The sequence below is a fragment of the Heptranchias perlo genome, chromosome 4 (assembly GCF_035084215.1).
Source record: "Heptranchias perlo isolate sHepPer1 chromosome 4, sHepPer1.hap1, whole genome shotgun sequence".
NCBI lineage: Eukaryota > Metazoa > Chordata > Chondrichthyes > Hexanchiformes > Hexanchidae > Heptranchias > Heptranchias perlo.
The window spans coordinates 79966579-80110757 of NC_090328.1; the positions used below are offsets into that span (position 1 = coordinate 79966579).

Consider the following 144179-nt stretch of genomic DNA (forward strand, 5'->3'; position numbering starts at 1 on the left):
AACACGATATTCAGTCACTTACCTTGTATGTTCTGCTGAGGCGTATGGCCTTCCTCATCTGCCTCATCCTCAGTGATCAGTATTGTCTTCCATGTTTCTTGTCATATTGTTCTGCTCACGGTTACACCCTCCCCTGTAACCGTGTATATGGTCCTACTGTGACTGATTTTGTTGCAACCTCAGTACTCCATAACATTCGTGCCAGACAAGTGCCAGACAATGACCATCCCCAACAAGAGAGAATCTAACCACCTCCCCTTGACATTCAATGGTATTACCATCGCTGAATCTACCACCATCAACATCCCAGAGGTCACCATTGACCAGAAACTTAACTGGACCAGCCACATAAATACTGTGGCTACAAGAGCAGTTCAGAGGCTGGGTATTCTGTGGCGAGTAACTCACCTCCTGACTCCCCAAAGCCTTTCCACCATCTACAAGGCACAAGTCAGGAGTGTGATGGAATACTCTCCACTTGCCTGGATGAGTGCAGCTCCAACAACACTCAAGAAGCTCAACACCATCCAGGACAAAGCAGCCCGCTTGATTGGCACCCCATCCACCATCCTAAACATTCACTCCCTTCACCACCGGCGCACAGTGGCTGCAGTGTGCATCATCACAGGATGCACTGCAGCAACTCGACAAGGCTTCATCGACAGCACCTTCCAAACCCACGACCTCTACCACCTAGAAGGACAAGGGCAGCAGGCACATGAGAACAGCACCATCTGCATATTCCCCTCCAAGTCACACACCATCCCGATTTGGAAATATATTGCCGTTCCCTCATCATCGCTGGGTCAAAATCCTGGAACTCCCCACCTAACAGCACTGTGGGAGAACCTTCACCACACAGACAGCAGCGGTTCAAGAAGGCGGCTCACCACCACCTTCTCAAGGGCAATTTGGGATGGGCAATAAATGCTGGCCTTGCCAGCGACGCCCACATCCCATGAACGAATAAAAAAAACTCCCATTAAAGTTGTAGGTTTAAAAAAACTAAAAGCCTGTTTGCCAACAGAGACCTGGGAAACAGGTTTTTAGTTTGTCAAAGCACTAACAGATAATACTATATATTTTATAATGTAATGACTTTTAAGTACTTAAATATTTAGTGCCATACTGCTAGTTCCTCAGCCAAATGTTGGGAAAACAGCACAAAGAGAAGGTGCACTGGATGAGAGTTTTGATGGTCCAAGGCCAGGGGAGGGGAGACATTTTGTCAGTGGTGTGATACGGGGATGATGCAATGTTTGGAGAGGCAAGATGTTGGCAAGGGCAGCTTAAGATACAGGGGCCCAAGATTAGGTTATGCTGGGAGGGATTAGCTTGAGGCCAAAGAACCAGGAACACTTAAGGCAGTGGGAATAGTGGAGGAAACCAGGTTGGGGCATAAGTAGGCTGTAACCTGAAATCAGCATAGGGTGTGCAGCAGGAACAGAACTGGACAGGGAGCCGAGGGCCCCAGTGGAGTACGCAAACGAGGGAGAGAGAGAACCCAATATAAATCTTGGGCCCCATGTGCCTGGAACTCACTACTGGAGGGACCATACCATGTGACCATGCCAGGAAAGATTGGTGCCACAGCATCACCTAGCTGTGAGATCACATTAGGAGGACTGAATGAGCACCATTTCAGTGCTATTGAAATAAGCAGGAAAATTCAACTGTGACTGCAATAGTGTGACAGATTGAAGTGTTGCAGGATGTAAATGTTTGACTGATAGGAAGTGTGCACATATGCAAGATGTATATAGATCTCCTGTGACATTGCTCCCAGTGAGTTGGATGCTACACTATTTTGTTATAACAGGAGTGTTCTTCTATGTAGTGCACAATGTATTTAACTAGCTGACCTCTCATGTAAATGCTCTTGTACAAAATACATATTTACATATTTGTTGTTTGTGGGACCTTTGTGTTCAAATTTGCTGCCTTGTCTGCCCATAAAACAACAATGACTACAGTTCAAAAGTAATTAATTTGATGTGAAACTCTTTGGAACATCCTGAGGACATGAATGGCACTATATGAATGCAAATTCACACATTCATTCTTTAGTTCTTTTGTCTAGTAGAGTGATGTAGTGGATGAGAGTGAAGTGGCCATGTGTTCAATTGATGATCTCATTTAATAAGAATGGGAGGGAAGTGGTGGAGGAATCCTGGACACCTAAAGCTAGGCCTGCACATTGGGAGTAAAAATCAAACCACAATAGTATTCCTGAAAGAGAATGTGTAGAGTCACTGTGGAAGTGGAAAGAAAATCATTATGGGAGTACCATCACCATGAAGACTGCAGCACTGCAATTACAAGGTTCACCACCTTTTCAGGTCAACCAGGGATTGGCAATAAATGCGGCATTACCAGTGACATCCACATTCTGAGAACAAATTTTTAAAAATAAACATATGGCTGCTTTAATAGACTTAAACTGCATAGGCAAACAACCGCTTGTTCCGATGAAGGGTTACACCAACATTAGCCTGATTTTTCACTTCACAGATGCTCACTAAAGTACATCTTAAGCATTTCCTTTTCCATTATGCTCCCACAAATCAGTCACCCTCCAGTGCACCAACCCCCAATATATCTGCACCTTAACCAATCCCACCAGTCCTATGACCAGCTACCCACAGTGGTCACACACCCCATGTCTGATTTACCACAGAACACAGCATCCCCCCAGTTCTGCCAGACCCCAACCTCCTTACTCCTGCCAGGTTTCCTCTTGAGTGTTATTTCATCCCGAGGATGCCCGTGCATCAACCCCCTCCCCAACTAGGCTCCCAGGCTTCACAGCCCATCACACAGATACTTCTATGTCCCAATTTCTCATCATTTCGTACTCCAAGTCTGCTGACTGCAATCTGAGTGTTTCCACATCCCACTGTTCCCACTCTCCATCCTCCAGAATTACTCCAGGCGGGGCCAGGTTTTGGAGGTGGAGGCGGTGCCGGGCGGGGCGAGGGCCGGGGTTGGAGGTGGGGGCGGGGCCGGGCGGGGCGAGGGGCGGGGTTGGAGGTGGAGGCGGGGCCGGGCGGGGTGAGGGGCGGGGTTGGAGGTGGGGGCGGGGCCGGGCGGGGCGAGGGGCGGGGTTGGAGGTGGAGGCGGGGCCGGGCGGGGCGAGGGGCGGGGTTGGAGGTGGAGGCGGTGCCGGGCGGTGCGAGGGGCGGGGCCGGGCGGTGTGAGGGGCGGGGCCTGGCAGTTCGAGGGGCGGGGTTGGAGGTGGGGGCGGGGCCGGGCGGTGCGAGGGGCGGGGCCTGGCGGTTCGAGGGGGCGGGGTTGGAGGTGGGGGCGGGGCCGGGCGGTGCGAGGGGCGGGGTTGGAGGTGGGGGCGGGGACTGGCGGGTCAAGGGGCGGGGTTGGAGGTGGGGGCGGGGCCTGGCGGGTCGAGGGGCGGGGTTGGAGGTGGGGGCGGGGCCTGGCGGGTCGAGGGGCGGGGTTGGAGGTGGGGGCAGGGCCTGGCGGGTCGAGGGGCGGGGTTGGAGGTGGGGGCGGGGCCTGGCGGGTCGAGGGGCGGGGTTGGAGGCGGAGGCGGGGTTGGAGGTGGGGGCGGGGCCGTGGCGGCTTTCTGTAACGTGTGGTTGCGTCGCCTCAGAGCAGTGAGTGGCTGAAGGGGTGAAGCCGGCCCGGAGGGAGAGTCCCCGAAGATCCGCATCACCCGGCCCGGAGGGAGAGTCCCCGAAGATCCGCATCACCCGGCCCGGAGGGAGAGTCCCCGAAGATCCGCATCACCCGGCCTCGCACCAAGGTGTTTAACGACCTGTTCGGACTGAACTCCATGTGAGAGCGGCGGGCGCGCGGGCGGGCACCGGTCGCTTTGGCAGTTACTGGAGATGGTGGACGTGTTCGCGGGTCACACGCTGGTGACCAAGGACGGAGAGGAGGTGGACCCGGAGGAGGGTCTCAAGAATAAAGTTGTAGGTATCTATTTTTCGGGGGGCTGGTGTCCTCCCTGTCGGGACTTCACCCCGCTCTTGTGCAAGTTCTACACCGAGCTGACTCAGGGGACGGAGCCGGCGGCGCAGTTCGAGATCGTGTTCGTATCTTCCGATAGGAGCGAGGATGATATGGCGAACTACATGGGGGCGATGCACGGAGACTGGCTGGCACTACCCTGGCAAGATGCGTACAAAAAGTAAGTACAGTGCCTGTATAAACTGTACATGTCAAACGGTGACCGAGACACGGACGTTTCCCTGACAGGATCAGTGTTGGGAAATACCAGGGAGGTGTGAAAATATTGGGAATAACGTTTATGGTCGGCCAGAGTGACACGGATTGCAAACTATTTAAATATATGAAACTGTATATTTTTAAAAGTAACATAGAAGAGACCACATTTGTAAATAGATTTATTTTATGATCGCGATTGGCAAGTCTGAGCACCATTAACAAGTTACACTGATTTGAGTTACTTGATGGTCCCTCTCCTCGTATGTGCCACACATTTGGCTTTCTACACCTCAGCTTGTAGTCACTAATGCAGTTACTGTACCAGTGAAATTATTTTAACATTAGGTCAACTACAACGCCGAGTCTGTATGGAGATAATCTGTGAGAGAATTCACTTCTTCAGTAGTTTCTGGCTGCGATGTCACTTTTTCATACATTGGTACAGTGGACCCGAAGAGTGGGAGATCCCTTTTGACAGGCCTTTAGTTTAAGTTAGTTAATGCAAATGCATAGCAAGAACATGGAACAACAATAAACAATACAGTCCATCAAGACTCTTATCTTAACTTGGGTTTAATCCAAACTGTTTCATCACTTGAGGAAATAGTCTACGTACATTCTCCCTGCTGTTTGCACCAAAAATCTTTCCAATCTCTAGACTTTGAGGGTTGTTTTTTATTTTGCTTATGCCTTCTCCTCTCAAGAATTCAATTTAAATACGCTGCTTGCATGTTCAGAGACTTCTTATCACAGTAGAACACCCTAGTCCCATTACAACCTTCCAGATTCAACATTAGGTTCAGCAATTTAAGATCATAACCACCATGGAATCTATCATCAGAGACAGAGTGACTGAGCACTTGGAAAAGTATGAGTCAATCAAAGAATCAGTATGGATTTGTGAAGGGTGGGTCATCTGTATCTGACTAATCTAGTTGAATTTTTTGAGGACTTTGCTAACATGGTCCGTAAGGGAGTGTCTATGGATGTTGTCCACATGAACCTCCAGAGGGTGTTTGTTAAGGTTCCATGCAAGGGATTATTAGCACGATTGAAAGCGCATGGAAATCAAGGTAACCTTGTGACATGGGTTGGTAATTAGATGGTAGATAGGAGATAAAGAGAATGTTCTCTGATTGGCAAGATGTGACAAGTGGTGTTCCCTTGGGATCTGTTCTGGGGCTTTAGCCTTTCACCATATTTATTCATGACTCGGATGAAAGAATAGAGAGTTGTCTATCCAAGTATGCAGGTGACACTAAGTTAAGAGGTACAGCAGGCACATGGGAACAACACCACCTGCACATTCCCCTCCAAGTCACACACCCGACTTGGAAATATATCGCCGTTCCTTCATTGTTGCTGGGTCAAAATCCTGGAACTCCCTACCAACAGCACTGTGGGAGAACCTGCTCCACACGGACTGCAGCGGTTCAAGAAGGCGGCTCACCACCACCTTCTCAAGGGCAATTAGGGATGGGCAATAAATGCCGGCCTCGCCAGCGACGCCCACATCCCATGAACTAATTTTTTAAAAGTTGTGTAGATGGGAGCAGGAAGTTAAAAAGGTGACAGACAGATTGAATGAGTGGGCAAAACTATGGAATATGAAGTGTGAGTTCATCCACTTTGGATCTGAGAAAGACAAATCGGAACATTTACTTAATGGTGAGAGACATGAAGAGCTGTGGAGAAGCAAAGGGATTTGAGTGTCCATGTGCACAGATAACTAAAAGCTAGCGCACAGATACAAAGAGCAATCAAAAAGGCTAATAGAATGTTTGCCTTTATTTCAAGGGGGTTGGAATTCAAAAGTCAGGAAGTTTTGCTGCAGTTCCACAGACCCCTGGTCAGGCCTCATCTAGAGTACTGCATTCAATTTTGGGCACCAAGCCTCAGGAAAAATATATTGACCTTGAAGAGGGTACAGTGCAGATTCACCAAAATGATATCAAGGCTTAAAAGGTTAAATTTAGTACAGGTTGCACAAACTTGGTTTATATTCCCTTCAGTTTACAAGGTTGAGAGTGATCTAATTTAGGTGTTTAAAATGATAAAGGGATTTGTTAGGGTAGATACAGAGAAACTAATTCCTCTGGTGAGGGAATCCAGAATAAGGTGGTATACTCTTAAAATTAGAGTGAAATCAGGAAGCACTTTTTCACACAAAGAGTAGTGGAAATCTGGAACTCTTTCTCTTTCCCCCCGCCCCCCCACCCCCCAAAAGAAAGGCTGTGGCTGTGGCTGCTGGGAGTGATAGATTTTTGTCAGGTAAGTATTTCAAGAGATGTGGAGCAAAGGCAGGCAAGTGGAGTTAAGGTACAGAACAGGCTCGAAGGACTGAATGGCCTACCATTCTGTGTTCCTAGTGTATATGCCCTCTCTTTATTCTGCCTCCCAAAATGTATTACCTCACATTTCTCTACAGTGAATTTCACCTCACATCTACGTACCCAATTTATTAACCTTTCTGTCTTCCTGAAGTTGCTTACAGTCTCCACGCTCCCTATTTTTGTGTCATCTACAATTTTGATATTGTGGTGTCAATACCTGAGATTACATATATATTGAGAAGAGCAATGCTCCAAACACTGACCCCAGGGGGACACCACTGTTTACATACCTCCAGTCTGAAAAATATCCATTAACCACTACTTTATTTTCTTTCCCCTTGGCTAATTTCCTATCCACGCTGTCAGATTTTCTGTAATACCGTGAGCTTTAATTTTATCAACAAGCCTCCTGTGCGACACTCTATCAAATGTCTTCTGTAAATCCATGTGCACAACATATATTGCATTTCCATTATCAATACAATCAATAGAGCTCTATTAAATTTGCCAGACACAACATGCCTTTTACAAATCCGTGCTGGTTGCCCTGGTAGACTATGTTCCCCTGACTCACAGATAGTGGTCTAATTAGTGAATATTTATCTCATGCTGCAAATGACAGTACAGTTAAATGGCTGTCATATACAGGGCTTGTGGAATGTGATCTAGGTTCCAATTACTCCTGTAGTATTGTTGTCCGGTCTATTTTGGATTATTGATTACTGATAGTGCTACAAATGTTAAGCATGTATCTGAACCAAAGGTATGGTACTGCCAATGATTACCTATATACTTTACAGCAAATTTATAATAAAAGCCTTGCTGATGCAGTAAGGGAAGCATTGATCTTGAATCAGGCAAGCCTTTTAATAATTTGTTCCTCTTCATCACAGTGCTGATGTGGTATCCCTGGGTATCTCAAAGGAAAAAAATGGATTTGAAAAAATAACATGAGAGAAAATAATTTAGTTGAAATTTTTTAAGTACAGCTGTTGTGAAAATTAATTTTTAACCACTTTTCTTTAAAAATCAACAATCAAAAAGTGGTGTGAACATTTGTATACTATCCTGATTATATTGCCATGTTTTCTAATATAACTTTGATAGGTGTAGAATATTGTACGGGCCAGAGCTGTACTAGAATCCTGGCTTGACCATAATGGGAATCCAGTCTCATTGATTTTTTTTTTCTTATTAGTTCATGGGATGTGGGCGTCGCTGGCGAGGCCGGCATTTATTGGCCATCTCTAATTGCCCTTGAGAAGGTGGTGGTGAGCCGCCCTCTTGAACCGCTGCAGTCCGTGTGGTGAAGGTTCTCCCACAGTGCTGTTAGGAAGGGAGTTCCAGGATTTTGACCCAGCGACGATGAAGGAATGGCGATATATTTCCAAGTCAGGATGGTGTGTGACTTGGAGGGGAACGTGCAGGTGGTGTTGTTCCCATGTATCTAGGTGGTAGAGGTCACGGGTTTGGGAGGTGCTGTCGAAGAAGCCTTGGCGAGTTGCTGCAGTGCATCCTGTGGATAGTACACACTGCAGCTACAGTGCGCCGGTGGTGAAGGGAGTGAATGTTTAGGGTGGTGGATGGGGTGCCATTCAAGCGGGCTGCTTTGTCCTGGATGGTGGTGAGCTTCTTGAGTGTTGTTGGAGCTGCACTCATCCAGGCAAGTGGAGAGTATTCAATCACACTCCTGACTTGTGCCTTGTAGATGGTGGAAAGGCTTTGGGGAGTCAGGAGGTGAGTCACTCGCCTCAGAATACCCAGCCTCTGACCTGCTCTTGTAGCCACGTATTTATATGGCTGGTCCAGTTAAGTTTCTGGTCAGTGGTGACCCCCAGGATGTTGATGGGGGATTCGGCAATGGTAATGCCATTGAATGTCAAGGGGAGGTGGTTAGACTCTCTCTTGTTGGAGATGGTCATTGCCTGGCACTTGTCTGGCGCGAATGTTACTTGCCACTTATGAGCCCAAGCCTGGATGTTGTCCAGGTCTTGCTGCATGCGGGCTCGGACTGCTTCATTATTTGAGGGGTTGCGAATGGAACTGAACACTGAGCAATCATCAGCAAATATCCCCATTTCTGACCTTATGATGGAGGGAAGGTCATTGATGAAGCAGCTGAAAATGATTGGGCCTAGGGCACTGCCCTGAGGAACTCCTGCAGCAATGCCCTAGGGCTGAGATGATTGGCCTCCAACAAGCACTACCATCTTCCTTTGTGCCAGGTATGACTCCAGCCACTGGAGAGTTTTCCCCCTGATTCCCATTGACTTCAATTTTACTTGGGCTCCTTGGTGCCACACTCAGTCAAATGCTGCCTTGATGTCAAGGGCAGTCACTCTCACCTCACCTCTGGAATTCAGCTCTTTTGTCCATGTTTGGACCAAGGCTGTAATGAGGTCTGGAGCCGAGTGGTCCTGGCGGAACCCAAACTGAGCATCGGTGAGCAGGTTATTGGTGAGTAAGTGCTGCTTGATAGCACTGTCGACGACACCTTCCATCACGTTGCTGATGATTGAGAGTAGACTGATGGGGCGGTAATTGGCCGGATTGGATTTGTCCTGCTTTTTGTGGACAGGACATACCTGGGCAATTTTCCACATTGTCGGGTAGATGCCAGTGTTGTAGCTGCACTGGAACAGCTTGGCTAGAGGCGCAGCTAGTTCTGGAGCACAAGTCTTCAGCACTGCAGCTGGGATGTTGTCTGGGCCCATAGCCTTTGATGTATCCAGTGCACTCAGCCGTTTCTTGATATCACGTGGTGGGGATGTTGGGAGGAGGCCGAGATGGATCATCCACTCGACACTTCTAGCTGAAGATGGTTGCAAACGCTTCAGCCTTGTCTTTTGCATTCACCATCATTGAGGATGGGGATGTTTGCAGAGCCTCCTCCTCCCGTTAGTTGTTTAATTGTCCACCACCATTCACGACTGGATGTGGCAAGATTGCAGAGCTTTGATCTGATCCGTTGGTTGTGGAATCGCTTAACTCTGTCTATAGCATGTTGCTTCCACTGTTTAGCATGCATGTAGTCCTGAGTTGTAGCTTCACCAGGTTGGCACCTCATTTTTAGGTACGCCTGGTGCTGCTCCTGGCATGCTCTTCTACACTCCTTATTAAAACAGGGTTGATCCCCTGGCTTGTTGGTAATGGTAGAGTGAGGAATATGCCGGACCATGAAGTTACAGATTGTGCTTGAATACAATTCTGCTGTTGCTGATGGGCCACAGCGCCTCATGGATGCCCAGTTTTGAGCTCCTAGATCTGTTCTGAATCTATCCCATTTAGCACGGTGGTAGTGCCACACAACACATTGGATGGTGTCCTCAGTGCGAAGACGGGACTTCATCTCCACGAGGACTGTGCAGTGGTCACTCCTACCAATATTGTCATGGACAGATGCATTTGCGACAGGTAGATTGGTGAGGACGAGGTCAAGTAAGTTTTTCCCTCGTGTTGGTTCGCTCACCTCCTGCTGCAGGCCCAGTCTTGCAGCTATGTCCTTCAGGACTCGGCCAGCTTGGTTAGTAGTGGTGCTACCGAGCCACTCTTGGTGATGGACTTTGAAGTCCCCCACCCAGAGTACGTTTTGTGCCCTTGCTACCCTCAGTGCTTCCTCCAAGTGGTGCTCTACATGGAGGAGGACTGATTCATCAGCTGAGGGAGGATGGTAGGTGGTAATCAGCAGGAGGTTTCCTTGCCCATGTTTGACCTGATGCTATGAGATTTCATGGGGTCCAGAGTCAATGTTGAGGACTCCCAGGGCCACTCCCTCCTGACTGTATATCACTGTACCGCCACCTCTGGTGGGTCTGTCCTGCCGGTGGGACAGGACATACCCAGGGATGGTGATGGAAGAGTCTGGGACGTTGGCTGAAAGGTATGATTCTGTGAGTATGGCTATGTCAGGCTGTTGCTTGACTAGTCTGTGGGACAGCTCTCCCAATTTTGGCACAAGTCCCCAGATGTTAGTGAGGAGGACTTTTCAGGGTCGACTGGGCTTGGTTTGCCGTTGTCGTGTCCGGTGCCTAGTGGTCCGATGCCAGGTGGTCCGTCCGGTTTTATTCTTATTGTGACTTTTTTTAGCGAGATTTTACAACTGAGTGGCTTGCTCAGCCATTTCAGAGGGCATTTAAGAATCAACCACATTGCTGTGGGTCTGGAGTCACATATAGGCCAGACCGGGTAAGGACGGCAGGTTTCCTCCCCTAAAGGACATTAGTGAACCAGATGGGTTTTTACGACAATCCGGTAGTTTTACAGCCACCATTACTGATACTAGTATTTTAATTCCAGATTTTTATTTAATTAATTGAATTTAATTAATTGAATTTAAATTCCCCAGCTGCCGTGGCGGGATATGAACTCATGACTCTGGATTATTAGTCTAGGCCTCTGGATTACTAGCCCAGTAATATAACATTGATGTTGGGGCTTAATCAGCAATGGTGAATTACTGCCCACTTACTACTGTAGTTAACTGCAAATATTATTTTAAGACTACTCCCATGAGCTAATTTAAATCTTCAATCTCTGTGATTCATACCCACTCAATCTATTTAAAGCTGTTATTAAGTAAAGATGAAGGTTGGGGATTGCAATCTTAGCAGTAATGCTCAGTGTTCCAGCTTTGTGTACTCAATAGCTGCCATGTATGATAATAAAAGATACATAGACGATCAAAAACAGAAAGTGCTGGAAATACACAGCAGGTCAGTCAGCATTTGTGATTTGTAGAATCACTGGCCTTTCATTAAGTATGTAGGGAGAGTGGTAGATATTGCTGGTAACCTTTATGTTAAGTTTTGTGCTCAAGGTGAAGAAACACTTACCATTTTGGCACTGTATCAGCACCAAGGACTCCCAGTTTTACATTTGAAAAATTAACCCGTCTTCTTTCCTCTTCAGTTATTGACCGACCTGTAGTGTATTGCCAGCATTTTCTGTTTTTATTTTAGATTTCCAGTGTTTGCGGTTTTTCTGTGTGGCTCAATAGCACACCACGTGATTCATTTACCTATTGAGCCACGGTGAGGAGGAAAGGATGTTGAGAGTTGGTGTCATCAGTGAGCATACGGTCAATGACGGTTCATAGCATAATACTTTCTGGGTTGTCATCAGTGTATATTGATGGATAAAGATGCTGATTTTACTTTAAATCAATCCTGACTGTCTATCCCCGTTGAATCATAGAATCAAAGGTTACAGCACGGAAGAAGTCCATTCCTCCCATCGAGTCGGTAAAGGCTCTATGCAAGAGCAATCCAGCTAGTCCCACTCCCCTGCCCTATCCCCGTAGCCCTGCAAATTTTTTCCTTTCATGTACTTATCCAGTTCCCTTTTGAAAGCCACGATTGAACCTGCCTCCACCACCCCCTCGGGCAGTGCATTGCAGATTACAACCACTCGCTGCGTAAAAAAGCTTTTCCTCATGTCACCTTTGGTTCTTTTGCCAATCACCTTAAATCGATATCTTCTGATTCTTGACCCTTCCGCCAACAGGAGCAGTTTCTCTCAATCTATTCTGTCTAGACCCTTCGTAATTTTAAATACCTCTATCAAATCTCCTCTCAACCTTCTCTGTTCAAAGGAGAACAACCCCAGCTTCTCCAGTCTATTCACATAACTAAAGTCCCTCATCTGTGGAATCATTCTAGTAAATCTTTTCTGCACCCTCTCTAAGGCCTTCACATTTACCTAAAGTGTGGTGCCCAGAACTGGACACAATACCCCAGTTGTGGTCAAACCAGTGTTTTATAAAGGTTCATCATGACTTCCTTGCTTTTGTACTCTATGCCTCTATTTATGAAGCCCAGGATCCCATATGCTTTTTTAACCGCTTTCTCAACCTGCCCAGCCACTTTTAACGATTGTGCATCCCCGGATCTCTGTTCCTGTACCCCTTTTAGAATTATGCCCTCTAGTTTATATTGACTCTCTTCGATCTTCCTACTGAAATGCATCACCGCATTTTTCTGCATTAAATTTCATTTGCCACGTGACCGTCCATTCCATCAGTCTGTCTATATCCTCTTGAAATCTATCACTATCATCCTCACTATTCACTACACTTCCAAGTTTTGTGTCATCTGCAAATTTGGAAATTGTGCCCTGTACACCCAAATCCAAGTCATTAATATATATCAAGAAAAACAGTGGTCCTAGTGCCGACCACTGGGGAACACCACTGTACACCTCCCTCCAATCCGAAAAACAACCGTTCACCATTACTCTCTGCTTCCTATTACTTAGCCAATTTTATATCCATGCTGCTACTGCCCCCTTTATTCTTTGGGCTTCAATCTTGATGACAAGCCTATTATGCGGCACTTTATCAAACGCCTTTTGAAAGTTCACATACACCACATCAACTGCATTGCCCGCATCGACCCTCCCTGTTAGCTCATCAAAAAACTCTTATCAAGTTAGTTAAACGTGATTTGCCTTTAACAAATCTGTACTGGCTTTCCCTAATCAATCCACACTTATCCAAGTGACTGCTAATTCTGTCCCGGATTATCGTTTCTAAAAGTTTCCCCACCATCGAGGTTAAACTGACTGGCCTATAGTTGCTGGGTTTATCCTTACGCCCTTTTTTGAACAAGGGTATAACACTTGCAATTCTCCAGTCCTCTGGCACCACTCTTATATCCACCCTTACTTCCCTCAGCAACCTAGGATGCATCCCATCAGGACCGTACAGCTAGCCTTTCCAGTACCTCCTTTTTAATCAATTATTAGCCCATTCAGTATATCAACTACATCTTCCTTTACCGAGACTCTGGCAGCATCTTCTTCCTTGGTAAAGACAGATGCAAAGTATCTCGGCCATGCCCTCTGCCTCCATGAGTGGATCTCCTTTTTTATCCCTGATCGGCCCCATCCCTCCTCTTACTACCCATTTACTGTTTACATGCCTATAGAAGACTTTTGGATTCCCTTTCATGTTTGCTGCCAGTCTCGTCTCATACTCCCTTTGCCCCTCTTATTTCCTTTTTCACTTCCCCTCTGAACTTTCTATATTCAGTCAGGTTCTCACCTGAGATATCTACCTGACATCTGTCATATGTCCCTTTTTTCTGCTTCATCTTACTCTCTATCTCTTTTGTCATCCAGGGAGCTCTGGCTTTAGTTGCCCTATCTTTCTCCCTCATGGGAATGTACCATCTCTTCCTTAAAGGCCGCCCATTGTTCAATTACGGTTTTGCCTGCCAATCTTTGATTCTAATTTACCCGGGCCAGATCAGTTCTCATCCCACTGAAATTGGCCCTCCTCCAATTGAGTATTTTTACTTTAGAGTGGTCCATGTCCTTTTCCATAGCTATTCTAAACGTTATGATAATATGATCGCTGTTCCCTAAATGTTCCCCCACTGACACTTGCTCCACTTGGCCCGTCTCATTCCCCAGAACCAAGTCCAGCAATGCCTCCTTCCTTGTTGGGCCAGAAACATACTGATCAAGAAAGTTCTCCTGCACACACTTCAAAAATTCTTCACTTCTTTGCCCCTTATTATTACTATCCCAGTCGATATTAGGATAGTTGAAGTCCCCCATTATCACTACTCTATGGCTTTTGCACCTGTCTGTAATTTCCCTGCATTGAGGTTAAAATATGTTTTTAATCCTCTTCCAAAAGTGTACTTTAAAATGATTTTTGTATTATACAACAACATTAATCCCTTCCCTCTTCAAGTACTCTGTGAAAATTGATAATTCTGGGTACCTAACTGAAAATTACAGGCATTTTGTTGCCCATGTTTTAATTGTTCTGAAATTACCTTGAGATTGCAACAAATGACCTCTTGTTCCATGTTTTTGCTAGCCTTAATGAAAAATTTGAAAAGTTTAGGTGGTTCTCCATCTTGCTGCTTTTGCAGTAGCTATAAAATTGCATTGTCATATCAAGAAAAATTGGTAAAGTCAATGGAGAAACGGTCAGGAGCAAGTAACCATGTAATCATTCGGGGAGAAGGTCGTTGCGGGCCGTGAGGAAGGTTGGGGGAGAAGCAGCAGGAAAGTTCAGGATCTACGTTGTGATGCATAAAGCACCAGCAAGGCACTGATCCACAGATGAGGGACACAAGCGAATAGGTGATGAGGGGGACTGAGCTCGTCTATGTGCTGTAGTGGTAAATACTGCTAATGAAGACTACTAGCTCCAGAAATGGAACAAAAGTCAACTCCAGAGACAGGCTTGTGCAGGGGGAAGTGTGTGTATTGAGTTGTAATATTTTATGGGTATGCTTTTAATGATTTTTGATAGGTTATAAATTTACTTGTTGGGAAGATATAGTTGGTTGGGTCAGAAGGCATCACAGCTATCAAAATTACATTGAAAAGATTATTTGAGCAACTTGGAGCTGTAGAGCTTCTGGTTCTAGATTGGTAGCTGGAGAGTAGGAGAGAGGAAAAAATGATTTTGTTGATTTTGTATGGTTTACTTGTCTGTGATTGGTAATGGTGGCTTTTCTACCTGTTGGATCTCTAACCAAATCAGCATGCTTAACTGAACAAGTAATGGTTATTTAAGTCAATCAGAATAGTTTGAGATTTTTCATGCTGCAATCACATGTATGACATTCTGTGATGCGTACTGTGCACAAGACTTTTAATTCTGTAGAAAATAAATGATTAATTTAAATCAAACTACTTTTTCATTTGCTTCAAATGAAAGCAGAGTTTTTTTTTATGTGCATATTGCAAGCATTCATTCTTAAAACACCCCAAAGGTATCTGCTTCTGTATCCATCTCTGCAATATTTTGTACCACCTGAATGTGTTTCTGTGGAAGGATAATTAATTTTAAGCAGGATAACATGTAGGCTTTGGCCTGGAATCTCCTGTGTCCATGAAGGCTAGGCAGTTTTTATTTTTTTTAGGCTTCCTTTGATCACCTCTTTACCTCATCAACCTATTGGCAAGGGAAAGCACTGATCAGAATGTATATGGAGCTTACAGAAATAGGGCAGGACTTGTAGATGGCAGAAAATGCAATGGTGAAGAGGTTGCTGTGTAACCTTCCTGCTTTACTAACAACATTTTTTTTTGATGTGTGTGTGTATGTGTCAGAGAGTTAAAGAAGAAATACTCCATTACAGCAATACCAAAACTGGTGATTGTAAAACAGAATGGGGATGTCATCACTGACAAAGGCCGTAAACAGATACGAGATCAAGGCATGGCGTGCTTCAGGAACTGGATGGAGTCGGCAGAAATTTTCCAGAATTTTTCAGTTGATTGAGAACTGACATGAAATATATTGTAGAATCTGAAAAAGAATGCGTAGGGAAAGCCTGTGGCATTTGAATGCAAATTGAATAGTTAAAACATAAGTTTACAACAAAAAAGATGCTCTAGCTTTACATGCACATTCTTATTTAAACAAACAAAGCTCTGTAACCAAACGTAGCAAACTATGCAATTATAAACAAACAATTTCTTTGCATATTTTGAAATGTTTCTTCTAAAATTTGTACATTATAGAAATTAGGAAATATTTATACTGTATAAATATTGTAAAAATAATTTATTAGACATTTTAATCCTATGTTTTTGATTTTCTGTTTTTTTTGAATTGCCAGATTGAATAGTGAGAGAGTATTTATTGTTACCACTTTTTTTGCATGAAGTAGACCTGCTTTTAATGTGATGTCATTATTTTTTTTAAACTTGAGGAAGACCCTGTGGTGCAAATCTAAACATTTTACTTATTGAACTAATCCATTTTAAGGAGGAGGGGGTCAGTTGACGCATAATCCTAAAGTAAACTGATTTGTAATCTGTAGAACCAGGACATAACCTGTACAATTAGGAACTTTTAGGATTATTAGAATTACAGTTACAATTAATACAGTATTGTGATTAGTGTGAGGGACATTAGTAGGGATTTTGACATTTACAGACACTGAAAACAGAAGTAACTGGAAAACTGAAGGAAGGAGATATTGCTAGATAGTTCTAGGGAATGAGTAGAACAAGTAGGTGATTGCAAGGGTTGGAGCAACATCTAGGAAAACACAATCATAAAATAAATACAAAGAGAGGGAATAAAGATAGATATTTGACTGGAAAAAGCAAATTTCAATGACCTAAAGAGGAAACTAGGCCAGGTAGATTGGAAGAAAATTTTGGTTTAGACAACAGGCAAACAATGGGAAGCTTTCAAACAGGAAATGATTAGGGTACAAATTGGACTTATTTCCACAAGTACTAATTATTTTCCCACAAGAAAATAACATTTTGGGATACAGTATATGAGTAATTTGAGAGACAATGAGGTAAGTGTAGCATGCTTGGGAGGAAAAAGATGACTTTGCACTTATGGTTCCCAAACTTTTCCACCACTGGGACTTTCCTCGTTTTATTTCTGGGTCTATTGTAGACTAATTGATAAAGATTGATTACTGTGATTAGACAAGAAGTCTATTATCATTGCACCATGCAACTACCAGGATGGTAGAAGGCGAACTAGATGGACCTTGGTCTTTTTTTTATCTTGCAATTCCTATGTTCCTAAAAGGGCACAGCAAAAGCTGGAGTATCTTCGATGAGTAGAAATTAAAATGAGACTTAAGAAGGAGGCATCCGACAAAGCTGGGGCTTATAATACATAGTGTGGAAAATATAAAGGGAAGCAAGAAAGGTTAAGAAGTGTCATGTTTCTGAATTATTTGACCATTTTTCCATAGAAAGGAATTGGAAAAGGAGTTACTTTTAAGCTGGGTTTTTAAAACCAATGTGTATTCTCATTTTTTTTTTAACATTGAGAAACTCAGACGGATGGTGCATCTTCCAGAGACTAAATAATAAGAAATTTGCTAGGTTGCCTGGGCATTCAGAACGACACTTCTCACAATTGTGTTGGAAAACCTTTTGATCTCTTATTGGTCTGTGAGGAAGTGAGAGTAGAAGAGGGGATAGGCTTTTAAAAACTAGAACACAAGACACCAAAAATCAAGCGGTGAAGTGCTGCAAGAAGGTTATATAAATAGCATACTGCAGGATGAGAAGTTCTACCCTGGGCTGTAGGACAGAATGTAGAGGAGCTTATTTAAGTATAGCAAGTTGACTCACCAAAGTGAGATAGCAAAGTGTGTTCAGTATTTTTGTTATTGTGTGGATATAAGTTGTATTAAGTGAATCTGTTCCTAACTTTTTTACTTTGTTCATTTTACTATGGAATAAAGCAGCTTAAAGATTCAAATCAAACTTCGCCTCATCGAGAATTAACTTGGTCTTCCATCAGAGAGATTGAAGAAACATATTCAAAAGACACTAGTATCCGGTCTAGATCACAGGGTGATGCTATTGTTACATCCCCAGGTTATGCTATCGTAAAAGTAGATATAGAGCAGTGTGAGTTAACTCTCATAAAAATAAGATGCTGAGATCGCTTACGGGAGAGCCTGATGTCACTGAACTCTCAAAGATATCTATGGTAGCCCCAAATTTGTAACTCTAAAGATAGACTGGCTGGTAACAATAAGGAGAAATGGTAAAGTGTTTTATAAACACAAGAAAAAACTTGAGTAGGGCTGATTGAACATGAAAAAAGAAATCGCATGAAGGAATGGCAGGACACTGAATGAGTACTTTGCCTCAGTTTTCACAGGTCATTGTGATAGTGGGAATGAAAAGATACAAAAGAAGCAGATGGAGCAATTAGATAGGATAAGTATAGATAAGGAAGTAATAGTGGATAAGTTGGTGAAACTCAAAGTGGAAAAGGCACTGCACCCTCATGGCACACATCCTAGATTGCTGAAGGAAGTCAGAGAGGAAATAGCATAGGCTCTGACCACAATTTTCCAAATATACTTGGATATGGAAGTTGTGCCAATGTAATATCTCTGTTTAAAAAGGGAATAACAGATAAACTGGATAACTATAGACCAGTCTATACCAATATAGATATTGGTAGTGGGTAAGGTTCTAAGGGCCATAATATGGGATAAAGTTAATACTTAGAAAGAGATGGATTAATTTAAGGGCAAATCAGCACAGATTTGTATTCTAACATAGAATCTTAGTAGAATATTGTGTGAGGTTTTGGGCACACTACCTTCAAAATCACACTAATGCATTATACAAGGTTTAAAGAACAGTAACATTTACGGATCTAAGCTTCAAAGAGACACAGAAGAATGAAAGAAGACTTGATGTAGGTTTTTAAACTGCTAAGAGGAACTGATAACGTAAATGGAAGTAAATTATTTAATTTGGATTGTGTGTACAGAACTAGAGGAGCATAAAATTAACCAGTTTCACGCAAGACTTGAAATGAGAAATTTTCCCCCAAAGAATAGTAGTTATGTAAAGAAAGAACTTCTGTTTATTTAGTGCTTCGTTATATCAGGATGTTCCAGAGCACCTCGCATAAAATTAATTGCTTTGAAATATAGTTACTGGTATGTAACCAAACATTTAGATAAAACAGTTAATCCTGCTTTTTTTAAAGAGCTAGATGAATTACTATTATAATAGATTTAAAAAACTGCAAATACTGGAAATCTAAAATAAAAACAGAAAAGCTGGAAATATACAGCTGTTCCATCAGCATCTGAAAGGAAAAAAATAGGTGGACAGGCATGGACACTTAATAAAAATTCTACATTCAAAATATTATCTTGTCATAGATCCGTACAGTGAGATTTGTTCACATCTTTGCTGGACCAGTACAAATTTATTCTCGAGCTAAACGGAGAATACTCTTTAGAATTTAGTTTTGCCGTAATGACACAATTAATCCCACTGGAACTGGCTTTGCAAAAACAACAATAATGGTTCTGAGCCTGGTCTCAGGATAAAAGAAATAACCTGTTTGTTAATGAGGTAAAATTAAGCTGAGAGTAATCAGAGTAAACACAAACCAGGCAACAAAGGGCTGACTTGCAGTTTGCAAGTTCTTTCCCACTTACAATAAAATTCCAGTTATAAGTTGTGTCTGTCTACAAGTCACTCATACACCAGTTCATGAGTTGCCACTTTGATATATCGGATGCATGAAAAAAATCATGAAGTTGTGGCTTATTTACCAGATCTTACAGTGAGTTATATTGAAATAACTACACCTTTCTCTTTTGAATGCTGTTGTTTGGCTAAATTATGTGTCATCCCCTAGTGGAGAAAACATCTAATTTACTATCTGGACTCAACATTAATTTCAATAACTTCAGACCACAACCACTGCTCCCATTTTTTTTGTGGGACTGCAGCTGCTGGTAATGGTTCTGCTGTTGCCATTTATAGCTCCTCTAGACCCATCTTTTGTTTCTTTACTTGCCCCATTTTCATCCTTCTTGCCTTGCACTATCTTCCCTTTTGTCATTTAATCACTTATGCCCTCTACCCTATCACAGACCTTCCCTTTTGTTCTTTCCTCCCCTCCTCTTCCCCCCCCCCTTTCCCAGACTCTGTACTTGCTTAAATACTGTAACTCTTTAACATCTTCCAGTTCTGACAAAAGGTCTTCGACCTGAAATGTTAACTCTGTTTCTCCACAGATGCTGCCTGACTTGCTGAGCTTTTCCAGCATTTTCTGTTTTTATTTCAGATTTCCAGCATCTGCAGTGTTTTGCTTCTAATTTACTATCCCCTAGTTGAGAAGAGGTCTAATTTACTATATTAATAATGTTTCCCTTTGTCCTTCTCTACTCCACTTTTTAATAAAATTGTTTTCTTGCCAAATTTGTCCCCTTCTCTCCCCTCCTGTTCTTGCCTGAAGGCATTACCTCCTTGTTGGTGTGTGAATTCATGAGGGCCAGTCACCCTCTAATGTGTGAGCTTGACACTGAATATTGGCAGGCTTTATAACTGCAGAGAGCATTACAGTTAATCCTATCCTAATCCAACATATACACATACACACTTTCACTAAGATTACTGGATAGCAGTCAGTTGTTGCATGATCATAAGATAGATACAAATGAGGTAGGCTATTTAAATAGAATTATATAGAATGTACAGCACAGAAACAGGCCCTTCGACCCAACAGGTCCATGCCGATGTTTATGCTCCACATGAGCCTCCTCCCTCCCTACTTCATCTAACCCTATCCTCTATTCCCTTCTCCCTCATGTGTTTATCAAGATTTCCCTTAAATGCATCTATGCTATTGCATCCTGTAGATAGTATATACTGCAGCCATTGTGTGCCATTGAGGGGAGTGGGTGCATATTGAGTTCAGTGGCAGGGATGCCAATCAAGTGGACTGCTTTGTCCTGGATGTTCTCGAGTTATTTGGGTTGTCAATGGCTGCACCCATCCAGCCAAGTGGCGAGCACTTCATCACACCCCCTGACTTAAGCTTTGTCGATGGTGGGAAGGCTTTGAGGGGCCAGGAGATGAGCCATTCATTATAACAGCAGGGCAGGAACTGCGTACATTACAGTCAGTGTTAATATAATTGGTCCAATTAAGTTTCGGGTCAGTGAGGTCCTTGACTCAAACATCTTTAGCTGCTTCATTAATAACCTTCCCTCTGTCATAAGGTCAGGAGCGGGGCTGTATGCTCACAATTCTACAGTGTTCAGCTATAATTCACAACTCTTTTGATAATGAGGCATCCTGTGCCAGTCTATAGCAGGACCTGAACAACAGCCAGGCTTTGGCTGACTAGTGGCAGGTAACATTCGAGCCACATAAGTGCCAGGCAATGACCATCTTCAACCTACTCTTGGCCTTCAAACGCACCATCACCAAGACCCCTACCATCAACATTCTTGTTAAGAAGAATGAAAATTAATAAATTCTACACATATATAAGTATATGTAGCATTAAACCCCTGTGCCCAAAGTCCTCATTATATTCTTGCAAAAATCACATTTACGAATGGTTCTAACAATCATCAATCTGCTTTTGAAGTACAAAAATGCCATTAGACCAGTGAAGAATCCAGTTAAGTGGAGCCACCGTTTCGACTAGTACATACACAGATGTCAGAATGGAAACTGCATAAAAGACTACCATATGAAAATATATTGCAATATTAAAATTAACTGGTGATTGTATTTTTAATTAAAACTTTCAACTGGCATCTGGCATTAATTTTTTAAAAAAACAACTGTGTCATTGAAAACCCAGCCACGTGGTAACTTTAGTTGATAATCAAATCTGGAGTTCCTGTCAGCTTATCGCCTTTATTTTTAACAGACTTAATTGACCTTTTCCAGAAAGAACATCCTCTGTATGTCTTGTATGATAGTGCAGATTTGCTACTGTATGACATGATCATGTGAAAAGGTTAGAGATATAATAACCATAGACATTGAAAATTGATTCCTTCACTTACATTTACAAAAATATCCTGCTTGTCTTCTGTAAGTTACATTGAGAGCACCATACAAGCAGATCATAACACTGGCCGGTGAGTATAATCAAATTATCCAAGAATTCCTAATAACTAACATAAGCATCTGAATGCATTTAAAACTAGAAAATCAATGAAGTTTACATGAATGTTAAAATGTTACTACAAAATGTACATATGTTGGTTGAAATGCTTTGTGGGATTTGTAGTTCTCAATCATTTTCACTGGCAAGATCCACATCTCCCAAAGCCTCTCACTCTGCAGTCCTGATAACATCTGCATTTAATGGGGTCAATCATACTACCACTATGGCACATGTACATGGTTAAGTGTGGAGATAGTCCTCACACCAATGTGAATTAAATAATAATAAATTTTAAAGAATATTTTAACCATAGCTCTTGCAAGGATAAGAGTGGAATTACAGGTGCTCTGATGGCTCATTTGATAATTGCAATGTGCGGTGTCGTACTGAACCCACAATCTATGAAGGTCCTAATTTTAACTTCTGTTGTGGACTGAGTTAACTGATCTCAGTCAGGGTGATGGTGGGGGTGCTACAATTGGGTTCAGCATCTCTGGATTAGGGAGAGTAAAAATTGGCCAGGGTTTCCATTTTTGAGTGTTATCTAGTAACACTGCTGGAAGTGCATGAGTGCAGACTTCCAGCAGAGTTATTGGGTGAGGTAAGATTAGGCTTTGCTATGCAGGGCATTGATTGAATAGCCTGCCATCACTCACTGCGTGCTTACACAAAGAATGGGAAATTAGGCCAAAAGTATGCCTATGCATCAGCAAAAGGGACCATGAAGCTGTCGGATTGTCGTAAAAACCCGACTGTTTCATTAACGTCCATTAAGGAAGGAAATCTGCCATCCTTACCCAGTCTGGCCTATAAGTGATTCAAGCCTCATACCAACGGGTTGACTTTTAACTGCCCTCTGAAGTGGCTTAGCAAACCACTCAGTTGTATCAAACCATTACAAAGAATTGCAGTAGTTCAAGCAGAAGGCACACCAACACCTTGTCAGGGCAAGTAGAGATGGACAATACATGCTGGCTTTGCCAACAACGCCCGCATTCTGAGATTGAATTAAAAAAAAGGTACCCTGACTTACTAATTCAGCAAAAACTGAGGATCAAACTTGGATCCTTCCTCAACTGTATGGATAACTACTACTCTGCCTGTTACATTTACCAACTGAACCATCGGTGGTGGGAACATTAAATATGGACTGTTTAAATTTATATGTGTGCATCTGATCATTTTATATAAGTTAAGTAATTGAAGATACACTACTTTAAGGAGCTTCCTAATACAGGTTCAACATTGTCTGCCATCAAGAAGATGTTAGGTTTGATTCTGTAGTTCATAGTGGTATTAATTCAGATCAGGACTAGCCTCCTATTCCATTCCCCTCCCCAGTTCAGTTCATACCTCGAATTCCACTCCCCAGCTGTTCTCTCAAGCTGAACCTGATAGTGCTTATCCAAGGTGTCCTGCTCGATCCTGAACTTCAAATCTCACATCTGGTCCATCACCAAGTTCACAGGCCTGAAATTCTTAATTTTTGGTGGACAAAAGTGGTGTAGTTTTGGCATAAGGAACAAGAAATTGGCATGGAAGTCATATACACCAGAGTTACACCCATTCCAAAATTCCGATAGAAAAGGCTGCTGGCAAAAGATGAACCCAGCCCCAAAATAGTGCATGTATGCAAATAACAGCATAATAAGGGTCAAAGGTGCTGTCTAAGGAATTCCACCATTTACACCAGAATTACAGTTAAGTTAAGCTTGTAGAAAAGAAGGATAAGTTACCTGCATGACTTATCAAAGCAGCGAGTGATTGAGTTTGCAGGCTTTGAATGTCCACAAACTTTGTCTGAAACATCAGCTTTGAAGCAATTAGAAAAATCTTTTCTCAGCTGTGCAACTAAGAAAGGATTCTATAAGCTGCCATTCAGCAGTTTCAGGCAGGGAAACCTTTTTCTTCTCCCCCTTCTGTCATTAAGTCCTTACTGTCGGGTTCAGTATGGACATTCCCATGTATGTCATTATAATGGAGGCAGAACAGGAGGAAGAGGAAATGACAGAGACATGGAGGATAAAGTAACACCAAAGGAGAAGAAGGGAGTTACCCTCCCACCAGAGTTTACTGACGACACGGTCCCTTGATTATGTATCAGAAGCAACAGTTCATTAAGGAGGCATAGACAGAACTGTGTGTTCCATTGCAAACTGACTTCAAATCATCCTCTCCAACACAAAACCAAACAAAGAGGAGATATACCTCAGAAGTGGTTTTAATGTGCACATACATATTTACAACAGGTGCTTCTTTTTACCTTGGTGGCTACCAAGGTGCCTTTCTGTGCTGTTCTTAAACCTATCTTGATACTGGGCTGAGATGCTACCTGAGGGCCAGGGACCCATTGATGATTTGCTGTGCTGTGATACCATGGGCTTTTGGGACCGAAAGAGCCTTCGTCTCAGGGCTTCTGAGTCCTGAGAGGACTCCTCAGTGGGCTGTGTCACCACTGCAGGTGCGTGGGCAGCCTGGTTCTGGTTCTACATCCTGCCACCAACGTGAGCAGCACCTGAAGGGGCTGGCTGGAAAAGTCACATGAGCTGTCATCAGGAGAGAGGACAGCATCATAAAGGTGGATTCTAGCCATGTCACTTGTGTGGGGTCCTGGGTCTGAGTGACGACTGATCAGCGGGAGGGCAGACCTAGTGGTATCAGTTTATAACCTGAAGACCCTGAATACTGGCACCTTGAATCTTTTGGAAGCTGGTTGCCAAAGTCAAAAGTCATTTGTTCTTCCCAGGCACGCTACACTTACCATGGGGGTGATTTTAGGAGTCAATTGCGGGTGCATTGGGGGCGGGGCGGCTCCGAAAATCGTGGAAATCCCGTTCGGGTTCGGAAGCTGGCTCCAACCCGCCGACATCCGAGTTTCCCAGGGACCCACCTGTGTGCACGCCGGCGACCTGAGAATGGAAGTCCCGCCGGCAATTAAAGCCGTCAGGATGACAGTTAAAGAGCCAAATGTACCTCACTGAGGTACTTAAGGCACTTTACCTGTGACAGATGAAGGGATTAGAAAGATTTTTAATTTACCTGGGCGGCTTGCCCACCGCTTCCGATTCACGCCTGGTGAAACCAGACGTGAAGGGCTGGATCAGGGAAAAAGAAACTAAATAAATTTTTTAAAAACCCATGGAAGGAAGTGAAAACACTAAATGAACCTACTTTTGAAACTTGCTCCGATGTCCGATGTCTCCCGCTCCGATGACCCCCTCTTCACCCTCCCAATGTCGCCTTGATCTTCCCCTCTCTCCCCCGATCTTTTCCTCTCCTCCCCCCGATCTTCCCCTCTCCCCCCGATCTTCCCCTCTCTCCACCCCCCGATCTTCCCCTCTCTCCACCCCCCGATCTTCCCCTCTCTCCACCCCCCGATCTTCCCCTCTCTCCACCCCCCGATCTTCCCCTCTCTCCACCCCCCGATCTTCCCCTCTCTCCACCCCCCGATCTTCCCCTCTCTCCACCCCCCGATCTTCCCCACTCTCCACCCCCCGATCTTCCCCACTCTCCACCGCCCCCCCCCCCCCCCCCAGACTTCCAGTCCAGTGCCGGATCTTCCATTCTCCCCCCCCCCGTTCTTCCAGTCCAGTGCCGGATGACATCTCGCTCTCTCTCTCTTTCTCACCTCCTCCCCCGCCCCTCGCGTTGTAGCTCCTGATGGCAGCCTGCCTGTCAATCAGGCTAGCTGCCGGACGCGAAACCCGGAGAGGACATTAATCACTATCAATCAATGTGCGATTGCATTGGAAACAGTAAGTTTGGTTCATGTGGGTATGCCACGCGTACCTTCACCCCCCCCCCGCTGCCAACCCACCACCATGGTAAAATTGAGCCCCACATGTCATGTCTCAAATTACTCATATTCTGCATCTCAAAACATTATTTTCTGAAAGAAATCCATCTAACGTGCATTTGAATGAATCAATAGCATCTGCATCTGTTTCCACTGCCTCCCTACGGAGCCTGTTCTGTATATTTACTTCTCAGTCACTGAAATAATGGTTCCGTAGATTAGTTTTGAATTTACCCCTCTTTAAACACATGCATAGCATGATACTTTTTTAGTAGGTGTGGCTGACTCCTCTGACCTTGCCTGACCTGATAAGGTCATTAAACTTCTTATACTGAATGTCACTTCATGGGGCTGTGGAGCTCACGCTGACTATCCAGGTTAGCTTCTTTTATTGGCCCTGAGCTGCTCACCTTGGGGATTTCTACCACCCTCCTGTTCCTAAACTCTTGCAGGAGCACTTCCACATCTTTGCAGCAAGTGATAAGGGGCTCATACCCTGCAACAGACATTTCCGACATTGTACGATATTTGTTGTGATCGTTAGAAAAAGTCATCAGATAATGTTTGCCCATTAAGCTGTCGTCGACATTTAAAGCCTGCATTCCATCTCCCCTAAATGGGTGAGCTCCCATTTAGAAGAATTTACCTGCATTATCCAAATGAGGCTGAGCTGGCAATGATAGTGGTGTCAGTGCTTATCGTGGTGGGCTGGCAGAAGTCCTGCCTCACCATACTTTCAGCAGGGTTCACACCCCATGTATAATGCAGGCTCAAATGTACTTGCTGAGATTTATATCTACTGAAAGTACTTCACATGAAATGAAAATGCTGCATTTTAATGGCATTATGAAGTTGTTTCAGAAATATATCAGATTGTAACTTTTTTTCCTGGATTGGTATTCTAACTCCTCCTCTCTGTCCAGTTCATCTAATAGCCTCATATTAATCTCATATGCTATCATTAGTTGTATAATGCTCATAATCAGATTACATATTATGCTTTCATCCACAGAAACATATTGCCCCTACAGTTTGTCAAATTAAAACCAGAATGGAGTCCTTCATCAACTGTAATAACTGTGTTTCAGATCTCTTGTTGCAAACTGTGAGTCCTGTTCTGGTATAGGGAACAGTCACTTCATTGCCACTGTTTCGTTTTGATCCAGGATGACCCAGGTGCATTGAACCTGGACCCCATATCATAAAATCTGAAGGACAAGTTATCCATTGAATAATTTTGGACAGAATTCAGGCACTACCAAGAAAACAGATACGTCTAATCTCCATGGGGACAGGGTACATTTCTTTTCCCACTGAGGACATAGTTCTGTGGATTCTAGATTGATTTACTAGTTGGACAATTTGGGTAATTTTCACAAGAGTAGCTATCCTGCTGACCTAGCTCCAGAGGAAGAAATAGTAATGCCTGAAAAAAGAGTTTAAAGGAGCACAATACTCTAGGGAGATGTGGTACATTCAATCTAAAATCTTTTCTGATAAATACTGTTCAAAATTGTTTAAATCATCTCCTGTGTGAGAGAAGTTTTCTATTTTACTAGTGACAAAACAGCTGACTGTGTTGGGCCTCCCAGCTGAACGGACACTACATCGATGAGGTATCAGTATGCTGAGCAGTGGCTGACATTATTCAAACAATGATCCTGTAGAAGGATCCATCAAAAGATGGGTTCTCCTAAAATGCACAGATACTTCATTATAAATTTTATAACTAGAAAATAAGTACCTATAGTTTTATTGATAGTGTTATTGTAAAAGTCTAATGCATCCTTCAATTCAATCTTTTTATTTCTTTGTTAACTGTGTACGTACTTAGGCAGCAGAACACATAACTAATGCTTCATTTCATAGATTTTAAAGAACTACATATTTTTGTTGATTTTTTAATATTTATTTCATTTTGCAAGTATTGTAGTGACTTCAATTGCACTTTGTAAAGGCTTGTTTTAATGACTCAGATTCCAAAAAACTCGTACATTTTTATGTATATAATCCACTTAAAACTGATTAGTGATATATCTGAACATTAGGTGTGTTACATATATTGGATGAATCAACAGTGTCAGAAAAATCATTTGAATTGCTTCTTGGTGGAGCACAATGCATAATTAAGGTCCAAATTCATATTTTGAATTTAAATTATGTAATGTGTTTAGAAAACAAAAATAAGCATACTGACTTAAATAAAGAAATTGCATCTTTACAACACTTTTCACATTCTCAGGCTGTCCCTAAGCACTTTACAGCCAACAAAAAACGTTTAACCTATTAGGAGTCCGCAGCTCGCTGGCTCGATGACAATGAGGCTCGAGATCCCGTATCATGTGTGCCTCGGGCCTTTCCATTCAGGTACAGGGAATGATCCCATGCCCCCTGAGCTTGAATTTTTAAGCACAACAGTTTGAATATACGGCAAGGTGATTAAGTGTCAAATGAGAATTACCATGGACCTTGGTTTCAGTACCAATGTAGTTATAACTAACTAACTAAAAGTAATATTACATTGCACTGTGATTCCACTGCCTGGGAGAAGACAGAAAGCACATGGGTGGAGATGTCTTCAATGTCACAGTCAGTATGTCAGAGAAAGATTCTTTTTTCTAACAGTAGCTGTTTTATCAGGATTCATTTGTCTTCTTTTTCCTAGTGGTATTGAACTTTTAACTTTTATTTTTGCCACTAGAAACAGCACGGAAGAGGTTAACATCAAAGGTCACATAGTAGCATAGTATGTTTACTGCACAGAAAGAGGCCATTCGGTCCATCGTGCTTGCGCTGGCTCTTTGAAAGAGCTATGCAATTAGTCCCACTTCCCCTGTACATTCCCCATAGCCCTGTAATATTTTTCCCTTCAAGTATTCATCCAATTCCCTTTAAAAGTTATTATTGAATCTGCTTCAACCACCATTTCAGGTAGTGCATTCCAGATCATAACAACTCTCTGCATAAAAAAATGTTTCCTCATGTTGCCTCTGGTTCTTTTGCCAATCACCTTAAATCTGTATCCTCTGGCTACCGACCCTTCTGCCATTGGAAACAGTTTCTCCTTATTTATTCTATCAAATCTCCACTTAACCTTCTCTGCTCTAAGGAGAACAACCCCAGCTTCTCCAGTCTCTCCACATAATTGAAGTCTTTCATCCCTGGTACCATTCTAGTAAATCTCTTCTGCACCCTCTCTAAGACCTTGACATCCTTCCTAAAGTGCGGTGCCCAGAATTGCACACAATATTCCAGCTGAGGTCTAACCACTGTTTTATAAATGTTTAGCATGGGTTCAGGTGGGATGGGTTGGTCTGTGGGTTCAGGTGGGACTGGGTTGGTCTGTGGGTTCTGGTGGGATGGGGTTGGTCTGTGAGTTTGTGTGGGACTAGATTAGGCTGTGGATTCTGGTGGGATGGGTTGGTCTGTGAGTTCATGTGGGACTGGGTTGGGCTGTAGGTTCTGGTGGGATGGGGTTGGTCTTGAGTTTGTGTGGGACTGAATTAGGCTGCGGGTTCAGGTGGGACTCGGGCTCTGGGATCAATTGGGATGGGGTTGGGCTGGGTTCAGGTGGGATGGGGTTGGGCTGGGTTCAGGTGGGATGGGGTTGTGGCTGTAGGTTCAGGTGGGATGGGGTTGGGCTGGGTTCAGGTGGGATGGGGTTGGTCTGCGGGTTCAGGTTGGACTGGGTTGGGCTGTGGGTTCTGGTGGGATCATCACAGAAAGTAACTTTCAACAGAAGGCCAGCAGCTCAGTGCAGACAAGTTGGTTGACAAGGACTTCACAAGGTGCAGGTTCCTATGGCCCATACAATGCTAGTCTGAAGTGATAATTGGTTAAATAAGCCGGGGTTATTACATGCAATCAGAAATATCTTTGCCTTTGTCAAAGTTTGTTGATCCATTTGCTTGTGAGGAATGGCTGTTTGATCTAATGTAATTATGAGAAACACAACCTTTATTTCTGTATACTTCAAAGGTCAGATTGTCCTTTTGACTTGAGACATCAGTCTGCTGTCAGTTTTGAATCTTACAGCCAACAGCTGCAGAGCTGTGTGTTTTAAAACTTTTGTACCAGCCTAACAAGAGATTTAGGCCACATTGAGATTACAGCAAGTAAATGCCTGCTTAAAGTCTATGTTTAGCGAGAATGTGAATGTCATCTTTATTATTGTAAGTATTAAGGAGGGTAGAGTAATTTACGTTTCACTGTGTTACACTGTTTACTATTTAGTCCTCTGTTTTATGTAAATATAACTACTTATCCAATGCTTCAGCCTCGGTCTGGTAAGAGTATATATTTAGTCTGCTTGTCGAAGGGATAAGAATCATGTGGTGGTACATGATACATTCCAGTAGCCAGTGTACAGAGCAAGAGTTCTCTGTTACAATCCCTGCATGTCGCTATCATTTAACTAGATATTAGTCAGAAAAACATGCTCTATGGATTGTAGGACATAAGGTCAACTTGCGTGAGTGTCTGGTGATGCAGAACCTGAGGTAATATGTATAGTAAAAACCCTGAAAGTTGGCACCACTCCAGACCTCTCTTCACCCCCAGTTCATAGAGGCACTGGGGATGATTTTAGGAGGCAATAGCGGGTGCTTTGGGGGCGGGGGGCTCTGAAAATCGTGGAAATCCCGTTCGGGTTTGGAAGCTGGCTCCAACCTGCTGACTTCCGAGTTTCCCAGGGACCCACCTGTGTGCGCGCGGATGACCCAAAAACGGAAGTCCCGCTGGCTTTAATTAAAGCCGGCAGGATGACAGTTAAAGAGCCAAATGTACCTCACTGAGGTACTTAAGGCACTTTACCTGTGATAGATGAAGGGATTAGAAAGATTTTTAACTTACCTGGGCAACTTGCCCACCGCTTCCAATTCGCACCTAGTGAAACCAGACGTGAAGGGCCGGAGCAGGGAAAAAGAAACTAAATAAATTAAACAAAAACCCATGGAAGGAAGTGAAAACACTAAATGAACCTACCTTCGAAACCAGCTCCGATGTCCTATGTCTCCCGCTCCGATGACCCCCTCTTCACCCTCCCAATGTCTCCCTGGTCTTCCCCTGATGTCCTCCCGATCTTCCCCTCTCCCCCCCTGATCTTCCCCTCGTCCTCCCGATCTTCCCCTCTCCACCCCTGATCTTCCCCTCTCCACCCCTGATCTTCCCCTCGCCACCCCTGATCTTCCCCTCTCCACCCCGATCTTCCCCTCTCCACCCCGATCTTCCCCTCTCCCCCCGATCCTCCCCTCTTACCCCGATCTTCATCTTTCCCCCCAATCTTCCCCTCTCCACCCCGATCTTCCCCTCTCCACCCCGATCTTCCCCTCTCCCCCCAATCTTCCCCTCTCCCCCCGATCCTCCCCTCACCCCTGATCTTTTTCTTTCCCCCCGATTTTCCCCTTCCCCCCCCCAATCTTCCTCTCTCCCCCCCTGATCTTCCACTCTCACTCCTGATCTTCCCCTCTCCCGGTCTCCCCTCTCCCGGTCTCCCCCTCTCCCAGTCTTCCAGTCCAGCGCTGCATCTTCCCCCCTCCCCCGGTCTCCCCTCTCCCCCTCTCCCAGTCTTCCAGTCCAGCGCTGCATCTTCCCCCCTCCCCCGGTCTCCCCTCTCCCCCTCTCCCGGTCTTCCAGTCCAGTGCTGGATCTTCCATTCTCCCCCCTCCCGGTCTTCCAGTCCAGTGCTGGATCTTCCATTCTCCCCCCTCCCGGTCTTCCAGTCCAGTGCTGGATCTTCCATTCTCCCCCCTCCCGGTCTTCCAGTCCAGTGCTGGATCTTCCATTCTCCCCCCTCCCGGTCTTCCAGTCCAGTGCTGGATCTTCCATTCTCCCCCCTCCCGGTCTTCCAGTCCAGTGCTGGATCTTCCATTCTCCTCCCTCCCGGTCTTCCAATCCAGTGCTGGATCTTCCATTCTCCCCCCTCCCGATCCTCCAGTCCAGTGCCGGATGATGTCTCGCTCTCTCTCTTTCTCGCCCCCTCCCCTCGCATTGCAACTCCTGACAGCAGCCAGCCTGTTAATCACCATCAGTGAACGTGCGATTGCATCGGAAACGGTAAGTTTGGTTCATGCAGGTTTGCCATGCGCACCTTCACCCCCCCGGCTGCCAACCTGCCACCAAGTGTCCCCTCCAACCTTTTCCTCCTCTGCCCAGTTCATAAAGGCATTGTTTCTCCTTGATAATTGTCTCACTGCTGGCCCAGGTGCAGCTAGTACCTGACATCATTGCTTTGCTCTGCGAGCATATTCTGCACTGTTGGTGGGGATTCTTGATCTAATTTAAGACTAGGAATTCCCCCATGCTGCCGGCAGCACACAGATCACTCCTGTGAAGCAGCAATGTTAGATATAACCTGCAGTTGGGACAGGTAATGAGAAGATCATCAACAAGTACAGTGGCTGCAATTTCCTGCCCAGATGCCTTAGGATAGCAAATCAGGTTGTACCATGAGTTCACAATTGCTGCTCATGTGGTTTATAAAGTGTACAGTTTTATATATGCGCCTGGGATTTCTTTGGGGGTTCTCCTGACCTCCTAGCAAAACTTTAGTGGAAGACTGACAGAACCCTGGAGAAATAGCATAAATGGATAAAAATGGCTGTTTACGTTGTTTCTCTGGGAGTTGTACCAATCTTCTGCCAAAGTTATATTGGTAGATCGGGAGAACCCTGTGGAAATTCTCCCCCATATTGCACACAGTTTTCCCTTACAGCTTTCTGAAAAGGCGAAATCCAACGAGGATTCACTTTACAGCAGTGCCACCATTTTTTCAGTGATGAAACCTTCTCACAGCTGCTACACTGGTTTCCTCAGTAATAAAAACACTAAGTCATTTTCACTGTCAGCACTCTGCTGGTTTCCCATCATGGTTTCCCACCATGGGAAGTTATATTATTACCTCAAACATTAGAACCATAGAGATTTACAGCGCAGAAGGAAAGCATTTGGCCCATTGGGGTATATATAATGAATCGTTTTGTGCTACCTTCCAAGATTAATTTATATCTCATTGTGTCAGTTCTGGCTCTTTGTTAGAGCAATCTAAAACCAATTCCAGTGCCCCATTACATTTCATTAACTTAGTAGTGTTTGCTGAAGAGCTGTTTGGGATAGAAATGAATTTACTTTACATTTTCTACTTTAAAATGAATAATAAAAAATGAAGTATTTTTATAATGTTTGGTACTGTAAATATAATTTTTGATGTTAAGCTGTAAAATCTAATTTCCATATAAATAGCTGTTACTCTGGATCCCTCAGTAATAAAACCACTAAATCATTTTCACTGTCAGCACTCTGCTGGTTTCCCACCATGGGAAGCATAGGAATAATGGTTCTTTGAAATTCAGAAGCTTCAGTGAAGGGGTTTAATATGTCAAGCACACATGCATCTGGGATAAGCTCACAAGTAATTATGCAGACACAAATTTAGCAACAACGTTCATTGATAACAATATGTGACTAACTAGATTTTAGGAAATAAAACATGCATTGTAGCATGGTAATTGATAGCTTCCAAATGAAAAGATAATTAGATAGTAAAGGCATGATGGGTAATAAAATATTCCCAGCACAGACTTATATTTTGTTAATGCCTGAAATGACTGACTACTGTGTTGCACCTGCATCTGTCTGTATATTACAGGACCTGTAATAGTTTCAGCTACGTCATGTAATAAGTAACGGATTGGCTGCAAACCTAACTCGGTGTGGCTGATTTTAAATGACTAAAAATCAATAGAATCATTTAAAACATTGCTAAAATGAAGAGGAATACTTAATATTTTAGATTCTGGGCACCACATTTTAGGAAAGACGTCAAGGCCTTGGAGAGGGTGCAGAGGAGATTTACTAGAATGGTATCAGGGATGAGGGACTTCAGTTATGTGGCAAAACTAGAGAAACTGGGATTGTTCTCCTTAGAGCAGAGAAGGTTAAGGGGAGATTTAATAAAGGTGTTCAAAATGATGAGGGGAATTGATAGAGTAAATAAGGAGAAACTGTTTCCACTGGCAGGAGGGTCGGTAACCAGCGGACACAGATTTAAGGTAACTGGTAAAAGAACCAGAGGAGAATTTATTTTATGCAGTGAGTTGTTACAATCTAGAATGCACTGCCCGAAGCGGTGGTGGAAGCAGATTCAGTAGCATCTTTCAAAAGGGAATTGGCTAAATACTTGAAGGGGAAAAAATTGTAGGGTTATGGGGAAAGAACAGGGGTGCGGGTCTAATTGGATAGCTGTTTCAAAGAGCTGGTACAGCCACGATGGGCTGAATGGCCTCCTTCTGTGCTGTATGATTCTATGATTCTAGATTGCCTTTATAATGTTTTGCTACAATGTTTTTTGACCACTGAGATGTTTGCAGTATTTATGAAATTTGTTCAGCAATATATATATCCTCTAGATCCATAAACTTAAGATTTGACACTGAAAATGTACATTAAATCATATTTAGGTAAGTTTGATGAAGTGGAAGTCATGGATGTAAGTTGAAGAATTTCCAGTGTTATTTAGCAATTCTTTAAAAAGCTAAAGGCAGTACTTCACATCAGTTTAGTAGGAGGTTCAAATCCTCAGCCTCTATGACCTCAAGTAGGCATGATAGGGTTCATCAACTTTCAGACAGTTGATAAGGATCTCTCAATCACAAAAGAATTGGCAGAATTTTGTGTACATGTTCCTATGATATTGTTCCTGTTACAGCACTTAAATATTGTCAAGAAATGTATGCATAAATAAATAGCTAAGTACTGTATATCAATAAAGTAGACAGTACATTCTGAGAAGCAGTTTTGCAATAGGGATGATATCATTGAATCTAACCTGAAACAAACACTTCCTTGGAATCAACTCCTTGAATCTGGGAACATATCTGGGAAATAATTTTATTTCAGATTTCCAGCATTGATTGTGTTTTTTTTAACCATTACTACATGTTGAACTCTACTGATTTATTGCTATTTCAGCATTGGAGGTGTAGGTGTCTCCATCTCCTTCAACTCTATCTAGCTTATTTATGAGCCAGCAATAAGGTGAAATTTTCTAAGACCCCATGCTACCGGTGGGGCCTCACGTGCAGCTTATTGGAAAATTATGGGTGTGCTGCCCGTGATTTGAAATCAATGGATAGAAAATAGCAGGCAGTGTAGCATGACTTTCTGATAAGCCACCTGTTGTGTGCAATGCCCCACCAATGACATTGGGTCTCAGAAAGTTTCACCCATACTATAAACTGTATAACTATGGCTTCAAGTCGCCAGGTACAGCACATTAAATTCTGACAAGCAATATATCAAGGAGGTAGTCTCACACCATTTGGGTTTTGCACTGGCTTCAGTATAACTGCAGCGAGTGTGAAGCCATTTATTTTAACTTTAAATATAAAGTTTTAAAACATTCCAGGCAGTTGACTAGACTGGCATTTAAATTTTAATGTTAATAAAGAACTAGGACATAAAATCCTACCTAAAAATGCCATCATGCACTGTTTTTTTTCAATATCAAAACTTATTGAAAAACTCACTTTATAAATCTTATAAATAGAACAGAAAATAGGTCCAGTTGTGAGATAGTGTTTACACAACTCATAAACCTTGTAGCAAGTAATACACTGGCCTGTGTTACACAATAGTTATCACCCTTGTTGCAAAACTATGTCAAACCAAGACCTGTGTGTAATGCTGCATTAATATTATACAGTTCACTAAAAAAGGATGACTGAAAGTAATTTTTATTATACCAGAAGGGGGAGACAGAATGCTTAAATAGCAATTGGATAAAATCAACTGAGCACTTGGTTATTGCTGTAATGATCTGCAAATTTCCTGTTTTTGAATAAAAATATGTTTGATTAGTAGAAATGGGTTGCAGTGTTTATTTATACAGGATGAAAAACAGCTCTTCTTTGTCCTTTTGTATTACCTGGTAATAAATAAATAAAAATAAACTTGCATTTATATAGTGCCTTTCACGACCTCAGGATGTCCCAAAGAGCTTTACAACCAATGAAGTACTTTTGAAGTGTAGCCACAGTTGTAATGTAGGAAACATGGCAATGTGCGCATAGCAAGCTCCCTCAAACAGCAATGAAGTAAATGACCAGATCATGGCCCAGAATTTGCTGAAGCGGGGAATCTCGCGGCATACCCCATTAGTTAGGCTTTTTCCCTCACCCTTCAGCTCGAAATTTATTTGAGCCGTAACTTGCTGGAAGTGCGAGCTGATAACGGCACAGCGAGGGCAACGGGGCGTCTGAGATCTTGGTGAACGATGGGACCAACAGTGTGTCGCCTTAACCAATGAGATTTAAGGATTGGGAAAGAAACAAAGGAATGACAGAGAATAGGCGAATTTGAGTCAAATCAGGTACAGAAAGAAAAATAAAGAGAGGGAAAGAAAGATTGGATTAAGAGAGAGAAAAAAGGGAACGTAAGAACATAATGAAAACATTTAAAATTTAAAATTTTGAAACTCTCTAAGAACAATTTACTACCTGCAGGAATGAGACTCCACAGTTTCAATTGTTCCTTTTCTGGGCTGGTGAAGTTAAGTAGCATTGCAGGAACATAGATCTCGTCAATAAAAGGGTCCTTACACTGTTAAGTACCAGCTCTAACTTTCTGCGGTGAGTTTAATTCGTAATTAATGCGCAAACGCAGCAATTTCTTGAAACTCATGAGGAGGTTGACGGCGATCTGCCGTTTTTGCGAGGCTAACAGGAGAGCAGTGCAAATCATCCAGCAAGTGAAATCAGGGCTAAAGGGTTAAATTATGAGGACAGGTTGCATAGACTAGGCTTGTATTCCCTTGAATGTTGAAGATTAAGGAGTGATCTAATTGAAGTGTTTAAGATGATTAAAGGATTTGATAGGGTAGATAGAGAGAAACTATTTCCTCTGGTGGGAGAGTACAGAACAAAGGGCCATAACCTTAAAATTAGAGCTAGGCCGTTCAGGCATCATGTCAGAAAGCACTTTTTCACACAAGGGTAGTGGAAATCTGGAACTCTTTCCCCCTGTGGGAGAACCGTCACCACACGGACTGCAGCGGTTCAAGAAGGTGACTCACCACCACCTTCTCAAGGGCAATTAGGGATGGGCAATAAATGCCGGCCTCGCCAGCGATGCCCACTTCCCATGAACGAATAAAAAAATAGCTGTTGAGACTAGGTCAATTGAAAATTTCAAAACTGAGATTGCTAGATTTTTGTTAGGCAAGGGAATTAAGGGTTACGCAACCAAGGTGGGTAGATGGAGTTAAGAAACAGATCAGCCATGATCTAATTGAATGGTGGAACAAGCTTGAGAGACTGAATGGCCTACTCCTATTCCTATGTTGCTATTTGTGGTGATTCGCAACTCACAGGGTATCTCTTCCACAACATAAATTGCTGGATGATTTACACACTAATAACGGTGTGCGCATTAAACTCGCCATTATATTGCCAGCTAATTCTAGCCCCATCTGTTTTAAGTGTTGGTTGAGGGATAAATGTTGGCCAGACATGAGACATGAGAACACCGTGAGAACTCCCCCTGCTCTTCTTCAAATGGTGCCGTGGGGTTTTTTTACATTCACCTGAGAGGGCAGATGGGGCCTTAGTTTAATGTCTCATCCGAAAGACAGCACTTCCGACAGTGCAGCTTTCCCTCAGTACTGCATTGAAGTGCCAGCCTAGATTATGTGCTCAAATCTCTGGAGTGGAGCTTGAACCCACAACCTACTGACTCAGAGGCAAGAATGCTACCCCAGAGCCAAGGCTAACATCTTTTGACAAATGACAAAATTCATTCTCTTCCACATCACAAGGCTTTAATACCCTTATGTAAATATCATCATGTATCAAGTAAATATAGCGTGCTAATAGCCATCGGCACAAATGCCACCCCAAAATGGATACCTCGTCCTCAAAAAGTAGTAGAATAATAAATTGCTGTGAGTTTATGGCAGCAATTCATTTTCAGGGTTTTACTGATATTCATAAACCAAAGTTTATGACGTTGTTACAATCAATTGGTTGAACTATTGCCTATTATCCTGTATATATTTACACTTTGCACCATAGTAATATTGAGCATTTGAAGTTTCATTTTGGATTTGGCTTTGGTGGAATTTGAATGATGTGAAGCCAATTTGCAATCTAAGGTTTAGATTTTTTTCAATTTATTTAGCTTTCTGTAGTTGAAGCTCAAATCATTGGAAACTGGAAGCATCCGTCCATCCAGACTGCATCCAAACTGGGAGCTGTAGTCGAGGGGCCAGCCCTACTGATGCATAGCTTTAAAAATTACAAATAAAAAATGACTAAGAAGTTTAGAGAAAATGAAATAAAAAGAAAACTAAGAACTGATGGGAATAAATAAATGAAAGAGATGTGACTAAATAACGTATGTGTTCAGTGGGGTCAATTTAATCATTGTGTTGATGGAAAAGTTGTTTGGCTGCTGGAGAACAAGTCACTTGTAGACAACAATATCTGCAGACTAAAAGCACTATTAATATTAAAAGGATGTAAATCTTTGTAAGATCCTTTAAAGAAGTTCCATCATCATTTTTGGAAGAACAATTAAATCATCCAGAAGAATTCAACACAAGAATTGAGGATGTTCTACTCTAATTAATATTTTTCTTTTAACTAAATGTTTAAGAGTATTACTTGCACACATAACTTTATCAAAGTGATGGGGGTTGTAGGGAGGCAAGGAAGATGCCTGACTTGGTATCCCGAATTGGAATATTGACTCCTACTAACTTTGGTCTGTGATCTTATGTTGGATGGAGTCTACAGTAAAACTGCAATTATGATGATAATATTCAAAATGATTTTCTGTGAGAGAAATTGCATGGTTTATGTAAAAGTCTAAAGGACCATTGTTACAATAGAATATAATTTTTGCAGCAAGTTTTACCTTTTAGCTAATGCTCCTAGTAACATCAAAAATAATAAATAATGCAAACATGACCCATGATATCGGCCTAACTCACTAAAGGCTTAGCCTCTGCTCCCCTCGCTTCTCTGTGTTGAAGATTGGCTAGTCAAGCTGCCAATCAAAACTGCCACCTCGAATGAGGAGCCTTTCCTTTTAGTTAGGTCTCCTGCTGTGCTCAATGATGTGGAGATGCCGGTGATGGACTGGGGTTGACAAATGTAAGGAATCTTACAACACCAGGTTATAGTCCAACAGTTTTATTTGAAAATCACAAGCTTTCGGAGGCTTTCTCCTTCGTCAGGTGAAGTGTGGGATTCCTTGAAGGTTACCGCAAAAATAGTCAGAGAACTATACCAGGCATTGTTCTCTGACTATAAATGCGGTAACCTTCAAGGAATCCCACACTTCACCTGACGAAGGAGAAAACCTCCGAAAGCTTGTGATTTTCAAATAAAACTGTTGGACTATAACCTGGTGTTGTAAGATTCCTTACAGCTGTGCTCAATGCCATTCTAACATTACTGTGTAATGGGGCTGGTGGACAATTTCCATTATCTCAAACTAATCTAATATGCAAGAAACACAATTTTGTTAATTACTTCATCTGACACTACAGTGAATGGACCTAATCAACATCCTAGATAACTTGAGGGGAATTTTGACTTTAGGCGATAGTGCAAAACAGGCAAAATCGGATCAGCCGCCCATTATACATCTCTCTCGATTTTGGTATCCGTTGGCTTCAATGAGTATACCTGCAGCCATTTATGATAAACTCATGCCCCACTTTACGTGTAATTGTTTGTTCTCACACTTTATAGGCAAAATCTTTGGGTTTTGGTTTTCACGGAAAAATGGACTGACTTGCAAAATGAGATTCCAAAATACCGGTAAAGATCCTGGAACCCTTGTAATAAAAATGGAATTTAACTTATTCGGTGACCTTAAGTCAGTGAGGCTGATCAAAAGACTATATTCAAGGTTGTTTTTGACTTATTGGTTCTTTTTTGGGTTGCCCCTGCTTTTCATGGCCTGTGGTAACTTTTGTGAATTTTCTGTGTTAGCATGTATGCGTTTAATTCTCATTTCCATAAAAAAAGAAGAATTTTAAAAATATATAGATTTCTGTTCCTGTTCCCTTCCTGAATAAAAAATAAAGGGAAATGAGAACATTTTAGTTTCTTGCTTCATAGAATTAACATCCAGCCTTTACTTTGATCTAAGGTCAGTTTGCCACATTAGCCAAAAATGAGGTTAATCGAAAGAGGGAAACATGATGTAATAATTTGGACATTCCAAAAGCCAAGTTTCAAAACTCTTCCTCATTCTTAGCTGTACTTGGCACAGATCTGGCCCAGACCTCGTTCCTGTGCCGTGACAGTCACCCGAGCCATCTTCCGCTTTATCTGGAGATCAAAAATGGACCGTGTCCGCAGGGACACGATGTACAAATCTCTGGAGAAAGGGGGGAAAGGTGTGCCCAACGTGGCCCTCATCCTGTTGGCCACTTTCGTGTGCGGCTGCATCAAGCTTTGCGTGGACCCTCGGTACGAAAACACAAAATGTCACTATGTGCTGAGGTTCTACCTATCCCTGGTGTTGTGAAGGATGGGCCTGGCCACGCTGCCACGGAACACTCCGTCCAGTTGGACCGTTCCACCCCACCTGTCCCTCATCGCAAAGTTTATGCAAAAAAACACTTTTGACCACAAGGCGATCAGTAAGTGGTCCGCACGTAATGTCCTCGAGACCCTGCGGGAAAAGGAGACGATCGATCCTGTCAGTTGGTTCTTCGAGCAGACTGTCAATGTCATTTGGCAGAATGCCTCATCGCCAGAACTTTCAAACAAGCACCAAGACATAGCTTGGCTGGTGGTGAGAAGGGCCCTTCCTGTCAGATCCTTCATGCACTCCCGGACTCTCAGCGCCACCGCACATTGTCCCCAAGGAGGCTGCGGTGCAGACGAAACCGTCACCCATCTCCTTCTGGAATGTGCCTTTGCAAAGAAGGTCTGAAGAGAGATGCAGTGGTATCTATCCAGGTTCGTCCCGAGCAGTTCAGTAACACAGGACTCTGTGCTCTACGGGCTGTTCCCGGGGACGCACACCGAGACGGACATCAACTGCTGCTGGAAGACCATTAACTAGGTGAAAGACGCCCTTTGGTCTGCCCGAAACCTGCTGGTCTTCCAGTGCATGGAGCTGTCCTTGACCGAGTGTTGCAGACTGGCACATTCCAAGGTCCAGAACTACGTGCTCAGGGACGCACTGAAGCTAGGTGCGGCCGCCGCAAAGGCTCTGTGGGGAAAGGCAACCATTTAGAGCCTTCCTGCCATTGTATACCGAGGGGGTGCAATCAGGGAAACCCCCACCCCGGGCAGAATGTAAAATTCAAATTGCTGTAATGTACCTGTAATGAATCTGTAATGTACCTGTAATGAATCTGTAATGAATAATCTGTATTGAGTATAATTCAATGAGACAGCCCAGAGTGCCATGAACTGTAATTATGCACAATGTGTTCTTTGAACTGTACTTGATTTAACCTGCAAATTGTATAATCTGTATTGTGTACGTTTGGAATGTGATATGACAACTGTATTGTATGTTTTTGCTGCAAATTTAATGAATAAAGTATATTTTTTGAAAAAAAAGATACAATGTAAATGGGGGGCATTGTAGTCAGGATTGATCTTATTCTCATCTGACATCTACAGTCATGCACTTTCCAGTACAGATCAACTGGATAGTGATCATTAACAGGAATTCGAGCCGATTTTTCCATTTCCCTAGCCCAATGGTGTTAAGATCAATTGCAGTGTCCCAATTGCTATCCAGGTAAGCTTGGTTAACTGGTCTGTATGGCTTAATTTCTGTGCATTTACCAACTGAACCATTGGGGGAGTTGAGGAATCTTCTCTTGGCAGTAACTGCTCAATCAAATAGAAAAGACAAAAATTCCCAGAGGTCTAATTTTTGTTAAGAACTTTTGTTTTTGTTTTTTGTTCTTTTATTGGGAGGGGGAAATCTTATATGTCCTTATTGGGAACTGACTATAATTCTGAGAAATCCTGCAAATTGGCTGACATCCTGCCATCAAAATCAGAAATATTGGAGAATTGCCATGCAGTCCTCAGGATGCTCCTTACAAACTTGGCAATGAACAACTTTTGAGTTTGACAATTGCTTTATTAAATCTGTTGATGTACAACAAATTCATAATGTTATAGAACACTGCTGAATTGCAATTCCACATCTGTACCCTGCTGCTGGCTAGAACCATGGATTAACATTGTGCAAACTCCAATATAACTTGTGGTGCCTGGCACAGAGAGCTGTGAGATCACAGGAATCATTTAAAGTACTTGTTAGATTTGTTTCTATGTTTTCAGAAACTGTACAGTAGTCACACTTCCTGAGATATAGGAAATCTGTGAGAGTACAATAGAGCAATCTTTCTGATGGGCCTGCCCTTTCCTGGTCATGATGTAGTTTGTAATAGGCAGGCACTTATTACATAATGAGAGAATCTTATTTACAGTGATATGATAAAGGTCAGAGTTGTACCAGTGTTTTTTCATCCTTGGCCTTCAACTCACAAATGTAGGAAATCTAAATGTGAAATAGAACGGTGAACCCCCTGGTCCATGCAGTCACAAAAATCGCATTGGTTCCCAATGATAGTGGCACAATTTAGGTCCTCACCCATGATCATTATGCCTTCCATACGTGGGGGTAAGTGTGAGAATTTCTGATTTGGGACGTTAAGCATCGTAATGGATTTTCCCACTATTTAGCTTTTCACTAGGATGGGGTGGTCATCCTCTCCAGGGATGGTTGCCTCTACTGCCAAAATGCAGCATTAGAAGATATCCCACTGAGCACTTCGGCCAAGACTGGAGCTTTCAACCAATAAGTGCTGGGGCAGAATGGAGGTTGAATAGCTGCTACAAGGCCCTTTCCCCCCTGAGGACACCTCAGGGGTGTTACTGCTGCTTCCTGAGGACTCTCACTCTTTTCCCTATGGTGGACCTGGGAGGCAGCAGTAATTAGGCAAACAAAAGCAAAATCCAGTAGGGACCTGGGCCCTGTCCCCTACCTCATTTGCATATGGCAGGTGGGGAGGAAGCAGCCAGTGGAGGTCCCAGCTGGGGGAGTGAAATGCAGGTCAGTCAGTGAGGCAGCAGCTGGCCTCACCACTTGAGTGGTCCCTCATTCTCCACTGCGATCCCATCCGATTTCAGGGAGGAGAATCCAGCCCCAAGTTTCTCCAGTCTTTCCTCATAACTCAGACTCCTAACTCTGGGGATCAACCTTGTGGCTCTTCTCTGCACTGCCTCTATCACTTAAATTTGTCTCCCTTGCGTCGCGGTAACCAGAACAGGACACAGTCCTTGAGGTGCAGTCTGACCAGAGAACTGTAGAATTTACTGTTTTTGCTATGCAGTTCAACATCCTGTCAGCTATGTTGATTGCTGCTTCACATTGGATGAACATATTTAGCATCAAGTCAACTAAAACTCCTAGGTCTCTTTCAACTTCTTCCATAGCTATTTCAACACCATTCATAGAGTACTTATGGCAACCATTTTACCTTCCTTTGTGCAGTACTTTATACTCGTGCGTTAGACTTCATCTTCTATTTTCTGCCCACATACATATATTTCCAACCCATTCAGTGAGTTCTATGCTGCCTCCTCTTGTTACACTGGCCCTCCTAGTTTGGTATCATCAGCAGATTTGACTAATATGCATTGAGTTCTGCTCCATCTTATAAGCTAAACATCACAACCATATTCCGGGCCCCAGATTACCCATGGCAAAATGAAAAGAATGTCACGGAGGATCAGCTAGTATATATAACACATCCATCACTCTTCAGGTGTAACATTTTGTCACACATGCAACTTCTGTGTGTCTCACACAAACAAATAGGAAAAGAGAGAAGGGGTAATTTTAACCTAACCCACATGTTCAGGTGAAATGCCGGTTTTACACCCTGCCCAATATTACTCTCCATTGACTTCACCCGATCCTGTCAATTTCCCGAGGGGTGGGTTAGGTGAAAATTACCAACAGAGAAACAAGCAATAGAATTTCTGGTACTTGAGAGCAATTAGCCTGCAATTGACCTCAAGATATACTATTTTCAACAATACTAACTTGCAACTTTAGAAGGACAGGCCAATTGAACACTGCTCTCCATTAGCAGCACAATACTACTTTGTATGTAAAACAATATGATGGTCTGGTCCTTATAATGGAGCATATCTTCTGCAGGGGCATCGTTTGCCTTGTGGGAGTGGTGCGCAAAGGTTCGGTTTGGGGCCCATACATTTTACTGGACAGACTTATCACTCAATCCACTCAGAGTCCCTGACTGACTTTAGGACCACGTGCAGTTGCACAGGTTGCCCAGCCCTAATTCCACCCCTATCCTCTGACCTACTGTAAGTAATGCCACAGGAGATCTGCTAGTATAAAATATATTTGTAAGATGCCCCTCCTGTCTGCATCTCTCAGTGGCTCAGAGGTGACTGGAAGTGTTCTGCAAGAAGCAGAGGTATTACTCAGATAGTTTTTACCAAAATTCTAAAATAAGGTCATTATTGAGACTTCCAGTGGAGTGTTTCTTTAACAAGGATCTAGTTTAATGGTAAAAGCTGCATCTTATTTCAATAGAGCAATCTGAGTGGATCATTGCTCTTCATCATCACAAGCAGATTGTTAACATGAGAGGGTGCTGTGCTTTCAGCAGCTATAACAAATTAGTTTCCACAAGAAGCATTGTTCCAGAACAATACAATATGCTAAATAAATTGTGTTATTGCAGCTTTCTTTGCAGAGGAATGAGGATATCACAGACCAAAGTGTTAAAGTATATGTGCAATTTATCAAACGAACAAAGGAAGTTGGTGACTTTAGTGTCTGGTTGGGTAACCGGTAATGTCTGGCTGGATGGCCGAGGGTTATTAATAACGAGAAAGCTCACAAACTGCGAACCACACCTATTTTTAATGGAGTAGTCTTGATGTATTTTCTCTAAGACTTCAAAAAGATTGCAGTGCTTCCGTAATGACTTCTCATATGTACCATCTATATCTTATGTATAACCAATACTAACAAAGCTCTAATATCGGGGTGTCAGTCGTGGCTTAGTTGGTAACACTCTCGCCTCTGGTTCAGAAGTTTGTGGGCACTACTTCGAAGAAGAGCAGGGGAGTTTTCCCCGGTGTGGTGGCCAATACTTATCCCTCAACCAGCATCACTAAAACAGATTATCTGATCATTATTGCATTGCTGTTTGTGAGACTTTGCTGTGCGCAAATTGGCTGCCGTGTTTCCTACATTATAGCAATGACTACACTTCAAAAATACTTCATTGGCTGTAAAACACTTTGGGATGTCCTGAGGTCACGAAAGGCACTATATAAATGCAAGTCTGTCTTTCTTTCTTTCTTACTTTGGGCTACTCCTGGTGTGCAATTGAATTATATCAAAGCCTTTTTAAAAAAAAATGCTGTGCAGGCCTTAGAAATAGCTAAGGGCACACAGTATGGCAACAATCCAGTTTGGACAGCTGCTGACGTTGATGGAAACATGACCATGGGGGAAAAATAAAGATGCAAGCATGGAAAAATTAAGGAAATGGTGAAAGTTGCCCCCTTCACCTCTTCCCTTCTCCAGCTGCACTCCATAAAGAGCTTTGTAATGATCACATTGTCAGTAGCCCTCGGAAATTTTAAGGGAAAAAAATTGTCTTTTTGATAAACAGGATCTGAATGAAGTTGTCTGCCCTTTCATACCACATTTACAAAAACCAGATGAGCTCAAATAAATGGAAAGTGTGTGTTTGCAGACACAGCACAATCGCACAAATTTATTAAGCCAAGATGCTATTTCCAGCTGGCCAAAGAGTATTAGATTACTGCATCCAGTGTGTTTTCAATGGATACATACAACTTGATCTTTACAGCCTCTGGGTCCCACATAATCTAATTATGGCACTCAGCATACATTAATATAAAATATTCCGGTACAATATTACCTAAACAAATAAAAAGGAAAGAAAAAGATAAGACAACATTTGTGTCTTGAAAGTATCATTGCCGAGATCTACAAATCAATGTCTGTCTGTCCATTTCTACTAAAAGTTATCTTTTGGATTATCCTTCTAGTCACTCATTGGCCTGTGCACTGGTGATTATTTTATTTGCAGTCTGTATGACATGGTCACACTTTACCTTTTAATATGTGTTTTTACTTGGAATAAAATCCTGCTATTTCACGTATACATTGACCAATTCAATACAAACATATATTTACCTTTTTAGTTCCCCCTGTAAATTCTGGATACTGGACTTCTTGGTGTGGTGCAGGAGTAGACATGAAGACTGTTCGGTGAATCCTTATTTGAATTTAGTGCTGATTCAAGATTCATTCTTTAAAGATCTCTTGATCTGAATTTAGTCAGGATTTAGAACACTGTTTTTGCATCTTTGAATCTGAACTCTGGATTTGGGATTCTATATTTGAAATCCTTGAATTGGAATTCATCTATATGTGATATTTGAGAATCTGAATCAGAATTCAATTCTGATTTGGGACTTGGTATTTGAAATTTCTGAATTTAATTCAGGTCTTTCGGATTTCTATGGGGCACCTTCATTTTTCAAAGCAGCAACACCTACGTTCAAATAACTTAAAACTGCTTTGACCTAAAACAGCTTAGAAATGTTGTCTGAAATCCCAATTAATTACTGGACCTGCAAAATTCAAACAAGTCTGAAGAGAACAACTCAATCAATTTAAATTCAGAAATGACTCTAGAGTGGGTCACTATGGGAAGGAGTTCAAATAGTAGTCCAAAAAGGTTCAAAACTGTGTTGGATCATTGTTGTATTCATGAAGCAATGGCAATAGGTCAAAATACAGAGGGGGGGAAAAATATTGGATAGGGCCTATTTTCGGGCGCGGGTAGCGTGATCCGCTATTAACCCATGCCCGATGGCCCCTGCGCAGGCAGGACGAGACTTTCATCAGGCCTGAGGACTTACTTTCAAGCAATGTTGGCAATCAGTGTTGACATGAGGATTCAATGCAATTTACACTTTCCATCAGCAGGGGAGCCCCAATCTCTTAAAGGGAGGATGTAGAAACATAGAAAATAGAAGCAAGAGTAGGCCGTTCAGCCCTTCGGGCCTGCTCCACCTTTCAAAATGATCATGGCTGATCATCTAACTCAGTACCCTGTTCCTGCTTTTTCTCCATATCCCTTGATCCCTTTAGCATTACGAAATATATCTATCTCCTTCTTGAATACATCTAATGACTTGGCCTCCACTGCATTCTGTGGTAGAGAATTCCGCAGGTTCACCACCCTCTGAATGTCTCTTAAAATCTCTTAAAGGTAGCCGGTACCTGTTATTTGCTGAAAATAACAGTCTGCTGTCTGCACGGAGTCTGAAAGGAGATCATGTAAAATACAGATGCTCCTATGTTTACAAACTGATGAGTTATGTTAAAATATTGAATAAAGGTTGCGCACTACTAAATCCCACATCCTCTAATCTGCACGCCAGACCTCATCAATCTTCCAATCTGAGTTTGTATCAGGCCTGCGAGAGAGCGTGCACCAAGGTTCACTGATGATGCACTAGAGGCTTTGGTGCAAGAGGTGGACAGAAGGGCATCCTGTTTTTGCAGGGGGCAAGAGGCCCTCCAGACATATGCTCCTGAGGCAGCGGGGGACGAAGTCAATGCTAGGCGCATAGCACCACGAACATGGATGCAGTGCAGGAAGAAGTTCAATGCTTTGACACGAGTGGTCAAGGTGAGTGAGGTCAACCATCAAGTGGCATCTCCTACCAACTGCACCACTGCACCATTACTCCACGTACTACACCCCCATCACCCACATACCAACAAACTCTTTCAATCAGGACTAAACTCTTCCAATCAGATGCTTCTTCTCACCCTTACACATTACCACTGTCATAAGCTGCACACCCACAACTCACAGGCCACACACACTGGCAGCTATTCAACCATGACAGACACCCAGACACAAGTCCCGCTTTCTTGCAGGAGAAGGTGGCGCATATCAGGATGCAGCAAGTGGCAGTGGCATTTAGCCCCTCGAGCCTGTTCCGCCATTCAATGAGATCATGGCGGACCTGTGACCTAACTCCATATACCCGCCTTAGCCCCATATCCCTTAATACCCTTGGTTCACAGAAATCCATCAATCTCAGATTTAGAATTCACAATTGAGCTAGCATCAGCTGCCATTTGCAGAAGAGCGTTCCAAACTTCTCCCACACTTTGCGTGTAGAAGCATTTCCTAACTTCACTCCTGCACGTCCTGGCTCTAAATGTTAGGCTATGTCCCTGCATCCTAGTATTCAAGTATAGGAGACCTCCAAAAACAGTTACAAATGTATAGGCAGCCAGAAGCAATAATTCAGCCACTAACCTTTAAATCCTGCATGGCTCCTTTTAATAGCGCTGGTGGGGGGTCCTCCAGGCACTCTAAGACACGTTCAGATGGTCATGGTTAAGACTGCATTGAGTTGAGCATTAAATTACAAAATGATGGCTAACACTTTAAATCAGCGTTGCACACTGATTGTATCCATTTTCTCCTTACTTTACATGCAGCTGGCGTTCGGTATTTGTGCATGCGCTAATATCTATACCAAGATGGCGTCCGGCGCACGTCACGCTGGAAACGTGCGTGTGCAGCCAAGACTACGTCTTGGCACTTCGGGAGGCCGCGTAGCGCCGAAAACAACAGGCGCTACACGGCCTAATTTCTCGCCCTATGTTCTTATCACCTGGCATCAGTAGATACAAAAATAAGTTTGCACTGAGAAGCAATCAGACCTCTGCATCCAAAAGGCATCTGTTTCTATAACGGAGGGGATTTTTGTGTTTCCGAGAGGTTACATTGCCTCACGTATAGAAATGAAGAAAAACAAAACCACCTGGAAAAACAGAAGTGAAAGTTACAATCCCTCAAACCTTGGCTGATGTACATCATTACAAGCAACGTAGTAGTCATATTATTCCTCAACCTGACTGAAGCAGTATCTGTTTTTTTTAATTCGTTCTCTGGTTCTGGGCGACACTGGCAAGGCCACATTTATTGCCCATTCCTAGCTGCCCTGAGAAAGTGGTGGTAGGCCTTCTTGAAGCGCTGCAGACTTTGTGGTGATGCTGCTCCCACAATGGTGTTGGGTAAGGAATTCCAGGATTTTGACACAGGAACAGCAGTATGTGTCAAAGGCAGGATCGTGGGTGACTTGGAGGGGATCTTGTAGGTGATGGTGTTCTCATGGTGTAGTTGCCCTTGAACTTCTCCATGGTCATGTGGCAGGGATGTACTGTAGAAGTAAGTTAGCCAAGTTGCTGCAGTGCATCCTACAGATTGTACATGCTGCAGTCACAGCGTGCCAGTGGTGAAGGGGTGAATATTGAGTTCAGTAGCAAGTGTGCTGATCAAGAAAATTGGTTTGTTCCTGATGGTATCAAGCTTCTTAAGTGTGGTTACGGATGCACTCATCCAGCCAAGGGGTAAGTATTCCATCACACTCCTGACCTGAGCCTTGTAGATGGTGATGATGTAGTGAGCCACTTGTCACAGAGTTTCCAGCCTCTACCCTGCTTTTGTAGCCATGGTGTTGAAATCGCTGGTCCAGTTAAAGTTCTTGTCAAAGGTGACTCCCAGGATGTTGATGGTGTCGACAATGGTGTCACCGATGAAGGTCAAGGTGGGGTGACTGGGCCTTTTCTTGTTAGAAATGATAATTACCTGTCCTTATGTGGTATGAATGTTACCTGCCACTTGTCAGCCCAGGTCTGGATGTTGGAGAGACAAAAATCTGGACCTGAGTGTCAGTTGACCACTCAACTGTTGGGGGAGGGCCATCTCAGCTGAATTCAGCCCTGTCTGAATCTGACATCCACATACATGCACTTTTCAGCAAGGATCATTAGATAACAACCAAGAGTGGGAGTGATGGCTGTATTTCTTCCCTCCCTAGTTTGGAGAAACTGAGGCCAACAATGTGCCCTCATCATTGGTCTGGCTGAGATTAGCTAACTAACATGAGGCTGAACCAAAGATCTTCCTGGTCTGTTTGCCTCAGACCATCCCTTATGATGCTTTTAGCCACTGAAATATTGGGGAGGTCAATATTGCACATTTTAATCACAACATTATTTATCCAAAAATATAGCTTGTAGCTCTTTTTGAAATGCCAATCATTTGTAACATTTTATGACTTCTCATTGGGGTACAGTCTGATGGAGACCTGTCCCTCGCTGACCATTATTAACATGTAAACCTGAACAGTGAATTTCAGCAGGCTGTTCGCAGCGGTGGGAGGTACATGAAAAACCCTATGTAACCTTCACCCAAAAGGAAATTCTCAGACTGCAAATGACAACAAGCAGAACATCACCAGAGGAGATCAAAATTGATTATCAGTTTCATTAATAAGGATGTTTAAATATGCTCCATTTAGGTGACAGGTAATTAGCTTATTCCTGTGTAATGTATATATGTTAATCCTCCACTTACAAATATACCTCAGAAACGCCCTTCTCTCCTGAAGACGCTGACTCCTGATGTGGTATGGTTACATGGGTTCTCGCAGCCCTCCACTACCTCACCCACATGACCATTCTTCACGTAAGTGTCGATAGGCTTTTGATCAAGAGGCAAATTAGGAACTCTGTCTGATTTTTCCCTCTCTAGCCTAGGGCATTGTTTCTCTGGCTGAAATCAGCTAAATCAGCACAAACTGGAGACCGAACCTGAGACCTTGTTGGTCCATATGACTAATATTACACTGGCAGTGCATTTGCTCAATAGGCCATAGGAGAGGATATTCAATGGAACAAGCTAGGTGGACAGCATTGAAAGACTCACTCAAAATGCTTGAAACACCTTTCATTGTATCATTACAGTTGCTGTGGAGATGATTTTCACTATAGGGACATTGCCAGTGAAAGATTGGCATGGTGCATTTTGTCTCATCTGTAGGATTTGAGAGAAAAAAAGATCGAAGGGCATCAGCTTACCAAGGAAACTGCCCCTCATATGCGTAAATAGCATTAGAAGTGTTATTGTTACACAGCCAGACATATTCTGGACTGAAAGTGTATTGCAGTTGAATCTGTTGCATTCAGCCACCGATCTTTGGGTAAGCGTTCTCCAAGGCGGCTTTCGAGACACACGACAACGCAAAATCGTCGAGCAGAAATTGATAGCCATGTTCCGCACCCATGAGGACGGCCTCAACCGGGATCTTGGGTTCATGTCACGCTACACGTAACCCCACCAGCGAAAAAAGTTATCTGTTTTTAATACAACGGGTCATTCTCTCTCTTTCTCTTCCTTTCGGATGTTTCTCTCTCTCTCTTTCTCTCTCTGTATTTTGTTCTGGCCGTTTGTATATTCGGTGGTCCTGTATGTAATGTCTCTCTGTCTGAACACTTTGATTGCCTTGACAACGGGCAGTTGGAAAGATTATCTGTAATCACCAGGCATTGTTCTCTGACTATAAATGCGGTAACCTTCAAGGAATCCCACACTTCACCTGACGAAGGAGAAAGCGTCCGAAAGCTTGTGATTTTCAAATAAAACTGTTGGACTATAACCTGGTGTTGTAAGATCCCTTACATCTAAAAGATGCATCAAAAGCAACGCAAAAGAGGAAATTAACTCCATCTACAAAAGAGTTGTAACACTCACATCCTTGCCATTTATAAGTGGAACAGTGAGAAAAAGGGATAATATAGAAGTGAACAAAATATGACCTTGAGTATTAATTTTGTTCTAAGGTGGCAAAATTGGCTTGCAGTTAATTGTTTACCTTTTAAAATATAGTTTTACACATTCATAATTTATGCCATTGATACCACAAACAACTCCAAGATTTCTTGTTAATTTTCAAATGTAATGGCATATCAAGAAATTAAGTCAGAGGTGCATTTAGTCAACAGCATCTTCCAAACTGTAAGGCACTAAATAGTACCACTTACTGCTGTGTCTGGATGTGTTTACAAAGCTGCAACAATTACTAAAGTGGAGAGTTAATCACCAAGGGGCTGGTAATGAGTTACTGCTCTGCTATCTAGATGATTAATCTGGATTGAATCACATGCTTATGATCCTTTTTGTGGATTTACAGAATGCAAGAATTATTTGCAAACTCAGAGATTTATTGCATTGCAAACATCTGTTTTAAATTAAAATCTGGTTGTCCTGTTTGTTACACACCAATAAAACCTCAGAAGACAGTAAAGTAGGTAATGGAGCATAATGCTATTCTACAGTGCAGACTAACAGTTGTGATACCATCTCAATATTATTCATTACTTTCAGTTAAAATCTCTTGTTTTTTAGCACTAGAAAACACGAGGCAACAATTATTTTAATACAAATTATTCAACAATGAAAAATAGAACAAAGCTTTATTTTAACACAGCAGCTAACAATTGTTTTCTTATTTTTAAACATTCGCCTAGAGTATTAACATAGGAAAAGTTTATATAAAAAACACCAAAGTCCAAAAGCTTATTTTTCCCCCAAAAATTCTTTTTTACAATGTTGAATAATTTGGAACCATGTGCCCAACTTACATCACTGTATTGACATGGATGCTGGTGTCAGGGCAAAGGAGGTGGGAACAGCAGGAATCCATCTCACTTGCCCTACCTCTTTCTTGATGTGAGGCCATTAATGAGGTGGACAGAACTTCAATCCGTCCTTGTCCCCAGTGGGAATTCCCTGATTGATGTCTTCAGGGCGGAGACACTGTATTTCTGGGACCCAACCCTGACGATCCTCTACTGTCTCTTTTATGCCGGAACTCCGCCCCAGGCCCTGAGGAAATTTGGGGCCAACATCGCTATATTTATTCAAGCATAAAAAGATGAATTTTCTGTTCATTAATGCGAGCAATCTAAGTGCAGGGAAATAAAGGAGATAATTTTGCACCTTTCACACCCAGGGACTGATCATGTGATCATGGTGCTGGGACTGCTGCTTTATGGCTGCTGCATCCTGTGCTGACTTTGAGCTATAAAGTGAGGTCAGCTCATTTAAGTAAATTTTCGGTGCTCCAGGCACACAGCACATGACCTGCTAGGAATGCACAGGGTTCAAGGGTGGAATATCCGGTGCCAGAGGCACTTAAAGGGGACTGGCTGCAAATTTTCAAAATGACAGAAGAAAGAAATGGAGGCAGAACAACACCATTCCAAGATGCTGCTCTGGAGATGTTACTGCAGGAGGTACTACAGAGAAGGTTGGATCTTTTAGAGTGGAGGAGCAAGAGTACTACCAGAGCAACTTAGATGGAGTTTTTTGAATTAATTAATGTTGACTTGTGTGTGCCTTGATCCCGGGAGTAGGTGAGGAAGAAATTTGCTGGCTGCACTAGGTTGCTAAAGAAAGTATGCTCACAACTTGCATAGTATTGTAATGTTTCCTTAAAAAGCATCTTAATATGCACTTCACTGTAACCTTGGTGCAGCATCGCAGAGGGACAATGGGCAGCTCTCTAGCAACTGTTCATCTACTTTCCAAATGCACAGGCATGAGCATGTTTTACCAGTGCACTCTGCATAGTTGCCATCAAATGCATTTTCTCAAGGCCATTACATGTGGCAGGCAACCAAGCACACCGCAAACACAACCTGATTTCTGTACGTTCACACAGTCACAGCTGCTTGTCTGGATGACACACAGGGGTAGAGTTTGACTTTTGGGTGGCCAACCAGCTGAGAGATCTTGGGTTCCAATCTACAGCAGTCTGCTTGTCTGGATTCACCATGGGGAGAAACAGATAACACAGGGCTTTAACAACCTCATTGCTCTCCAGTGGTGTGCTCTAATACAGATCTCTAGCCATGATGAGGAAGTGCCTAGGGAAATACCAAGAATTGGCATGGATGATGGAGGCATCTCTCAGAGCAAAGCCACATCCATATGGCCAAACTACCTTGCTCAAATGCTACAAATATATCACGTAGCATATAAACTGAGGCAGCCACTGCATCACATATGCATGATCCCTGCAGCACCAGGGCCATCAAACGACCATCTAATGAGCAAAAGGAGCGACTGGGCCAATCCTATTCCTAGAAGCAGACACTGGCACCCAGTAGCCATCCACCTTATTTCCTCACACAAAAGCAAAATACCACAGTTGTTGGTAATCTGAAATAAAAACAGCAAATGCTGGAAACACTGAGCAGGTCAGGCAGCATCTGTGGAGAGAGAAACAAAGTTAATGTTTCTGGTTGTTGACCTTTCATTAGTTTTATTTCTGTAGGGAATTCAAGGGATTGATTATCTTTGTCATTTAATGAGTTTGGGGCCTTGGGATGTTCCACAAAAAGCAGGTGTGGCTTCCACTGGATCTAAGTTGGCGGAATTCCAGGGTAGATCAGACTGCCCTAGACACAAACCCAAAGCTGTCTGCAGATGTAAGGAGAGGGAGTGGGCAGGATTTAGGATGGTGCATTACCAGGGTCAAAACCCAGTGGACTTGGGTTCTGCCCCAGATTTCTCCGTATCCAAATCACTCTCGAGCTCTGGTCCCTTCCAGCTTCAGCCTTAGGTCCCGGGCAATGCATCCATCTTAAAAAAAAGTGTAAAGTCTCTAATTAAAAATGAAAATAGTGGGGAAGAATGTCCGCTGGGGTTCTCCTGCTTGTCTGCAATAACTTCGTCAAAAACCCCGAAGAATGGCATAAACGGCCATTTCTGCCAATATTCAGCCAAAGTTACGGTGGTGATTGGGAGAACCCCCAAGGAAATTTCAGGCTAACATGTTTTGAAAGAAAATAAAGCTTTGAGTATATGTAGGGGTCTGTGAAACAGATTAGTAACTGATTTCATTAAGTGGTTGGCTTTCTTAAATAGTTTTCATTCTGAAAAAAAAATTATATATATTGTTTATATTTTTACTGAGCAGCTAGAAGTCATTTACTTATTTTTGGTCATTTTCACAAGTAACACTGTTTACATGGAAATCTATACTCCCCACTACATGTTTCACACTGTAGAAATAATTAGATGTGAATCCTAATGAAGTAATCACTCATTTATTATTTTATCCTCAGCAGTGAGGATCATGTCATAGTAGCAGTGAAATAAGAGGCAATTTTGCAGCTTCATGGTTCTGGCGGGGTGCCTTGCCCATCAGGAGTGCATTTCAGTAACTTGTCTACACTGTGTGCATGTATTTTGATATACGCTCCCAATGGGAGAACACAGTTGGAAAAAATACCCCTGCAGTTCTCTAATGACTAGTACAGTGCTCTATCACATGATGCATTGAAGTGCACGGATAAAAAAGGAAATGAGTACCTGTCCTTTGAATTGTGCTGCTGAGAGCTCTCTCCTACTGACAGACTGTAGAACAAATCATTTTTCCAAATCTGTCCACTCTTATGATCTTTCATGTACCTAGGGCACAATTTTAAAAGGGAAAAACAGGTGGCAATCAAAATCGCTGTTTTTGGGAGCGGGCAGACATCCCGGCTGGAACCTGCACATTTTTGAATGAGACTCAGGCAAATCTGTGTCAGTCACCAGGAAATCCCCCCCCCCCCCCCCCACTTAAATCCGGCGGGCCGATAATTAAAGGAGCAAATGCACCTCATTGAGGTACATACAGTAGTTTATTCTTTGTGTATTGGATAGTTAAAAAGATTTTAACGTAGCCTGGGTTGCTTTCCCACGGCTTCCGATTCACGCCTGGTGAAACCAGGCAGGAAGGGCCGGATCAGTGAAAAATAAACGAAATAAATTAAATTAAATTACATTTCCCATTGCAAACAAATTAAATAAATGTACCTTAAAAAACAATGTTGCCTGGACCGCCCCCCCACTCTGATCCCGATGTCTCCACTCTAATCTTTGTTCCCCAATCCCCCCATTTGTATCCGAACTGCCAAGAGGTCTCTCTCTCTTTCTTTCTTTCTTTCTCCCTCTTTGAGGCTTTGATTGGCCTCATTAGGGTTGTGATTGTCGCAACCTGCTTACTTCCCTTCCGGGTTTGGCGCCCGCAAATCAACCCCCAGCCCCCGGACTTTTCCTGCCGGCATATTAAAATTGTCCCCCTTGAGTGTGTTATCATGCTATTATGTGTCAGAGTAGAGTTTGCAGTAGTTAAAATATATGATGTTAAAGAAAGAAAGAAAGAACTGTATTTATATAACAGCTTTCACCACCTCAGGATGTCCTAAAACACTTTACAGTATTTTGAAGTGTAGTCACCGTTGTAATGTAGGAAATGTGGCAGCCAATTTGAACACACAAGGTCCCTCAAATAGCAATGAGATAATCTGTTTTAGTGACAATGGTTGAGGGATAAATATTGACCAGGGCACCAGGGAGAACTCCCCTGCTCTTCTTCAAATAATGCCATGGGATCTTTTATGTCCACCTGAGAGGGCAGATGGGGTGTCGGTTTAACGTCTCATCTGAAAGTGCAGCACTCCCTCAGTACTGCACTGGAGTGTCAGGTTAGATTTTGTGCTTATGTCTCCGGTGTGGCATTTGAACCCATAACCTCCTGGCTCAAAAGCAAGAGTGCTACCACTGAGCTACGGCTGACACCTAAATGACTATGCCCAATAAATGATTGTTTTTGTTAATCCAAGCTACTTGTTAATATGATTAAAGTTGTGTACCTCATGATTGTTTCCCTCCATAACCTGTGGGAGTTGAATTATTTTGTAGTGCCCCTGCTGCCACCACGACTGAGATCAGCGGACTCAGCAGAGGCGTGGAATTGAACCTAAGCTTCTCAGTTCGCTTGACTCAGTACCACTCTACCCAGTGAATCGACTCACTGAGCCATTGGAAAAGCCTCAAGAGCAATTATTATAAATATAAATGGCAATTATAAAATCACAAGGAGCCTGAAAAAACAAATCAATTGGAGGTGATTTTCTGCTTGCTGGTAATGCTTCCAACTGATGAAACCTGAAAGCAGCAGTGCTACACGTGTTAAATCAGATCAATCATTCATTCTGGATGGAGTTACCACTTTCCACCATGGAGGTGAATTTCCTCGGGGGTTCTCCCACTGCACCACCGTAACTGCTGTGGAAGTTTGATTAAAACTCGTTTACATATTTTCACTGATCTTCAGTTGAAGTTACAGTAGCACAGTAGGAGAAGCCCCGAGGAAATTCACCCCCATGAGTTTACAGTGTGGGAAACAGATTTGCAAATCTGCTGTAAAAACAGTAGTGAAGCTTATTAGCTGAATAGATCCAATCAAAGCAGGACACATTGGCCTCAAAATTCCATGATCCCATCTCGGAAATGCAACAAAGCAGGGTTTCTGTCTGCCTGTAACCAAGGACATTGAGCCCGTCCCAATTCAAGTGGACAGAGTCATGTAAGCATTTGGCAGGAGGCATGCACCTATACTGGTGCAACAGAGGCATCGGCCTTGGCTGATGCCCAGAAAATCAGATTGGACTATGAGGCCCTTAAAAGGCTGAAGAGAAAGTGCCCCATCATTTTTTCTGGGATAAATTATGCCAGGAAATCCTTTGGTGGAACTCACACCCACACTCTATAGAGGGTGTAATTGACAGAATTCTGGGGTAACCCAAGAACTCCTCCAGATACACCCCCAAAGCAATCCTAGACTGTACGGTGGTGGGTGAAAGACTTGCCCATTCCTCACTGACTAGAATTTGGACCACTTTATACATAGGGCAGAAACCTGGTGGATTTGCATTCTACACTAAATTATACTCCCTTTAACGACTTGCCCGCTCAGTGTCAGCCTCGGATCCCAGAATTTTAGAGTCATTGCATTTGCTGATTGCTTAAGGGCACTTAATCACTTGTAATTCCAGCTCAAAGCTGATGCTAATGAGATGAATTTATCATCACACATAGCAAGAACACAACGTGGCTTTTGTTGCTGTTATGGCTGTCAATATCCTTTCAGTTGAGAAACAGGACAAATTGGAGTTGAGGGCACTCAGGCCTTTTCTGAGGGAGAGGATCTACAGGGTCAAATATCATACTTGGGAGTGAGAGAATAGCAAGGTCTTAAAGAGGTTGAGCCTTTCCAAGGATGCAATTACTAAATTGTGTCAATTGGCAGCTGATGACTTGGGGGAGAGGTTCTCCTCACCGACTAGAAACAATCTGCTTGAGGCTATGAAACTAATAGATGCTTCATATTATTTTTTCCTCATTGCTACATCACCAGGTGATGGGAATTAGCCAAACATTAGCTAGAATGCAGGCATTAGCCAGGCATTCCAAATGTGGCTGATTCATTCTTCGAATTGGATTGCATGTTTATTTGAACAGCAATTGGAGAGACAACAATTCTACACCACTTTAAAAGTGTATCATTAAGAAAACAAGCTAAATAGGGTTGTCACAACAAATGTGGCAAATGTTAATTCTTTCACCCTGGTGGAAGTCGGTATCAAGATCAATAGATAAAACCCAACAAGCAGGATGAGCGATGAACCCTTAATAGGCATAAGAGACACTGCACCTTATTTTAATGCATTAGAAACAGATAAAGCTAGAAGTTGTTCCAATATCTGACAACACTGTTTTATGTTCCTGCTTTGTCAGATATTGAAATGATAGTGATATTGAAATAGAAACTGGAAATACTAATGATTGTACATTCCAAGGTGAATGGTGATACCATACCCTCAGTCTTGAAGGCTTTCTTCAGCTGTTGCTGCTGTTCTCTCCAGCTTGATGATTGGACATAATGTTCTTTTAGGTGGTTTCCATAAATCAGTGAATTTTTCCAGAATTCCAGTTGATGATTTTGTTCATAGAGATTGCATAAACTTCTGTGCATCCTCCTCACTGAGCTCTCTCCTGTTGCATGGGTTTCATGAATTGATGCCCCTTCCAAATATCAGAGACCTCCTGGCCACAGCCTCTTCCAAATGAAAGCCACTGACGTTGCATGAATCATCATATGGCCTTGCTGATTTTTTCAAGGTTTCTAATCGGCTCTGCAGCCGAATTCCTGCATGGTGACTTAAAGCACTTTTGTATTTGGTATGTCGTGGGTCTTCGATTCTGCTGCTAAGATAAGGAGTTGCTTTTTAGCAATGTAAACACGAAGAGCTGGCACACAGATATCACTCTCCCGTGATCCCGACTATGGAAATGCCAGATGTAAAAATCTATTTACAGAGGTCAAGTGCTTCCTGCTTATTTAGGTCCAATTACAGCTTGAGATGATTTGGTATTTTAATTTATCACTGGCAATAAATTAAGGTGCTGTGCATCAGAATATGCAGTGTTAATGGCTGGGTAGTTAGCATACGCACTTAGTGCTGTAAAACTGTCTGCCTTAATGTCCACTAGTTCAAAAACAGGGCCCCAGGAGATCAATCTATCTATTTTGTCTCCTTTATTGTGTTGTGTCTACTTGCAGCCCTTGGGCTGGAATCGACTGAACACAATAAATTCAGTTTAAAGTAATCCTTGAGATCCTAAAATATTCTTGAATGCTCAGTTTATAAAACACTATGGTGTTTTCACAGTTTAGGAATACAGCCAGCAGCATATACACAGCTACCTCTCCATTGGTTGCACTCCATAGTGTAAAGCACCGACGTTTGAAGAGCTGACGGCATTGTAGACCCAAGAAAATGTATCTATGAATGGCTCTATCTCTGTAACTTCCTTCAGCCCTACAACCCTAAGAGAACTCTGCATTCCTCCAATTCTGGCCTCTTGTGCATCCCCGATTTCCTTCGTCCCACCACTGGTGGCCGTGTCTTCAGCTGCGAGACCCTAAGCTCTAGAATTCCCTCCCTAAACCTCTCTGCATCCCTACCTCTCGCCCCTCCTTTAAGACGCTACTTAAAACCTACATCTTTGACCAAAACCTACCTCTTTTGGTCATCTGTCCCAATATCTCCTTACGTGGCTTGGTGTCAAATTTTATCTGATAATTGCTCCTGTGAAGCACCTTGGGATGTTTTATTACATTAAAGGTGCTATATAGATGCAAGTTATTGTTGTTCTGAAGAAAGGTCATTGATCTGAAGCGTTAACCCTACGTTTCTCTCTCCACAGATGCTGCGTGACCTGCTGAGTGTTTCCAGCATTTTCTGTTTTTATATCCATTAATGTGTCGTCGGGTTAAAGCTAGCTGCAGTGAACAAGTCCCAACCAGCTTACTCTATAGCACTCTGTATTGTACAACAGAGCCCAGAACACTAACAGAAACCATCTCCCTTTGCAGTGTGTAAAAGCAGGAGAGCGTTCTGCTAAAACAAGATTCCCTGATCCAAATTTAAAGTGCTAAAGTAAAAGTAGAGAGGCTTTAGTGCAAGGAATCTACGCTCAAGTGTACTATTGTGGGAACCCCTGATGTAGAGTTCCATGAATTTCAAGTTTGGGTCCTGAAATCTGTTCAAATGGCACATATGAACCAAAGGTTTGTTTTTCTGTACTGACCTATTTATGTTTTTAAGCTGTTTATTTGTACAAATTCCCACAATCATACAAATAGCAATGACATACAGATCTGTAAATAACAACACTGCACAACATTTGTAGTTTAAGATGAAAGAGATATCCAGTGGTCACAGTACTATCAATAGAGAAAACCATCAAACCCTTGCTTTCCACAGACAATGTGTAGTATACCTTATAATGGACTCTATCCCAGTCTTTTAATCATGTAAGGAAAAGTCATCAAAGTTTCAGCCTCACTCCCTCCCCCAAGCCCTTGGGGTAAATTAAGCAAAGCTTCACATTACATCGCAAATCAGATATCACACATCAATTTTTTGGGATAGTTTTAAGGAGTAGACTGGTTCTATCTGAATGTCAGGATCCAGTACGTGGTACAGCATGGTGACTACCTCCCTGCTGAATTCTGGACGGCGTAACCCAGGGGATGGAACAATGTATCCTCCTTGACATATGAACTTTTGTCATGTCTTTTGCACATGTCCTCATGTGTGTTCCTCCAATCTTTTAGTAGGTGGATGTTTATACTTTGGTGAGATGACAGAATGAAACATTAAATTGTTTTATTTCTCAAAGAGCAAGTGAACATACAGAGCAACAGTTATGAATTGAGTTAGTACAACTTGTCTTTGTGTAACAATACAAAATAATGAACGTGCTTTCTCACGCCAGTGGGTTGTCTTGCTTGACTTAAACAAAATAACTTCTAACTACCCTCCAGCATCATAACCTTCTGAGTCTGGGCAACAGCCTGTCCTGGCAGCTTTCTGTTTTAAAAATCTGATGGAGAGTATGTTTCTGTCCCTATTTTACCTCTTTTGTGTTAACAACCAGAGTGGAGGGTCTGTGCCAGACAGCCCAACACAATAGGTGTAAGGTGTTTATTGATTATATTATTATATTATATATAGGCTAACAAATTGCTTATTGTCTTGGTTTTTAAGGAAACAGCATTAATGCCTTGTTCATCAGCCTTTCAACTACTCTTCATCTCGATGCTTTTTTAAACTTGTGTGAATAAACTTTGCTTTAAAAACCCGATATTTAAATGTAGCTTTTTTCTAAATCTGTTTGAAGAGCAGGGAATTTTCCCAGTGTCATGGTTAAAGTTCCTCCCTCATCCAACTGAACCAACTTGGCAGATCAATCATTTTGTGGATTATTTGTGCAGAATGTCACTGCATTTGGCAGCAGTCACTGCACGTCAAAAGATAATTCAGTGTATGAAGTGCTTCGGGACATTCTGAAGTGAAAGATGCTTTATAAAATAGTATCATTACCTACAGACCACCTTCCCCCAACTAACTGAGAGTCAAAACTAATAAAGAACATGGGTGTATACCCATTACTGGACATTAAGGGATCAGCCCCCCCCACCTTGGACCACTAGGGCTATAAAATGAAAATATAAGGGTCACAATCATGAGATTCTGCTCCTGATGATGGACATGGGTTGGAGCTAGGGCTTACATTGTAGCCCCGACTCTCTGATTCACAATTGCCATCAATTGCATTGGTACAGCCTTCAAATTCAGCCCTATAATGTTTTCCTTTTTTGAACAGCAAAAAGCAATGGGCCACATATTCTACCAGGCTGTGGTGAACCAGAACAAGGAACAGGTACGCCTGAACACAATGAGGGAGGAATTACTCTCGTGTGCAGCAGCACCATAAATGAACAACAATAAACATGTTTTCAATTTCATCATCCCTTTGCAATGTTCCTTCTTGTTTTCTCCCCTCCTTTAGGTTCCTATGTCATGCGTCACTCCCTGACCGAGCAGCTGTTTAATCCGCCCCCAGACTTCTGGCTATATTGCTCTGTAATCATTCACTTGGAGGTGCACAAGACTATATTAACACATTGGTTGATTTTCTCTCCCTGTTGCGAAGTGTCCAGCCTTTGCTGAATTCTCATAATATTTTTATCAGTAACATGAATTACACCCTTTAACCAATCAAATGACAAAGCAACCCCACAATAACTGTGTCACAATATTGAACTCTCAGGAATATTGCCAGTCCATCATTACATAACTTTACTGTTCCAGCGTGCTTACTAATGTCAACATTTTATTAAGAAAATTGATTTGGTGCATATTTATTGCGTTAAAAAGCAAGGATAGAAATTTAAAGCTGCTAGTCAATGTTCTACCAATGTTGATAAATAACTGTGCTATCTCTTGTTGTTTAAAGTATCACAGAACTCCTCAAATGAATTATAGGTTACTATCTTTATTGCAACCATCTCAAACAATGCAACTCAGCTCCAACTTCAGAAAAACTGTTCTTTATGCTTCAGTCCCTTGTCAGCAAGGATTCAGGTCCTATGAGAACTGACAGCTGTGAGACTGCCAGTTTTCTGCACAAGTTAATTTATATGACTAACAATCATTAATTAGAAATCACACAATTTTCTGAGTACAGACTCGGGACAAGAAACTTTACCCCAGCACTGGCACTTGCAGGTCTGCTGCCTGCAATTTTCCATCTACAGGAACAAAAAATTGCGGGCAGCATGTTAACGATTTTCTGACATGTGCTGGCAGTGGGCGAGGTTCCTTGCCATGACACGTACTTGGGATATTACCCACAATAACATTTTGTCCCATGCTAGATTCAAACACTAAGGTCTGGAAATTCCACAGAGGCTAATCTGATAGCTGGAGAACCACCATCCGCCCACCTGCTTGGCTGCGGGCCCCATCCCTAAGTGTGGAAATAGGGTTATTTGCACGGTCAGTGTGGGCCACTGGCACAGCAGGAGTGCTCGCCTCAATTCACCTTATAAGGTGGAGAGGGAGAAGGAGGATGGAGGGTAAGGAGAGAGAGTGGAGAACCCTCGGGGAGGGAAAGAAGGCAGGAAAGAGAGGAGCAGATAATGGAGCAGTGGAGAGGGAGAGCAGAGGGGAAGGAGGGAGAACGGGGGAAAGGAAGAAGGAAGAGGGAGACGATGGGGAGATGAAAACGAGGTGATAGGAAAAGGAGGAGAGGTGGGGAGGGGAAGGGAAATGGAAGTGAGAGGGTGCTATTTACTGGACTGTTTCTTCCTGGAAATTCCTGTCAGCGTGAAGGGTGGGAGGAGTGGTTGCCAAAGACAGGGAAATTAAGCCAGCAGGGGAGTAATTGTTGAGGAAGAAGAATACAGATTAGCAGGGGTAGGGTGATTGAGGCATGGGACAGCCAACCATCAGGGAAGGAGAATACCAGTTAGTGGGGGGGGGGAGTTGCTGCAATTGGGAAATACAGTTTGGGGGATTACTGTAAAGTGGGAAATGATGTGGGGTAGAGGTAACCTCTGAAGGTAAACTGCAGCCAGTGGGTGTTGGGGGGGGGGGGGGGTGGGGAGGGAAATGCAGGCAGCAGGGAGGATAAAGGGGATTGGTAGGGTGATGTGGCCAGTGGTGATTGAATGAGAATTTGAGCCAACGGTGCTGGGAAGATTGGAGTTAAGTGCAACGCTGTTATGTAAACAGAACAGACAGAACCACTGAGTGAAGTGTGAGCACCAGGAAGGGCTGGAGATGGAGCTCAATTCAAGCTTCTTTCGTTAAAAGCTTCTTTAAAATAACAAACCACAGTATTGCTCTCAGTGTTAATTTGGTCTATATTTCTCGAACATATAATTTGAAAATACATGGCACAAACTTCAATTGAAATCATATTTGAAAACACAAGATAGATCACATTACAAAAACATAATAGTATTAAAATGAAAAAACTAGACTTTTTTTAGTGCCGACCAGATTATTTACAGGGTGTGTTGTCCTCACGTGTGAAATATTTAAGCACATGTCCTCTGCTGGAACAGACACTGATTCGGTTTCCTGTGCTGTATTTGAGACCTATCTCATGGCAGTAGCAGCAAATTTCTTCCAGATAAAGGATAACAAGTCCAGAGCAGTTTTATTTTGTTCAGGTTCCGATCTCTGATCTGAAATCTGTCCTGTTTTTAGGTGCTGCATAAGAGTACATGAACTGAGAAAACCTCTGCACCAGCTTCAACCAATGTGGTTTAATTGTTGGCTTCACCTAATGGATCAATCAGATCACAAAAAAGAGATAAATTAAAAATATATGAAAAGATAAATTTGTGCTACATTGTTGACAAATTTGCAGATGAGAAACTGGGTTGACACTGGCCAATTTATTTTGGGTAAGATTCTTACAACCAGCACATAGAAGAGACTTTCAGTCAAACAGTCCAATGTATATTACAGAACTTCTTCCATTGAAAGTGGTCCTGAAATATAATCTGGTTCGCTTGCTGCTGAATCGGCCTCATTTAGACTATGGATGGATTTGGTAACAACGATAACTGCGCATGTGCAAGTCACAAACACAACTTTAAAGCAATCACACCCATGTGGATCTCAAGCATGCACATTTAACAAAGACTCACATTTCTGATTTTATGAATCCTGCAGTGAATCTTTCCTAATGTCTGGAGAAGTCCATATAGGTTGGCAATGGGGAAATCACTGTGCTGGCCTTTATGTAACTCTCTGATGTTTTACAAATCCCAGTTCTTTGAACAGATTACCAGATAAGGATGAGAGGCCCATGGCTTTGTTGTAAACAACCTTTCATGTATGCTCTTATAGCAACATGTTGCCTTTTATATTTCAGCAAACTCCTCTTACATCATCCCCTGCTGTGATGAAAAGCTTGTGTTTTAAAAGCTTAACAACCCTTTAAGCTCAATATTATCCATCTAGTTTATTTATTTAATAATCTATATATATCCATCCACACAGTACACTGTTTTCGGTCCTGAAACTCATCCTCTCCAATGTTATCAGTGTCATTGAGGGGAAAAAACAGGATTTGCGAGAACACAGTTTAAACCAATTCTGTGTTTGCAGTTTTTAAATGTCTTTGTTTAAAAGGGGCACAGTTAGCCCTTTCCTTTAAATGTCTTTTGTTCAAGGGATTTTTAACCCCACAAATGTTTATTCTTTTACATCATATACCTAGAAAGCAGTACAGTTGAATGCATTCAACCAAACTTTAAGCTATGAAAACGTATTTTGTTAAAAAAATATATGGAGAAAGGACAGGAATAATAGAATTAGAGTAGCCAACTCCAATTCAAGAACTAGCACAGGTGAGATGGACCAAATGGTCTCCTTCTGTGCTGTCATTTCTATAATTCTACAATTCTATTTATTTGTTAGATCTGGGATAATGAATAATGTGACAGCATAATATAATAAATCACTCTTGTCAATTTATGGTATTAATGCTTACTTCATACATACTAATCTTTTCTTAATATTTACACAATGATTTATTTCTAGTTCTGTAATTCTATTTCACAATGATGGAGGAGCACAATAATTTGTGTTTAAGGACTGTACAATATTCATTTATTATCTTGACTGGATTGTCTGTCCTTTGAATATTTGAAGACCTTCCAATGGAAAAATCCCAAGCCAAGTAGCTATTGACTTTCAAAGCAATACAACTAGAAATGTCTACCTCATGTGCTTAAATTTGGAAACTAATCAAAACTTAAAACTTGGCACTTTCAATCATTAAACTTGATATTATTTGTTTTTTTCTTGCAGAAAAGGTATAATTGATGACTTAGCACTGCTCTGAATGGAACTGAGCCATCCAAACCAGGACTGCAGGCTGGAGTCCTCATCTGTGCTAAGTTAGCTTATCTCAGCCAACAGGAGTTGGGCACTACAATGACCTCAGTGCCCTTGAGCCAGGGAAGGAAAAAAATCAATCAAGGTTCCCACCCCTGCTCACTACCCATTAATTTCTGCTGGAAAATGTGTGTGTACATCAGCTGAAGACAGGATTGAACATGTTTGAACAGCATTGTTGAGGCTTACACTTGAAGAATACCCCTTGGGTGATACCAAAGGGTGGCATGTGCCTGTGATTTGCACTATAGCATGAGTCAGTGCCTTCAGGAGAGGATAGCGGATAATTGGAGGGGAAAATTGTATCACCCTACTCCCCCAAAAAAAGTTGCTGAAATCCATGAACTAGCTGGTTTACAGACACTGCAGGCCAACCTAGTCATAAATTTAGACATTGTTTTGCTCCTATTGGTCATTACTATGTTCCCTTTTAGCTTATTGAAACTAGTTTAATAATTTATTGATTGTTACAACCGACATCCCTATTCTTTATGTAATAGTTATGTAGTGCTGTGAAATAGAGGAAGAAAGTGCAAGCAGGAGATTCAACCATTTCATATCTCTAAATATTAACATTAAACTTGATATTCCAAGTCACTGCCAATGTCAGCACTTTTCAGTATTTTACTCACAGCTACCTAAAAATGTTTACTTATTACTCATCGTGTTTATTGTGCCAAAATGGAACTTTTGTTCTGGTTGTAAAATTATTTTCATAACAAAAATTAAATAATAGCCTAGAAACTTGCTGGTGCACCATGCTATTTGTGGGTGACTAACGTTTTCTTGGAGAATTCTCGCCTGCCTGTTAACATCCAATATTGCTATTTTAGCCACATGCACTAATTTTAGTAGAAAACACCTTACGTGCACTCACACAATACAGGTAAATGCACTTCACGTGTATATTTACTTAACAAACATCTACACCGTTCAGTAACCAAGGAAGTAAAGCACTCCCAGCGATCAAAAAACACTCGCACAGCCTGGTTTTCATCTTACCATTTTACCAACAAACACACAAAAAGGTTAAAGTACACATGCATACACCGTGCAAATGTAAGTATTGAGATCACATGCCCAACGACAGTGTCTATTACTCATTTTTTATCTACTAATCAGAAATGTAATTAGCAACATCTGGATTCCCAATTAGCCACATGTGCACTTTAAAAGTAGTCCATTGGATTTAAAGCGCTTTGATAAGACACCATATAAATTCACATCCTTTCCTTACTCAGTCAGTGACATACAGACATACACTCAACCTCAAAAAAAATCATATGCAGTAATACTGCACGCAAGGACTGCTTGAAGTACCTTCTTTAAGGCAGCATTTTGACATATGTCTTTGTAAGCCTGGAAAAGTATATTGTCAGCACAGCTAATGTCCACAAACAAGGCAGCGGTATAACAGCATCTGTGTCACCCTCACCACCTTTGCAAGCATCAGCACAGGTAGGCAGATCCCAGAAGATGTAAATAGTGAGCTGAGGAGGTTTCATTGGGTGAGTCACAATTCACCATTGAGGAGGAATAAGCTGTGGTGGCAGATAAGGAGCAGACATCTGCTGCCCAGTGGCTCAGCACAGTTCATGCCTCTGCTGCACTGCCAAGGGACTCTAGGCTCTCTGGATCTGCATATAAAAGGAGACTGGTGTCTGAGCAGGATTGCCCAAAGGAGCCACTTGAGTCAATGCGACAAACTGCACAGTCTGTTTAGAAGTATGAAGAAGCCCACTGTGCAGTCACGGTTGGACAGTTGCCTGTTCTGCAGTCTACCTTGGCGCCTGTGGCAATACCAGGGGCATCTGAACCAGAGCCCTCGGATCTGCAGATCCCATGGGAATATGTTTCATGAATGTCGCACTGCTGCTTTAGAGGCCTTGGGCTCAAATCTACAAGAGGTTCTCTTGTCCAGCTTTAACATTCTGGGTGATTGGATGGAGAGAACCTTAAGGTCAGGATTCACAGATCTCACTGCTGCCAGGAGGTCTGCTCCCGTCTGATCAGTGGACATGCTGAGGGAGCGCAACATGTAGCATGGCTGGAGCAGGTAAGGATGAGGCTGCTGTGTAATTTCAGCATTTCTGTTTCATTTTAGATTTACACAATTTGTAGTTTATTTATATTACAAAATAATTACTAACTAGATTGAAAAATAAATAAAGCTGTGTAAAACTTAAAACAGCTCAAGTCAGGAGCCATTTGCAACTACAGGATTCACACGTGCTTTGTACAAGCCCTATTCACATAATGAAAATGGCAGGTTTTACTCAAACATATGTAAACACTTTTGGAATTACTTCATGCTTTGATATCATAATCACTGGTTCTTTTATAACATGTCTGCTACTTATCCCTGAGGCATGCCTCTAACAGACAGTAGGCCAGGTGCATTTTTGTCTATCTCATTCACTACGTTCCTTTCTTCTTCTGACAGAACTTCTGGTTATTTATTACACGCTATTTATATTGCTTTAGTAATAGAGACGCAGGGGTGATAAAAGCATTGAGGTCGATAATGCAGTCTGCAGCTTCCAAAGAGGTGCCATGCATCACTGGGCACTAAAACCTACTCAGGGCACTATATACACTGTGCCATATAGTGCAGGTACATGTGGTACTTAGAGCCTGTGTACAAACTGTATGCATGGCTCATTAAGGCTCCCATTTTATGCTAATTAGGCACAAGTCCCCTAATGCACCTGGAGAGCCTAATACGCCCCATTATCTATTTGCAGTTAGTCACCATCTAGCTTGCAGCATTATTTGAAATGTTCCTCACTTTATTCAGAAAGATCAATGGTACTGTTAAAGAGGCTGAAAGCAAAATAAATATTTTTAACATTACAGAATCGTTGCTGAGAAAGCAAAATGCAGCTCACTTGTAACCATGCTGCATGTGACCTTTTTCTTTTCACACTCATGAATTAACATGAGTTACGCACTATCACACATGCATTAGCGTTCAGTCATAGCTCAATGTCTGTCATATTAATATTTAGTAGTTTATGAGCTCCATTAATAATTCAGAAATAGCCAACAGTTTCTTTCTGAGGTGCTAACTGGAAATCGTTTGCAGTTTTCCCAGCAATTCCTTTGGCAGATTCTGATTTGGTTTAAGTTTGGTCTTGGATGATAGAGAGGTAAGCGCTCACATACGAAACATTTGCTGTTCAAATAGGTATAGGGTTATCTCAGTTCCTTTCTTTAAGATATGTTAGCAAGCTAACAACACTCAAGAAGTTCGACCATCCAGGACAAAGCAGTCTACTTGATCGGCATCCCACCACCGGCGCACCGTGGCTGCAGTGTTACTATCTACAGGATACACTGTAGCAAGTCGCCAAGGTTTCTTTGGCAGCACCTCCTAAACCCGTGGCCTCCACCACCTAGAAGGACAAGGGCAGCAGGTGCATGGGAACACCATCACCTCCAAGTTTCCATCTGAATCACACATCATCCCGACTTGGACATATATTGCCATTCCTTCATCATTGCTGGGTCAAAATCCTGGAAATCCTTACCTAACACCACGGTGGGAGAACCTTCGCCACATGTACAGCAACGCTTCAAGGGCAACTAGGGATGGGCAATAAATGCCGGCTTTATCAACTATGCCCAAATTCCCAGAATTAAAATATATAAATATAAATAGCACAAGGGAGTTTGCCACAATATGGCAATCAAGTGATGAAGCAAAGGGGCAGAAATTGCAAGGCTTGCTGTTGGCATGGAGCCTTGCTAAATGTGAGCATGGCATGGAGATAGGGATATAACATTATAGCCCCAATTCTGCATCCATGATTGAATCTAGTCTAGCTCCATGCTGGCAACTCAGTCATGGCAACCTCCACGGAACAGTCTGGCAGTCGATCCTGCCACTTATCAGGCCTCAGCAGGTGGCCACAATGCCTCACGAATCTCCACTACTTCCCGACGATTTCCCACCCAAAATGGGAAGAAAATCGTCTGCCAACATTTAATTGAGGCCTTGGAGTTAAATTACCCGGGGCCTTTTTTTTGCTGCAGCGATGAATTTTGATCTGAATTTTGGGCCGCAGTTAAGATCGGGGGTAAAATATAATATATAGATTTTTAAAAGCCAAGCTTGTGTTCCCATCATCGTTTACCTTCTTTTCAGGCAGGAGAGAGTTGGGGGGGTGCGGGGGTTAAAATAGGATCGAGCAACCCGCCCCCATTTCTGCCTGTTTAAAATTTAACAAACACAAATCAGGCCATCGATGAGGCTCCTGTAAAAGGCAGGCGGGGGCCTAATTAATATTCAAAAGTCACAGCCCAATGACATCATCGGCGCTGCGATTTAAATTTAAATTTAATAATAAGTGAGGGGGAGGCTCGCGCCGTGGGATTCCTGGCAGCAGATCCAAGGCGGGAGGTGCCAACTGCCCAAGGTAAGTGCTGAAGATCAGCTCCTTTTAACACTCCTTGTGGGCTAGGAGGAGCAGGAGTGCTCTACCCAGACCTCACAAGGAAACCTTTGGCCTCCCCCAGCCCGGATCACGGCCCGATGTTCTCTCCCCACCCCCCAGCCTGGACCACGGCCCTGATGTCCTAGGTCCCCTCCACCCGCCCTCCCGCCTCAGCCCCAATCGCGGCCCAGAGCCTTCTGCCTTTACTGACTGCCTGGGACCATCCCCACGGGTCCCTGGCTGCGGCCTCCTGCGCTTGTTTGCGCAATTTCCCTCTGACCAGGCTATCAATTTGGCCGGCTGTCGGGTGGGAGTCTGCAGCAGATTATTTAAATGAGGACCTGCCGTTAAGGTTGGCTGGGGCTCCACGTCCTTGGTCTTGCCAAGTTTTCCCCGCGCTACCGTGCTTTACTAGACCCTCCCGCCTCCCCATTAATATCAGGGCCTAAGTCTTAACAAATCTAACTACAGATAAATGCATGACTGATGCATGTCCAAACAATGGCTTTGGGATTGAATTACACAAAATTATCAATGAAGCGTTCTGGTGCTGCCACGTATATAACATGGCCCAAATAATACAAAATATATCCAGCACAGGCTGGAAATAAATAGTTCCATTGGGAAATCCCGTGCACCCTTTCCACAATTTTCTGTCGATTGTGTGCCATCATGAGATTTCACTCCATGTCATTGCAAATTGAAACAACAGATTCATAACACCACTGGGACAGAACTGCGTGATGACATTTAAGGGGGAATTTGGAAGTGTCTAAACATAGGCTGTCTCTAAACAGCATTGTAATGCAGCAAGAAGGGACAATTTAAAGATATCAGTAAGTGTACAAATCCATCTCTTTAGAACTTTAGGGATTATAGTGTCCTTCTCTTTTAAACTGTTCATACAACATTTGGCAATTCACTTTGAAAACTGTCAGCAGGTTAACAAAACCATATGTTTCCAATGCAACACACAATCATATGGGATGAGCGAAACCAGCTATTTTATAAATAGCAAAGACTAAAACTCTTTCCAGATAGGTTAAAGTATAAATCTATGACCTGGGTCATCCTGCCTCACATGGGGAAAGGCAAGAGTGAATGTTTCCTTCCTGCCATAAATTAAAGCCATCTTTGACTTATCAGATAATCAGTGAGCCTAATGTATAGAGAACAATTGTATTAAACTTTAAATGAGCTGACTATATGTATAACCTGGACATAGTCTGCAGCTTTCCTTAATGCTGTGTGTTAGATCACACTGACTGCTGGAAAAATGAACTTCAGTGAGAGCTAGAAATCAATGCTGTATTTTAATCTGCTTGGTAAAGTAACTTATTCTTGTGCCACGGAACTACATAGCACCATGCTATGTTTATAACAGTTAAAAGGAATTGTGGGGAAAGAAGGAATAAATGTAAAAATGGGTGATAAATTCCACATGGGTTCAGATTCATCTTTGAAGGGTCTGAAATTATACCCTTGTTATGTTTAGAGGCTGGTGCAGATTGGTGCAATATCAGTCCCTATTCTAGAATTGCAGACACAAACTTACTGAGTGAGTGGGACAGTTATACCTGCTGCAGGCTCCTACACCTGCTAAAATCTTATGAACTTCCACACATGTTCTTTAAGTGGAACTGAGCCATACAGATCTAGAACGTTCCAGATTTGATCACCAATCTGTGTTGAGTTAGTTGCTTTTATATCAGTACTTTCTAAGTTTTTTGGAAACTGCTCTTATCCCTCAAATCATCCATTGCCTAGAAAGATTTGGACTGATCCATGTTTACTGATGTGGTTTCCTGCATGGGCATTGCACTGGTGATCTTGATGCATGGGTTATGCACCTTTGGAACTCTGCTCTTGAACACTTTGGTGCATTTTCCGTCATAGCCTTAGTCCTTTCCAAGGCCTTTGACAGAGTGTGGAACCATACACTTCTAAAACATATAGCCTCCCACCAAAGCTATCTGGTTTCCTCTCTGTTCTTTTGTGCTGTGGATTCATCATCTGACTCCTTTTTTAGTAACTCAACTGCCCCAGAAATCTGTCCTCTCTCCTATTCTAACGCTTCTTCAAATAAATGACCTCGTCCACTCTAAACTCTACCCACTCTTTTGTGATTATTTTACTCTTCATCAACTTCCTTCAGATTGCAAGCTCCCAGTGCTCACAGTGCAATGACTGTATCACTACATTTCAATCTTCTCTATAGGACCTTAAACGGGGCAATAAAAATCTTGTTTTTTTTCCAGTTCCTCTGAAACATAGTTTCTTCATGTTTTTCTAACCAACAGCTACCCCCTCTTACCTTTGATGGTTCCATTCTTAGTCCTTCTTCATCTATCCTTCCTCCATTGGTAAAGCTGTCTCCAAGAAGCTTGACTTCTTCTTTCATGCCAAAATCATAACGCTTTCTTATGCCCATGACTGTCCACGACTTGAATAATGCTCCCACATCTGGGGTGGATCTTCTAGCCCCTCTCACACACTCGTGAACAGAACACAAGAAAACACTTGCTGTCTGATGGGTGATCCCTCTTTTACCTCTAGCCTCTGACTTCTCACTCTCCATTGCAACCTTTCTTGCCTTTCTCTGTTTCATCCATACTACTGTGGTCACAGTTACTCTGAACATTCTTCTCTAAGCTCAAAATAAATAGCCCTACGTGGTTTTCTTCCTTCCTATATCTTCACTGTGTTGAAATTAAAGAGTCGATTTTAACTCGGGCAGGAATTGGGGGTGCAGGGGCCAAAGCAGGAGCCAACCCATCCAGCCCCCCCGGAAAGTAAGACCTGGGAGTTAAAATCTCCCGGGCCTTATTTGTATGCACTGGCATTGACTCCCACCCAAATCCGGTGGGAATGATGTCACCGCCGAAGGGCAGGAGTCAAATTTGCTGGAGGGTCAGGCTGCGGTCGAGGATGCAGGGAACTGATTCCTGGCATAGTATGGATTGGGTGTGGTTGGCAAGTCCGCAAATGGGGTGTGGGGGAAGCCTGAGGCAGGGAGGTCCAAGGTATCCTTGTGGGGACAGGAGAAGCACCCCTGCTCCTCCTGGCCCACAAGAATCATTAAAATGTAAATAAAACATTTACCTGGGCCTCCTGTGGTCCAGACCTTTGCTGCTACCAGCTTTTACTGACAGGCTGGAGCCCGTGCAGGCCTTAGTCAGGCCCACGGTTAAAATGGCAGTGTCATGACCTTTGGGGTGGGTGGCCTTCCTGTGCGTGAATTCAGTTAAATAAAAATGAGTGAGGGGGTGGGGAAGATGGGAATGCCTCAAAAAGGCGGGGGGAGTTAAAATTGATTCTTAAGGTTCATTACTTCTATAATTCATTTTGTACTTACGTTTTTCCTTTCTATTTGGATCTTAAACCTTATCATATTATAATCACTAGGCATTTAATACATTTTCCTGATCTATTTCATTACTCATAACTAGATCTAGAAATGCCTCTTTCCTTGTAGGCCTGTATACATTCTTGAGGAAGGAGTCCTGCACACATTTTAGGAATTCCATTCCCTTTTCTCTGTTTACTGCCTTCCTGTCCCAATCAATGAGTGAGCATTTAAAATGTCCCGATTTTGCTATTTCTACTCACTTCCCTGACCTGTCTACAGATTTCCTCTTCCATTTCCCTCCCACAATTAGGGGGTCTGATTACAACCCCATTAAATTAACAATTAATTTTTTATCTTTGATTTCTAACCATATTGGCTCTGACTGAATCTATTTTTTGTGTACATCACTTTTCTCTACAGCAAGTATTCCCTCCTTCATTAATATTGCCACTCCTCCTTCTTTCTTACCTATTCTCTCCCTCCTAAAAATATTATAACCCGATATGTATATTTTCCACTCCTGCCCAGTTTGCAGCCAAGTTTCTGTTAGTGCTATTAAATCTATATCTTCCTGTGACAGAATTGCTTCGAATTCCCCCAGTTTATTTCTCACACACTGAGAATTTCAATACATATACTTTATCTTTTTTTTTGTTCGTATTTATCTCTACTCATGTTCCCTTGATTTTTTTTGTCCAAGCTCACAACTTGTTCTTTCATCTCAGTCTTTTACCTGCTTATATTTGGTCATTGCGATTTTCTTTCTGCGCTCCCTTTATTCCTTCTGCATACTATTCTTTTTCATAAGTTCTTTTTTATTTATATATTTACCTCATCCATGTCTGCATTCTCTTATTGCTCTTTCTGATTGTTTTTATTTTCCCTGCCTCCTTCCTTCCTAGTTTAAATGACTTCCATATTTATCCATTTTACCAGTTCATTAGCTCCCTTCCTGTTCAGATGTAGCACATCTTTGTGAAATAGCTCCCATCTTCCCCAGAACTGGTTCCAGTACCCCATAAAACAGAAACCCTCATCCTGGCAGCACCTCTTTAGCCACATGTTGGGATCCCTAATCTTCCCATCTTTCTCTATTCTAGCACATGACTGGGAGAATACCACCCTTGAAGTACATCTCCTAAACCTGTTTCCTAATCTCCTAAACTCGATTTGCAGGACTTCTGGCCTTTCTTTTCCTATATCGTTGGTTCCCACATGGATCACGGTGACTGGCTGGTCTCCCTTCCCTTCTGTAATCTTTTCCAGTTTTTCTGAAATGTCATTTACCCTAACACTTAGGAGACAACAAAGCATTTGAAGATACCAGTCTGGTCTGCGAAAGATAGTGTTCATCCCTCTAAGCATCGAGACTCCTATTACTAATGTATTCTGAATTGTTACTCTTCCTCTCTTGTTTTGATACTATTGTAATCCATTTGATGGTCCTGCCCAGAGTGCTCATTCTCTCCACAGGAAATCAGTGCTTCGAACCTGTTGGAGAGGGTACTTTTCTCAGGATGTTGCTGCTCTAACCTGTCCCTCCTTGCTTTTCCTGACCAGTGGATAGTCAATCTCCTTTCTCTGTCACTGCCAACACCATATCTCTCAGCAGGGTGGCTACCCTCTGAAACTCTTGCTCCAAAAACTTCTTTCCCTCCATTGTCTCCAACTCCGCTTCAAGTTCTGAGATCTTGAACTCAAGTAATTGTAGTTGGAAACACTTCCCACAGATGTGTTTGTCAACGTCTGCACCTATGTCCTGCAGGAATAAAACTCTTGTATCCTGCAGGATCAAAATTCCCATATCCTCCAGGATCAAAACTTCCATATCCTGCAGGATCAAAACTCTCATATCCTGAAGGAACAAAACTCCCACATCCTGCAGGATCAAAATTCCCATATCCTCCAGGATCAAAACTCCCATATCCTACAGGAACACCACATCACTGTCCTTCTCTGTGTTGCCATTTTTGGTATAAATGGTAAAATTATAGTTAAATTTTATGTTTATATTCTTTAAGTACTTAAATTTCAATTAAACTTATTTTCTCCTCCTTTCCCCTTTGCCCCTACTTCCCTCTCTAGCCAAATTCCCATTTTGATGGTATTGTTTTCATTCTGTTCCTACCTCACTCCATTACCTGCTCACTCCGTAGTGTACTCTCTACTCGAATGATAAGTTTACATAGTTAAACCCCATTATAAATATGGACATTAGGTATTATGGTGGGAAAAAGTTAACACAAAAAAAGTGACAATAACATGACAACAGGAAGTTACGGTGTGTATACAGGAAGTGCACACAGACATATGATTTTAAATATATATAGATTTACTCTGGCAAACTTTTATTATCAGCTCATTTTAAAATAAAACTATGCCCCAAAAGCTCATATGGAATAATAGCACCAAAATCTAATTAGTGCAGGAGAAGTGAGCAACAGACCCGTGGTAGAATAATGAATATGATACTGAGGAAGATGTCCACATTGTCAGTTCTGAAGCAATGGGATAGATTTTCAATTTGCTGCCAGGGTGTAAAACTGGCATTGCGGATCGTCCATTATCAAGACCACTTGATTTTCATTTCCAATGGAACTGAGTATCGGGCGGTTTCTATAATGGACGATCATCAACATCAGTTCTACACTTGGGCAGTAAGTTGAAAATCTACCCCAATGTAAGATTGTTTCCTTTAACTGATCAGTAACCAGAGGACATAGATTTAAGGTAACTGGCAAAAAAATCAGAGGTGACATGAGGAAAAACAATTTATGCAGCGATTTGTTATGATTTGGAATGCACTGCCTGAATGGGTGGTGGAAGCAGATTCAATAATAACTTTCAAAAACAAATTGGATAAATACTTGAAGGGGAAAAGTTTGCAGGGCTATGAGGAAAGAGCAAGGGAGTGGGATTAATTGGATAGCTCTTTCAAAGAGTCAGCACAGACATGATGGGCTGAATGGTGTCTGAATGTGCTGTATCAGTATATGGTTCCATGAACCTAGGAGAGTTAAACCAACAGTCCATAACAAGGCCTATTTCATAATTTCTTAACTGAGGAGTTCAATGTTCTAAAGAAATGTTTCTATTCCAAATGTCATCACTGTGAATTTACAAAAGCTTCAGCAAGTAGATGTGAAATCTGAGAAATAATAACCAGTGTATTTTTACAACAAGCAATTACTTCAAATATATCTCTTTGCTTTGCTTTTTAGGTCACGGATCAGGCAAGGAGCAAAAGGAGCTGCAGGCTTGAGCAAATTCAGAACATATCTGTATGGGCTTTCAGCAAGAACTCTGCATCTGGTTCCCATAAAATATATTGAAGATATCTGCAAGCATCAAGATTTCCTCTGGCACAAGTTGAAAAGTGGTTTCAATTTCCTGTCCCTCATATAGAGTTTGCTGCTAGCAGTAAGGCTGTTGTGATGTCAAACTGGGTCACTTGGTCAGTAATTATCTAAAAACGACAAAAATTGTTTGCTGGAATCAGAAACATTAAGGGGGTAATTGCACAATCCAGCCCTCCAGGCAGGGAAAGGTGCGTGCAGCAAACACATCCAGGAAATTCTGGGCACCGAATCACCCCTTAAGTTATCTCCCAAAAAGACTGCTTTGAAGTGACAGTAGAGTGCAGGAATCTTTCCCAGCACATCTCTACTAGGCTAACTCATGCAAGTTATCAGTGCACAGCCGAACGGTTAGTGAGGCACTGGGAAAAGCAACTGTGTCACCCAGGGTCATTCTCACAAGCAAAGAAATAATAATCTGAGCAGCTTCCCAAAGCTCAAAGGAAAGACATTTTATTCTTCTGGGAAAGGCATTTTTAGTTTAAGAAAATAACTACAAATTATTTTTATTTCCTTTTAGATCAAACGCTATTCTTTACTTGGGCTGCATTACCTAGACTTTAAAAAAAAATTCACGTTGAAATAACCATTATAGTCCATGTTAGGTATGACTGTCATTTTTGTAGATTCAGCATATCATAGAGTAATTATGATTGGATATACTTCTGAAAAATACAAAATCTATATGTGCTGGAAATGTGTGAGAGAACTTTCATCAGCTCCTGTAACATGTAACAAGACGTGATCTGCATCCATTTTGCATTTTATTCAGCTTTTGTGATTTGTTCCATTTGAATTATAAACAAGCGCAACATGTATGGTGTGGATTAGTTACTATCATTTTACACCGCCTCGGTATGTTGGATTCCTCAAAATCACCTAACTAATAGGGATGGTAAAGTTAATGAATGCTTGGAATTGAACAGTCATCATTTAATGATGGTTTTTAGATCAATAAATTAAAAGCTGAAACCCTTGCACTATTTGCAATGTTTATTGTATTTTTCATTTCCAATCCTAGAACCGCATGTTCCTTTAAAATAAATACTAGCACTACTGTATGCTATCAATATTCCTCGCCTTCCACACATTGGGCTCAATTTTAAAACGGAGCCGGGAAGGGAGCAGGGGATCAATTTGAGGTCGGGAAACCCATTAGAACGTGGTTTCCCAGACATCTTTATGATTTCGATGTAAGGACATCTTTTTTTTTGTCGTTTCCCGTCCGACTGACCGGCTGATTGACAGGCTGGTCTCAGTCGGACGGGAGACCAGCCAGGGAGAGGATGTCTTCAGGTAAGTCTGCAGGTAAGTCTTTGATTTCATGTATTCGGGGGGGGGGTGTCACGGGGGCATGGGTGGGCAAGGGGGCATGGGTAGGCATAGGTGGGCACGGGGGTTGTGAGTCATGGGGGATGGGATCAGGGATCAGTCACTGGGGGGGTGCGGGATCGGGGGTCATTGCTGGGGTCCGCGATCGTTAAGGGGTGGATTGGGGTCGGAGGTCGTGGGGTCAGAGAGGGACGATTGGGGTCGGGGTCAGGGGTCCACGATTGTGGGTCAGGGGTCTGCGATCAGGGGGGTGCCCGATCGCGCATGGTGGGTGCGGTGTGGTTGGTGCTGGTAGGCTTGTTAGTCCTGGTGGAAGCACTCATGATCCTCCGGGCCCACAAGCCGTGCCTATCTTGGCACTTGCCTGTTAGTCTCAGGCCCTCTCGCCTCCTTTGACGAGGCATAAAACAGGCCCGGGAATCCCGGCCCCCCTGGGTTGAAATCGAGAATTAGTGAAAAATGGAGGCCTGAAGCCTCCTTTAAAAGTTTTTAAGGGCCTACCTGCCTCCTGGGAACGGATTGGCCGCCCGCCCCTCGTCCCGCCCCTGTGAAAACCCGAAATGGGCAGGTTGGAGTCGGGTTGGGGGCAGGTCTGAAATGGTGGCAATTTTCAATGCCCTCCTGCCCCAACCCACCCATTTTTTACTTCTAAAATTGATCCCATTGTCTTATTGCTATGGCTCCAGTTTTCCCATCACAGCATCCAATTGTTTCTCAGATGATTCCAGGGTTTTTTGCCTCCACTGCCCTACCTGGAGGGAAAAGTTTTTATATCTTTTCTAGAACATTTACTATTTTTTACATATCTCAGTGATCTGCTTTTAAGGCTGAAAAACCCAAGGGGCTGATTTTGGTTTGGTGCAGTAACCGGGCAGGATACAGGCGTTGCTGTTCATCTGTAATATCTTTCAGTTCTGAGGAAGGGTTTATACCTGAAACATTAGCTGACTTTTGTTTTTCAATGGATTCAATGTCTCAAGTGTTTTCTGTTTTCCAGAGTCTGCAATATTTAGCTTTTTGTTCATATTACCAAAAGACCAATTCACTCACAAAAAAAGGCACAGCATGTTTTTCTACACAGTAGCACCAGAACTGGTTTGTCCTCATTAGGGTGGAGTTCTGGCAGGATAGGACTTCTGCCCGAGTCTTCATATCTGCCCCAATCCCGACCCATTTTCCTGGATTGAGATTCATTACTCGTGCACAGCAGGCTTATCATAGTATCAAAATAGGTACAGCATAGGAGGAGGCTATTGGCAGGATTCCCACAGCAGCGCTAAAAGAAGAAGTCAGGCATTCAAAGGGGCAGAAGAGTCCTGAAGAACTCAGCAGCCTTGAAGACCAAGGCCTACACGGTAAGTGGGGGCCAGATTGGAGGGACAGGAGGCTGATACATAGTCCTCTTTCCTCCACTGGGAGATCTCAGGGCCGTTACCACCTCTTCCTGGAACCACCACCTTTCACATGGTGGTCCCATGGTGGCAGTAACTGGGGCAAGTGCCAGGAAAATACACTGGAGACCAGGCCCCACCACCCCACTGCCATTTTTATTTGATGGGTGGGGAGGGAGCAGCCAGCAGTGGTGGGGGGGATGGAAATCCAGGTTGAGGCAATGATGTGGTGGCCAGAAATTTCCCCCATTCTCAACTGCTACCTCACCCACTTGAGGCTGGACCATGGAGGAAAGCCCAACCCATAATGACTATGACAGGAATCCAAGGGAGATTCTAAGCTATTCCATTCAAATACAAGCATTCTGTCAATTTTGCTTGAATATGTGTTTGATTGGCAGCTATATTTGAATTTAAAATACAAAGTTAAATTTCTGTTGCCCCAGTTAAATTTTGAAAGTATATCAAAGTCTGTCTTATTCCAATTTGTTAGTCTGTGTTGAGCCATCGGAGAGATGTAGATAGCCAAAGAGGCTTCTTGTAAATCGTCATATAAGGTTAATATACGGGGATCTTGTGCCAGGCCCAATTCACATTGCAGTTTAGTGCAGCAGATATAAGCTTTATTTTCCAACATTCCAAGCAGGAAATAATTATGCCTGTAATTAATGTAAATTAACAGTTTTTCATTGTTACTGTTTAATAAATCCATTTAGCAGTTTATAGCCTGGAATGTTTCATTCTAATGCCTTTCGAAGTTATGGAAGACCAGAAGTTGAGGAAGACCAGAAGTTGTGGAAAACCAGTAAACCAAAATACAATGATGAGCGTTTTCTGTTTGATCCTTGAGCTCACTATAAATGACCTAGGTACTGGGCAGGGAAAGGCAACCCCCAGTTCATAGGGAGTGAGAGCACACCAATGGGAGTGGTCTGAGATGCTAAATCTGAGAAAAATATATGCAGTAAAAACCTCAAAATTGTACCAAAGTTTGTGGCAATCACAGACACAGGAACATAGGAAGTACTAGATGAGAAAAGACCAAGGTCCATCTAGTTCGCTCTCTACCATTCTATTAGTTGCATGATACAATGATAATGGAGTTGTTGACTAATCATAGCAATCAATCTCTATCAATTAGTCTACTACAGACCCAGGCATGACACAAGGGAAACCCCAACGGTGGAGAGCTTTGGGAACCAAAGATCCAAAGTCACCTTTTTCCTCCTAAACTTGCTACACTCACCACGTCATGTCTCAAATTACTCATATACTGTATCCCAATTAGTTCCATTTCTTCTCACAGTGGCAAACTTGCCCAAGGTTATCATTTCAAAAAGCAAAGATGCCAGCTAGACAACCCTGAGCTGATAAGATTTTGTTTTTAGGCAACAATGTATACAGAGGTGAATCACCTCCCTTTGAGCTAGCAGCTGTTCTCCAGACAGGACTGTGTATTGATTCAAATTCAAGCTCTAAGGTAAAGACAAAAAAAATTCCTTGACAATCGATGAACGGAGCAACATTTTAACTCACAGTATAAGATATAATACAGGCACTGCCGATTGTGAAATTTGAGACACCTTTGGATTGGAATTCCTAATTGTTACCATGCTGTGCTGTTGCCAGAGTCTCATTAAAAACAAAAAAAAAATGAAAGAGATGAAGTGTATTATACAGGGAACTCCTACTATTTCACCCTTCTGTGGCTGGTATTCATTCCAAACACTGACATTTGTGTATATTTTCCCAGTGAATTGTTTCAGATTTCCTTCTTACTACTTAAAAAAAATCTACAAAGCAAACACCACCCACCATTTCTTCCTTTATCATAAATAAACATATTCGCATGAGATTCCTAACATGTATAATCAGTCACTTTTAGAATTACTGAGATTTCAATTTATGCAATGTATTCCCATCAGTCTCCATTTATATTGTTTTACAGAGAGCTTGTAATACCTGTCAACCTGAATAGCATTTTAGAATTCTTCCTAGATTTGTCACGGAAATTTTGGAAGTTCTGTCTCTTACAACTTACAATGCGGAGTACAACTCTTGTCTCGAATTACTTATAGTACTGTTAAAATAAATATATCTTTATACTTGCAGGTTAAAGAATGCTAATTTTTTTCACAGCTGTTTTTACCAAAATCATTTTTCTTTCAACAGAAAGGCTTTTCATTTATTTTGATAGTTTAGGTGTTGGTGTTTGACCAGATTTTAGAGATTTAACTTAGCAGTACAAGGTCAGGTTAGTAATGATGGGACAAATGAACTGAAGGTCATAAGCATCAAAATGAAATTCAAAGGTCAACCAAGTTCATACAAAAGGCTTTAAATATTTAGCTGATGATATTGCTATCCTGCCTGTGATGAGGTTCAGTTGTTGATGAATTTGTGATGGCAGTATTTCTGTTAGTTGCCCTAGACTCTAACTCAACTTTGAACTGAGGCCCTGATATAAATTGGACCTTTACTGAGACTCTAAGTGAAAGATCACTTCCCTCCCCATCTTTAAACTAGAATGATAATATACAAAACACCAGTATATTTCATGCATTTGTTTTTTTTCCAGTGTTAGTAACCTTATTTTTTGACTTGATTAATGCTGAAATTCTTTCATGTTTTTCACTGGAAGCAAAATGGACCTGTATTAGAATTAAAGTTCATACTGGAAGTCTGTCCAATCCCATGTTACGTGTGATCAGGCTGGTCTCACACTTCTGAGCTGATATAATAACAATTTAACTCGTTTGAGCATTAGCTACAAAGGGTTATAACAGAACTTTTTTCTATGATGTAGGAGGGGTTGGATGATCTTTCTGATTCTGTGGGGCTAACTACAATTGTCAGGTGGCAGTGTGCCTGGCAAGGTATTACCAGTAGGATGCACATTGTGTCCCAACCACCCAGACAAGAAATGTAATTACCTCTGGAAAACCAGCAAAGAAAGGTAACCGTTATAGTTAAAGCAAGGATCAAGCGGTAGATGGGGATTGGAAACTACGTCATGTAAACATTCTGTTGCTATCACAACATGAGCTAAATATACTGTAATAGTTTAAGATAATGTACAAATGTTCTACAAAGCTTGCTGACCTGCATATATGGGGCAATTCAATCTGAGTGCCATTGTTAAGGCCTATTTGTAAGGAAACCACACACTGAGCTATAAAGCAGGTATCTATGAGGTAATGGAGAGGGTAGTTGTGTATGGGTGTTGTACATATGTGTACTTACTATTATTGAAATCCTGTGTTTGAAATGCTGTGAATGAATGGGTATGCCCAAAATAGCAGGACATAAATGGCATATGTTATCCTATCAATCTAAAGTGTTTGACCTGACTCACCCATACATATAAAGCAGCTCTACCTGTGTACCATTGTTTTTCAGCAACATTTTGTTACTGCTTCTTCTTGGACAAGCTGTTCTATAATAGAGCCAGATATGACCTGGCAGTGAAAGTTTCCAGGAGAAGAACATACAGCCCTGGGAGTCTCATTTAGTGGCTTTCGTTGTTTATGAGTAGGTCCCACTGAGAATCCAAGAAGATCGGTGCTACACGCTGGAAGTAGTAGCTCTGTGGTTGGTATCATATCATTCAGGCAGGAAGGAACTACATTTCTGTCCATGTTTGCTCTCCATTACCCAGACATTCTTGACATTCTTGTAAAGTGGCATAAAAAGTCATGAGATATGCAGACAAGTTACTGTTCCTTACTTACCCGATGATCCCATTAGGCTGCTGCTGCTGTCTTCAGCATGAACAGGCTTTTTAAAGTCTGCACTCTAATTTCCATGCACCCCAGCAGATTACACCCATTTGCTCATTTTTACACCAATCACTACTCTAGTGGATATACAAATAAGCTGACCCTGGAAATTCTATGTAAACACCTCTCCAAACCATCAGCAAGAGCAACTAGCCAACCTGTTCCAGTACAGCTACAACACCGGCATCTACCCGACAATGTGGAAAATTGCCCAGGTATGTCCTGTCCACAAAAAGCAGGACAAATCCAATCCAGCCAATTACCGCTCCATCAGTCTACTCTCAATCATCAGCAAAGTGATGGAAGGTGTCGTCGACAGTGCTATCAAGCGGCACTTACTCATCAATAACCTGCTCACCGATGCTCAGTTTGGGTTCCGCCAGGACCACTCGGCTCCAGACCTCATCACACCCTTGGTCCAAACATGGACAAAAGAGCTGAATTCCAGAGGTGAGGTGAGAGTGACTGCCCTTGACATCAAGGCAGCATTTGACCAAGTGTGGCACCAAGGAGCCCTAGTAAAACTGAAGTCTATGGGATCAGGAGGAAATCTTTCCATTGGCTGGAGTCATACCTGGCACAAAAGAAGATGGCAGTGGTTGTTGGCGGCTAACATCTCAGCCCCAGGACATTGCTGCAGGAGTTCCTCAGGGCAGCGTCCTTGGCCCAACCATCTTCAGCTGCTTCATCAGTGACCTTCCCTCCATCATAAGGTCAGAAGTGGGGCTGTTCGCTGATGATTGCACAGTGTACAGTTCCATTCGCTACCCCTCAAATAATGAAGCAATCCGTGCCCGCATGCAGCAAGACCTGGACAATATCCAGGCTTGGGCCGATAGGTGGCAAGTAACATTCGTGCCACTCGAGTGCCAGGCAATGACCATCTCCAACAAGAAAGAGCCTAACCATGCCCACTTGACATGCAATTGCATTACCATCACCGAATCCCCCACCATCAACATCCTGGGGGTTGCCATTAACCAGAAACTCACTGGACGAGCCACATAAATGCCATGGCTACTAGAGCAGGTCAAAGGCTGCGTATTCTGCACTGAGTGACTCCTGACTCCCCAAAGCTTCTCCACCACCTACAAGGCACAAGTCAGGAGTGTGATGGAATACTGTCCACCAGCCTGGATGAGTGTAGCTGCAACAACACTCAAGAAGCTCAACACCATCCAGAAAGGAGTTCACTTGATCAGCACGCCATATACCAGCTTAAACATCCACTCCCTCCACCACCAGCATACTGTGACTGCAATGTGTACTACCTGCACGATGCACCACAGAACAACGTCAAGGCTTCTTCAGCAGCACCTCCCAAACCCGTGACCTCCACTACCTAGAAGGACAAAGGCAGAACGTGCATGGGAACACCATCATCTACAAGTTCCCCTCGAAGTCACACACCATCCCGACTTTGATATATATCACTATTCCTTCATCGTCGCTGGGTCAAAATCCTGGAACTCCATAGCTAACAGCACTGTGGGAGTACCTACACCACACAGTCTGCAGCAGTTTAAGCAGAAAGCCCTCCACCACCTTATAGTTGCACTTATGGGCAATAAATGCCCCCCTTGCCAGTGATGTCCGTATCCCAGGAACGAATTAGAAGAACTTCACCCCCCCCATAGTCAATTATTGCGATGAGCAGAAAACTCAATCAAGTTCACTCAATCCCTCTCAAACCTTTGTATCCTAGGTACCAGAAACTCATGTGACTACAACAAAAGCACATTATTTTCACTGAGTAGACACAAATTCATTGTGGTTTCTGTAATGATGTTGCTGGATGAATGCTGGGATTCCTGTGGACTTCAATCTACTGCTCACAGTTAGTCCTGGGAATCTGGCCAATCTGGAGAAATCCTATTTAGTGATTTCTTTGTCAGCCACTGGAGACTGAATATGTTCCCTACATAAAGAAACAAATGCTGCTTACAAATCCCATCTGTGTCTGGATATGGAGGTCTGACCTGCATCAAATCTGCTGTAACATGCCAGATGCATAAGGCCTAGAAATGCAATGAGCAAAGGTCCAGTGATGAGGGACTATTAGGATCCAAATTCACCAATTTGTCAAAGGTGAGTTGGATCTGTCTGTCAATGACAATTCCACAGGAACAGAAACCTATCATCAGTTTCCCCCTAATGCCCTCCAAGGCCTTCTTCCAGGAATTCCCTGGAATAGACAAATAGCTATTGTCTGACTTATAAGATCAGTACGGATTAGCTGGATTCAGCCCTTTTTAAATAGTCTGAGAATAATCAATAGCTGCTTTTATATTGCAGGCCAGGTCTCGGTAGAGTGAGCAAAGTGCACTGCTCTCTGTAAACTGGATGCACGGTGGGCCCTGTGGCTCAATTTTATCCTCCAAGATCAGGTGGATTGGGGGAGAGGGGCCAGACAAAATCAATGTTTTTGGGAGTGGGCAGACATCCCGCCAGAACCTGCCCATTTTTGCATTCGACTCAGGCAAATCTGTGTGCGTGTGCACAGCAGTCACCAGGAAGTCCCGCCCCCACTTCAATCCAGCGGGCCAATACTTAAAGGGGCAATGAGGTACTTACGATAGTTTATATTTTGTGTATTGGACACTTAAAATGATTTTAACCTTACCTGGGCGGCTTTCCCAGTGCTTCTGATTCACACCTGGTGAAAGCAGGTGGGAAGAGCTGGATCAATGAAAAATAGACTAAATAAAATGACATTTTCCATTGTAAAAAAAGTTAACATACCTTAAAACCTGGACCCCCCCCACCCCAGCCTCCAGTCCCCGATGTCACCTGGACCTCCCCCACCATGATCTCCGATGTTGCCTGGACACCCACCCAACTCCGATGTCTTCCCCCACCAACCCCTCCGCCTGATCTCTCTCCCAAGGTCTGATGAGGTCTCTTCCTTTCTCTTTCTCCCCTCCCCTCCCGCCTTGGATGCGTAGCTCCTCTCTGCCGACAGGCAGCCAGCCTGTCAATCAGAGGCATTGATTGGCTCGTGACCCGCCTACTTCCCTTCCGGGTTTCGCACCCGAAAATCCCCCCCCCCCCTCCCCACCACTCTCCTCCCACTGGCATCATGTCCCTGCTATTTTGGTATGTGGAGCGTGAATGTGAAGGTTTGGCCAGTGCACATGCCATGTAGTACTGTAGCCACTAGAGAGGCACTCCCTGCATGTATACATAATGTCCTGGCATCACTACTGGGATTGTGCTGCTGCCATCAGAATATTATGACTCCTATCCCCCAGGAAGATTGGTGGAAGTCAGGAAGTAAAAAAAAAGGTAATCTCTGCTGCCAGTCTAAACAAAAAGAATCTGGTACCTTTAGCTTTCAATTGTTGCTGCCTACATAGGGAGCAATATACAACAGCAATATAAAAGCTTGCAGTGTTTGGAAATTATTTTTGAGTGGCTGAATGATGTACTGTATATCCTAACCCATTTGAGAATTCAATCCAACCGTGGATATCCTCAAGAAGCTGTAACATGTAGCATACCAGTGGCAGTGGAGACTGAGCAACCAAACAAAATGAACAAGAACAGAAAAAGCTGGAAACACACAGCAGGTCCGTCAGCACCTGTGGAGAGAAGTCAGTCAATGTTTCGGGCTTGCACTCTTCTTTTGGTATAAAATGAACGTTGGTTATTTCTTTTACATTAGAACAGTATTGTGGGTGATTAGTTCCAAGGGTCATTATTCTCTAGGCCTTTTGTTTACCAGTAGGGGTGGTCACTGGATCATTATCAGCAGGTTTCTTTCTCACCTCCCCCCTGCCGTCACTGCTGAAGTCAACTGCAGCACCTTATTTGCTAAAAAGATAATTTAACTCGATAAAGACTGGGATCTTCCTTTCTGTATGGCTCAGTTCCACCAATTAGACCACATCCGTGTACCGTTTGGTGAAAGATCAAAGGTAGAATAGTTATTTAACAAAATACAAGTTAAGAACCTCTGTGTTATCTGTTGTTCTGATGTGGAGATGCCGGTGATGGACTGGGGTTGACAATTGTAAACAATTTTACAACACCAAGTTATAGTCCAGCAATTTTATTTTAAATTCACAAGCTTTCGGAGGCTTCCCCCTTCGTCAGGACAACCCTCTCATCACATCCATTTTTCCTACTCATAAACATCATATGCACGGCTTAGCAAGCAAACATAATGATACAATTCCTTATGAAATCAAATAATACCATATGTGAATGGCTTATAATGTCCAGTTGTAAACTGGTGAAGTCATCAACAGAAAGGACATCACCCCCATAGTCAATTATCTTCATGAGCACAAAACAATTCACCCATTCCCTCACCCTTCACATTCCCTCACATTCACCCTTCCCCCTTCGTCAGGACAACCCCCCTGACGAAGGGGGAAGCCTCCGAAAGCTTGTGAATTTAAAATAAAATTGCTGGACTATAACTTGGTGTTGTAAAATTGTTTACAATTATCTGTTGTTAGTCAACTTACATGCTTTTGTTACACAATTGAACTGGAGAATTGCCATAGGCATCAGCCAACACAAGTTTATGACTGGCAAGGAAATCACTAAGTAGGATATCTCCAGACTGGCCAAATTCCCAGAACTAGCTGGGGGCCGTAGATTGAAATCCACAGGAATCCCAGCATTCATCCAGCAACATCTTTACAGAAACCACAATGAATTTGAGCCTATTCAGTGCAAATGAGATGAGAGGGTTGTCCTATGAGGAGAGTATGGGTCTATAATAGAATGGGTCTATATTCTCTGGAGTTTAGAAGAATGAGAGGTGATTCCATTGAAACATATAAGATTATGAGGGGGCTTGATAGGATAGATGCTGAGAGGTTGTTTCCCATGGCTGGAGAGTCTAAAACTAGGGGGCATAGTCTCAGGAAAATGGGTCGGTCATTTAAGACTGAGATGAGGAGGAATTTCTTCACTTAGGGGATTGTGAATCTTTGGAATTCTCTACCCTAGAGGGTTGTGGATGCTGAGTTGTTGAGAATATTCAAGGCTGAGATCGATAGATTTTTGGACTCTAGGGGAATCAAAGGATATGGGGATCAGGCAAGGGAAGTGGAGTTGAGGTTGAAGATCAGCCATGATTTTATTGAATGGTGGAGCAGGCTCGAATAGCCATATGGCCTACTCCTGCTCCTATTTCTTATGTTCTTATGTTCTAATAATGTGGGTTTATTGTAGTCACATGAGTTTCAGGTACCCAGGCAGAGGTTTTGTGAGGGAATGGGTGAATTGTTTTGTGCTCATGAAGATAATTGACTATGGGGGTGATGTCCTTTCTGTTGATGACTTCACCAGTTTACAACTGGACATTATAAGCCATTCACATATGGTATTATTTGATTTCATAAGGAATTGTATCATTATGTTTGCTTGCTAAGCCGTGCATATGATGTTTATGAGTAGGAAAGAGGCAAATATGTTGGCCATAATAGACTGCAGCTTGCAGCAGCTGTTAAGAGCAAACTGTAATAATTAACATTGCAAAATGAAAGCTGCTAGTTTTTAAGGAACATTACACAGGCCGCTGTAAACTTACAATCTAACGAGGTGTACTTATGGATGGTAAGATAAAGCCAGATGAATTTCTTTATGTTGAAGAATGTTTTGAGAAATAATTGCAATTTACCAATGATCACATCCATAACAGAAAAATGTTGTGTTTCACTCTAGTGAAAATTAATGTTTTTTGTATAGTTAAGTAAGTCACTATATTACAACTGAAAAAAATTGCAATGAGCAATATTAAATAAAATACTTTGCTTTGCATAGAAATCACTATAAGGAATGGCATAAGGAGAAGATCCTGACTGAAAAACAATGTTGAGGAGCTTACGGATAGGTAGTGGAATTTGCTATGACATAGTTTACTTGAACTTTCAGAAATTGTTTTCAATAAGGTTCTGCATGACAGACTTCCAATGAAACCGAAAGGGAATTTAGGGTAGAGTATGGGACTGGATGTGAAGTTGGCTAAAGGATAGGAAACAGTTGCCTTGAATTAACACCTCCTTAGAGGAGGAAGGAACATGTAAAATGTTCGTATGCTAATATCCCACATGTACTTGAGGGTCAGAGAGTACTGGTGAGAGCCATTTAGTTGGTCTGAGGGGAGGTGTTCAGTGATGTTCTGCAGGAATCAGCACTTGGATCTCTTCCATTTACACAAATGATCTGAATTTTGAAACCCGAGAGATTGGTAAATTGTGGATGACCCTAAAATGAGAACAGCAGTAAAATTTGAGGATTTGGTTAATGATTTGGATCATTTATATAAATAGGAAAATAGATTTCAAATTAAAGTCAATTCTGAGTGTGCATAGTGGAAGAAATAATGTGTAACATAAGTAGAAAATGATAAAATAGAATTAGCATAGGCTTATTCTGGAGGAATAGAGGATTTTACACTGTTAATATTTAGACAGTTTGGTCAATTTAAATAAACAGGTTAAAGCTGTTGCTAAAAAAGTGTACAAAGTAATACCATAGGAGGATGTGAGCATTTATACTTTAATATTGCAAAAGCTTAGGCTGGTGAAATGGGCGCCCCAATTTCTAGGCCAATTGGTTTATAAATAAATCCCTGCACCTGAATGGTGAGGCCCACTTCCATCGAGCCGGCGAAATGGGACGGAAGGTCAGGCCGCTGCGATGCCAGCAGCGACCCTCAGGTAAGTGATGAAGGGGAGAGACTGGGCAGGGGGTTGACTAGGAAGGGGGACGACTAGATCAGGATGGAAGTGGTGGTTGGAGGAATGTAGCGGTGGCCGGGGCGGAGTGGGATGATAGAGGCAGTAATCGGGGGGAGGAGGTGGGGAGCGATGGCCGTCAGCAACCCGCATTCTTTGTATGTGGGTTCAGAAGGAGCACTCCTGATCCTCCCAGATCCACATTCAGGTAAGTATATTTTAAAATCTTACCTTGTTCGTTGCGGCCTAACAATTGGTCCTTTTATAGCACTGGCTGCCTCAGGGCAAACCAATCTTGCAGTGGGGGCCTCAAACAGGCATTCGGCCCCTGATTTGTATATGCAAAGGGTCTAATGCCTGTTCCAGGCGTAGGCACTGCATGCCATTTTTTTGACATTTATCAATATGGCGGGTGACGCCCTTTTGGCTCGTAATGAGTGTGCACTTCCTGCTGGCCATAATGGAGGCTTATGAGACCGTCTAGTGCCCGAAAAACAGCCACAGGGCAGCCGAATTGCTAAGCCTGATTCTTGCTCAGTATGGCTCTGTGGGTGCAAAGACACTCAATTACAAAGGATCCAACTTTTATAAGGTAAATGCAATAACCAATTATCACGTGATCAATTGTCACATGATCAAATCTCCAGAGATATGTCCATTCACAGTTGGCATCCCTACTAATTTAATTATAATCCTTTTTGTGTTTTGAAAAAGGATCCGCACTCAAAACATTATCTGGTCTGTTCTCTTCACCTGAACCGCTGAATGTTTGTAGCATTTTCTGTTTGTGTTTCAGATTTGCAGCATCTGCTGTTAAATGTGGTAATAATACTGTCAGGGGCTCATGGGTTGATTACAGATTCAGGTGCTAGAATTTTATTTGACGTCCTGCCATGGAAGGAAAGTTAGCATGTAACCGTTGATGCTTAACAGCTGTCTATTGGGGTAATGCACTGAGGAGGGAAGACATCTTTCAGAAGTAATTGTAAGGAAGACTAAGAATAGGGTAAACTAAGATAAAATAAAGAGAGGGTTAGGTTTTGGGGAGGCATACATTGATTTAAGCAAGATTTTAAAAATATATTTTGTAGCCATTTTTTTATGATTAAACTATATTACAAAGTAGAATCAGAGAATGGTGCAGTGGGGGAGCCAGTGGGAGGTCAGTGGGAGGTCAGAGGGGTCATGTCCCATCCGAATGATTTGGAGGACCTCCTCCATTTCGTCCCCAGGATCCTCTGCTGCCTGCCTTTGGTCTCCAGGGGCAAAATTTTAAAAGACAAGTGCGGGTGCATTGGGGGCAGCGGGGGGGGGGGGGGCAAAGAAAATCGGGTTTTTGAGGAGCGGGCAGAAATCCCAGCTCCAACACGCCTACGAGCACGCACAACCCAGAGTCATCAGGGTACGCGCATCGTTCCCGAACCCAGAAGTCCCGCCCGATATTTAAAGCAGTGATTCCAATGCTTAAAGTACTTGAAATGTACATAAATCTAATTAAGAATGAAAGCAAGAAACATAGAAAATAGGAGCAAGAGTAGGCCATTCGGTCCTTCGGGCCTGCTCCACCATTCAAAATGATCAAGCAATTTCAACGCTGCCTCAACGTGTTTCCCGCACTGTGTGAAACACGCCATGTGAAACAAGTCGTGTTTCAGCCGGCAGCCATTTGGACATTTAAATGCCTGTTTGACAGATGGGGACAAAAGGCCAGTTATTGCAGCAGAGCACTCGGTTCTCTCAGTGGGAGATCTTTGTGTTTAGACTGAAAATTCTTGGTTTCCACTCAGAATTGTTCTGTTGACACATATTTACCAACTTTTCGGATCCCCTCAAACTGACACCATCAGGCTGGGTGGCGCGATGGCTGCATTCACCACTACATCCGAGGATGAACAACATTGCCATCCTCGCCAGGCACTTATGCCACTTGGAGCTCCACAACACAGTGCTGCGCCACAGGTACCTGCACAATAGCACAGAGGGAAACAACAGAGAGAGCAACATCGCAGGTGGCACTACCCTCTCCAGAGGGTCTACAGACCGAGGCTCAGCTTCCTGAACCTCTCTGAAACAGTACATACGGAGGCTGAGAGTGAGTCGCTAGGTGGTCGCAGACATCTGCAGCCTTCTTCATGCCGAGCTGCTCCCGGCTGGGCCTGGCAGCATCTCATTACCCGTCGCTGTTAAAGTCACTACTGCCCTCAACTTCTTCGCCTCCGGATCATTCCAGGGTGCCACTGGTGACATCACCAGGGTTTCTCAGTCGTCTGCACACAAGTGTGTAAGGCAGGTCACCGACGGTTTGTTTCGCAAGGCCTCGCAATACATCAACTTCCCCATAGACGACCTCAGCCAGACGGAGAGGGAAGTGGGATTCCACTCTGTGGCTGGCTTCCCACGGGTACAGGCTGCAATTGATTGCACGCATATAGCAATCCAAGCACCTCCACATGAGCCTGGACTGTTCATCAACAGAAAGGAGTATTACCATCAACGCTCAGCTCGTTTGTGACCACCACAAAAGATTTCTTCACGTGTGTGAGAGATTCCCTGGCAACTGATTTGTTCATTCTGAGGGATTCCAACATCCCAGGCCTCTTCCATGCAATGAACAGCCTTAAGAACTGGCTCCTCGGGGACAAGGGATACCCCCTGCACACGTGACTGATGACACCTCTGAGGAACCCCATCAGTGAGCAACAGCGTTGATACAACGACAGCCACATCGCCACCAGATCGGTCATTGAACATGCAATAGGACTGCTGAAGATGCGATTTCAATGCCTCGATCATCCTGGGGGAGTGCTTCAATACGCACCAGCGAGAGTGGGTGGCATTATAGTAGTGTGTTATGTCCTGCACAACATGATGCAACAGAGAAGGGTACCGATTGATGAGGTCCCATGCCCTCATCCAGCATCCACATCTGCAATGAACGTTGAGGAAGAGCAGCAGCAGCAGGAGAAGGAGGAGAAGGAAGAGGAGGAAGAGGAGGTGGAGGAGGACGAACCCATCGACAGAGCAGCGGTTCACCTGGCTGCTCGTGAGGCCAGGGTGTCACTCATATGTGAACGGTTCTCATAAGATCACAAAGTGAGAATAGTCCAGTCCTCACACCACCTGGAAAGAGCAGCGCCAACACCAGCACCACACCCCCTGCACAAAACATCGCTGCCACTACACCTACAGCCACAGGGTGGCATCAAGTCTCACCTTTCATGATGATTGTAAACAATTTTACAACACCAAGTTATAGTCCAGCAATTTTATTTTAAATTCACAAGCTTTCGGAGGCTACCTCCTTCCTCAGGTGAACGATGTGGAAATGAAATCCTCGAAATGAAGTCGCATTTATAATTCACAGAACAATGCTTGGTGAGTACAGACAGTTTTTTCAACTGCCCGTTGCCAAGGCAATCAGTGTGCAGACAGACAGGTGTTACCTGCCAGGTCTCAGAATATACAAATCACCAAAAAAAACAACAAACAAAAAAAAAACAGAGATAGAGAGGTAGAAACATAGAAAAGACAGCAACTGACCCGTTATATTAAAAACAGATAACATTTGTTCGCTGGTGGGGTAACGTGTAGCGTGACATGAACCCAAGATCCCGGTTGAGGCCGTCCTCATGGGTGCGGAACTTGGCTATCAATTTCTGCTCGACGATTTTGCGTTGTCGTGTGTCTCGAAGGCCACCTTGGAGTACGCTTACCCGAAGGTTGGTGGCTGAATGTCCTTGACTGCTGAAGTGTTCCCCGACTGGGAGGGAACCCTCCTGTTTGGCGATTGTTGCGCGGTGTCCGTTCATCCGTTGTCGCAGTGTCTGCATGGTCATGATGAAGCACATGAAAGAGCGCTATCACAAAAGGCAGTCAAGAATGGGCAAGACGTGGCAGTAGTGGTGAGAATGATAACATTTAATGTGACTTTAACAAAAACCAAATATAAATGAAAAACATGACAGTCTGTCAAACAAGCTTGTACATACCCTTCGTGATCACTAAAGCTTAGCCTTTCTCTTCCTACCACTTCTTCGTGGTGCATCCAGAGGTAGTGGTAGGTTGCTCATGTCCATGCCCGGACTGCTTTGATGCATTTGGCCTATGCCCTCTGTGTTTTGGAGCCCGTGAGGATCCCTCCAAAGACTGCTCCACATGCACCTGTGCAGGGGCAGACTCGGCCACCTGGAGAGGAGGCAGCATTGCGGATACTGGTTGAGAGGGGGGCAACGGGTGAGACGTGGGAGTGCTTTGAGTGGTGTCCCCACTTCCATGTCCTCTTTAGCCATCATCCCTCTCCTGGACCAGGCCCACATCACTCCCACCACCCTAATGGAGAACAGTTTGGAGGACATGTGTGATGCCTTGTAAGCCCAGTTGTAAAGTTTCTGTCTGCCTGTTTAAGGTGGCAGAATGTTGTTCACCGTGAGTCTGAATGGCTATTGTCAGGGCCTGAATGGACTCATTTGTGAGCCGTGCTTGAAGCTCAACGGGGGCTAGCTGCTCTCCATCGCAGACATTCCAGCACTTACCAGCGACACTATCCCAGACATTTCAGCAATTACGCCCGACACTATCCCAGACATTTCAGCAATTACGCCCGACACTATCTCAGACATTTCAGCAATTACGCCCGACACTATCTCAGACATTTCAGCAATTACGCCCGACACTATCTCAGACATTTAAGCAATTACGCCCGACACTATCTCAGACATTTCAGCAATTATGTTCGACACTATCTCAGACATTTCAGCAATTATGTTCGACACTATCTCAGACATGTAAGCAATTACGTCCGACACTATCTCAGACATTTCAGCAATTACGTCCGACACTATCTCAGACATTTCAGCAATTACGTCCGACACTATCTCAGACATTTCAGCAATTACGCCCGACACTATCTCAGACATTTCAGCAGTTGCCTGCGACACTATCTCAGTCAGTTCCTCACGTCCCTGTGACACTATCTCAGAGATTCCCTTACGTACCTGTGCCATCATTCCACTAATGCGAGAGTTGGACTCCTCCATTCTTTGCGCTATTGTGGAGAGTGTGCATGGCACCTGTTCCAGTACCTTGCAAATGTGCTGCTATCCCTCAATCATTCTCCTTTTAAAGGATGCCCCCGGGGTTCACCATCTGCATCCATCTGAGCAGAGCCTGGAGAGGAGTGCGCCCACCAACTGTGGACTCAACAGAGCTGCCCCTGCCACCAGTGTCTGCTCGTGCTCATTTGTGTGTGGTGATTCACCAGGTGCCAACCCAACTAACAGACTACTAGGACCCATCGAGGTGAGAGTATCTGCGCTGGTGGTGGCTCGCTAAGATGTGACGGTGCGCCCTCGGAGGCCGGGAGCTCCTCTGAGGAATCACCCTCTGCCGTCACTGCGGTCATTGAAGGGCCTGTGAGAGAACAGAAGGCAATATTGAGCATTATGATAGATGTATCATGTTGCGATGAGCATATGGAGGTGTTCAACATATCAAGTATTGTGAACATCAATTCATGTTGTGTGTGATGAATGTTAAAGTTGTGTCACCAGACGTTTGTGGGGTACCAATCTCGGTGTCCCCGATGGACAGGCACTCGAGTGTGTGGCTGATCTCCAGGGCCCCCTCCTCCACCCCTGTGAGGATCATTATTTGTTGTGGCCCCCCTCCAGTTCTCGCCCTCTCACATGCATTTTGCGCTCTCTTCTCCTAGAAGGGGAGAACGTACAGGCATGTGAGTGAGTGATGGTGAAGTGGCCAGCCGATGAATGCATTAGTTTGGGTGAGGCTGACCGTGAAAGAGGTTCATCAGAGGGTATCAGACAGAGACATCACATTGGATCAGGATTGGGGTGAGTGGTAGAGGTGGGGTCACAAATGGGGAGGTGACGAAGTGCTCAGGAAGTGAAGGTAAGGTGAGGATGAGCCTTAAGTGGGTGTGAGGAGTGATGTGACGGAGTAGACTTGGCAGTGCAGAGTGATGTGAGGGGCGGGAGGGGTGATGTGCAACACAGAATGCAGGAGAATCAGTAAGTGTACTCACTTTTGCTGACCTAGTTAGGTCATTGAAACACTTCCTGCACTGGACCCAAGTGTGGAAGATGTTGCTTCTGCTGGTCACCTCCTCGGCCATCTTGAGCCAGGCCTTCTTGGTGGCAGAGGCAGGGCACTTCCTCCTGTCGGCCGGGTAAAATTGTTCCCTCCTCCTCCTCACCCCACCAGCAGTATCTCAAATGAGGCATCGCTGAATTTTGGAGCAGCCTTGCCCCTGTGCTGCTCCATTGGGTCTTCTTGCTCTTTGCTCCAGCAAAATCCATTGGCGCAATGGCCCTTTAAATCCAGACACTCTAGCTGACAGCCTGTCATGTGGTTGCGCAGTCTGCCCACTGCGCAGCTTTTGGACGACAAACCTGGAAACAAGATTAATGGCCACCAATTAAGTCGCGATTGCGTGGGGAATGGTAAGTTTTTATTATTCGGGTTACCAGCGCGCACGTTCATCGCACTGCTACCATCCTGCCGCCCTTTTAAAATCGTGCCCGATATGTTGGTATTCCCCAGTTCCCAGCTTGGTCCCCAAGTTGGCCAAATTTCAAGTTCGACCGTTGCCCCCCCAGTCCGCCAAACCTTTCTCCACCACTGGCACAGTGGGGGGATTTAATAGTACATAAATTGCTTCAAAATAACATTTAAAATTAATGGGGTTGAATTTCCATGGGTCTCTCCTGATTGTCTCCGTAATTCTGGCAGAAAATCCACTGAATCTCCGGAGAAACGGCGTAAATGGTGTGAATCTTTGTGGAAATTATTGACCAACATTTTTAATTTCTGGTTTAATTATATTTAGTGCAATTGCAGTCTTCAAAGGATTCATGATATTTGACTTTTCCTCACAATAATTTGACCCACTGTAACTGTGCCCGTAAGAATAGAAGCAGCACAGCTGAAGGGTGGAGGAGTATTTCACACATCCTTCAGGTGTTAGAGCTACACCACAGCATGATCTGATGTTTATTCACCACTGCAATTCTCCATGAAGTTAGTCCCAGATTCTGGCAACTCACCGTTGGGGCGGTGCCTAGTAAAAGGCAGATGCTTCCCCAGTGGGAGAGAGAGAGAAGACTCATTGGCTCACAGTGGGATGGCTATAGAGTGATATTAATGGAGACCTGGAAGCATAGATGCAGCCTGTAATCCTGTCTAAAAAGGTGAAGGTTCATCAAAAAGCAGAAGGAATAAAGTCAAACGAAACTGTATGAATGGGGTTAAAGGTATTAATATAAGTTGCATTATTGAAAATGTTTCAAATACTGCTTGATTTTGCAATTTTTGTTAACGATTCCTGTAAGTAACAATATAAATGTCTAATTTCTATTATCATATATTTTCATTTAGTTGTGACTGTTTCCCATATTGGAGCACACTATATAGCAGCATGATTAATAGCTGTGTTACATCAAAGAGCAGCAATCTCTTTACTGGCAGGACATCAAGGTTATAACTGCATGCAATGACTTGTAAATCTAATAAAGGAGGTACTTGCTACAACTCTTTTATGTATTTTAGCTTTCAAATGTGCCATTTTTCCATTTTCAGATGGTAGAAACATTACATTCAGTCTATCTTACATTTTCTAAGTATTTTGACCTAAAATCAATTTAATACTTTGCTGTTTTTATGTCCATATCACATGTTGGTACTAAGTCTAATAAACATGTCAGGGGCCTAATTTCTGTGATGTTAATTTTTGGTGGCAATGACAACTTTTGTGCAAAATCATCAATCTGCATTGGATTAAACCCAGTGATAATGGATTACCATATATGAAATGAGACCTCAATTAATTCAGTTAAAAGACTGCAGATTTAATTTAAATATGGCAATACAACACATCAAAAATTTTAAGGTGTTATATATGGATGCTATGTATTTGTCTTGAAATATCCCCCAGTGTGTTACCCTAATAATGTTTCACAAATATCCAATATATTTTTATTAATTTAGCAGATCTGCATGACACTGCTCATAGGAGGATGCACTCATTTACAATAATAGGAGAGTTATACCATGTATTGTATGATATGATCTAGAAATCCATAGGCAAAAAGCTAAGGTGTACCTATAATCTTGTTAAAAATCTTAAGTCTGCATACACTTCCTGCCTGCATCACTTGAATTCCTATTGTCACATTTACGTCATACGATTTGTGTAAAAACAATTTCCGTTCTAAATTCCTATGTCCACATTTAGAATGAAAATTACCTAAGTAATCTCGTCGCGATTATCGTGCAATCGCATTGCTGTTGAGCAATTTTCAGGATGTTCTCTTCCAGCTTTGCAGCCACTTTGATAAGTTATTTTCTACCTTAAGTTTTAAATTATTAAATATATCACCTGAAGACCACACTTGATCTTGATTCACCATTGCAGTTCCATGGCAGATTGACTAGCAGAGCATAAATATTTTCAGTACACTTATGGTGAAACCTAAAATAAAAACAAAAAGTGCTGGAGAAGCTCAGCAAGTCAGGCAGCATCTGTGGAGAAAGAAACAGAGTTAACGTTTCAGGTCGAAGACAGTCAGTTCTGACAAAAGGTCAATGACCTGAAACGTTAACTCTGTTTCTTTCTCCACAGATGTTGCCTGACTTGCTGAGCTTCTCCAGCATTTTGTGTTTTTATTTCAGATTTCCAGAAAAAGCATTTTGCTTTTGATATGGTGAAACCTAGTTGTGAAATCCTAGCGTTTGTATTTCTCGAAACCTTGCAATAACTATACCGCACTTACCAAGAAGACACTGGAAAAGAACTTTTTGTTGGAACTACATATAAATATCCAGCTGGGTATCTGGTCAAAGGCCATTTTAATCACATATCAACAGAGAGAAAAGAAAAACAAAAAGAAATGAAAGTCACAAAGTAGGACAAAATTTGCCATAAAATATCACTCAAACCAAGGCTAAAACTATGACGCAATACAAATCTGCCTAAAATAGAGGCTATCCAGCATGCTGATTTTCAGAAGCAAAAAATCCTCAAATTACAGAAACAAAAAAAGAGGTACATCAATGAGGAAAGGAGCTTGAAAATAATTGGAAGCAGGTTAAAAAAACATTGAATTAAAAATCAGAGGAAATAAAGGGGGAAAATAGCTAAGCAATTGAAGGTCAGAGGGCGCAGTGAAATGGGAGTTGCCGAAACCTTGGAGAGGCCCCTGGAAGAAAACATTGTAGTCGAAATTTGCTACACTTTGGAGACCACTGTAAGTTTAGTATTTTCATTGCCAATTAATTTTGTTTTTCGTGTATTTTACATTGGTATTAACCAGACTGGTTCACGAAGCAAGATGCAGCTCAAACCAGTTTTGCAGTTCTTGCTGATTGATGCCTTTTTCCCACCTGAAAGTGGATTTTTTTCAAAGAGCATTGCTCACTTTACAGTTACTGATCTAATTGGTTCAAATATCATAATGATCAGACTAAGTAATTATGATTTTTGCCTTATCTGTGGCATCTAAAGTATGATGACCATTTTTCAGGTGTGATGTATAGTGTTTTATCCTTAATTAGATGTTAATTTATATTGTGTAACGCATGATGCGACAAAAATGTTTAAAGTGTTACATTGTATGGCACATGGTCTTAAATGGGCATTGGTGCAACTTGCATTCTGTGCGTACGTACAATAAGAACATTAGGATCAAAAGATGAAAGTGTGTAACATATCCCACAATGAGCAGAGGGGAAAGCTTTGAACACAGATGATTTCACACCATGTTTTTATTCTTTGATATGAAATTATAACAGATATTTCCATTGAGGATAAAGGACAGTGAAAACAGTTTCTTTTCATAACTTTATTCCTTTTTGTTCATGCAGTGTGAGTGCTTACCATTGGGAGAGTAAACTGTTCTGAGTGATGATCACTGTGCAGCTCTTAGAGAGTAAAAGCTCTGCTTTGTTTATTTTGGATGTGACACATTTTTATAATACTAGATTCTAAAAAAAAAGTTAATATTGTAGCCAACTAAGTTAGTACTTGGTATTCTAATCAACAGCTGCTTGTAGATGTTCTCTTTCCCCTCCCCCTACACCAGTTTCAATTGGCCAATTGATGAATAGTGGTGAATATAATGGTAGCAGAAAGTAATATAAATTTAATGAAATTAAAAGACTCTTTATATAGCCTCTTACTCTTTTGTTACAATGCAGTAACTCAGGTAATTCAAGGTTGGGTTAAGGACTTTTTATTTGTTCTTAGCATTTGAGTGGTGCTGGCAAGGCCGCACTTATTGCTCATCCCTAGTTTATAAAGCACCTCGTCGTCTCTCAGAAACATCTAACAACACTTCACATACAATTAATGACTTTTGAAATGCAGTGACTGCAGTTTGGTAGGCAATTTGCACACAGAAGATTCCGTAAACAGCAATGAGTTGAATGACCAGTTAACCTACTTTTGGTGACGTTGGCTGAGGGAGAAATATTGGCAAAAACACCAGGAGAACTTCCTGCTCTTTTTTTGAGTAGTGTTTAGGGATTGTTATTGTCCACTTGCACCAGCGGAACAGGCAGAGTTGATCTTGGTTTAACATAGCAGCAGAACTCCAACAACACAGCACTCCCTTGGTGCTGCCCAGATTACGTGCTGTTGTCCTGAAATGGTGCTTGAACCAACAATCTCTTGATACAGAAGCAACAGTGTCAAGTGAACCAAACTAGCACTCCTAGAGTAGTTTTGGAACTCTGCAAGTTTCCCCTCAATGTTTCTCCAGCACGGCATTAGCCCTGAGCTCAGAGCACAAGGTGATAACCTCCATGGAATATTCCCACCAGCCTTCTCACATCAAACCGAAGTATATCACTTCTGATCTTTAACAACCTTCAGTGAAAACAAACTGTAAAAAAAGCAAAGCAAAGCAGCTGAAATGTAAACAAGCCAAATTAACTAATGGAACCTGGCATGCCAGCTGTATTTTATCACAATGGGAGACTTGTAAAAATCAGTAAGATTTTCAAGCTTTTTATTATAGAAAATGGAAGTGCTTAGAAAATGGAAACCAAAGCTAGCCCTCCCCCCGAGACTACCTGGTTAAAACAGTGTAATGCTAATTGCCAGAATCTGATGTGCCATTGGACTAGTGATGTCACTCCCTCACTGTGCTAGTTTTGTCAGTGCAGTTTTTTTATGAATGGGCTTCCCTTTCACTACATGTTCAAAGGATTTGGAAGGATATTTTTGTGGGTGAGTTTACCTCAGGTTAACTTCTGAGGTCTGCAATCGGCAGAGAATCTGGGCTAGTTTTACGCTGACAGTTTTTCACCATGTAGGAAATGGATATGAGGGGAAGTATCTTTATTATTTTGATAATAATATGAAGGATAGCAAAGCTTATAAATTACAGTAAGTACACCATTGTGTACTGAACACTGTTCATTTACTTGTTCTATGTGAAATAAGGTTTATTGCCTTAGCCTTCCCCTGATTCAATAAGCCCAATGAAGAGAAGGGAATCATATAACAACATATGGTATATTCCAGTAAGCCAGTGTACGTGGTGATCTCTGGGTCTTGCTATAATTTATCTAGATACTGGACAGATAAAGGCATGCTCTTCGTCATAGGGACATAAATTCCGGTAATGGGAATGGCTGCTGACGCTGAACCTGAATAGAACATCCAGCATAAAACCCAAAAATATGCAACATGTCACCCATCTTTTCTTTGTACAGTACATTACGCTTGTCTGCATAAATTTCATCTGGCGTTGTTCTGCCCACTTACACATTTTGTTCAACTTGTTTTGTTATTTCTAAGCTGCGTATCATAAATCTGCTGGGACTCCTAGTTAGCTATTATTTGCAAATTGGACCAATTTTCAGATGATACCAAATGACCTTTCTTTCCTTATTCACTATCAACAAAATGTATTATTGTGGATGAAAACAGAAAGTACACTGCAGGTCAATCCATTTCTGAAGCAGAAAAATGGGTTAATATTTCAGGTGTAATTGTTGTCTAAAGAAGGGTTAGGGTTGCAGCATTAACCTATCTTTTTGATTGACCTCGTAACAACTTCTAGAATTTTCTGTTTTATATTTCAGATTTACAACATTTATGGTTTTTCTTTTTATCATTATTATTTTGTTCATACTAAATTGAAATCTTTATGTATTGCAGAGTCTGCTTATTTTTATCATGCTTGCCGATATATGTGATGCTTCAGTGGAAATGTTAGGAATCAATGGAACATAAGCAAACACAGTGGGGGCGACACTGGGCCTTGTAGTACCCATTTTGTAGGCTTTACGCGGACTCCTAAGCCCTGAAAATGGTGTCCGAGATACCAAGTGCACAGGACGCCATCTTGGTAAAGGTGGTTGCTCCTAACGAACGCCGGCAGCATGTAGAATAGGGAGATTATTTTTTTTAAAATTCGTTCATGGGGCATTGGTGGGCATTGCTGGCAAGGCCAGCATTTATTGCCCATCCCTAATTGCTCTTGAGAAGGTGGTGGTGAGCCGCCTTCTTGAACTGCTGCAGTCCGTGTGGTGAAGGTTCTCCCATGTCCCATCATGACGTAAATCAGTGTCCAACGCTGATTTGAAGCAGCCAGCGACATTTTGGAACTCCACGCTCCAGCCAACGCACTGTCCTAACCTCGCAGGAGTTAAACATCATGAAGGACCCTCCCACCAGCGCTATTTAAAAGCAATTGTACATGTTTTTGGAAGTTTCCTATACTTGGAGAAAGTTGCAGTATTCTATAGAGAGTGGTCTGGCTGGACTTGCAATACTGTTAGTGGCATTTAAAATAGTGTGCTGACCAAAGATGCTTCCAGACATGGCCTGCTAGGGCTTCCTCTGGGAATTGAACATGATTGGGAGCATGCAGTGAGGCCACGCAGAGCAGGACAAGCTGCTAGAAGAGGGAGGAGGAGGAGGAGGAAGTGGAGGAAGAGACAGGGAAGCATCAAGGTAGACAGGCCCAGTCTGCCGGGGCCCTGTGTGATCAGATGATTAATGAGAAATACCAGTAACCTCAACGACACCTCCCCATTCACCAACAGTCCCACACTCCTTACCTTTCCTCTCCCACATGACCATCAAATCGTCCTCCTTATGATTACACATTGCTTCCTCCCTTAGCTCATCGCAGAAATGAAAATCAACACCAAATACAAATTCGTAACCACATTTATAGATTTACACATGAAATAATTCAAACAAACTGATACTATTTACCCTTGTGCATTCCCTTAGTGCCTGTCGTTCGTGTGCCTTTACCTTTCCTAGTGCTCCTACGAGGCGCATCCCCAGTGGCTGGAGCAGGGGTGGTGGAACGCTGCTGACCTTCAACTGATGAAGTGAGAAGAAGGATTCGGTACGCAGAGACCTTCATCATCGATATCTTCAGCACCGCCAGTGGCCACGGCCTCAGTGATGGCCCGTCCAATGATAGACAGCACTGTCTCCTCCCTGTGGGTGAGGACTTGTAGACAATCCTGTACCCACCCCCCCAGGTCTTTCCTGCTGCCTGTTATGCGCCACCTTCTCCTGTAAGAAAGAGGGAAGTGTGTCAGTGAGTGTCCTGCAAGATGTTTGGGTGATGTGGCTGTCATGGTTGAACAGCTGTCATTGTGTGACCTGTGAGTTGTGGGTGTGCGGCTTGCAAGAGTGATAAATGTGAGAAGATGAGATGCAGCATCTGATTCTCAGGGTTGTGTACTGATTGAAAGAGTGATGGGGGGGTGTAGTGCGTGGAGCAGTGGATGAGGCTATTGGTGCAGGTGGCAGGATATGCCACGTGACAGTTGAACTCACTCACCTTGACTACTCCTGTCAAATCATTGAACTTCTTCCTGCACTGCGTCCATGTGCATGGTGCGATGATCCTGACATTGACCTCATCCACCACTGCATCTCATTGCCTCTTCAACATATGTCTGGAGGGCCTCCTGCCCCACCCTGTGGATATAGAATGTCCCTCCATCTGTCCACCTCTTCCACCAAGATCTCTAGTGCACCGTCCGAGAACATTGATGCATGCTCTCTCCCAGGCGCAGTGATTCTTCAATATCTTCCAGCGCTTCTCAAAGGACTTCCTGCAGTCACAGTGCACCTCCCCTTTAAGAGGTGCAGGCTGCCTTTAAGTAGTACTAGTCACTACCGATATCGGGGCCTCATGCTGGTGCGTGCAACCAATTAACAGCCCAGGTAGCGCTGGCTGCAAGCAGCAGTCATTGAAATCATCATCATGTTACGTGCACTGCGATCCCAGCACCTGTTTTCGGGGGTTATCCACTATAACCCTTTCTATTTCTCCTGTCACGATATTAACTACTTTAACAATCTGTTAGAAATGCTCAATGAAATGCTTTGCATTGCCATTATGTACGATGCATATAATTGAGTAACATCATAGGGCACGGCAGTCAGATACTTCCTGCTGCGTTCCCACTTTAACTGCGCCATTTTAACTGCAATGTTTATGGTTGGGGTAAAGCCACTCGCCAGAATCAGGCAAGGGCCTCACTAAAATGTAAAAGTCACACTCTTAAACTTAATTCGGACCCAAACGCAATGCTAACTCAAAATCACAGAAGTCCCACGTGGTGCCCAAACTGCCAGAAAAACCTGGCAGGATTGGTGTGTTAGAGCCACTGAAGATGTATATAAAGAGGCAGTCGGCTGCTACTCAGTGAATCATGGAATCTTTTTGCTGTCTGGTTTGCCAGGATAGTTTCTAGCTTGCAGATTGCTTCTTTCTCACTTTTTTGGTCTTGTCACCCTCAATAAGCTTTCTGTACTTATCATGGGCTCTATTGTTGTTAGTTTCTTCTGGATGGAGGAACACTTGGAGGAAGAGGAGCAGCAGTTGGACCTCTCAGAAGTCAGCACATGAGGGGGCTGCTTGTAGAGGGCCATATCCAGCACACAGGGTGTACAGGCCAAGAGCCGCTTTCTTGGATCTATCTGAAGAGCCTCAGGAAGCTGTGCTTTCCAGGCAGGCTGTCGCATAACTCTGTACCCTTCTGCTATAGGATCATCTTCCTGCTGGACTGGTGGGGACATACTTTACCAGCGGCTGTTAAAATCATCACAGCTCTTAACTCCTTCACCATTGGCTCCTTTCAGTTTGCTACAGGGGACATCAGACATATCTCCCAGTCTGAAGTGCATTAAGCAAGTGACTGACATCCTGTTTGCAATAGCTGACCAGGGCCTTCCCCATTCATCTCAACAGTCAATAGGCGAGAGCTCAGGGCTTTGTAGCAGTGGTTGGCTTCCCCCACGTGTGTAGGGAATTCCTTATTTCATGTGATTCTTGGACATTGGATGAATAGTCAAGCAAAGAAAGTCACCCTCACTCAGGGTAGTTTTGTTAATCAAAAGTAATTATTTAATGATGTTAAGAACATAAGAACATAAGAAATAGGAGCAGGTCGTAAGGTCCCTCGAGCCTGCTCCGCCATTCAATCAGATCATGGCTGATCTTCAATCTCAACTCCATTTTCCTGTCCGATTCTCATATCCCTTGATTCTCCTACAGTCCAAAAATCTATCTACCTCAGCTTTGAATATATTCAATGGCTCAGCATCCACAGGCCTCTGGGGTAGAGAATTCCAAAGATTCACAACCCTCTGCCTGAAGAAATTCCTCCTCATCTCAGTCTTGAATGGCCGACCCTGTATCCTGCGATTATACCCCCTAGTTCTAGCCTCTCTAGCCAAGGGAAACAATCTCTCAGCACCTACCCTGACAAGCCCCCTAATAATCTTATATGTTTCAGTGAGATCACCTCTCATTCTTCTAAACTCCATTCTACTCAACCTCTCTTCATAGGACAACCCTCTCATGCCAGGAATTAATCTAGAGAACCTTTGTTGCACCGCCTCTAAGGCAAGTATATCCTTCCTAAGATAAGGAGACCAAAACTGTATGCTGTAGTCTAGGTGAGGTCTCACCTTTGCCCTGTACAAATGTAGTAAGATTTCCTTACTCTTGTACTCCAACACCTTGCAATAAAAGCCAACATGTCATTTGCCTTCCTGATTGCTTGCTGTACCTGCATACTAACTTTTTGTGTTTCTTGTACGAAGACAAGATTACCTTCACCACACGGATTGCAGCGGTTCAAGAAGGCGGCTCACCACCACCTTCTGAATGGCAATTAGGGATGGGCAATAAATGCTGGCCCTGCCAGCGACACCCACATCCCATGAACGAATAAAAAAAAAGACACCCAAGTTTCTCTGAACACCAACATTTAATAGTTTCTCACCACTTAAAAAATATTCTGCTTTTCTATTCTTCCTACCAAAGTGAATAACCTCACATTTCCCCACATTATACTCCATCTGCCACCTTCTTGCCCACTCACTCAACCTGTCTATATCCCTTTACAGACTCTGTGTCTTCCTCACACCTTACTTTCCCAACTAACTTTGTATCGTCAGCAAACTTGGATCCATTACACTCGGTACCTTCATCTAATTCATTGATACAGATTGTAAATAGCTGAGGCCCAAACACCGATCCTTGCAGCACCTCAATAGATAAAACCTGCCAACCTGAGAATGACCTGTTTATCCCTACTCTCTGTTTTCTGTCCTTTAACCAATCCTCTATCCATGCTAATATATTACCGTCAACCCCATGAGCCCTTACCTTGTGTAACAACCCTTTGTGTGATACCTTATCGAATGCCTTTTTGAAAATCCAAATATACTACATCCACTGGTTCCCCATTATCTACCCTGCTAGTTACATCCTCAAAAAAGTTGAATAGATTCGTCAAATACGATTTCCCTTTCATAAAACCGTTTGACTCTGCCGAATCATATTATGATTTTCTAAGTGCCCTGTTACTACTTCCTTAATAATGAATTCCAGCATTTTTCTGACAACTGATGTCAGGCTGACTGGCCTGTAGTTCTCTGTTTTCTCTCTCCCTCCCTTCTTGAATAGTGGTGTTACATTGGCTACCTTCCAATCCACTAAGACCATTCCAGAATCTAGAGAATTTTGGAAGATCATAACCAATACATCCACTATCTCTGCAGCCACCTCTTTTAGAACTCTCGGATGTAGGCAATCAGGTCCAGGGGATTTTGTTGGCTTTTAGTCCCATTAGTTTGACCAGTACTTTTTCTCTAGTGATAGTAATTGTTTTAAGTTCCTCGCTTTCATTTACCCCTTGGTTCCCCATTATTTCTGGTATGCTTTTTGTGTCTTCTACTGTGAAGACAGATACAAAATATTTGTTTAACGCATCTGCTATTTCCTGATTCCTCGTTATAATTTCTCCTGTCTCAGCATTTAAGGGACCAATGTTTAGGGACCACTTGTAGAAGCTCTTACAATCCGTTTTTATATTTCTTGCTAGTTTACTATCACATTCTATTTTCTCCCTTATTATTAATTTTTTGGTCGTCCTTTGTTGGTTTCTAAAACTCCCACAAATCCCCAGGCTTATGACTCTTCTTGGCAGCATTATAGGCCTCTTCTTTCAATCTAATACTCTCCTTAACTTCTTTAGTTAGTCATGGGTGGATCACTCTTCCTGGGGAGTTTTTATTTCTCAATAGAATGTATACTTGTTGAGAATATTGAAATATTTCTTTAAATGTTTGCCATTGCTTTTCAACTGTCAAACCCTTTAATTTAGTTTCCCAATCAACCTGTGACAACTTGCCCCTCATACCTATGTAATTGGCTTTATTTAAGTTTAAGACTCTAGTTTCTGACTTAAGCACATTACTTTCAAACTCAATGTGAAATTCTATCATATGCAGCATGGGCTTACTAGAATGATACCCAGACTTCAAGGGTTAAGTTATGAGGAGAGATTACACAAATTGGGGTTGTAGTCTCTAGAGTTTAGAAGGTTAAGGGGTGATCTGATCGAAGTTTATAAGATATTAAGGGGAACAGATAGGGTGGATAGAGAGAAACTATTTCCGCTGGTTGGGGATTCTAGGACTAGGGGGCATAGTCTAAAAATTAGAGCCAGACCTTTCAGGAGTGAGATTAGAAAACATTTCTACACACAAAGGGTGGTAGAAGTTTGGAACTCTCTTCTGCAAACGGCAATTGATGCTAGCTCAATTGTTAAATTTAAATGTGAGATAGATAGCTTTTTGGCAATCAAAGGTATTAAGGGATATCGGCCAAAGGCAGGTATATGGAGTTAGATCACAGATCAGCCATGATCTTATCAAATGGTGGAGCAGGCTCGAGGGACTGAATGGCCTACTCCTGTTCCTATATTCCTATGTTCCTATATTATGATCGCTCATCCCCAGAGGTTCTTTTACTGTGAGATTACTAATTAACCCTGTCTCATTACACAATACAAGTTCTAAAATAGCTTGTTCCCTGGTTGGTTCCATGATGTATTGCTCCAGGAAACCATCTCAAATACATTCCATGAACTCGTCTTCCAAACTACCTTTGCCAATTTGATTTGCCCTATCTTTATGTGGATGAAAATCCCCCATGATTACTGCATTACCTTTGATACAAGCTCCTATTATTTCATGATTAATACTCTGTCCAACGGTATAGCTACTATTAGGGGGCCTATAAACTACTCCCATCAGTGTTTTCTGCCCCTTGTTATTTCTTATTTCCATCCATACTGATTTTACTTCCTGATCTTCCGAGCCAAGATCCTTTCTCACTACTCTCCTTATGTCATCCTTTATTATTAAGACTACACCCTATCCTTTTCCAGTCTGCCTGTCTTTTCTAAAGATCATGTACCCTGGAATATTTAGTTCCCAACCTTGGTCATTTTGCAACCATGTCTCTGTAATGGCTATTAGATGCAACCCATTTTTCTCTATTTGTGCAATTAATTCATCTATCTTGTTACGAATGCTCTGAGCATTCAGATAAAGAGCCTTTAATTTTGACTTTTTACCATTTTTTCCTGCTTTGACCTTACTTGTTGTTGCACTATTATTGGTAAACTCTCTGTCCCTTCCTGCCACACTCTGTTTATCTTTACCCAAGTAGCTACACTGTTCTATTGTCGTAACTTTTCTCATTAGATTTCTATATTTCCCCCCATCTGGCTCCTCCCCCCTACTTTTTAGTTTAAAGCCCTATCTACAGCCCTAGTTATTCGATTCAGCAGGATGCTGGTCCCAGCCCGGTTTAAGTGGAGTCCGTCCCATCGGAACAGCTCCCTCTTTCCCCAATACTGGTGCCGGTGCCCCATGAATTGAAACCCCTGTCTCCCACACCACTCTTTGAGCCATGTATTTAACTCTCTGATCTGTTTGTCCCTCTGCCAATTTGCACGTAGCTCAGGTAGTAATCCAGAGATTATTACCTTTTAGGTTCTGTTTACTAATTTAGGCCCTAGCTCCTCAAACTGTCTTAGCAGAACCTAGTTCTACTTATGTCGTTGGTCCTTACGTGGACCACGACAACTGTATCCTCCCCCTCATGCTCCAAGTTCTTTTCCAGCCGCGAGGAGATGCCCTTAACCCTGGCACTGGGCAGGCAACACAGCCTTCGAGACTCTTGGTCGTGGCTGCAGACAACAGTATTTATCCCCCTGACTAGACTGTCTCCCACCACTACCACATTCCTTTTCACTCCCCCCACTTGAATGGCCTCCTGTACCACAGTGCCATGGTCAGTTTGCCCATCCTCCCTGCAGTCCTTGCTCTCATCCATGCAGGTAGCAAGTACCTCGTACCTGTTGGACAAGGTTAAGGGCAGAGGCTCCTCACTACATCTTGGGTCCCCATACCTGCCTGACTTGCAGTCACACCCTCCTCTCCCTGAATACTGAACGAATCTAAACTACTACCTAATCTAAGGGGTGTGACTGCCACCTGGATCAAAGTGTCCAGGTAACTCTCCCTCTCCCAGATGAATCGCAATGTCTGTAGCTAGGACTCCAGCTCAACAACACTGAGCTGACGTTCCTCGAGTCGCAGACACTTACTGCGGATGTGGTTGCCTGGGATCACGCTGCTCTCCACAAATTCCCACATGCTGCAGTTACGGCACACCACCTGCCCTGCCATTCCTTGTGAAGAATTTATTTATTTACTTTATTTGAGTTTTTAAATCAGTTGCTATTCTTAGTTTTATTGACTAATTAATTTATCTAGTTTAAATTATCATTTTAAGCTCTTAGTTAAACCCCTGCTCTAAGCTGGAGATAAAAAAAAGTGATACTTACAACAACATAACTTCCCACCCGTTCCAGGCAAGAAGCGGTGGGATATTGCACAGCCCGGGAGCCACTTGCTGACTCCAAAAATGATACTTACAACCAATCACCTACCTGCTGATGTGTGACATCACTTTTTCAACGTCTGCCTATGATGAGTTGACTTGTTGTGTGCTGACTCGCCTCCGACCGTGCCTCTTACCACGCCTCCGACCGTGCCTCTGACCGCGCTTCCGACCGTGCCTCTTACCACGCCTCCGACCGCGCCTCCGACCACGCTTCCGACCGCGCCTCCAACCGCGCTTCCGAATGCGCTTCTGACCGCGCCTCCGACCATGCCTCTTACCACGCCTCCGACCGCGCTTCCGACCGCACCTCCGACCGCGCTTCCGACCGCACCTCCGACCGCGCTTCCGACCGCACCTCCGACCGCGCTTCCGACCGCACCTCCGACCGCGCTTCCGACCGCACCTCCGACCGCGCTTCCGACCGCACCTCCGACCGCGCTTCCGACCGCACCTCCGACCGCGCTTCCGACCGCACCTCCGACCGCGCTTCCGACTGCGCTTCTGACCGCGTCTCCGACCGCACCTCTTACCGCGCCTCCGACCGTGCCTCTTATCGCGCCTCCGACCGCGCTTCAGACCGTGCCTCCGACCTTGCCTCTTATCCCCCCACTCTCTCGTGCCGTGTGTTGACTTGCCTCCTACCGTGCTTCCGACCTTGCCTCCAACTGCACCTCCGACTGCGCCTCTGACCGCGTCTCTTATCCTCCCACACGGGCCGTGTGCTGACTCGTCTCTGACCACGCCTCCTATCCTCCCGCTCTCTCGTGCCGTGTGTTGACTTGCCTCCGACCTTGCCTCCAACTGCGCCTCCGACTGCACCTCTGACCGTGCCTCTTATCCTCCCGCTCTCTTGGGCCGTGCACTGACTCGCCTCTGACCGTGCCTCTTATCCTCCCGCTCTCTCGGGCCGAATGTTTTCATTCATACGAGCATTCATGAAGCAAAATCAAACCATACATATCACCTTCCTCTATAAAATCCCGTTATACACTCAATAATTCGCAATGTTATTATGTAATGACTTAATAATTCATACACACATCAAGCAAATCATTAATACATATACAACCGTTAAACCAAGGATTTTGCTCATCGGGCCTGAGGGTTGATCAGCTCGTTAGTCCTCAAGGTCCTCTTCTTCTTGCATGATGTTCAACTGCAGTGTGCGTTTCTTGTGACTGCCGGGTGGTGAAGAGACTGTTCTTCTCTCAAAGTCGTCTTTTTATATTGTTCTTTTACCAATAGGACGTAGGATTGGGGAGGGTCATTCTTTTTGTTCAATCGCTCCCTGTTGCTATGCCTCAATCATTAACATACCTCAATGATTGACAATTTAGGCATTGAACATGTCATCGGAGATCCTTTTGATGTAGAAAAGGCCACGTGCTTGAACCATGGAATATAAAAGGACCCTTTACTATCTCTGTTTACGGCCTTTCATGCAAAGATAGCCCCTTACATTTCTATGCCCAGACATTCTTAATGGATTTGATGTTTCCAATTTTGATTGCTTCAGTGGCTTCAAATCCATTCCTTACACCATTTGATCATATGCTGGGTATGATACTATTTCATGTTTTACAAACCCCTGTTCTTTGAACAGATTACCAGATAGGAATGAGAGGCCCATGCCTTTTCACGCCTATCATTGCTTTCCTGATCCGAAGCCTTTGCTGTGAGCCTTTTCTTACATTACCCCCGCTGTATTGAAAAGCTTGTGTTTCCAAAAGCCTATGTGTTCTGAAAGCCTGACAACACTTTAAGCTCAATATGATCCACCTAGCTTATTTATTTAATAATCTAGATATCTATCCGCAGTACAATGTCTTCGATCCTGAAACTCATACTTCTCCAATGCCATCAGCGTCACTGAGGGAAAAACAGAATTTGCGAGAACGCAGTTTACCACATTACTGTGTTTGCAGGTTTTCAAATGCCTTTGTTTAAAAGGAGTAGAGTTAACCCTTTCCTTCAAATGACTTTTATTAAAGGGGTTTTGAACCGGACACATGCAGGGCATCATTGACTGCACGCATGTTATCATCAGGGCCCCTCAGTACCAGCCGGTAACATTCGTCAATAGAAAAGGCTACCATTTCGTTCATGTACAGCTAGTGGCCGATCAAACAAATAGGATAATGCAATTGTCAGTAAGCTATCTAGGAGTACAGATTCATAGCTCCTTGAAAGTGGAGTCACAGGTGGATAGGGTGGTGAAGAAGGCATTCGGCATGCTTGGTTTCATTGGTCAGAACATTGAATGCAGGAGTTGGGATGTCTTGTTGAAGTTGTACAGGGCATTGGTGAGGCCACACTTGGAGTACTGTGTACAGTTCTGGTCACCCTATTATAGAAAGGATATTATTAAACTAGAAAGAGTGCAGAAAAGATTTACTAGGATGCTACCGGGACTTGATGGTTTGACTTACAGGGAGAGGTTAGACAGACTGGGACTTTTTTCCCTGGAGAGTAGGAGGTTAAGGGGTGATCTTATAGAAGTCTATAAAATAATGAGGGGCATAGATAAGGTCGATAGTCAAAATCTTTTCCCAAAGGTAGGGGAGTCTATAACGAGGGGGCATAGATTTAAGGTGAGAGGGGAGAGATACAAAAGGGTCCAGAGGGGCAATTTTTTCACTCAAAGGGTGGTGAGTGTCTGGAACGAGCTGCCAGAGGCAGTAGTAGAGGCGGGTACAATTTTGTCTTTTAAAAAGCATTTGGACAGTTACATGGGTAAGATGGGTATAGAGGGATATGGGCCAAGTGCAGGCAATTGGGACTAGCTTAGTGGTATAAACTGGGCGACATGGACATGTTGGGCCGAAGGGCCTGTTTCCATGTTGTAAACTTCTATGATTCTATGATTCTATGATTCTATCAAGGCAGCTGCCACAACGTATTTATTCTGAGACAGTCTACCATTCTCCCAATAATTGACCCTCCCAAGAATGTGGCAGGATAGCTGTTGGGGAACAAGGGACACCCCCCCCCCCCACCCACCCACACACATAGGTTATGACACCCCTCCAAAACCACACAACGCCTGAGCAACAGAGGTATAATCGAAGCCAGGGGACCACCAGGATCATTATCAAGCACACCATAGGGGTGCTGAAGCAGAGCTTTAGGTGTCTCGACAGGCCTGTGGGCTCCCTCCTATATGCCCCACAAAGAGTCTCCCGCATCATGGTGATGTACTGCATCCTGTACAACCTCGCCATACAGAGAGGTCTGCATTTGAAGGCGGCAGAGCAGCAGCAGCAGTTATTGGATGAGAAAGAGCGGTGGGAAAGCAAGGAAGTAGAAGGCGAGCCACCCGAATGCCTTGCAGCAAGAGTTTGAGGGATCAGCTAATTGCTCAGCAATTCCACTGACCTCAATTCACTGCCCTGAAATCTGAACAAGATCCCCTCAACTTAACAGTCCTTGATCCATCCTTCACCACTCCCTTCATCCTGCATGAAAGAATATTCAAACCATTCAGACAACTTCTATATCAACAACATTCTGACAACGCAGACTCAGAAGCTGCTATTAAACCATACTGCAGACCAAAGTGCCAAATTTAAAAAAATTTTTTTTATTCGTTCACGGGATGTGGGCGTCGCTGGCAAAGCCAGCATTTATTGCCCATCCCTAATTGCCCTTGAGAAGGTGGTGGTGAGCCGCCTTCTTGAACCGCTGCAGTCCGTGTGGTGACGGTTCTCCCACAGTGCTGTTAGGAAGGGAGTTCCAGGATTTTGACCCAGCGACAATGAAGGAACAGCGATATATTTCCAAGTCGGGATGGTGTGTGACTTGGAGGGGAACGTGCAGGTGGTGTTGTTCCCATGTACCTGCTGCTCTTGTCCTTCTAGGTGGTAGAGGTCGCGGGTTTGGGAGGTGCTGTCGAAGAAGCCTTGGCGAGTTGCTGCAGTGCATTCTGTGGATGGTGCACACTGCAGCCACAGTGCGCCGGTGGTGAAGGGAGTGAATGTTTAGGGTGGTGGATGGGGTGCCAATCAAGCGGGCTGCTTTATCTTGGATGGTGTCGAGCTTCTTGAGTGTTGTTGGAGCTGCACTCATCCAGGCAAGTGGAGAGTATTCCATCACACTCCTGACTTGTGCCTTGTAGATGGTGGAAAGGCTTTGGGGAGTCAGGAGGTGAGTCACTCGCCGCAGAATACCCAGCCTCTGACCTGCTCTCGTAGCCACAGTATTTATATGGCTGGTCCAGTTCAGTTTCTGGTCAATGGTGACCCCCAGGATGTTGATGGTGGGGGATTCGGCGATGGTAATGCCGTTGAATGTCAAGGGGAGGTGGTTAGACTCTCTCTTGTTGGAGATGGTCATTGCCTGGCACTTGTCTGGCGCGAATGTTACTTGCCACTTATGAGCCCAAGCCTGGATGTTGTCCAGGTCTTGCTGCATGCGGGCTCGGACTGCTTCATTATTTGAGGGGTTGCAAATGGAACTGAACACTGTGCAGTCATCAGCGAACATCCCCATTTCTGACCTTATGATGGAGGGAAGGTCACTGATGAAGCAGCTGAAGATGGTTGGGCCTGGGACACTGCCCTGAGGAACTCCTGCAGCAATGTGCTGGGGCTGAGATGATTGGCCTCCAACAACCACTACCATCTTCCTTTGTGCTAGGTATGACTCCAGCTACTGGAGAGTTTTCCTCCTGATTCCCATTGACTTCAATTTTACTAGGGCTCCTTGGTGCCACACTCAGTCAAATGCTGCCTTGATGTCAAGGGCAGTCACTCTCACCTCACTTCTGGAATTCAGCTCTTTTGTCCATGTTTGGACCAGGGCTGTAATGAGGTCTGGAGCCGAGTGGTCCTGGCGGAACCCAAACTGAGCATCGGTGAGCAGGTTATTGGTGAGTAAGTGCCGCTTGATAGCACTGTCGACGACACCTTCCATCACTTTGCTGATGATTGAGAGTAGACTGATGGGGCGGTAATTGGCCGGATTGGATTTGTCCTGCTTTTTGTGGACAGGACATACCTGGGCAATTTTCCACATTGTCGGGTAGATGCCAGTGTTGTAGCTGTACTGGAACAGCTTGGCTAGAGGCGCAGCTAGTTCTGGAGCACAAGGCTTCAGCACTACAGCTGGGATGTTGTCGGGGCCCATAGCCTTTGCTGTATCCAGTGCACTCAGCCGTTTCTTGATATCACGTGGAGTGAATCGAATTGGCCGAAGACTGGCTTCCGTGATGGTGGGGATATCGGGAGGAGGCCGAGATGGATCATCCACTCCGCACTTCTGGCTGAAGATGGTTGCAAATTCTTCAGCCTTGTCTTTTGCACTCACGTGCTGGACTCCGCCATCATTGAGGATGGGGATGTTTGCAGAGCCTCCTGCTCCCATTAGTTGTTTAATTGTCGACCACCATTCACGACTGGATGTGGCAGGACTGCAGAGCTTTGATCTGATCCGTTGGTTGTGGAATCGCTTAGCTCTGTCTATAGCATGTTGCTTCCGCTGTTTAGCATGCATGTAATCCTGAGTATTAGCTTCACCAGGTTGGCACCTCATTTTTAGGTACGCCTGGTGCTGCTCCTGGCATGCTCTTCTACACTCCTCATTGAACCAGGGTTGATCCCCTGGCTTGTTGGTAATGGTAGAGTGAGGAATATGCCGGGCCATGAGGTTACAGATTGTGCTTGAATACAATTCTGCTGCTGATGGCCCACAGCGCCTCATGGATGCCCAGTTTTGAGCTGCTAGATCTGTTCTGAATCTATCCCATTTAGCACGGTGGTAGTGCCACACAACACGTTGGATGGTGTCCTCAGTGCGAAGACGGGATTTCATCTCCACGAGGACTGTGCGGTGGTCACTCCTACCAATACTGTCATGGACAGGTGCATTTGCGACAGGTAGATTGGTGAGGACGAGGTCAAGTAAGTTTTTCCCCTCGTGTTGGTTCGCTCACCACCTGCCGCAGGCCCAGTCTAGCAGCTGTGTCCTTCAGGACTCGGCCAGTAGTGGTGCTACCGAGCCACTCTTGGTGATGGACATTGAAGTCCCCCACTTGCAGGGTCCACTGGGCTTGGTGTTTTGCCGTTGTCGTGTCCGGTGCCTAGTGGTCCGATGCCGGGTGGTCCGGTCCGTCCGGTTTTATTCTTATTATGACTTTTCGTAGCGAGATTTTACAACTGAGTGGCTTGCTCGGCCATTTCAGAGGGCAATTAAGAATCAACCACATTGCTGTGGGTCTGGAGTCACATATAGGCCAGACCGGGTAAGGACGGCAGGTTTCCTTCCCTAAAGGACATTAGTGAACCAGATGGGTTTTTACGACAATCCGGCAGTTTCATGGCCATCATTACTGATACTAGTATTTTAATTAATTAATTGAATTTAAATTCGCCAGCTGCCGTGGCGGGATTTGAACTGATGACTCTGGATTTTAGTCCAGGTCTCTGGATTACTAGTCCAGTAACATAACCACTATGCTACCGTACCAGAATATGTAAAGGTGATTAACTTATTCAAACAGAATATTTGCCTTCCATTCATGCCTCACTCAAGTGATCAACCTATAGTGCTTTTCTTTAAAGAAGTTTTCCAAACTCTACTATTCTTACAAGTTACTCCCCTAATGGCCTCAGCAAAGCTGGTGAAAGGCTGCTATTCCTCATGTGGAGACCCTTGAGATGATCGTGGCCGGTAACTTCTGGGTGCTCAAGCCTGTGAAGGCTCAGCTGCAGATGGTTGCATCTCGGCAGTCTGCCCAGCTGACTTGTTGGCACCATGGAGGGTATTGGTTGAGGGGGTGGCAAAGGAGCAGATGTGCCGACATCCTGAGAGAGGCCAATACGTATTGCTCCCATTGCATTACTGCTACTCGGGGCTGGGCCACATCACTTCAATTGATGTGTGGGAAAGCAGACTGCAGAAGAGGACCAACCCCTTCAAAACCCCTATCCATGTGGTCTAGCAATCTGTTCAAGGTGGACACCTGTCTCTCCAAGTTGGAACCCAAAGCCTGCACGATAGCTGTTTGAGCTTCCACCATAGCTCCAAATCGTGTGAACATGGACTCCTGTTGTGAGGGCCTGGCTACAGTATCCGTGAAGACCATACTCTTCAGATTAGAATACAGAGTGCTGATTCCATAGTATCATAGTAGGTACAGCATAGGAGGAGGCCATTCGGCCCAAAGTGCCTGTGCCAGCTCTTTGAAAGAGCCATCCAATTAGTCCCAATCCCCTGCTCTTTCCCCATAGCCCTGTAAATTTTTCCCTTCAAGTATTGATTTAATTTCTTTTTGAAAGTTATTATTGAATCTGCTTCCACCACCCTTTCAGGCAGTGCATTCCAGATCATTACAACTCGCTGCATAAAAAAATGTTTCCTCATGCCGCTCTGGTTCTTTTGCCAATCACCTTAAATCTGTGTTCTTTGGTTACCGACTTGCTGCCACTGGAAACAGTTTCTCCTTATTTACTCTATCAAAACCATTCATGATTTTGAACACATCTATCAAATCTCCCTTTAAACTTCTCTGTTCTAAGGAGAACAACCCCAGCTTCTCCAATCTCTTTACATAACTGAAGTCCCTCATTCCTGCAGCCATTCTAGTAAAGCTCTTCTGTACCTTCTCTAAGGCCTTGACATCCTTCCTAAAGTGTGGTGCCCAGAATTGGACACAATACTCCAGCCGAGGCCTAACCAGTGTTTTATAAAGGTCTAGCATAACTTCCTTGCTTCTATACTCTATGCCTCTATTATGGTGTTACGCGGTCCGAATGGGATGCATCCGAGGTTGCTGAGGGAAGTAAGGGTGGAAATTGAAGAAGTACTGGCAATAATCTTCCAAACATCCATAGATACGGGGGGTGGTGCCAGAGGACTGGAGAACTGCAATTGATACACCCTAGTTCAAAAAGGGTGTAAGGATAAACCCAGCAACTACAGGCCAGTCAGTTTAACCTCAGTCGTGGGGAAACTTTTAGAAACGATAATCGGGACAGAATTAACAGTCACTTGGACGAGTGTGGATTGATTAGGGAAAGCCAGCACGGATTTGCTAAAGGCAAATCGTGTATAACTAAACTGATAGAGTTTTTTGATGAGGTAACAGAGAGGGTAGATGAGGGCAATGCAATTGATGTGATGTATATGGACTTTCAAAAGGCGTTTGATAAAGTGCCACATGGTAGGCTTATCATCAAGATTGCAGCCCATGGAATAAAAAGGGGCAATAGCAACATGGATACAGAATTGGCTAAGGGACAGGAAACAGAGAGTATTGGTGAACAGTTGTTTTTCGGACTGGAGGGAGGTGCACAGCGGGGTTCCCCAGGGGTCGGTACTAGGACCACTGCTTTTCTTGATATATATTAATGACTTGGACTTGCAGATGACTCAAAACTTGGAAGGGTAGTAAACAGTGAGGAGGATAGTGATAGATTTCAAGGAGGATATAGACAGGCAGGTGGCATGGGCGGACACGTGGCAGATGCAATTTAATGCAGAAAAATGCGAAGTGGTACATTTCAGTAGGAAGAAGAGGAGAGGCAATATAAACTAGAGAACCCAACTCTAAAAGGGGTACAGGAATAGCGAGATCTGGGGGTATATGTACACAAATCATTGAAGGTGGAAGGGCAGGTTGAGAAAGCCGTTAAAAAAGCATACAGGATCCTGGGCTTTATACACAGAGGCATAGAGTACAAAAGTATGGAAGTCATGATGAACCTTTATAAAACACTGGTTCTGCCACAACTGGAGTATTGTGTCCAGTTCAATGCACTGCACTTTAGGAAAGATGTGAAGGCCTTAGAGAGAGTGCAGAAGAGATTTACTAGAATGATTCCAGGGATGAGGGACTTTAGTTACGTGGATAGATTGGAGAAGCTGGGGTTGTTCTCCTTGGAACAGAGACAGTTGTGAGGAGATTTGATAGAGGTATTCAAAATCATGCAGGGTCTAGACAGATAGAGAGAAACTGTTCCCATTGGCGGAAGGGTCGAGAACCAAAGGACATAGATTTAAGGTGATTGGCAAAAGAACCAAAGGTGACATGAGGTAAAAGTTTTTTACACAGCGAGTGGTTAGGATCTAGAATGCACTGCCAGAGGGGGTGATGGTCTATTATGACCTTCAAAAGGGAACTGGATACATACTTGAAAGGAAAAAATTTGCAGGGCTACGGGAATAGGGCGGGGGAGTGGGACTAGCTGGATTGCTGTTGCATAGAGCCAGCACGGACTCGATGGGCCAAATGGCCTCCTTCCGTGCTGTAACCTTTCTATGACTCTATGATTCTAATAAAGCCTAGGATCCCATATGCTTTTCTAAAGCCTTCTCAACTTGTCCTGCCACCTTCAAAGATTTGTATATGTGCACCTCCAGGTCTGTCTATTACTGCGCCCCCTTTAAAATTATACCATTTAGTTTATATTGCCTCTCCTCAGTCTTCCTACCAAAATGCATCACTTTACACTTCTCTGCGTTAAATTTCATCTGTCACACGCCTGCCCATTTCACCAGTCTGTCTGTCCTCCTGAAGTCTGTTACTATCCTCCACATTGTTTACTACATTGCCGAGTTTTGTGTCATCTGCAAACTTTGAAATTATACCCTCTATACCCAAGTCCAGGTCATTAATATATATCAAAAAGAGCAGTGGTCCTAATACTGATCCCTGGGGAACACCACTGTATACTTCCCTCCAGTCTGAAAAACAACCGTGCACCACTACTCTCTGCTTTCTGTCCCCTAACCAATTTTGTATCCACACTGCCACTGTCTCTTTAATCTCATGGGCTAACAAGTCTATTATGTGGCACTTTATCAAATGCCTTTTGAAAGTCCATATACACAACATCAACCGCACCACCCTCATCAACCCTCTCCGTTACTTCATCAAAGATCTCAATCAAGTTAGTCAAACATGATTTTCCTTTAACAAATCCACGCTGACTTTTACTTATTAGCCCATACTTTTCCAAGTGCCAATTAACTTTGTCCCACGTTATTGTCTCTAAAAATTTCCCCACCACCGATGTTAGGCTGACTGGCCTATAATTATCAAGTTTATCCCGCTCTCCTTTTTTGAACAGGGGTGTAACATTTGCAGTCTTCCAGTCTTCTGGCACCTTACCCATACCTAAAGAGAATTGGAAGATTGTGGCCAGACCCTCTGCAATTTCCACCTTTATTTCCCTCAGTAACTTGGGATTCATCCCATCTGGACCGGGTGACTTTGTGAGATGACACCACACAGGCTGGTAGTGGACTTCTTCACACTTTCAGCCATAACGGTGAAACTCTATGGCAGACCTTCTGTTACATCCTACACTTGTGTGAGACCAGAAGTTTTCTTTTCAGGGCTGGGACCCTGTAGCCGTCCTTCGTGCCCTGCTCAACAGAGCTAGGAGAGGACCTCGCCCTACGGCAAGCTGTCTCCAGGGCTGACCCTGCCACCAGTACCTGTTGCTGCTCCCTAGTGCTGGGTGTTTCCCCATGTACAGACCCCTCTGCCTCACTATCTAAACCATGTGGAGTGCCAGTGTCTGAGATGGTGCCTGGGAGGGATGGAGGACCTGACAGTCCATCCTCAGAAACATTGTCCTCCTCTGAAGTGACTTCCACAGTGCCCTCTTTCTGCCAAGAAAGTCCTAGAAGAAAGAGAAAAGGGAGAAGAGTTAGAATGACAGATTAAAGCTGGACATTTGTAGGTGATAGTCTGGCAAATGCAGCTTGAAGTTGTGAAGCTTGCTGCATATTTGCTGAAGTGAATGAAGGGATACAAATCATTTGTATCAACCTGCTTAGGTAAGCTGCTAGCATCTTCTTCCCTGATACTAACGGCTTTGCCTTGGCTACTAATCTCCAGGGTTTCTTGTTCTGCCTGGTTGTGGGCAATGACACCAGGGACTCGTCCCCTCGGTCTTGGTCCTCCGCCTCGCACAATGCATTGTTTTGTCCTGCAGAAAGAGAAGTGTCAGTTAGTGTCTGTTGAGAAGGTAAGTGGAGATATGTGGTGCTTGTACATATAGTGCATGTACATAGAGCTGGAGAAGAAGCAATATAGATTGGGGATGGGAGGCGATGAATGTAAAGCCAAGTGGGAGTAGTTTATAGGCCACCTAACAGTAGTTATACTGTTGGACTAATTAGAGGAGCTTGTAACAAAGGCAATGCAATAATCGTGGGGGACTTTAATCTTCACATAGACTGGGTAAGTCAAATTGGCAAAAGTAGTTTGGAGGATGAGTTCACAGAATGCATTTGAGACAGTTTCCTAGAACAATATATCATGGAAGCAACCAGGGAACAGCTATTTTAGATCTTGTCTTGTGTAATGAGTAATCTTGTAGTAAAGGATCCTCTGGGGATGAGTGATTAAAATATGATAGAATTTTACATTGCGTTTGAGAGTGACGTACTTAAGTCCGAAACTTGAATCTTAAACTTAAACAAAGCTAATTACTTAGGTATGAGAGGCGAGTTGGCTAAGGTTGATTGGAAAATTAGATTAAAAGTTATGCCAGTAGATAAGCAATGGTGAACATTTAAAGAACTATTCCATAATTCTCAATGAATATACATTCCATTGAGAAATAAAAACTCCACGGGAAAAGTGATCCATCCAAGACTAACTAAATAAGTTAAGGATAGTATTAGATTAAAAGAAGAGGCTTATAATGTTGGCAAGAAGAGTAGTAAGCCTGACGATTGAGAGAGTTTTAGAAACCAGCAAAGGATGACCAAAAAGTTGATAAAGAGGGAGAAAATAGAATATGAGAGTAAACTAGCAAGAATTATAAAAACTGATTGTAGGAGCTTCTACAAGTATGTAAAAGGGAAGAGAGTAGCAAAAGTAAATGTGGGTCCCCTAGAGGCAGAGACAGAAGAAATTATAATGGGGAATAAGGAAATGGCAGAGATGTTAAACAAATATTTTGTATCTGTCTTCACAGTAGAAGACACAAAAAACATACCAGAAATAATGGGAACCAAGGGTCTAATGAGAGTGAGGAACTTAAAGTAATTAATATTAGTGAAGAAAAAGTACTGGAGAAATTAATGGGACTAAAAGCCGACAAATCCCTGGACCTGATGGCCTACATCCTAGGGTTCAAAAAGAGGTGGCTGCAGAGATAGTGGATGTGATCTTCCAAAATTCCCTAGTTTCTGGAACGGTCCCAGGGGATTGGAAGGTAGCAAATGTAACCCCGCTATTCAAGAATGGAGGGAGAGAGAAAATGGGGAAGTACAGGCCAGTTAGCCTGACATCAGTCGTCGGAATGCATTATTAAGGACGTGGTAGCAGGGCACTTAGAAAATCATAATATGATTAGGCAGAGTCAACATGGTTTTATGAAAGGAAAATCGTGTTTGTCAAATCTATTAGAGTTTTTTGAGGATGTAACTAGCAGGGTAGATAAAGGGGAACCAGTGGATATAGTATATTTGGATTTTCAAAAGGCATTCGATAAGGTGCCACACAAAAGGTTGTTACACAAGATTAGGACTCATGGGGTTGGGGGTAATGTATTAGCATGGATAGAGGAGTGATTAACGGACAGAAAACAGAGAGTAGGAATAAACGAGTCATTTTCAGGTTGGCAGCTTGTGACTAGTGGGATGCTGCAAGGAGCAGTGCTGGGGCCTCAGCTATTTACAATTTATATTAATGACTTAGATGAAGGGACCAAGTGTAATGTATCCAAGTTAGCTGACGATACAAAGCTAGGTGGATAAGTAAGCTGTGAGGCGGACACAAAAGGGGAAAAGTTTGATAAGGGACTGTTTTGGGTGGTGGTAATGCAATGCGCTACCACCCCGTGCCTGGCAGACCCTGCGCAGGCAGCACGTAAGTTTGGACCCAAGGGAGCACTTACCTGCAAACGGCATTCCTTTCCAGGCCTTGCATGTGGAATCAATGCAATTTGCACTTTCCACCACCAGAGGCAGCGCAATCTCTTAAAGGGGGGATGTTTCTTAGAAATCTCTTAAAGGTAGCTGGTACCTGTTATTTGCTGAAAATAATAGTCTACTGTCTGCATGGAGTCTGAACAGAGATCAGACATTGCACATGTAAAACACAGATGCGGGTCCCATCCCTATGTTTACACACAGATGAGTTATGTTAAAACATTGAATAAAGGTTGCGCACTACTAAATCCCACATCCTCCAATCTGCACACCAGACCTCACGAATCTGCTGATCTGAGTTGGTACCAGGCCTGCGAGAGTGCATGCACCAAAGTTCTCTGCTGATGCACGAGAGACCTTGGGTGCAAGAGGAGGACAGAAGGAGGGACATCCTATATCTGCGGGGTGGGGGGGGCAAGAGGCCCTCCTGACATATATGTCAGCGGGGGACGAAGTCAATGCCAGGTTCACAGCGTCATGAACATGGATGCAGTGCAGGAAGAAGTTCAATGCTTTGACATGAGTGGGCAAGGTGAGTGAGGTCAACTGTCAAGTGACGTCTCCTACCAACTGCACCACACACTACACCCCTCATTACCACATACCAACAAACTCTTTCCATCAGTACTCAACTCTTCCAATCAGATGCTTCCTCTCACCCTTACACATTACCACTATTTCAAGCCGCCCACCCACAACTCACAGGCCACACACATTGGCAGCTATTCAACCATGACAGGCACATCACCCAGGCACATATCCCGCTTTCTTGCAGGAGAAGGTGGCGCATATCAAGAGGCAGCAAGTGGCTGTGGCATTTAGCCCCTCGAGCCTGTTCCACCATTCAATGAGATCATGGTGGACCTGTGACCTAACTCCATATACCCGTCTTAGCCCCATATCCCTTAATACCCTTGGTTCACAGAAATCTATCAATCTCAGATTTAACATTCACAAGTGAACAAGCATCAATTGCTGTCTGCAGAAGACCGTTCCAAACGTCTCCCACCCTTTGCGTGTAGAAGCATTTCCTAACTTCACTCTTTCATGTCCTGGCTCTAACTGTTAGGCTATGTCCCCACGTCCTAGTATTGAAGTCTAGGAGACTTCCAAAAACAGTTACAAATGTCTCAGCAGCCAGAGGCAATAGTCCAGCCACTAACCTGTAAATCCTGCGTGGTCCCTTTAAATAGCGCTGATGGGGAGTCCTCCAGGCACACTAAGACAGGTTCAGATGGTCGGGGTTAAGATTGTGAGTTGAGTTGAGCGTTAAGTCCCAAAATGGTGTCTATCACTTTAAATCAATATTGCATACTGATTGAAGCCATTTTCTCCCTACTTTACATGATTCCAGCATTTGTTATCTGCGCCTGCGCAAACTCCTATACTAAGATGGCGTCTGGCGCACGTCATGCAGGAAACATGCGTGCGCATCCAAGGCGCCATCTTGGATGTCGAAGAGGCCATGTAGCGCTGAAACAACGGGCGCTCGTGGGGCCCAATTTAACGCCCCACAAGTCTGCAAAGGGATATAGACAGGTTAAGTGAGTGGGCAAGAAGGTGGCAGATGGAGTATAATGTGGGGAAATGTGAGGTTATTCACTTTGGTAGGAAGAGTAGAAAAACAGAATATTTTTTAAATGATAAGAAACTATTAAATGTTGGCGTTCAGAGGGATTTGGGTGTCCTTGTACACAAAACACAGAAAGCTAACTTACAGGTACGGCAAGCAATTAGGAAGGCAAATGGTATGTTGGCCTTTATTGTAATGGGGTTGGAAGAGTAAGGAAGTCTTGCTACAACTGTACAGGGCTTTGGTGAGACCACACCTGGAGTACTGTGTACAGTTTTGGTCTCCTTACCTAAGGAAGGATTCAGTAGATTGATTCCTGGGATGAGAGGGTTGTCCTATGAGGGGAGATTGAGTAGATTGGACCTATTCTCTCTGGAGTTTAAAAGAATGAGAGATAATCTCATTGAAACATATAAGATTCTGAGAGGGCTTGACAGGGTGGATGCTGAGAGGTTGCTTCCCCTGACTGGGAAGCCTAGAACTAGGGGGCATAGTCTCAGGATAAGGGGTCAGCCATTTAGGACTGAGATGAGGAGGACTTGCTTCACACAGAGGGTTATGAGTTTTTAGAATTCTGTACCCCAGAGGGCTGTGGATGCTCAGTTGTTGAATATATTCAAGGTTGAGATCAATAGATTTTTGGACACTAAGGGAATCAAGGGATATGGGGATCAGGCAGGAAAGTGAAGTTGAGGTCAAAGATCAGCCATGATCTTACTGAATGGCGGATCAGGCTCGAGGGGCTGTATGGCCTACTCCTGCTCGTATTTCTTATGTTCTTATGTTAAGTCTGTGTAATATGAAGTGAGGAAGGAGTGCTGGGAGGAGGTGGTGGTTGTGTAAGTGTTAAGATTTGAGAAGAGTATGGTGTTAATGTGTGGTGTGAAGAGAGGAGAGGAAGAGATGAGTTTGTTTGGAATGAAAAAAAAGAGATGTTGCGGTGTGCCCTTGTGATTGTGGGCTGAAGGATGTGATGAAGGATAGGGAAATGTTGAGAGTGGTGGGGAAGGGAAAGGATGAAAGAGTGTTGTCAGCTGTTGTTGAGAGAGGTGAAGCAATGAAGAGGTTTACTCACCCTTGTAGCTCTTGAGGCCACTGAGCCTCTTTCTGCAGTGAACCCAGGTCTTGGGGGTGATTCTGCTGGCATTGACCTTATTAGCCATTTCTATCCAAGCCTGCTAGACTGTGGGCTTGAGGCTGCTGGGGAGGAGTACCTTCCTCTTGTTCTTAGTTTGTCCTCTAGGACCTCCAGGAAGGCATCAAAAGATCATGGGGTGGGGGATATGTTGGTGGGGGGGTGTGGGGGTGTGGTGGGGGTGCAGGTGGAGGTGTTTTTTAAATCATTCATGGGATGTGGACATCGCTGGCGAGGCCAGCATTTACTGCCCATCCCTAATTGCCCTTGAGAAGGTGGTGGTGAGCCGCCTTCTTGAACCGCTGCAGTCCGTTTGGTGAAGGTTCTCCCACGGTGCTGTTAGGAAGGGAATTCCAGGATTTTGACCCAGCGACGATGAAGGAACAACGATATATTTCCAAGTCGGGATGGTGTGTGACTTGGAGGGGAACGTGCAGGTGGTGTTGTTCCATGTACCTGCTGCCCTTGTCCTTCTAGGTGGTAGAGGTCGCGGGTTTGGGAGGTGCTGTCGAAGAAGCCTTGGCGAGTTGCTGCAGTGCATCATGTGGATGGTACACACTGCAGCCACGGTGCGCCGGTGGTGAAGTGAGTGAATGTTTAGGGTGGTGGATGGGGTGCCAAATGGGATGGGCTGTAGGAATAGACCTTCAATTAATTTCAGGAGTCATGATGTGTTGAACACTAGAGTAAATTAAAATTCAAGCAGGGGGTGCATCCTTGCTTTAAGAGGTGCACCCCACTTTAAATAGGCTTTAGGAGTTGTGCCAGAAATTGCGTGCAGCAGGTGGGTGAGCTGCCTGATTCTCGCCCTGATCGGGAGGGCAGCCCATCAGTCAAATGTTAATGAGGCCCAGGAGTTCAAACTGCCTGGGCCTCGTGCCAACGATGTCATGGAGGCTCCCCGAATGGCCCACCCCGACAAGCCACACTCCCGCCCCGAGTTAAAATTGGATCTTATCTTATCTTATCCTGTCTCATCTCTTCATCATCTTAATCTCTTCTTTTCAAATGAAAACAGCCCCAATCTTTCAAGTAATGATTAGATTTAGATTTTTAATTTAAAGAAAGGAAGGGACTGAAATTCTGGGAGTCCTGTTCCACCAGCAAAAGTGTGGTGGAGCGGAACTCCCATCTGCCTGTGGAGGAAGACACTGGCCTCATCCCAAATTGTAGGGAAGGAGACATTATCATATTCTGTGTGCTTGGCCCATGCATGTAAGGGCTCTTCAAAGGCACTCGCCTCAATCCATCAGTAGATGTCAGATCGACATCCAACGCTTTGATAGGGAGACCCAGAGGTTCATCCCAGGCCAAAGAAAAATATAACTTTTTTCTGTCTTCAGCTCCTAGTGGAGCAAAAATGCATTTTTATTAATGTAATCAATCCCCTCTGGGTTCAGTTATCTCAGTCTAGGCAAGTTCTGTGGTCTTTCCAAGGCCCTCAATAGAACTCATGTCAGCTTTAAGCTGGCAAGAGTTCTGTTTGGCTTTACAAGAGCATAATGGGCATAATTCCAAGTATAGCTCAGAAACACTCCCAGACTCATCCCTTTGATGTGGAGGGAGGGAGGGTCAGCAGAAGATTTGCCTGCTTCCCCCCAAACCGGCAGAACCGGATTCTGCCCCAAATTCTAGCCCCTCCCAGCTCAAAAAAGCTGCCACTGTGTCTTTCCCAATCACAGGGATTTCAATCACAGGATTTTCAATCAGAACATTACTTACATAAAAGTTATCTCGACTATCACTGCATCTGTCCGAGGTCACAAAGGCACACTACCCTCTACAAACCCAGTTCACAGAGACAGCGGCCTCAATATTAACCCCCCCCCCCCCCCGCCCCGGGTCATTTTTATGGCGGTGGATATCGGGGCATCCGAGCGGAGAGGCAATTGGGAGCCCGATTTGAAATTTACTGCTAGCGCAGGAATGCTCCTCCCAGGCCCCTCAAGGAAGCCTTCACCCTCCCCCAAGCCCTAAAACTAGATTCCCCCCCTCAACTCCGATGGCCATCCTTCCACCCCCACCTTGATCGCAGGCCTCCCCAGACCCCCAGCCCTGATCGCAGGCTTCCCTCCCCCCAGCCCCGATTTCCAACCTCCCGCCCCCCCCCCCCCAGCTCCGATTTCCATCCTCCCCCCCTGCCCCGGTCATAGGCCTCCCCTCATCCAGCCCCGATCGCAGTCCTCCCCCCACCCCAGCCCCGATCGCAGGCCTCCCCACTCCCCACCCCAGTCCTGATCGCAGTCCTCCCCTCACCCCAGCCCCGATCGCAGGCCTCCCCACTCCCCACCCCCCACCCCAGTCCCGATCGCAGGCCTCCCCGCGCCCCCTGAGCCCCGATCATAGGACTCCCCCCACCTCCTGATTGTGGGGGACCGCCCCTAAGGTTCCCCGACTGTGGTATCCTGCCGCTGGTATTCCCTCCTGCTTGCCAGCCAGGCTGTCTATTTGGCTGGCTGCCGGGGGGGAGACGGAGCTACAAGATGTTAATGAGGTCCTGTCATTAAGATCAGCAGGACCTCTGCATCCCCGGCCTTGCCAGGTTCTTCGGCCATTTTCAGCCTTATCTGCACCCTCCCCATAAATATCGGAGCCAACGTATCCCATCCAACTCCCCATCCATTCACAGGGACACTTTCTCTTGTTTTCTGACCCTCCTTGTTCATTCTGTCACTCTTCTCCATCTTCCCCAAAAATTCAACCTGGCAGTCTTTGCCTCCTCCATACCAACTAAGCTAGAATCTTTCCTTTCCTCTCTCCTTCACTTCCCTGTTCCCATTTCCCTTAATCACTACCGATTTTCCCCTTTCATTGTCATCTATTTTGTCTTCTTCAATTGCCGTCCATTGTCTATTTTTAGCCATTTATGCCGTTTCTCCAAAGGCTCCACTGATCTCCAGCCAGAGAACTCCTGTGGATATTCCATGAGTGTGTGACTATAAAGGCATACATTATAGATAGGATACCACAGTGTGCAGTGTATTATGAAATCATAAACCACAAGTTCGAAATTCAAGAAGTTTCTCATTACCTCCTCACCCCTCCCTATCTCTGTAACCTCCTCCAGCCCTACAAACCTCTGAGATCTCTGCGCTCCTCCAGTTCTGGCCTCTTACACATCACCGATTTTAATCGCACCACCATTGGCAGCCTGCCTTCAGCTGCCTAGGCCCTAAGTTCTGGAATTATCTCCCTAAACCTCTCCACCTCTCTACCTCTCTCTCTTCCTTTAAGAAGTTCCTTAAAACCTACCTCTTTGACTAATCTTTTGGTCACCTGTCCTAATATCTCATTATGTGACTCGGTGTCAAATTTTGTTTGATAACGCTCCTGTGAAGCACCTTGGAACATTTTACTTTGTTAAAGGCGGCATATAAATGCAAGTTGTTGCTTCTGCCTTGGAATAGACGGCAGACTGTTATTCTCTATAATATGTGCAAATTTCCTTATTTTCCACTTCTGCTTTTGAAATTTCACATTATTAGGATATATTTAGTTGAATAATATACAGCATGCCCCAACATATAAGAGGTTTTTCCAACTTCATAGTACCAACAAGCATCCTTTCACACCAGGAGTGCATATTGGAAGTGTGGGCATGAGCTGTAAGTCATTTTCCAACCATCAAATCAGGTGCAGCACACGTCTACATTTCTGATACCCGCTTCCGATGGATAAGGCTCACTGTCGGCAGCAAAAAGTCAGAAAATTACCCCTCTATTGTCTATAAATCATTTAACACTTAACAAGAAACTGACCTTTTCTCAGGCTCCAGTGAACAACTGTTTCCTCGGCTAAACACATGGAGGTAATCTGTACATAGTAAGTTAACCAATTAAGGCAGCTTGTAGACCAAATTCTTAGCAACGATGAATGAATGAAATAGCACTGAGGGGTCAGGTTCCCATGTGAAAATATGACCCACTACATTCCTTCGTATCAAGCTACATATGTAAGGAAATTCTGAATGCCATTTTTATGCTAGTGTCAGACAATAGGCCAATGTTATTCAGCTGATGCAGTCAATATATTCAGAAAGCACTCAATATTTAATACAGTCAAACTCGGAGGTAGATCATTAACATGCAAAAACAATCGATAAGTTTATAGTACAGTAACCACCAGAAGCAACCTAGCGTCTATGATACTATAGCATTCAAATTCCAACCAACACATCTGAGTTCAGATTCCATTCTGAACTAACATTTGAAGTCTTGCTTCCTCTACAAGCAATGTTTTACCATCTCCACCAAGCTATCAGGCACAGGGAGTGTAAAGCCTATCAGGTCACTTAGAATCATAGAAAGGTTACAGCACGGAAGGAGGCCATTCGGCCAATAGAATCCGTGCCAGCTCTCTGCAAGATCAATCCAGCTAGTCCCACACCCCCGCCCTATCCCGGTAGCCTTGCAATTTTTTTTCCCTTTCAGTTCCCTTTTGAAGGCCACGATTGAATCTGCTTCCACCACCCACCCTGGCAGTGCATTACAGATCATAACCACCCGCTGCATAAAGAAGATTTTCCTCATGTCACCTTTGGTTCTTTTGCCAATCATTTTAAATCTACGTCGTCTGGCTCTTGAACCTTTTGCCAATGGAAACAGTTTCTCGCAATCTACTCTGTCTAGACCCTTCATGATTTTAAATACCTCTAACAAATCTCCTCGCATCTGTCTCTGTTCCAACGAGAACAACCCCAGCTTCTCCAGTCTATCCATGTAACTAAAGTCTCTTACCCCTGGAATCATTCTAGTAAATCTCTTCTGCACCCTTTCTAAGGCCGTCACATCTTTCCTAAAGTGTGGTGCCCAGAACTGGACACAATACTCCAGTTGTGGTCGAACCAGTGTTTTATAAAGGTTCATCATGACTTCCATACTTTTGTACTCTATGCCTCTATGTATAAAGCCCAGGATCCCGTATGCTTTTTTAAACGCTTTCTCAATCTGCCCTGCCACCTTCAACGATTTGTGCACATATACCCCCAGATCTCTCTGTTCTTGTACCCCTTTTAGAATTGTGCCCTCTAGTTTATATTGCCTCTCCTCATTCTTTCTACTAAAATGTATCACTTCGCATTTTTCTGCATTAAATTTCATCTGCCACATGTCAGCCCATGTCACCAGCCTGTCTATATCCTCTTGAAATCTATCACTATCCTCCTCACTGTTCACTGCACTTCCAAGTTTTGTGTCATCTGCAAATTTGGAAATTGTGCCCTGTATACCCAAGTCCAAGCCATTAATATATATCAAGAAAAGCAGTGGTCCTAGTACTGACCCCTGGGGAACACCACTGTACACCTCCCTCCAGTCTAAAAAATAACCGTTCGCCACTACTCTCTGCTTCCTGTTACTTAGCCAATTCTGTATCCATGCTGCTACTGCCCCCTTTATTCCATGGGCTTCAATCTTGATGACAAGCCTATTATTTGGCACTTTATCAAACATCTTTTGAAAGTCCATATACACCACATCAACCGCATTGCCCTCATCTACCCTCTCTGTTACCTCATCAAAAAACTCTATCAAGTTAGTTAAATACGATTTGCCTTTAACAAATCCATGCTGGCTTTCCCTAACCAATCCATACTTGTCCAAGTGACTGCTAATTCTGTCCCAGATTGTCGTTTCTAAAAGTTTCTCCACCACCGAAGTTAAACTGACTGGCCGGTAGTTGCTGGGTTTATCCTTGCACCTTTTTTGAACAAGGGTGTAACATTTGCAATTCTCCAGTCCTCTGGCACCACCCCCATCTAAGGATGTTTGGAAGATTATGGCCAGTACCTTCCTGTGCTCTTCTTGGTGAGTCAGTTAATGAAGCCCCATTAGAAATATCCATTGAGATAACTGCAGGCTGGAACTGACCAAGGTGGATAGCATGGATACAGTGCCGCAGACCATGACCAGATTTTCCTTGCAAGTCCTTCATAATTCTTCTGTATTTTCCCCTGTTATAGCAATAAGTGAAACATAAGATCAAAAGTGAACTGAGCAATGAATTTATTCTGATGATATTTCCCTAAGTATGAAGAAATACAATTTGCTGAATCTGTCTAGGAAACAGAGTCTAAAATTACAAGGAGACATTGATAGATTAAGTGAGTGGGCAAAACTGTGGCAGATGGATTTCAACACAGGAAAGTGTGTGGTCATCCATTTTGGACCAAAAAAGGATAGATTCGAGTATTGTTTAAATGGTGAAAAGCTAGGAACAGTGGAAGTCCAGAGAGATTTAGGGGTCCATGTACACAGATCACTAAAATGTAGTGAACAGGTACAAAAAATAATCAAAAAGGCTAATGGAATGTTAGCCATTATATCTAGAGGGTTAAAGCTATACAAAGCCCTGTTAGACCACATCTGGAGTACTGTGTACAGTTCTGGGCACTGCAGAAAGCATATGGAAGGAGAGCACTGCAGATTCACCAGAATGCTACCTGGGCTCCATGGGTTAAATTATGAGGAGAGATTACACAAACTAGGCTTGTATTCCCCGGAATATAGAAGATTCAGGGGTGATTTGATTGAGATTTTTAGGTTTTTGAAATGAATTAAAAGGGTAGATAGAAAGAAACTTTTTCCGCTGGTGGGGGAATCTAGGACAAAGGAATATAACCTTAAAACCTGAGCCAGGCCATTCAGGAGAGAAATTAGGAAACACTTTTTCACGCAAAGGGTGGTAGAAGAATGGAACTCTCTTCCACAAAAAGCAGTAGACGCTAGCTCAATTAATAATTTTAAATCTGAGAATGATAGATTTTTGCTAGCCAAAGGTATTAAGGGATATGGGGCCAAGGCAGCTAAATGGAGTTAGGTTACAGATCAGCCATGATCTCACTGAATCGCAGAACAGGCTCAAGGGGCTAAATGGCCTACTTATGTTCCTATCCTATTCAGTCCAAGATGCAAATCATGCATTACCATTGGAGAGACTGAAAATACAAGGCAGCCATTTTAGAACAGGAAAGAAAATGATTTTCTGGTTTCCTTACAGTGTTCATTTCAGATACATTTTTTAATATAGAAAACAGAGAAATCCCATAGATGGACTAAATGGCAATCTTTCTTTACTCACTGTGGGTCTCTCTTTACCTGGTTCAGGAAAATTTGCTCTCTCTCCATCATTCAGTGTCAGGATAAAGATAGAAGTTGGAGTCAAGGGAAATATTTATATTGTGCTTTGTGAATAATCTCACGGCACAAGTATAAAGGGGCCTCATGGTCTCACAATTCAACTCTCCTAGGGAAGATCCTAATCCCATTTTATTATTCCCACTGCAGTGTTTCAAGAGTTGCGACTTTGTTTACAATTTATTGATTTTGCATTATTGTTTAGTGTGCTGGATTCAACAGGATAGAATGAGCAATTGCCATATGTTCTTCACATGGTCCTTGAACGTGTTGTCGCCTCCCAAATTCATGCCCATCTTTCCCACAGCTCCATGTTTGAACCTCTCCAATCAGGTTTCTGTCCCTGCCACAGCACTGAAATGGCCCTGATCAAAGTCACAAATGACATCCTATGTAATTGTGACGATGATAAACTATCCCTCTTCATCCTTCTCGACCTTTGACATAGTTGACCACACCATCCTCCTCTAATGCCTCTCCTCTGGTTGTCCAACTGGGTGGGACTGTCCTCGCCTGATTCCATTCCTATCTATCCAGTCATAGCCAGACAATCACCTCCAATGGCTTCTCTTCCCACTCCCGCACCGTTACCTCTGAAGTCCCCCAAGGATCTATCCTTGGCCCCCTTCTATTTCCCATCTACATGCTGCTCCTCAGCGACATCATCTGAAAACACAATGTCAGGTTCCACATGTATGCTGACACATGCCTAGTTCTACCTCACCACCACATCTTTCGATCCCTCCACTGTCTCTGATTTGTCACAGTTTGTCCGACACCCAGTATTGGATGAACAGAAATTTCCTCCAATTAAATACTGGTAAGACCAACGCTATTGTCTTCGGTCCCCACCACAAATTCTGTTCCCTAGCCACTAACTCCATCCTTCTCCTGGCCACTGTCTGAGGCTGATCCGGACTGTTCGTAACTGTGGTGTCCTATTTGACCCTGAGCTGAGCTTCCGACCCCATATCCGTTCCATCTCCAAGACCGCCTACTTCCACCTCCATAATATCGCCAGTCTCCAATCCTGCCTCAGCTCATCTGTACTGATACCCTCAAAAATGTCTTTGTTATCTCTAGACTTGACTATTCCAATGCTCCCCTGGCCGGCCTCCCACCTTGCACCCTCTGTAAACTTGAGCTCATCCAAACCTCTGCTGCCTTTTTCCTAACTCGCACCAAGTCCTGTTCACCCATCACCCCTATGCTCGCTGACCTACTTTGGTTCCCGGTCCGGCAATGCCTTGATTTTAAAATTCTCATCCTTGTTTTGAAATTCCTCCATGGCCTTGCCTCTCCCTATCTCTGTGACCTCCTCCAGCCCTACAACCCTCCAAATCATAGAATCATAGAATCATAGAAAATCGGAGCAAGAGTAGGCCATTCGGCCCTTCGGGCCTGCTCCGCCATTCAAAATGATCATGGCTGATCATCTGACTCAGTACCCTGTTCCCGCTTTTTCCCCATATCCCTTGATCCCTTTAGCAATAAGAAATATATCGATCTCCTTCTTGAATATATTTAATGACTTGGCCTCCACTGCCTTCTGTGGTAGAGAATTCCACAGGTTCACCACCCTCTGATTGAAGAAATTTCTCCTCATCTCGGTTCTAAATGGCATACCCCGTATCCTGAGACTGTGACCCCTGATTATGGATTCCCCATCCATCGGGAACATCCTCCCTGCATCTAGTCTGTCTAGTCCTGTTCGAATTTTATATGTTTCGATGAGATCACCTCTCATTCTTCTAAACTCTAGTGAATATAGGCCCGTACGTCAGTCCTGCCATCCCAGGAATCAGTCTGGTAAACCTTCGTTGCACTCCCTCCATGGCAAGGACATCCTTCCTCAGATAAGGAGACCAAAACTGCACACAATACTCCAGATGTGGTCTCACCAAGGCCCTGTACAACTGCAGTAAGACATCCCTGTTCCTGTACTCAAATCTTCTTGCAATGAATGCCAACATACCATACGCCTTACTAACTGCCTGCTGCATCTGAATGCTCGCTTTCAGCGATTGGTGTACAAGGACACCCAGGTCTCGTTGCACCTCCCCTTTTCCCAATCTATCACCATTCAGATAATAATCTGACTTTCTGTTTTTACAACAAAAGTAGATAACCTCACATTTATCCACGTTATACTGCATCTGACATGTTCTTGCCCACTCACCCAACTTGTCTAAATCACATTGGAGCCTCTTTGCATCCTCCTCACATTTCACACTCCACCCCAGCTTTGTGTCGTCTGCAAACTTGGAAATGTTACATTCAGTTCCCTCATCCAAATCGTTGATATATATTGTGGATAGCTGGGGCCCAAGCACTGATCCCTACGGTACCCTACTAGTCACTGCCTGCCACCCGGAAAAAGACCCGTTTATTCCTACTCTCTGTTTGCTGTCTGTCAATCAATTCTCAATCCATGCCAGTATATTCCCCCCAATCCCATGTGCTTTAATTTTGCACACTAACCTCTTGTGTGGGACCTTATCAAAAGCCTTCTGAAAATCCAAGTACACCACATCCACTGGTTCTCCCCTATCTATTCTACTAGTTACCTCCTCAAAAAACTCCAGTCGATTTGTTAAGCATGATTTCCCTTTCATAAACCCATGCTGACTTTGTCCAATCCCGTTAATGCCTTCCAAGTATTCTGTTATCACATCCTTTATAATAGACTCTAGCATTTTCCCCACTACTCATGTTAGGCTAACTGGTCTGTAATTCCCTGTTTTTTCTCTCCCTCCTTTTTTAAATAGTGGGGTTACATTTGCCACCCTCCAATCTGTAGGAACTGTTCCAGAGTCTATAGAATTTTGGAAGATGACCACCAATGCATCCACTATTTCCAGGGCCACTTCTTTTAGTACTCTGGGATGTAGATTATCAGGCCCTGGGGATTTGTCCGCCTTAAGCCCCATTAACTTCCTTAGCACTATTTTTTTGCTAATACTGATTTCCTTCAGTTCCTCCCTCTCACTGGACCCCTGGTTCCCTGACATTTCTGGAAGGTTATTTGTATCCTCCTTTGTGAAGACAGAACCAAAGTATGTATTTAATTGTTCTGCCATTTCTTTGATCTCCAAGATCTTCTCCAATTTTGACCTCTTGCACATCCCCGATTTTCTTCGCTCCACCATTGGCGGCCGTGCCTTCAGCTGCCAAGGCCCTAAGTCCTGGAATTCCCTCTCTAACCCTCTCTATCTCCATACTGCTCGTTCCTCCTTTAAGATGCTCTTTAAAACCTACCTCTTTGACTAAGCTTTTGGTCACCTGTCCTAATATCACCTTACGTGGCTTGGTGTCAAATTTTGTTTGATAATCGCACCTGTGGAGCGCCTTGGGACTTTTCACTACGTTAAAGGCTCTATTTCAATGCAAGTTGTTGTTGTTGGTTTTCATGTGGACATTTCATGGAATCAGGACAACTGCCCGTGTGGACAATGAGCACCAACAAGGGCTGGTTTTGCCGAATAGCCTGTTTCCATGTTGTAATTTCTATGTAATTCATACTTTAAAATAAATGTTCTATAAAGTAGAATAGTTCTTGTAGCATAAACAATCACTTCCATCATTGTGTTGCTATCATATATTTACATACTTTGGTTTATAAGTAGTAAAATGAATAGTAAGAGTAAAAGAAAACCAAACAATGGTTCATATATTGGTGTGGGTTGTACTACATTTTCTTAACACGGCATTTACACCGTTGATGTCCCTTTAATTCGTCTCTCTCACAGTGTTGCACACAGTAATTCTACTAAACTTTCAGCATCCAGTATTTGATCAAAAATAATGACAATGCCAATCATGTTAAAGTTATTCAGATTATTCATTAAAAAAAATTGTTCAATCACCCGTTCCACATATCATGCTACAGCTATTATATAGGGCGATGTCATTTTTGTTCTTTACTTATTTCTTGTTTCTACTTGTTTAGTTGGTGGCCAGGTATCATAGAGATAAAGCATCTGTCTTATTACTGGATGACACCAGGGATATCTGTCACTCAAAATTTTCTAATAGTCATCTCTCCCCAATGGTTCAATGAGTATACTGAGCATAGAGACCGGGGTGGTTTGGATTCAATTCTCAGTTTGTACTGAAATAGTTGATTTTAGCCAGGTCAGTGGTGAGTGCACTAAAATTGGTCTTGGTCCCCCTGGACCCCAATCCTTAATTGCTATCCAATGACTCCATCCGGAAAGTGTATGTGCGTGGATGTTGGGTGAGAACGACTGGGCTCAACTGTAATGCTCCCCATGGTTGAATAAGTCACGACACTCATTAGATTCAAACACGAACATGGCCACTTGGGGTAAGGTATCAGAAAGCTTCTAGCACCAGTAAACCTTTCTTCAACATGAGTCATCAACTTCACAAGAAAATTGGGGGCGGCGGGAATAAATTGTCTCGTAGTGGCTGATCGTGAGGTTCCCCACTTTCTCAGTCAGAGCTGCTAAAGAGAGCAGGGCTCTCTATCATGGGGATGTGGATGAGCAAGCAGCACTTTGCACTTTTGCCGATCAGCCCAACCTGAATAATGTCACTTACACCCAATTGCCTGAAAGTTGTGAGTTTTGGAACATCTAGGGTGTTATATTGGATAAACCCGAAAATGGACGCTGGGATTGCGGTGTGCGATTAACTTGCGCCCGTTGGTTGCGATGCAGGCAGCATGTAACATTCATGCTGCCTGATGATTTAAATGATTGCTGTGTGCAGCCAGCGCTACCTGTGATGTTGATTGGCAGCAGGGGGCCCTGATAGTGGGTGCGGCTAGCACTACTTAAAGGCAGCATGAACCTCTTAAAGGGGAGGTGTACTGTGGCTGCAGGAAGTGGTGGAAGTCAATTGTGAAGTGCATCTGTGCTGCAATATATTGAAGAATGGCTGTGCCTGCGAGAGAGCATGCACCAAGGTTCCCGGATGATGCACTAGATGCTTTGATGGAAGAGGTGGACAGACGGAAGGGCATCCTATATCCACAGGGGGGCAGGAGGTCCTCCAGCCATATGCTCCTGAGGGAGTGGGAGGCAGTAGGGGAAGAGGTCAATGACAGGAGCATAGCGCCAAGAAAATGGACGCATTGCAGGAAGAAGTTCAATGATTTGACACGAGTGGTCAAGGTCAGTGAGTTCAACTGTCAAGTGGCATATCCTATCATATGCACCACTAGCCTCATCCACTGCTCAATGCACTACACCCCCCCCAAGACCCACCTACCAACAATCTCTTTCAATCAGTACTCAACTCTTCAATTCAGATGCTTCATCTCACCCTCACACATTACCACTGTTGCAAGCTACACACCCACAACTCACAGGTCACACACAATGACAGCTGTTCAACCATGACAGCCACATCACCCAAACATCTTGCAGGACACTCACTGACACACTTCCCTCTTTCTTGCAGGAGAAGGTGGCGCATAACAGTAGGCAGTAAGAAAGAACTGGAGGAGGACAAGCATGCCTACACGTCCTAACTCCCATGGAGGAGACAGTGCTGGCCACCATTGGAAGGGCCATTGCTGAGGCCGTGGCTACTGGCGGTGCTGGAGGTATCGATGATGAGGGTCTCTGTATACCAAATCCTCCTTATCGCTTCCCACATCTCCCTTATCCACAATCTTTTCTGATTCATGTGCTGCAGATGGTGTAAGCACACATGTCTTACTTTCTCCTCTCCCCTGACCACACCTCAACCCGTGTCTCTTTGTCTTTTTAGATACCCAAGAACTGGAACCTGCCCAGTCAGAGGGGGCAGAGGAAGGTGACAGTGATGGTGAAGACACACCATCACTCGATCTTACACTCGCAGCCAGCAGCTCAGAGACTGACACAGCGCGTAGTTTAGAGGCTAGGATAGAGGAGGGATCTGCACATGGTGAGGCACTGGGCACAAGTGCGCAGGAACCAAGGCAGGGTCAATGGATACCAGAGGTGCCAGTTCGCCGGAGAGCGAAGACGCACAATAGTTCTGCTGCCGAGGAGTCAGATGATGACTTCGATGGGCCAGGCTACAGAAGAAGGCTGATGGGTGTACACAACCAAACGCTTGGTGCACTGGAAAGCCTGCCAGAAAGCCTGCACACAATGTCAATGAGCATGGAAGAGTCCAGCTCCAACTTGGCACAGGGCTTTGCGCAGAGCTTGGAACCCATCCTTTTCCACATGGAATGGGTGGTCATCCACATCAGCACATCTGTGGAACCCGCCATGAAGCAGTGTCTGATGACTGATGTCACAGCTTCCATTTCAGCACAAACATCTGCCATCAAAGGTCTGACTGCTGCATTTGTAGCTCAGACTGTTGCCTTACAAGCTCAGTCTGCTGCTATTGTGGCTCTGGGTGCCACTGTTGTAAGAGGCTTCCAAGGCGTCACAGCTCTCCAGCAATCTGTCTCCAGCGGATCACCAAGATTGCTGAGTCGCCACCTTGGGAGAGTGGCAGTGGCTCCATGATCCTATGTGGCAGCATGGGTCTCGTTGTAGGCTGCTGTGCACGTGTGCATGCGTTCCGGACCGGAGTCATGAGCCACTTCATGAGGGGACAACCCTCGTTGCCCAGTAGCCAGCTTTTGATTTGCCGTGCCGGTTGAAATATAGATGGCATGGAAGACTGCCACAGGATGAAGGAATCATGACTGCTGCCAGGATAGCGGGCATTGACCTGCATGAAGTGCTGTGTGTAGTCGCACATCAGCTGCACATTGAGGGAGTGGAATCCCTTTCTGTTCGTGAGCATGGCCGAGTTCAGGTGTGGAGCATGCATGACAATATGCGTGCAGTCAATGGCACCCTGCATCATGGGGAAGTCTGCAAAATGAGCAAACCCTCAGGCTCGCTCCTGCTTCTTGTCTCTGGCAAGAGGAAATGAGATTAATCTGTTTCTGTGTGCATACAGAGCTTCAGTGACCTCCCTTATACAGCAGTGCACTGCAAATTGCGAGATGTTGCTTATATCTCCAGCAGCAGCCTGAAAGGAGCCGGAGCCATAAAAATTAAGCACCACGGTTACCTTGACAGCCACAGGCAATTCTGTCCTTGACCTGCTCTGAGGCTGCAGTTGTGGCTGCAGCAGTTGACAAATTTCAATCACCATCTCTTTAGTGAATCGCAGACATCTAATGCACTGGTTGTTGCTGAAGTTGAGGTAAGAGAATTGGTCCTTGAAGACCCTCCTTGGATATGGCCTCCTGCTGAGTGCCCTGCTCCTCCTCCTCCCTCTTCTAGCAGCTTGTCCTGCTCTGCGTGGCCTTTCTTCATTCTCCCAGTCATGTTCAATTCCCAGAGGAAACCTTACCAGGCCACCCATTCTGGAAGCAACTTTTTCAGCACTATATTTTAAATGTCACTAAAAGTACTGCAAGACCAGCCAGATCAATCTCTGTAGAATATTGCGACTTTATCCAAATATAGGAAACTTCCAAAAACACGTAGAATTGCACCAGCAGCCAGAATAAATAATCCAGCAACTAACCTGTAACTCCTGCATGATCTCTTTAAATAGCGCTAGTCGGGGTTCCTTTATGCAGCTTAAGTTCTGTTAAACTGTGCAAGGTAAAGACAGGCTGTTAACTGGAGTGTGGAGTTCCAAAATGTCGTCGGCTGCTTCAAATTATCGTTGCACACTGATTTGCGTCATCACCTCCCTACTCTACATGCTGCCAGCGGTTGTTAGGTGCGCACGTACACGCAACCACCTTTACCAAGATGGCGTCCTGCGCACTTCAAGTCGGTAGTGTGCATGTGCATCTCGGATGCCATTTTTGAGGCTTAGGTGTCCACAAAATGGGCACTACAAGGCTCAATTTCGCCCCCCCAGTGTTTGTCACCAGTTTAGCTCCTCATATTTTCTGTTAAATAATGTCCGCACTAAGCACTATTTAGCAACAATGCAGTGGACATTAAACTGTTCAGAACAGAATTTTGCCCGTACTAAACACACCAGATTTATTTTGAATTCTATTCTTTTGAATCATTTGAAGATTTAAAAGGTGTTTCATTCACTTGTTTACAATATGACTCAGACATGACACACATAATCTACTCGGAGCAGAGTGTATAAAAAGTGATTTAAATACTTCTTAGCCCAGTAACTGAATTGCTATCTCGAAACTCACTTCCAGATGTATATTAATCTATATAAAGATCATCTTTTCATGAAGAAATGCCACAATCCTAATCCACTCTTCTAATTTATGTCTCTGAGTCTGTGTTTGGTGGAGTGGCCCCATTTCTGTTACTGATTCTCAGTGGATTGCTTACTTTACTATCACAAGCACAGTGTGACCTCAGGACAGGCACAGATGCTAGTTCCATTAGCATGTCCATATAAGGATAATAGTGTGAACGATGGGGGTGAGGAAAGGGTGAGTGAGTCTAATACTGAAGGCGACGGGAGAGAATGGGGTAAAGGGAACATTTTTAAAACTGATTGTAAATTACGTTGGCAGGAATTTATGGAAATGACCTAGTAAGTGAAAACATATGGAAGGTTGCAGAGTCCAGTGAGTGATCTCTGTTTGACGCTGGAAAGTTTACTGTTGTCAAAACTTGTTGCCCTGGAAATGGAGAGGCTGCTGGGGTAGAGACATCACCTTGCAATCTGTATCTGATTTACAGCGTGGGGTTTTAGCCTCCATCTGATTTACCACAACGTTTCCCCCCCCCCCCATTTTATGAGTTCACTCAACAGTTCAGTTCATATTGTAGGTGATGAAGGAGAGTCCTATCACATTTGTAATAGTTTAGTATGAAGAAAGAAAGTAGGTTTAATTTCTGTCTTATTAATCATGCAAAACTCCTAAATATCTTATCAGAGTGATTTATTGTCTCCCCTCCTCCACCCCCAGTTATCAGAAAAGTGTGGTCTTTTATCAGACCCGTATGGTGTCCAGTTTTTCATCTTGAATTTCTCACACTTAATTTTTGATCATTTAGTTTGAAGTCGCCTGGCAGAACAGAAGTGCAGCAGCTGATAATCAACTAAATAGCTCCCAAACAGCATTGCTAAATTGTAGGTTTAGTAAATACATATAACTATTATATTTTCTGCAGTGTATTATGAAAGTTATAGGAACATACGAACATAGGAACAGGAGTAGGCCATTCAGCCCCTCGTGCCTGCTCCGCCATTTGATAAGATCATGGCTGATCTGTGATCTAACTCCATATACCCGACTTTGGCCCATATCCCTTAATACCTTTGGTTGCCAAAAAGCTATCTATCTCACATTTAAATTTAGCAATTGAGCTAGTAGCAATTGCCTTTTGCGGAAGAGAGTTCCAAACTTCTACCACTCTTTGTGTGTAGAAATGTTTTCTAATCTCGCTCCTGAAAGGTCTGGCTCTAATTTTTAGACTGTGCCCCCTACTCCTAAAATCCCCAACCAGCGGAAATAGTTTCTCTCCATCCACCCTATCTGTTCCCCTTAATATCTTATAAACTTCGATCAGATCACCCCTTAACCTTCTAAACGCTAGAGAATACAGCCCCAATTTGTGTAATCTCTCCTCGTAACTTAACCCTTGAAGTCCGGGTATCATTCTATTAAACCTACGCTGCACTCCCTCCAAGGCCAATATTTCCTTCCGAAGGTGCGGTGCCCAGAACTGCTCACAATACTCCAGGCGCAGTCTAACCAGGGTTTTGTATAGCTGCAGAATAACTTCTGCCCTCTTGTACTCTAGTCCTCTAGATATAAAGGCCAGCATTCCATTGGCCTTATTAATTATTTTCTGCACCTGTTCATGACACTTCAATTATCTATGTACCTGAACCCCCAAGTCCCTTTGGACATCCACAGTTTTTAACTTCTTACCATTTAGAAAGTACCCTGTTCTATCCTTTTTTGATCCAAAGTGGATGAACTCACATTTGTCTACATTGAATTCCATTTGCCACAGTTTTGCCCATTCACCTAATCTATCAATATCGCTTTGTAATTTTATGTTTTCATCTTCCCTGCTTACAATGCCACCAATCTTTGTGTCATCGGCAAACTTAGATATGAGACTTTCTATGCCTTCATCTAAGTCGTTAATAAATATTGTGAATAATTGAGGCCCCAAGACAGATCCCTGCGGGACTCCATTAGTCACATCCTGCCAATGTGAGTACCTACCCATTATCCCTACTCTCTGTCGCCTTTCGCTCAGCCAACTTCCTAACCAAGTCCGTACTTTTCCCTCGATTCCATGGGCTTCTATCTTAGCTAACAGTCTCTTATATGGAACCTTATCAAATGCCTTCTGGAAGTCCATATAAACAACATCCATTGACATTCCCCTGTCCACTACTTTAGTCACCTCTTCAAAAAATTTAATCAGGTTTGTCAGGCACGACCTACCTTTCAAAAATCCATGCTGGCTCTCTCTGATTAACTGAAAATTTTCAAGGTGTTCAGTCACCCTATCCTTAATTATAGACTCCAGCATTTTCCCCACAACAGATGTTAGGCTAACTGGTCTATAATTCCCTGGTTTCCCTCTCTCTCCTTTCTTAAAAAGCGGAGTAACATATGCAATTTTCCAATCTAGAGGGACAGTTCCTGAATTATAATAGCAACACTTAAAAGCTTTATCCAATTGATGGCAACTACACTTAAGAGTACTGTCTTCATGAAGAACAATGACAAACATTTTTTTTGTTTGAGGAGGAGAAGAACCAGTATGTAATTTTCACTACAATGGCATTGTGTATAAGTAAACCAATGATGTATTCCAACGTGATTTGCACATTGTATTAAAAACAAAAGCAGAAAATGCTGGAAATATGCAGCAGGTCATCCTACAAGTGGGGTGAAGAGAAAGGCCATGATCCTCAGCACAAGTCCTGGCTCAGGGGAGCAGAACTGGCATAAAGAGACTCAAATCCAATTTCTTCTTCTGGGATGAAAGTCTTCTTCCTTAGACGTAATTAGAATTTTAACGTGACGTGAATTTAGACAGCTTCAAATAAGTTCCTATGGCCCATAATTTGTTACTAAATGGCACTAAATTAACATTCCTAGGCCA

The 144179-nt window shown here is 43.5% G+C and overlaps 1 protein-coding gene and 1 long non-coding RNA gene across 3 annotated transcripts; one reads left to right on the forward strand and one right to left on the reverse strand.

Annotated features, from left to right (window-relative positions):
• Positions 1–3578: 3578 nt before the first annotated feature.
• nxnl2 (nucleoredoxin like 2) lies at positions 3579–77865 on the forward strand. Of its 2 annotated transcripts, none has more exons than XM_067983219.1 (2): positions 3579–4147; positions 76822–77865. In XM_067983219.1, the coding sequence occupies exons 1-2, from the start codon at positions 3846–3848 to the stop codon at positions 77003–77005; spliced, it is 486 nt and encodes a 161-aa protein (XP_067839320.1). In that variant the 5' UTR covers positions 3579–3845; the 3' UTR covers positions 77006–77865. The 2 variants fall into 2 exon arrangements, with proteins under 2 accessions (XP_067839320.1, XP_067839321.1); XM_067983220.1 differs by lacking the exon at positions 76822–77865 and adding an exon at positions 15591–17729 and having other exon boundaries at positions 3581–4147.
• On the reverse strand, positions 52107–58813 carry LOC137320534 (uncharacterized). The gene is made up of 3 exons (XR_010962577.1): positions 58365–58813; positions 55029–55127; positions 52107–53923 (listed from the first exon to the last, which is right to left on the reverse strand). It is a non-coding gene; the product is annotated as an uncharacterized lncRNA (long non-coding RNA).
• Positions 77866–144179: the final 66314 nt, after the last annotated feature.

What these genes read in the sequence shown, in the direction of transcription:
- nxnl2 (XM_067983219.1), top strand. Translation starts at nt 3,846, where the DNA reads ATGGTGGACGTGTTCGCGGGTCACACGCTGGTGACCAAGGACGGAGAG. An exon ending in TGGCAAGATGCGTACAAAAA is followed by an intron (nt 4,148 to 76,821) that starts GTAAGTACAGTG and finishes TTTGCTTTTTAG; the next exon opens with GTCACGGATCAGGCAAGGAG.